The sequence below is a fragment of the Myotis nattereri genome (assembly GCF_964212035.1).
Source record: "Myotis nattereri genome assembly, chromosome: 5".
NCBI classification, from domain to species: Eukaryota; Metazoa; Chordata; class Mammalia; order Chiroptera; family Vespertilionidae; genus Myotis; species Myotis nattereri.
Genome location: NC_138080.1, coordinates 27,414,904 through 27,547,529, shown reverse-complemented (window position 1 = coordinate 27,547,529; position 132,626 = coordinate 27,414,904). Strand labels below are relative to the sequence as shown.

At 45.5% G+C, this 132,626-nt stretch overlaps 2 protein-coding genes across 2 annotated transcripts; one reads left to right on the top strand and one right to left on the bottom strand.

Moving 5' to 3' along the window:
* Positions 1–17,351: 17,351 nt before the first annotated feature.
* On the top strand, positions 17,352–67,352 carry LOC308520337 (putative adhesion G protein-coupled receptor E4P; the record flags this gene model as incomplete). The annotated part of the gene is made up of 16 exons (XM_081092825.1): positions 17,352–17,382; positions 38,952–39,002; positions 41,071–41,193; positions 44,736–44,888; positions 47,128–47,168; positions 47,819–47,954; positions 48,440–48,547; positions 48,706–48,887; positions 49,813–49,980; positions 53,699–53,893; positions 55,788–56,023; positions 58,248–58,314; positions 58,897–58,988; positions 60,104–60,284; positions 63,847–63,942; positions 67,242–67,352. 16 exons carry the CDS (start codon positions 17,352–17,354, stop codon positions 67,350–67,352), a joined length of 1,971 nt encoding a protein of 656 aa, XP_080948951.1.
* Positions 67,353–80,008: 12,656 nt separating this feature from the next.
* On the bottom strand, positions 80,009–125,062 carry CFAP92 (cilia and flagella associated protein 92 (putative); the record flags this gene model as incomplete). The annotated part of the gene is made up of 11 exons (XM_081092715.1): positions 80,009–80,166; positions 83,741–83,897; positions 83,980–84,192; positions 85,083–85,247; positions 86,939–87,233; positions 89,355–89,549; positions 96,032–96,933; positions 100,863–101,047; positions 103,358–103,501; positions 108,276–108,359; positions 124,810–125,062. 11 exons carry the CDS (start codon positions 125,060–125,062, stop codon positions 80,009–80,011), a joined length of 2,751 nt encoding a protein of 916 aa, XP_080948841.1.
* Between the last annotated feature and the right edge of the window lie 7,564 nt (positions 125,063–132,626).

Here is a 132,626-nt window from a genome sequence, read left to right as displayed (position 1 = left end):
ACTGTCAAAAAGTAAAGCATTAGAAATACAGTAATTTGGAGATAACTTAAGATCTACTCATGGAAAAGCTTTCCACTGTGGGTGCTAAGTCATCTGATTGCTTCCTGTCTTCAAATTTCTGTTCCATTGTACCTAAAGTTATCATCCTTTTATTTGTAATTCTCAGCATGCCGGGCAATCAGGTGTTCATGTTTTGTTCCCAGCTTTCCCACTAGTTCCTTGACTGAGTTATCTCGATATGCCCATAACCGCGCAGAAGATTAGGTTCACTGATTAACTCAATAATATTTGTTAAATGAATGTGTCAAGGAAAGAGAGTCAGAACAGGGCACTGTTTGAAGGATGACTCTCGGTTTTACAAAGACAGCCATCGTTGCTTAAAGACAGGCCTATGTTCTGAGAACTGTACCGTTAGGTGATGTGGTCATTGTATAAACATCACAGAGTGCACTTACACCGACTTAGCTGGTCTGTGCCCACCATTGTACCTGTGGTTCATTGTTGACCAAAATATCATTATTACGCAGCCTATGGCTGACATGTCTTGTTTCTGCAGTTACCCAAATACTCTTGTTTAAGTTCCCATTAACAGCACTCTGGTAATTTCATTACAAACACCATTTCTAAAATGACAACAGGCAACTCAGGTCAGGTTCCTTGAAAGACAAGGATTTTGTTGCCTCTGACTCACAGAAGGAGTGCCCTGAGAAGAGAGAGAGTGATGAAAGCAGAAAGGGGTCGGAGAGGATCTGGGTTCTTCCTGATCCCACAGTGAGCTCTGGAGCATGAATAGCTTCTCAGCACCATTCCCGTTTTGAGGCAAGGAGACCAGCCTTTTCAATCCTCCTGTCAGTCAGTCATTGGCTGTGTGATGCCCTCATGGTGGGGAGGTGTTAACAGCTCCCATTCAGCTGAAATCAATTTTCTCTAGAAGGGAGAGCTGGCTCTATTAGGGAATTAAGGATGGACATCAAAAATACTGACTACGGTCCTGGCCAGTGTGACTAAGTGGTTACAGCATCTGCCCATACACCAAAGGGTCTCAGGCTTGATTACCGGTCAAGAATATATACCTGGGTTGCAGGCTCAATCCCTGCCCTAGTCAGGTTGTGTGCAGGAGGCAACCAAATGATGTGTCTCTCTCATACCCATGTTTCTCTCTCTCTCTCTCTCTCTCTCTTCCTTCTTCCCCTTCTTCACTCTCTTCCACTCTTCCCTAAAAATCAATGGAAAAAAATATCCTCAGGTGAGGATTAACAAAAACAACAACAAAATACTATGGCCCAACTGATGTGTCTCAGTGGTTGAGCTTCAACCCATTAACCAAGAGGTGGCCTGTTCGATTCCCTGTCAGATCACATGCCTGGATTGCAGGCTCTATCCCCAGTAGTGGATGTGCAGGAGGCAGCTGATTGATGATGTTTCTCTCATCACTGATGTTTCTATCTATCCCTCTCCCTTCCTCTCTCTCTAAAAATCAATAAAAACATCAAAAAATACTGACTTCGTTGCACCATCCCCACAACTATCAAAAATGAAAAAAAAGTCTTATTGATCACTTAAATACTTGTTTGATGCTTATTGTAATGAGATTTTGAACTGCATTAAAAAATGTTTTAAATTATGTTGCAAATGTCTTAGACATTCGGGGAAAGCCATCCTCTTACTAAAAGATCTTAGAGTTTGTATCCACTTAGCTTTATTGAACCTAGAATGCAATGGCTTTTATTTTTGCAAATATACCATTAATAAAGTGCTTTCATCTGTAAAAAAAAAAATTAAAAAGGGTCAGGAGATATTTCTAATGCTGATCTTGGGAGAAGCATGCCTTCTCTTTTGAAGTTTTATAATGTACAACACCTAATAGTACTTGCCATTTCACCTTTGAATAATACATCACTTCATAATCAATATTTGGTATATACCCATCTGTGCCCTTACTTCATGAATAATTCCCAATGTTGATAAAATGATCCATTCCATGGGTAATTTGAAACTCTCAAGCTGCAACTGTCTGTGCTGCTAATATGGACTGGCTCAGTTTACACAGTGAGCTTTTTGACCACAGGATCTCAGAATGTATTCTTTCCTCTTCCCTATTTCTCAGAAATATCTCATTTCAGGAGTTTGTGGGTGTTGCTGGGTTACTATCTGGTCTCTGCTCAGGGTGAGTTTCCACCATCCTTCTTTACATCCTCATCCAAGCCCCTCGCATGCCTTCTCCCCAGCTATCTGCCCAGCTCAGCACAGCAATCTCCATCCGTGGCCATGTCAAGTCCACTGAATGCTGAGATTCATCCTGACAGGTTCACACCCCAGCGTGGGGCTGCAACCGTCTCCTGGGCTTCTGAGCTGTTGTACTTGGGCATAGAGTCATCTCTGACTCATAAACACCACGGCACCATCTCTCATTCTACCCGTTCACTTCAGGGGCCTCCAAGTAGCCACTTAGGTCTGCTGGACAGACTGTCCACCTTTCTGTCTTCTCTCTCTTTTCCTTCCAGTGGAATCTTCTCAAAACCTCCATGCATATCTACTCCTATAGGTTTGGGAGGTGACGTAAGGTGTATGCCAATTATTTTCCAAAGTGTTTAATTCTGTCTGGTCCAGCCCAAACACCAGTGACACATAGATCAGAAAATCCAAGAGTCTCAAAGATGCTAAGAAAATGTCACAAAGTCATTTATTTGTCCTACAAGTATTTATTCAGGATCGACTCTAGAAACTGCGGCTACAATGCTAGGCAAGTTGTACATTGTCTTTCCTGCCATGGAACTTGCATTCTCCTGGTGGGGAGACCCAATAAACAAGCAATGAAGATCTAAGTGGACTGGAAGTCTTCCGTGGACCCCTCCAAATCCATGCAGATGAGGCCTCGAATGCTGACATCTGATTATAACTATGAACTTCCTTGGACTCTGGTTTCCAGGGCTTTTGGCCCATGGGCAACACCAACCGAATATTAGAAAAAGGGAGGAGGGAAAGGTCTTAGTTCCCTCCCTGTGGACTGTCTGTTCTTTGAATGATGACTCCAGCTTCATGATCTGGTGCTCCCAGTCTTAACAGTTATAATTTCTTACTCCTTGTCCATTCTGATGTTTCCTCAATAGCATTGCATATAATTCCTAAACATTTTAAGCCTACCCTGTGATTTTATTTCTACATGAAATGAAAAGAAAATGTAGAAAGCTTCTGTTATGAAATTTTGGGAATTAATATATGCATTTTTTGCATGAATTACAATACATCCTGCCCTTCCCACCATCAACTTGAGTGTTGTGATAACTACATGATCACTACAGAGATAAAACAAAAGCCAATGCTGTCTGGATTTTATGGAAAATAATGTCTAGCAAAATCCATGGGTAAAGGGTAGGATTTTGCCCAAATCCAAACAGGTCAACCAAGTTCCTTGTTTAAGCCTGAATGAAATCAGTAGTTTATTTATTATTTCTTTATTTTTTATTAAAAGAAAAGTCACATAACATGACATTTACTATTTTAACCATATTAAAGTGTACAATTCAGTGACTTTTAGAATAGTCAAAGTGTGCCGCTTTGTGGAGCCATGTTTTATTTATTTTAAATTAAATTTGTTGGGATAACATTGGTTAATAACACTGTGTAATTTTCAGGTGTACAAGATTCTAATTTGACATCAGTGTACCGCATTGGTTGCTCCCTACCTGAAGTCTAGTCTCTTTCCATTTCCATATATTTGACCCCTTTACCCACTTCGTCCACCCCCACCCTGTTTCCTGTCTGATAACCATCATTCTGTTGTCTGTATCCATGACTTTGCTTTTGCTTGTTTTGTTTGTTTTACATTCCACATAGGAGTGAAATCATACACTTCTTATCGTTATCAATCTGACTTATTTCACTTAGCATGATATTCTCAAGATCCATCCATGTTGTTGCAAATGGCATTACTTTATCTTTTTATGGCCGAGTAGTATTCCATTGTACATATGTACCACAGCTTTATCCATTCATCTGTTAATGGACCCTTAGGGTGTTTCCATTCTCTTGGCTACTGTGAATACTGCTGCAGTGAACATAGAGGTACATATATCTTTAGGAATAAATATTTTTATATTTTGGGGGTAAATAAATACCCAGGAGAGGAATTGCTGGGTGGTGTGGAAGTTCTATTAACTTTTTGAGAGACTTCCATACTGTTTTCCAGAGTGGTTACTCTCATTTACATTCAGTGGTTCTGTTTTAAGCCATCTCAGGTACCTAGGACACTTGGCATGAAAGGTTTGTTTGACCATGTATTCTAAGGGCTAGATTCAGCTGATTTACAGTGAGCCGGTGGGCGAGAAAAGACATTTTGTGAGCTGCTCACCAGGACCTTAAGGCATCAAGTCTAGGTTGCCATTCTGATAGGGAGGGAAATACTGGGTTCTGTGATTCTTGTGTCCTGTTCTTACAGGGTGGGGCATCTTCGCCGCATTTCTATCCATTCCTCCTGTGAAGTACCACTATTTCAAGGCATGGAAAGTTAGTTTGCTGAGAAACAACTGTTAAATGACTGGCAAAGAAGGAAGTGGCATTGATGTTTTGTGCTTGAGTTCCACAGTTTGGTGGAAGATGATATTTCCTTCCCCCCGCCCCCAGATGTGGCTTCCTCTTTTGTTACAGTTAATAAAACAGGGTTGGCTTCTGGTTAGAATGGGTAGAGCTGGTTATAGTCCTAGGGTGTGTATTGGTTGTCTACTTGGCAAGAAGTAGTGGACCCAGACGAATGGGTTAAATGAAGATACTATTTATATAGGTGTGACCAGATAAAAGGTGGGTGGGGTGTTTCCATACCAGCAAGCAACTCTCCAACACCAGGTAGGTGTCCTATAATTCAACTCAGTTTTGGCACCATCTACCTGGAGACAACGCCCACAGGTTAAGGGCGCAGTCCCACAAGACTGCCCCCCGGCCCTGCCACTGCAGACACCAATCTGAGGTCTGGGTTGTCACCCAGACCAGTATGTGCTTCTGACATACTGACTGTTGACAGGAGGTTCCCATAACTCCCTCCTTGAGTTCCATTAATTTGCTAGAGCGGAATTCAGAAAAACATGTTACTTATTAGGTCACCAGTTTATTAGGAAAGGATAGGACCCAGGAACCACCAGGTGGAAGGGATGCAGAGGGCCAGGTATGTGGGAAAGGGTGTAGAGCTTCCATGTCCTTCCCAGGCACCACTCTCTCCCAATCTCCAGGTGCTCAGAACCTAGAAGCTTCCTGAGCCCTGTTCTGTTGGTTTTTATGGAGGCATCATTATACAGGCATGACTGATTACATCATTGGCCATTGGTGAGTGGTTCAACTAGCCCCTTGCCCCTCTGGTGAAATAGTGTGTGTGGGGTGGTGGTGGACTGAAAGTTCCCACCCTCTATTCTGTTCTTGGTTGGTTCCCCTGGCAACCGGCCCCCACCCTTAGGTGTTTCCAAAAGGCACCTCAGTAACATAAACTCAGCCATGGTGGAAAGAGACTTGTTACGAATAACCAGACACCCATTTCACCTTTATGGCTCTGAAGTAATATCCAGAACTGAAGACAAAAACAAATATGCTAACAAAAGATGCTCCCATTGATCTTATCGCTCAGGAAATTCCAAAGAGTTTAGAAGCTCTGTGCCAGACACCGGCCAAGACCAATGATACATTTCTTATGATAAATTACAATTTCACAGCAGGGCTAAAGGGAAGCGACAAAGGATGGTGGGCACCCCGGGAGCAGCAATGGTGGGTGGGGGAACTCTTATCAATCCTTGGCTTGAAGGGGCAAAGGGAAGGAGCAGTTATAGAAACCTGGAAAGGGCCTTAGCCTGTGACAGAAGAATCCAGTCACCTGGGAAAGAAATACTCCATCTTTCTCTCTCGTCCAGTTCTCTTCTCTCCTTCCACAGCTACCATTGGTCAACCCCAGCTGAAGACAGAGATCACAGGACAGTCCTGATGATGCAGTCTGGACAGGACAACCTCCCAGTGCAAGCACAGGAGGATGGAGAGCAGTTTCTTTACAATTGCCCAGAGTGACTTGTTACATGCTTGATAAAGTTTGAGAGGTGGCCACACCTCTGTCCCTTAGACTGAGCATTTTCTCCCTTGGTTTGTGAGACCAAGTGGCAAGTTCTCTTGCCACTTGCAGACATGGCAAGCAGACATGGCAAGCCACGCGCATACTCCGGCCTGTGTGCCAAGATGGAGGGGTATATATAGGAGAAAAAATAAAGTTAAGGAGAGGAGAAATTAGAACCATAGAGCTTTATTATAAACATAGAGTTCTTCCTGTAGTATTCTCTTGGTTACGGTGTGAGAACTTCCATAAGCCCTAGTTCCTTCCATAAATGCTCCTGACTAATTATGTTTGCTTCAAGTTCCAGTTAGTCTTTATCAACTTTGTGAAGTATATCAGTTAGCGTTGGCTGTGTAACAAATCACCCCCAAATTTCTTTTGCTTAAAGCAACAGCTATATTATTTTGTTTATGATTTTTGGGGGGTTGGCTAGACATTTCTTCTGATCTAGGCTAGCTTGGCTGGTCTCTGATGGTCTCTTTTCTGTTGGTGGGTCAACTGGTGGCTGGATGATCTAGCATGGCCTCACCTCACTCCTACATTTGGTGGTTGGCAGGTTGGCAACCAGAATGCTGGATTATTGACTAGTGAGACTTGTTTCTCTTCCACATGCTCTCTCCTCCTCCAGAAGGTAGCTTAGGCTCATTCACATAGTGATCTCAGGGTTTCAAGTGCAGCAAAAGAGGGCAAGCCCCAGTGTGCAAATACTTTTCAAATCTGTTTGTTGTTTCTTTGGCCAAAGCCAGCCACGTGCCCAAGTTTAGAGTCAGCATGGGAGGACTGCACACGAAGAAGGGGCATTCTGGCATCTGTTTGGGCTAGTAATCTGTCACATGCAGAATTAGGCTGTGAGCACTTGGGAGGCTCAGAATTTCAGGGACTGTTGGTTTAGGCATTTCAGGTTAACATTCAGGCTGTTCGCTTCAGCTCAGCGGACAAGGGAGGCTTAAACCCTCTCTCCTTTGCCATGCAAAAGAAACCTTTTGAGCAGTGGTTCTCAACCTTCCTAATGCCGTGACCCTTTAATAAAGTTCCTCATGTTGTGGTGACCCCCAATTTCATTGTTACAAATTGAACATTATTAAAGCATAGTGATTAATCACAAAAACAATATGTAATTATATATGTGTTTTCCGATGGTCTTAGGCGACCCCTGTGAAAGGGTCGTTCGACCCCCAAAGGGGTTGTGACCCACAGGTTGAGAACCGCTGCTTTTGAGTATCACTTGCAGCAAATACTTTGAGTCTGACATGGAGGGGCTGAGGACCAGCCCACCTAGAGAGCTATATACAGGTGATAATTTAAATATATATTTTTTTGATAATTTAAATATTTTATAAAAAGAAATGGGACACTGAAAAAGGAAGATATTCATGTTAGAGATAATTAGGTGTGGACAAAAGGGGCCACATGCTAACCTGACAAACTCAGGGAAGACCTGCATGGCGGTTGTGCAAACTAAAAAACCTAAAATAACCACAAAAGATGGTCTGGCAATTAAATATTTAACTACAAACAGGTTATGGTGGGTAGTCATGTTCTAGGCCAGTATTTTCCAGGATGAAGATCAACTTAGATCTTTACTGAACCCATTTGTCTTTTTGCCTCTAAGATAACATATCTGTGAAATGTCTGAGTAACTTGTAACTTCCCTTTTTTCCGGGCCCCTCAGGGAACAACAAATGGCACCAGGACATTCTCTCATTGTTATTGTTATCAATTGTTAATTATGTTAAACTATGCTCTATCCATCTATGTAAAAGAAGCATATGTCCATCATTTCATTTTTTTACCCTATTCTAGAGGTCCCCCCCCCCCCACCTCCGCTTTGCTTTATCCCACCTCCTTAATCTATCACCAATGGATTTCATGGAACCCATCTACGTCCCTTTCCTTTGATTGCAATGTATAAATACAAATGTAACCCGCCATTATCCGGAGCATCATCTCAATTTGTTGAGGTTCTGCTTCCCCGCATATGGCGACACTTTGGCTTAAATAAACTCACAAAATTCTTTACAGGTTTCAATGGTTTTTTTATGTTAACAAAGACAATGTTTCATAAATGTACTAAACCAAGATAAGGAGTAAATCACTGGGTGTGTATTTTGACTTGTCAGAGTAGGGGATATTGGCCATAATTTTTCTGGATCTTACCAAGATTCTTCTAATACTAGTACAAATGAGAAGAAAATTTCAGGACACCATGCTAATGGGGCCAGTCAAGAAGTTTACCAGCCAAGTAGGTGAGTGTGATTATGTTGGGTAGCCCTATCTCAAAGACCAAGAGGATGGGCGTGCCCTTTTCCCAAAGTGGTAAACTGAGGTGGGATATGACCAAAGGAAACTGGGGGACACGGTAGGTACACTGACTCTCTCCCATACGCTGGCCTTCAAGTCTGTCACGAAGAAGTTCACCAACCTAAGGGAGCATCCTCGAAGCTGAATCCATTTCCTTGGTGTAGGTGGAAGCTGGCATCATTCTCCATTACCTGGTTTCCCCATTGGACACCATCACCATTTCCAAGTTCATTTTCTGAGGCACTTTATATGGTCCACCCAGGTAATGTACTACATAATGGTCCCTGCATTATGCAAATTCCTCTGCCAACACCCCAGCCTGCTCCACCCACAGGCTCCTTGAGAAACTGGAGATCGAGATAATAACCCATGTACTTCCGTTTTCTCTTAGCTCTGAGAAGCTCCCAGACTGGGTGAGAATCAAGGGATTTTCATCTTGTGGGTAAGTAGAAACTGGCTAAGTGTTTTTTCATAGAAAATATTCCTGTGTAACCTTGGGTCTAGAAAAATGTTCTGCATTGGAAACATTTCCAGGAGACTCATCACAGGTCCTGTGGCTTTATTTCCTGAAAGCTGCTTGGGGGGCATCTCTCTCAGGTCCATTTGCCCAATTCCGCTTGGGTGAGGAGTGGGCCCGAACTGCTTTAATACATACACTCCAGAGAGATTGAGGAGCTTAAAGGGCACTAAATAAGAAAGGTGCAAGACACGGTCTGAAGCAGATGCAGCAGGTAACTCATTTGTTATTAAAAATGAGAAAACAAGATCTAAAAGTATGACTTTCCTGGGGTCCCACAGTGAATTACCAAACCTTTTCACACACCACACCCCTCACCCCCATAAACACATCAGCACACCTCAGTGCCAGGCTCATGGGGAAAGGCTTGTCTATTTTATTTACGGCCAAAGGCTCTACAGCAGCGGTTCTCAACCTGTGGGTCGCGACCCCTTTGGCGGTCGAACGACCCTTTCACAGGAGTCGCCTAAGACCATCCTGCATATCAGATATTTGCATTACGATTCATAACAGTAGCAACATGACAGTTATGAAGTAGCAACGAAAATAATTTTATGGTTGGGTCACAACATGAGGAACTGTATTTAAAGGGCCAGAAGGTTGAGAACCACTGATCTACAGGTTGGTGTTTTTTTTTTCAGCCAACTGCTGTGACCCCATGGTAGGGTAGGGGGTTATGAAACCAATTTAGTGAGTACCAGCCAGCATTTTAGAAGGAAAGAAAGGGCTGTTGTTATAAAATATCAGAAGCTGCATATAGTTGATATCCATTTGCGCAACTTGGCTCAGTTCGCTTTCTTTCTCTGGTGCAAAATGTATTTCTTACAGTGGGTCATGGCCAAAGCTCTCCGCAAGTCAGCCCTGACACTTATGGGAAATCAGCCAGAACCAGAAAGACAAAACCCGTGAGACCTCACTGTGAACGGCAGTAGTCACACTCACAGAGTCGGAGAGTAGGATGTGGGTGCGGGCCTGGGGAGAGGGAAATACGGGAGGTAATGGTCAAAGGGTATCCAGTTTCAATGATGGAAGACGAATACATTCTGGAGCTCTATACAGCACAGTATGCACAGCTAACACTACTGTGCTGTGTACGGAAAATCTGCTAAGAGGGTGGATCTTACTACACACACATCACAAAGGGGGCAGGGGGACACACTTTGGGAGGTTGAAACTGGGCAACCAATGGGTCTGGGCTGCCTGTCACTACTTGAGTCAATTAAGCAGAGACAGGGTTGAATCATATTTGAGCGTTTATTCCAATACTGCTGGCAGTATGGGAGAGAGAGCAGCAAGTCATCCATGAAATTCTGCTCTGCACCCCTCCATAAGCCAAATGCTTACTTGTATATGAGGTAGAAGGACAAAGATCCCATGGGGAAGTAGGCAAAAGGTATAAGAATAAGTATGCAAAAGGAATAAGAATGGGTATTACAGACATGGGGAAGTAGGCAAAAGGTTTAAGAATAGGTATGCAAAAGGAATAAGAATGGGTATTACAGACATGGGGAAGTAGGCAAAAGGTTTAAGAATAGGTATGCAAAAGGAATAAGAATGGGTATTACAGATATGGGGAAGTAGGCAAAGGAATAAAAATGGGTACAGATTACAGGCAATGTGGGCAGGGGTTGCAAAGGGTGGGCGCAACAAGGTTGTCATCTTTCCATGGTGACAGGCAGATCTCAGAAAGGGAGAATAGACAGCATTCCAAGGTAAACGCCCAGATCCTCGGACATACACCTCTCAGCCAGGTTAGAATGTGCTTTCGCTAATGAGAACAAAACAATCACGGTTAACAGATCATGATTAATATTTCTTAGTAGCTATAGCGAGTCCCCACTATTCTATTTCGGCCCCTAACACGGTGATGGATATGCTTATGGCCCGATGGTAGTGACGGCTTCATAGGTGCGTACTTTTCTCCAGACTCATCGAGGTGTGTACATTGAACATGTACAGCTTTTTACATGCCAATCATTCCTCAGGAAAGTGGTTTTACAGAAAACGAAAAACATCCAAAGCAGCACTGCGAGAGGTCTAGCTGTTCTGAGAAACATTATCACCTCCTTCACATAAAATACCCATTTAAACTGGTTTCAAATGAGACCTCAAAAAAGAACTGTCCTTATCTAGACAGGGTGTCTTTATGCTGGGAGTTTCCACAGTGTGTTTTAGACTATGTTTTTGGAAGGAAAGAGAGACACGAACCCAAAAGAGAAACAAATGTAGGCAGAAGGGACCTAGAATAACTCCTCAAAGTTGGGTCAGAATCTGATTTTCAGTCAGAGAGTGTACCCACTGGTTCTGCATTTAAGGCAAAAGTGGATTTGAAAGACTTTAGGTGGAGCCCGTGACCTCCAGTTCGGCACAGTTCCCAATTCTCCCTCCAATGGACTCATTTATTTGTATTCCATGTTTAGCTCCTAGGAGGCATGGGGGTTTAGGGTCTTGGTGTTGGGGTTACACAACAGCTTTAGATTCAGCCTAACTTTGTCCAAGTCTCAGTTTAGCATTTTTGTAGTAGCATCACCTTGAGCAAGTGATGCAAATGATAGAACCTCGTTGAGTCTCAATTTCTTCATCTGAGAAGTGGGGATCATGAGAAGATATACATCAGCGGTTCTCAACCTGTGTGTTGAAACCCCTTTGGGGGTCGAACGACCCTTTCATAGGGGTCGCCTAAGACCATCGGAAAACACATATATAATTACATATTGTTTTTGTGATTAATCACTATGCTTTAATTATGTTCAATTTGTAACAATGAAAATACATCCTGCATATCAGATATTTACATGCGATTCATAACAGTAGCAAAATTACAGTTATGAAGTAGCAACGAAAATAATTTTATGGTTGGGGGTCACCACAACATGAGGAACTGTATTAAAGGGTCATGGCATTAGGAAGGTTGAGAACCACTGACCTACATCATAGAATGCTTGTGAGCTTTCAATGAGATGATAGTGAAACTGGACAACCAATGGATCCGGGCTGCCTGTCACTACTTGAGCAAATTAAGCAGAGCCAGGGTTCAATCCTATATGAGCATTTATTCCAATAATACTGGCATATGGGAGAGCAGCAGGCCATCCATGAGAATCTGCTCTGCACCCCCTCCTAAACCAGCTGCTTATATGGGGTAGGACAAAGATTACATGGGGAAATAGGCAAAAGGAATAAGAAAGGGTATGCAAAATGGGTATTACAGACATGGGGGAGTAGGCAATGTGGGCTGAGGCAGGACTCCATGTTTGGGCAACAAGTTGTTAATCTGCTCATGGTAATAGGCAGTTCTCGAATGGACCATATTCCAAGGTTGACTCCCAAGTCCCAGGGGCGCACATCTCCCTGCCAGGTTAGGATGTACTTTCTTTTCTTAGAACAAAACAATCAAGGTTAACAGAGCAGGATTAATATTTCTTATAACTATAGCTAAACTATATTCTATTTCTGCCCCGAACAATAGCATCAACACTCTTAGTAAACTCTTGGCCTGCCTTAGACATTTCATAAATGTTCTAAAGTTATAATGAAAGAGCTACGAGAACTATCTGCAGCAAAATTTGATTTACATGTTTGGTGTCGGTACATAATGCATGAGTAGCCTGTTCGGGAACATCAGGAATAAGAGACTTTTCTGGGATGGGCCTTCTCAGACCACTACTTTGCTCCTGTAGGGCCTCACATCACTACTGGGTAACGGGGTCAGTCCTTAGCATACAAGGTCATGGTTATAACTGGGGTCATGGAAGGGTCATGAGAGCTCCATGACCACCAGTGTCACTACCACCACCACCACCATCATTATCACACCCACCCTCATCACCACCATTACTGTCATTACCAAAACCACTCCCTCCACTGTCACTACAACCATGTACACTTTTTTCACTCACCAGTACCATCATCACCATGGCAACATAAGAGCATCTAAACCTGTGGAGAATTTTTATGAGTTTATTTGGGCCAAACAGAAGGCATGCCTGGAAGCAACATCTCCAAAGACTGAGAAAATGCTTTCCAGAGTGACAGTGTGCAGTTTCCTTTATATATTTGGATTTAAGGAGGGAACGTAAGGATGATTACATGAATATGGAAGGAAGGAAGGCAGGGAAATCTCTTGGATTACAGGGTAGTTAACAAGATTGTGTGCTCCCTTGAGGGTGGTTACATTTCCCAGGGGTCTGAAAAAGAGGCACTTCAAAGGTGTGCTCACCTAGATGCACAAAAACAAGGGACAAGGGCTTGCTTCTGACAAAGATATACCTGTTACATCCCTGGGGTGTGACTACCCACCATGACCTGCCCGCTTAGGAATTTATAACCAGATCACCCTGTGAGCTTACTTTTGGTTAGATTTGTTACAGAGCCCCTGTGTTGTCCACAGCCACCATTTCCACCATCACCACCATCATTGCCTTCATCACTGTTATCATTCTCTCTATCACCACCACTGCCACCACTGTCATCATTTATCCAGTCCTCATCACAGTTCACGTTATTCAGCATTTATCATGTGCCAGGCAGGTGCCACATGCTATGAAAGGTCATCTCACTGAATCAGGATGACGATACTATGAAGTATGTTTTTCTTAGCTCCATTTTGCGGATGAGAAAACAGGCTCAGAGACAAGTCACCACCTCAGAGTCACTGAACCAGTCACTACAGATTTGCAATTCTAACTCAGGTTGTAGCTCTGGCTGGGTGGCTCTGTTGGAGTATCATCCCTTAACACCAAAAGGTGTGGGTTTGATTCCTGGTCAGGGTACATATAGGTTTCCAGTTTGATTCCTGGTTAGGGCCAGTAAGGGAGGCAATGGATCCTGTTTCTCTCTCACATTGATGTTTTTCTCTCTCTCTCCCACCCTTCCTCCCTCCCTCTCCCTTTTTCTGTCTCTAAAAAATCAATAAAGATATATCCTCAGGGGAGGATAAAAAATAAATAAACTCAGATTGTCTTGGGCATTGCCAGCACCCGATAAGAGAGAACTGATCCATAGGGAGGCCCTGAGGGACTCCAACCTCCATGATAAAGCAGAATGGTTGTGTCAAAACAGGAATAGAGAAGGGATGGAGCTGACAAAGAAGCCGTATTTTAAGCCATTGTGTTTCCTCTCCTGTTAAAATATTCCATGATTATTAATTTCTTATTGCTAAAGTAAGGTATAAAATTTGGAATTACAGAAGTTAAACAGAAGAAATTTAAAAATCACTCACAATGCCATCCTCTTATTGACATTTATAATTTCTTTACATGTGATTTTCTGTATTTTGCTCCAGTTCCTGCTGTTATCATAATGCTACGTCACGGTGGCTTTCCATGTTATTTTAATAGCCTCCTACATTATTTTATTTATAATATTGAATTATTTTCATTACACATATTTAAATGCTGCCTTTCCTTCCGCTGACACTTTATGAAACCAATTAAACTCTTTTACTATATTTTTCCCATCGGTGCCTTTAGCATCACTTTTGGATGACTTAACCGATTTACAGAGCACTTATCTTTGCTAATGTGCTCTGGGACTTTTATCCTAAACCTCAGCTGCCCATCAGCATGACTTGATAACAGCGCTTTTTACATTTAAAAATGATATTCTCAGGGCAAACTCTGCTACATTGTGTTTTAAAGTCTTCTTTGAAAGGCTCATTCATAGAGATGTCTAGTACTTCCATTATTCTCTCCTCTAGAATAACGTAACTAGGATGGACAGAATGCAAGTATTACAATTTAGATAATTAGGCATAGATAAAAGTTTATGCAGAAGTCTTCAGTTTTAACAAATGCTAGGCCATGGGGGGGGGGGGGGGAGAGTGACTTCCTTTTTTAAAGTATGAAATACCTTCACTGGGCTCAAAATGGAAATGCTGAAAGGGCAGAATGGGAACTGTCTCCTTGTTCTGGAGAATGCTGTTTCCCAGCCTCTCAGTTTGCAAAGGCAACAAGTGTTATGAATTTCTCAGGAAACTTCCAGGAACGTTTTATGCCAATACGAACTCATTATACATATACGTGCGTTTGTGCAAAGGCCTGTATGACCCTGTGTATGCTCAAGTGCACACACACGTAAATTGTAGAGAATAGATAACATTTGTGTAAAATAGAGATGGTTTCCCTGTTATGTAAATACATTAGAACTATATGTACACATATTTCTAATTGCATATAATGTTAGCATCTTCTTTATTATCGCCCCTATTATACAAATGTTAGCATACATATGTCTTCCCTTTGGTTATCTATCTTCTTAACAGTACACCTTTAAGACAATCTCTTCTCTCCCTTTTATTAGGGAACTTGTCAAACATATGCTAATTTAGTGACAATAACATCATGAAAACCACAGGCCCTTCCCCAGCTCTAAAAAAAAAGCCCAATTTCATCTCGTGTTTGTTCCCACTCACTCCCCAAACCTCCCCAGGTATCTTGACATAAATTCTATGTGTTACATTATTTCACCTTCAATATTTTCAGTTCATATCTCCAAAAGATCAGTATTTAAACATAGCCCTGTTATCATATCTATAGCTTCCTTTGGAGCAGTCATCTGAGTTGACAGGTGAGGAAACTAAGAGGGAACTTATACCTATGGAAAAGGCACAATCATTCTTTAGTGTCATTACATCTCCAGTCTTTTTAAAAAATCACTTGTTGGATTTAGGGTCCAGTAAGACACTGAAATTTGTTACGTTTTTGTCCCTTTTAATGTATGTGCACTGTTGTTGTTTTTTTAAAATATATTTTATTGATTTTTTACAGAGAGGAAGGGAGAGGGACAGAGAATTAGAAACATCGATGAGAGAGAAACATCGATTCAGCTGCCTCCTGCACACTAGCTACTGGGGATGTGCCTGCAACTGAGGTACATGCCCTTGACCAGAATCAAACCTGGGACCCTTTAGTCCGCAGGCCGACGCTCTATCCACTGAGCCAAACCGGTCAGGGCTGTGCGTGCTTTTTACTGGACAGTGGGTACTGTGCAGCTTCCCAGGCTGGATGGTGCGGGGGGCAATAGAGTAGGAGTTTAAATTCCAGCAGGATTCCCAGCAGGGGCAGCTTGTGTTCCTCACCTGTTGGGCTGTGAGCGGTTTCCTGCAAGCTACTCTGCCCCATCAGCCTTGCAGGAGCCTGCCCTTGGGGTGATTTCCTACATGTGGAGTTGTTGAGTCAAAAGATGGGCAGACAATCTAACAGGAGTGAGAAAGCTCATGTCCAAGGTGATCTGGCGGGTGGCATGGCGACAACTGTGAGCAGCACGTTGACTGTTGTCCTTGTTGCTGTGGGACTGAATCCAGGAGAAGGGAAGCTGGAGACCTTACTACTGAAGCCCTGGGCATGTCATTTGCAAGGCCTCCTCCAGGGCTCCCATGTATTTCTATTTTACTTATTATCAGAGTAGTAGATTTAAAATGTATTCATTAAAAAATAATTTTTTTTGATTTTAGGTGACATAAAAATTTGTTATGTAGTTATTACTTTATGTACCTTTGTTTTCCTTTTACTCCCCCCCCCCATGTCATAGAATGTCTTTTTATTTTTCAATTAATTTACATTCAATATTATTTTGTATTAGTTTCAGGTTGACTGAAAAGTAGTGTCCCCTCAATATTTCTGGCGCCCACCAGGCCCCATATATTCAGATCACAGTACCACTGACTGTGTTCCCTACACTATCATCTACGAATAGTCAGTGCGCACCCAGTGGGTGGTGCTCAGACGTTGATGGGCAAGTAGTGTTCTAGGCGTACACTGGCCACACATGTTCTCCGCATTAAACATGCCTTTACATCATTCCTTTTGAATTTATTCAACTAACTTGTTGAAATAATTCCAATGCATTGGAATTGCTCTGGCTAAAAACACTCAATTTATATCCCGATTCAAAACTTAGCTTTCCTCCTCATCATAGGTCCTTCTCATTAACCTGCTCCCAGTGTTTGAGAATTCAAACTACACAACATTGTTCAAAACTGTAGAATATTAGCTGTCAGTGTCTTTATTCTGCTCACTGATAGAGAAATTATTCATCACTGCTCAGCAAAATCATTATGCTCAACGCTTAATCACTTGTTTCATTTTATTTTTTCCAGTTTCCTTGCATTTTTAGTGTCTGTGACTGGTTTTTAAGAGCTTGTTTATGACTAAAGATGCTAACCATTTCTCATGCATTGCAAATGAAATACCATGTTTTTTGTTAGTATTTTACTCTGGTGTTTTACTTTTTGGTTGTATCAAACTTGTGTATTAAATATAATCATGTTCTGTTTTAAAAAAAAAAAAAAAGATGGGCAGAACTTACTGGGTTTTGGTAAACATCAGCCCTCTGGCTGCTAAACTCTGTGACCACCAGAAACTGATCTCCCCGTGGCTTACTCATTCCAGGAACCCTCGCCGCGCCGCGCCCTGCTGGTGCGTCCCAGACTGTCCCTGGTGTCTCAGCGCTATGGGGGGCAGGTGTCTGCCCCTGCTCTCAGGTGAGTGGAACAAAGAACCCCTCCCTCTTCTCCCCATGACCCTGTGTCCGTGCTAGCTTCGGTTGCTTCCCCACATTTGGCACTTTCTCCAGAAATGACTGTGCGCCTGTCCTATTCGAATCTTTTGAGTCTTAGCTGGTGTTATGCAAAGAGCCGGGGCCCAGAAAACCTCAGTGCCTGGTTCTTGGATTCCCCACAGAAGTAACCCAGAGGACTCGCTGTGCAATGTGAAAGAAATGGGTTTATTGGGACTTATATGCACAACAGTGGGGCTGATCTGAAGCTCGCCGCCACACCGGCTGCCACCGTGAAGTTGAACCACCAAGTCCCGTCTGGGGGCGGCCTGCAGGTGCTATTGTTCCACCATCACCCGGACTTTCCCAGCACAGACAGCAGAGGCAAACAGGCACGCAGAGGGAGGGGATGCACTTCCTGGCAAGCTGTGTGAGATCAAAACTGCTGGCTGTTTTCCTGGCTGAGTAGCTGGCCAGGCTCCCAAGGTCTCACAGTTCTTACTGATGGCCTTCATCGTCTTCCCTCAGGGTGGAAGGGGGAGCCGCAGCCTGGGAAGGGGCTCATGTTCCCCTTTCCCATACATCCCAACCCAACATGGGTACCTTCCCTCGCCACTCCCCTACAATCTGCCCGTTCTCTCTTCCGCACATACCCTGGGGAGGGAGGAGGAGACATCACATTCATGTTTTACAGCAACAATATAACATAACAGTAAAGGAATAACAGACTTACACATACTAGTATCAGTGTATAAAGCAGATCCCCAGCCCCAAGACAACTTTCCAAATCATGTTGAGACAGGACCATTCTGTCGGGTTCACTGGATTTGTTTCCAAGGCAGCCCAGAGGGGGGCCCAACAGCCTGAAACATTGGACCCGGGGAGCCCTTCATCAGCCCACCTTGCAGAGCTGTTAGCCTGCACTGAATTCAGGAGAATAAGGCAAATGTTCAGTAGACGCCAACAGAACCACATCGGTACCAGTGGGTAGTACACAGGCCATCGCTCTATCCTGTGTAAGAACAGTGGCTCGTTCAGGTGTCTCCCTGGCCTCCTGTACCATCCCTTTGACTGGCGATGTCCCCTGGGCTGGAATGCTAGCTGAGAGAGGAGGACTACACATCTGCCAGCTGGAATAGCAGTCAGTCACTTACTAGTTATGGGCAAGACCCTCCCCCAAGGGGCTAGCAGAGCGCACCAGCGGGTACCAGTTTGCGTTTCCCAGGGCCAGGCTAATCCACTAGCACTAGGGTTATGTCCTGGGGTGCTGGCAGCAACAGGCTCTTCTCCGCTCCCCAACAAGGTTTTGTCTCAGCATCCTGCTCGTTGTTCGAATCTGCGCTCTCGGTGGGCCACCCACCTCTGCGGCTGCATCTGGAACGCTGCAGGTTGATCTGGTCGGGGCTTTTCATTCCTGGTTAGTAGTAAGTCAGAGTCCTGGGGTCCATCCTGGTAACGACCCTTCCTTGGTTTTCAGGGCATTTTCCAGAGTTCATTATAGCGTTCTACCAGCCCAGCTCCTGCTGGACTCCAAGGGCGGCGCAGTCGCCGTTCAGTGCTGTGGCTCTCAGCTCAGTCTTGCACGTGACGTCCGGTCACTGCCAGCACGGGACACGGATGCTGCTCCGCACCACAGAACAGTGTTGACAAGCTGTAATGTCAGTCATTTCCAGTGGGAGGCCCCAGGCTTTAGCTGTTGCTCACAGGGTTTTCTGACTGTTATGTGTACTTTTCCTGTGTAGCCAGGTCTTCTGCTGGGGCCTCTGCTAGCCATTGGGCGGGAGCAAGTGCATTCGCTTCACCATTCCCTGGACATATAATGATGGATGTCCTGTGACACAATATAGGGTCACCTCCTTCGTCTGCACATACATCAGCCCACATGGTTTGTCCCCACGGGGGTCTGTTGCTGATAGTCCAGTCCTGAGCATGCCACTCAGGGGGCTGTCCTTTGCATGGGGCGTCAGGTGGCACTGGAACCACACCTGCTCTCACCGGCGAAGGGCCAATAGGCTCTCCTTTGAGTGTCTTTTCAGCCTCTCCTTCTGACACCAAGGTCACTGGCCCCAACAGCGCCTGCCATTCCTGGCTAAGTGGGGACGTTGAATGGACCTGTCTCTGCCGCAGGTAAACACTCCATCTCATTAACGCCTGTGTCTGTGCTGCGCCCGATTTCAGGGTGTGAGACACGTCGTGCAGCCACCCCATGATGGGATAGGTGGTCCGCACGGTTACAGCAAAGCTTCCAGGCATAGGCTGTTGCCTGCAGGGGGTGGTAGGTGGCACTGAGCTGTTTCTTTATTAGGCTGTATCTTCCTTCAGCCCCTTTCCACACCTGGGACCAAAATCCTTTTGGGAAGCAGAGTCTCCCCTGTCGCTGCCAGAGACCCCATGACACCCCCTCCTGGGTTACATGTGCATCCAATTCGCCAGGTAGGGCTGGATCATAGATACCAAGTGCCTGTACCTGTTCACCTGCTCTTTTGCCTCAAAAGCCCGCTGGTGCTTCTCCTGCCCGTCCCACCGGTGTCCTCTCCTTATAAGAGCATACAAAGGTTGCAGGTGCACTATTCTACAACACATCCTCTGAACACGGTTGCCATGACAATTAAGTAATACTCACTTATGAAGAGTTTCAGAATTCTAGAGGGATCAGGTAGAGAAAACATACAAATGCCTTGTATTGCTTATAAAGGTGTAATTTACCAAACTGCTCTAAGGAAAAAACAAGGGTGCTTATATCTGGAAAACAAAGCATTTTTTTAAAAAAATCAGCAATATTTTTAACCAAGTCATAAAACAATAATTATTCTCAGTTCATTCAGGCCTAGATAATCAATTCTTCTTTATCCAGATCATGTCAGTTTTTCCATAAATCCTGATCTTGCAAATTTATTCTCAGAAAACTCTATTTTAGAAGAAGTCACAGTTTTTTTCCATGGATCGTTAAGATGAAATCTCTTTGCAAATGCATCAGGGTAAAACAGTGACTGAGAATGACAAAACTTAAAATGGCATAGTTATATCTGATTAAAATGCAATTGACAAAGAACTCTGCTTTTCTGTAAGATGTAACATCCCAAAATAACAATTTGAATGTAAAAGTGTGCCATATTCCCCCCTCCCCCCCCATAACCCCATCCCGCTCCGGCACAGGGCTGGGGGGCAGCCCTGATCCCTCAAGTCCCGGGACCACAGCAGCCTCTGAGTCTCCAAAAGGAAGACTCAAGGTGTTCAAAAGACTAATTTAAAATTGCTCCTTCATTTTGCCAATGGCACTTCCACGCCACTGTTACCAGGACTGAAAGTGGTCCTGCTGGCGTTTTCTGGATCTCCCCAGAAAGCTCACGTGGTGGTCCCCTCATACCACAGGGAGCTCCTTGTCCAAAGTGGGGTTCCCCACACTACATTTCACACTGCCTCCCATCCACCCTCTTCACCTGCCTTTAGCTCTACAGGAATTTCTCTGGAATCCAACCTGCCCACTAAGCCAGTTGTTATGCAAAGTGCTGAGGGCGAGATCCGAGAAAACCTTGCCTTTGTTTCTTGGATTCCCCCCCAAAATAACCAGAGGACTGGCTGTGAAAGACATGGGCTTATTATGACTTATGCCATGGCCAGTGCTATTGTTTCACACCACTCAGACTTTCCCAACACAAGGTTTTATGGAAAAACAGGACCTGCAGGGGGTGGGGGATGTGCTAATGCCCACCGCCCCCACCAGCTGCGTGTGCTCAAAACTGCTAGCTGTTTTCTTTGAGATGCTGGCCAGGCTCCCAAGGTCTTACAGTTCATAGTCTTCCCACAGGATGGGAGGAGCTAGAACATGGAAGGGGCCCAATTTCTCATTTACCGCTCCCTTGCTCAACCCCAAACCAGAATTGAGACAATGATTGGGCCTAAGCAGATCCCAGGTGGCACAGGGAGGGAGTGGAGTGTCAGAGAGGGGAGAGGTGGGACTGAAGAGCATGTTAATGAGGGGTTACTGCTGGGGTAACCACCACTCAGTCCTGCTGGGGACCCTTCAGGAGGCTTTGTGTAATGTGCCTTTGAAGGGCAAGAAGTCTGAGCTATCTATTCTTCAGTCCTCATCTGAAACCGCAAAAAATGACCCGTGTCTCATCCTGTGGGTGGACAGTCAAGGGTGTAACTAGAGTTCTAAGAGGACACGGGCCAGAGTCTGTTTTGTTCCATGGGCAGGGATAGGCCCAAGGGTTGTTTTCTGTAGCTGCAAATGAAGATATATCCTTCAGAGGCACATTGCATTAAAGAGTTAGATGCTGCTAGAGCAAAGGCAGTCTTTACTAGCCAGTCCGGAGAGTCTCCAGCAAGGTTTTCCTGAAAGTAGTCCCAATATTTTAAAGGAGATGTGGGCCCTGGTTGGTGTTGCTCAGTGGTTAGAGTGTTGGCCTGGGCACTGAAGGGTTTCGGGTTGGATTCCTGGTCAAGGATATGTATGTGGGTGCGGGAGGCAGCCAATTGATGTGTCTCTCTCACATCAATGTTTCTCTGTCCTCCTGTCTCCCTTTCCCCCCTTTTCCTCTCCCCCTCCCTTCCACTGTCTCTAAAAACCAATGGGAAAAATATCCCTGGTGAAAATTAACAAAAATAAAAATAAATCAAGGGAGATGTGGGGGTTCACAACTGCTGGGATCTCCAGGAAACCAAGTATTTGTAGTGCTGCAAGAGAGTGGTGAATTCCTTTCCTTAGGGACATGGAGGCTATTATTTCCACTGTTCAGTAATGTTTATAGGTTTGCTAACACAAGGAGGGGGTTGTGAAGGAGAGTGGCTTTTGCTATTCGCACTGGAAGCTAAGCTGATGGGTATATGGTAGGAGCTCCCAAGCTTTGCTGCCTTAACAGTGCAGGGTGGGATGGAGGAAAAAATCTCAACAGGAAAAATTAAGGGTCATTATGGTCTAAGCCAGTAGTAGGCTTAGAATGACAAGTCCAACCGGGTGACAGATAAGCCAAAGAAGCCGTGACTTGGGAGAAGCCTATCAAGGCATTATTTGTCCAAGCAGATGCCCGCAGAGCTGGAGAGCATAATAGGAAGGGAGCCCTGACCAGTTTGGCTCAGTGGACAGAGCGTCGGCCTGCGGACTCAAGGGTCCCAGATTCGATTCTGGTTAAGGGCATGTACCTTGGTTGCGGGCACATCCCCAGTGGGGAGTGTGCAGGAGGCAGCTGATCGATGTTTCTCTCTCATTGATGTTTCTAACTCTCTATCCCTCTCCCTTTCTCTCTGTAAAAAAATCAATAAAATATTTTTTTTAAAAGAAAGAAATAGGAAGGGTGACATTGTTACCTAGCTTTAGCCAAGGTCTGTCACTGGAAAAGGCATGTCAGATCCCCTTCAGGAATGCAAATCACTTCTCTGAACTGGAGTTTGGTGTATCCAGGCTTTCACTCCTGCGAGCTACAGCCATCCACTGGTTGTTGTTCTGGTCCTTGGGTCCTCTAAGTCCTCAGTCTGTCCCCGACTGGAAGCGGGGAAGGGGAGAGGAAGGGGGGAAGGCAGTGGTTCCTCTGTGGGAAAAGAAGAGCTGGAAAGAACAAACTTGGGCAAGGTTAGCAAAACTAGCCCTAGGTGTTAAACACAGTGTTTAACTTCCGTGTCCTGTTCTAACCCAGTGGGGGGAGTCCCTAGAACAGAAGTTTGGGTTTCCCATATACAATTTCAAAAGGGTTCAGTTTGAGCCCACATCTAGGGGCTACCCTGATCCCACATAGGCAATAGGAGGCACCTGGTCTCGTTGCAAATGTGCCTCCTGACAGCTTTGCCCAAGTTTTCTCCAAGGTGTGGCTCATGTCTGTTTCCCAGTTCCAGTAGACAGGGGTTGCGTTCTATCTTGGGGTTATTTCTAGCATCTAAACCTTGAATAGGCAGAGTAGGCAAATTACCGCCTTAAGTAAGGTTAGAGCCTCTTGGATATTTAATGTCTGTTCTCCAAAGTTAGAAATCCTCTTTCTTTCCATATTGCCCCATGAGCACGTATAGCATGAAAACAAGTTTAGAGTCAGTACATATACTGAGCCGTCTGTCCTGAGACAGTTCCAGCGCCCTGGTGAGGGCACTCAGCTCAGCTTTTTGTGCTGAGGTGCCTGTGAGTGGGCATGTGCCTCCATTACCTTGCCATTGGTCACCACCGCATACCCGGCTTTTCTTTATTTTCCATGAAGCTGCTTCCATCAGCGTGTAAGTCCCAGCAGCTGCTCTGACAAGTCTGGTCACCTGGGGTAAACCTGGTCAATAATTTCTAAACAGTTATACGGAGGTCCCAGCCTGCCTTCACAGTTGGGAGTGGCTGGGTCCTACAGAGTAACATTTGGTGTCTGCAAGGTGGCATTTAGGTTCTCTAACAGGATGGCCTGGTTTGTGCCCATTCATCCAGCCTTTAACCAGGAGCCCCCTTTCTGCTCTAGCAGGGTTAGCACCTGGTGGGGCGTGAACTCTGTGATGGACGGTCCCAGAGTAAACCTTTCTGCTCCCTGAAGGACATTTCAGGCTGCCGCTGCCGCCCTGAGGCAGGGAGGCCATCCTTGGGTGGTATGATCTGATTTCTTAGAGAAACACACATTCAGCTTCGGGGAGTTTCCCACCATCTGGATAAGCGCTCCGAGTCCAATGCCCTGCCCTTCTTTTTTTTTTTTTTTTTCCTGCCCTTCATGTATATGAACTTGAAAGCCTGCTGAGGGTCAGGCAATCCTAATGCAGGGGCTGAAATTAATTTTTCCCTTTGGTGTCTCAAAAGCCCTCTGACATCCTGTGTCCAATTCCAGGGGAGGGCTATGTCGAGCCCTTTCTAAGAATCATAGAGTGGCTTAGCTATTGGCCCAAAGTTAAGAATCTACATGTGACAGAATCCTGCCATTCCAAGAAGCTCTCAGAGTTGTCTCTGGTTCTCAGGAGTCTTAGTGGCAGCAATGGCTTCTTTTTTGGTCTGCCATAAGACTTTTCTTCCCTATTTTTTTTTTTCAACAAAGATTCCCCAAAGACTTACTTACTTACTTATTTATTATTTTTGTTACTCCTCACCCGAGGATATTTTTTCATTGATTTTTTTAGAGAGATTGGGAGAGGGAAAGACAGAGAGAAAATGTCGATGTGAGAGCAACACATCGGTTGATTGCCTCCTGCACGTACCCCAACCAGGCCTGGGCAGGGGAGGATCCTGCAACTGAGGTACGTGCCCTTGACCGGAATTGAACCCAGGACCCTTTGGTCCTCAGGCGGATGCTCTATTCACTGAGCCAAACCAGCTAGGGCTTCTCCCATAGTTTTAAGTTGAACCCTAAATAAGACACTTCTTGTGCGCAAATCTGAGTCTTGAGGGAAAACTTTATATGCTCAGGATGCAAGATGGTTAAAGACTTTGGTAGTATTTTTTATTTTTTAAATATATTTTTATTTATTCCAGAGAGGAAGAAAGAGAATCATTGATTGTCTACCTCCTACACAATTCCTACTGGGGATCGAGCCTGCAAACCAGGCATGTGAACTGACTGGGAATTGAACCATGATCTCCTGGTTCATAGGTTGATGCTCAACCATTGAACAACACCAGCTGGACTGACAGTATTTTTTAAACAAGTCTCATAAGAGTTGCCAGTAGAGTCCAATTATAGGTCTCTCAAGTCTTAGGCTAGCAGTTCTCTGAAAACCATGGGAGAGTTCTTAAATCCCTATGGCAACACAGTCCAACAATGCTGGGTAGTAGTTTGGGTTCTGCCATTTGAAGGCAAAGTAATTGCGCCTGCTTATCCATTGGAATACAAAAGGCATCCTGCCCGGCTGGTATGGCTCAGTGGCTGAGCATCGACCCATAAACCAGGAGGTCATGAGTGATTCTGTTCAGGGCACATGCCTGGGTTTCCGGTTCAATCCCCAGTAGAGGGTGTGCAGGAAGCTGCTGATCAATGCCTCTCTCTTATCATCGTTGTTTCTATCTCCCTCCCCTTCTCCCTTCCTCTCTCTGAAATCAATAAAAACCCCACAATTTATTTTATTTTATTTTATTTTTAATAAGGCATTCTTTAAATCCAAAACAAAGAGCCAACTACTGTTCCCTGGCATAGCTATCAACAAAGGGTTTGGGGTTGGGGTCAGATGGATGAATGTCCTGAGGAATTTCATTAATAGCCTGTAGGTCCTGGACAAAATGGTATTTGGCTTCCTAATGGGCAGGATTGGTGTATTATATGGTGATCTGCAAGGCCTAATTAATCCAGCTTTTAGAAATTCCTGCAGGATGGTTGTGAAGCTTCCTTTTTTAGTGGGTAGTTTTCTCCTGGGCACAACTGTTTCTTCCTTTAACTGAACAGATACTGGAGAAAGATTTTCTGCTGGCCCCGATCCTGTGGGCCCACAGGGTCTTACTTGCTCAGAGATTTCGGGTGGGAGAATTCCTTTGGGGGCCTCTGGTTTCAGCAAGAAACATCTGGAGCTTTAGTGTGTGTTCCGGGGGCACCTGCAGGGGGAGCTGCTGCTTCTTGGAGAGAAAGTCACTAGAGCAGGGAACTTGCAAAGCAAATCCCCACCCAACAGAGGAGTCAGGCAGCCTGGCATGTGAGGAAAGCTGTGAGTTAGCTTTCGGCTGGCCTCCCGCCAGCATTCTAAGGGCTTAAGGCAGTGGTTCTCAACCTGTGGGCCGCGACCCCTTTGGGGGTCGAACGACCCTTTCACAGGGGTCGCCTAAGACCATTGGAAAACACATAGATAATTACATATTTGTGATGAATCACTATGCTTTAATTCTGTTCAATTTGTAACAATGAAAATAAATCCTGCATATCAGATATTTACATGAGGATTCATAACAGTAGCAAAATTACAGTTATGAAATAGCAACGAAAATAATTTTATGGTTGGAGGTCACCACAACATGAGGAGCTGTATTAAAGGGTCGCGGCATTAGGAAGGTTGAGAACCACTGGCTTAAGGAAAGCTTGCTTTCCAGGGTTTTCCTGAAACCCCCGACGCTGCCACGGAGGTGGATGGAGTAAATCACTCCAGTGTCCACAAGGAAGTCTATGGGTTGGTTCCCTACTCTCGGTTGTACCCGGGGCCCCTGTGGGGAGATAAGAACGGGGTCGGGTAATATCCAAGGGAGCCCCTGGGTCCCGTCATTCCTCATCGGAGTCGGAGTCCCCATGCCACGCAATCATGTTTCTACGCTGATTCCTGTATTCTTTCAGAGCTAGTCTAGGGCATTCGTATTTCCAATGCCCTTCCTCCTTACAGTAAGCACATTGGTTTGGGCCTAGAGGCGTCCTCCGCTTCGTTTCTCTCCGTCCCCACCCAGGCCCTAAGACAATAATAGTGGGCTGCGGCACTTGCATCTTCCTGCTATAAGACATGGCAATATTGACCAACTGCTGCGGTTTCATCCCCAAGGTTCCCGTCAGCCCGAGAAGCTTGTTCTTAATGTGTGGGACACTCCCTTGGACGAAGGCCAGATTGACTAGCCACACATTTTCAGACGCTTCGGGGTCTATCTTTGTGTATTTCCGGATGACTTGGTAAATTCTCTCTAGAAAGTCAGCAGGATCCTCGTCAGGTTTTTGCTGTATTGCCAGTACCCTGTCTAGGTTGTTTTTCTTAGTCACCCCTTTCCTTAAGCCTTCTAGTATGCACCTCCTGTAATGCTCAAGGTGTACTAGGCCTCCGCTGGTTAGATCCCAATGAGGCTCTACGACAGGCACTGCCCTTGTTGGGAAAGGGGTTCTGTTGGGGTTCTCTCCATAAAGCCGATAGGCTTCCTCTATGGCCTTATCTCTTACTAGTTTTCTCTCCTCACTTGTTAGTAGGATGTTCAGGAGCACCTCGACATCGGCCCAGTTAGGTTGATGGGTTGAGAAAATATATGCAATGAAATCAGTTGTTTTCTCGGGGTCCTCTTGGTAAGAGGCATTAACACTTTTCCAGTTAAGTAAATCCGAAACTGAAAGTGGGGTATGGGCCCAGTAATACTCCCTCGGCTGGCCCATTTGATTCATGCCTCCAGTTGGCAATTGTCTCGGCAGACACGGCACTGCTCCAGTCTGGGGAGCCGCTGGTCCGCATTGGGTGCCCTGTGAGGTCCTAGAAGGGGAGACTGTTTGCTCATCACACGAAGGAGGGGCCTTGGTGGCCTGGGTTCCCTGATTTCTAAGATCTACCGGGGTCTGTGGGGGCGGCAACGGTGGATAAATGCCACCTCCCTGCCTTGGTGACCCTGGGTTTCGGGAGGCCGAAACAGCCCTTTCCTCATTCTTTTTCCCCTCCTGCGTCTTACTGTCTGCAAGGGGAGGCTTCGGCTTACTGTCTGCAAGGGGAGGCTTTGGCTTACTGTCTGCAAGGGGAGGCTTCGACTTACTGTCTGCAAGGGGAGGCTTTGGCTTACTGTCTGCAAGGGGGGGTTTCAGAGAGCTTCCCCATGGAACCTTTAACATATTGTCCACCTTGACTGCATCATTCTTCTTGTGCAGACGCATAAAAGCCTCTATATAACATAGTTCACCCCATTTCCCAGACCTCTCACAGAATGACTGTAACTGCAAAATAGTATAGTAATTCAAAGAGCCATTCAGGGGCCATCGCTCTTGGGACTCCAAAACATACGTAGGCCAGACCTTATTACAATAGGAAATCATTTTCTTCTTTGTCATTGGCGGATATCCATAGAGATGCCAATTCTCTAATATGCGGCCGAGGGGGCCATCTTTCGGGATGGACTGCGTTGTTCCCATAGTTACTAGCCAAGGGCAGATCCAGCGGACTGGGAAGGACGCAGTTTTACCAAGTAGGGCTGCCCCTGCCTAGAAACAGAGACAGGAACACGATCAAGAACCCTACACAATCTACACAACTGTGACCGGAGCGGAGTCACCTCCGGAGGCTGAGCACCCTGAGCCAGCGGGGTTCTAGTCTTTTACGCGTAAGCTCCTGGGTAAGTTGGGGACTTTCCACATCCGTTGCAGTTTGGGCAGTTGGCTGATGCAAGAAGCCAGCGCTGGCGTAGTTACAGTGGTGCAAGCAAAGGAGGTTTATCTGCTCTCGACTTGCCTTCTCACCATCAGAGAAGCATCCAGAACCCAGAAATCCAAATACAACCAGACCAGAGCAATTACTCCTCACAGACCCCCGTACAAGGGGAAGGGGGACTGAGTGTTCTCACAAAGCCTTGCCACCCGCCAAGTGGCGCCAGTTGGTTCCCACGGAACCCCAGATGAATCAAATGAGCCCAGATGGCAGGGGGCAGCGGGTGTCTGGTCCTGCCCACCAGGCACTTTTCCCAGTCAGCCCGCAGTAACCCGTTTCCTCCCCTCAGCTGGGCGTCATAGGCGAACTGGCCCAAGAAAGAGACAGTCCCCGGGTAAAGTCACCCGGCAGCTGCTGGGGACTCTCAAAATCTCAGCCCCCGGCGGCCAAGGGGACCCCCTCCGAAATCTGGGGACTTACCGGGGGCTCCCACTTGCTCCTGGCTATGGCTCCTCAACTCTGCAAAGAAATGACCCGAGGCCAGGTCCGGTTCTGCCTGTCGCCAAACTCAGAGACACGTGCTGGGGTGAAGGAAAGGAGTTTTACTCCAGTTGCCAGCAAGTGGGGAGTCGGGAGACTTTTCTTGTCCTCAAACACCCACCTCGCCGCACAGTGCAGGCGGGATTTTATGGGGGGGAGAGGGTGAAACCGGAACAAAGAGACCAGGGGAGGGGCTGTAGGGCTGCAAAGGCCGCGCCCCCAGAGAAGGGGGTCTGGAAGGAGGAGGGGCTGAGGGAGTGTGGCTTCCCTTCCCCAGGTTTATCTCTGCCACCGGCCTGATCTCTCAGGCTTTGTAGTTTTGGTTGCTGACACCTGTGGGTTTTCGTGGCTGGCGCCAGGCATCCCCTCCTCCCCAAAATAAACTTCCCTCAGACCAGTGGTTCTCAACCTTCCTGATGCCGCGACCCTTTAATACAGTTCCTCATGTTGTGGTGACCCCATCCATAAAATTATTTTCGTTGCTACTTCATAACTGTCATTTTGCTACTGTTATGAATCGTCATGTAAATATCTGATATGCAGGATGTATTTTCATTGTTACAAATTGAACATAATTAAAGCATAGTGGTTAATCACTAAACCAATATGTAATTATGTGTTTTCCGATGGTCTTAGGTGACCCCTGTGAAAGGGTCGTTCGATCCCCAAAGGGGTTGCGACCCACAGGTTGAGAGCCGCTGCCTTAGACTGTGAAAAAGGAGAGAGAATAACACAGGGTTTTATTGACATACTCTTTAAGAAACCAGAAGGTCGGCTACAGCCTCAAAACGGAATGCAGAGCCTCCTTATCGCTTCATTGGAATGTTAATTTGTGGCTACAAATCTCAGGGCTGGACCCGGCGGCTAGGGTAACTCCCAACCATTTCTGGCTTGTCCCCACGGGGCTGGAGAAAAATGGGATCTTACAGAGGGAGAAGGGAACCCCTCAGCCGCAGGATAAGGGGACAGACACTTCAAGGCAGCTACACTGATGACCGCCAAGAGGCTCCGTGCTCAGAGTACCTTCCTTTCGTAAGTTACAAAGACCTGGACGTACCCAGCCTTGGGCTCTGGGCTTTAGGGTCTTTGTGTGAGGGGGGAGGGTGTGAGTAAGAACAGTACCACGGCTGTCTAATAATTATTCACTTCACTAACTACAGATGAGAAGTTTTCTTTCGGACCCTGGAAACTGGAGGATGAAACAGGCCTGTACAAGATAAGACACCCATGACTCAAAAAAGAAATACATTTTGAGAACAGACCAAGCACAGGACACGCTTTGATTTGGTTGTTGTGCCCAGACCCTGACCCCCTCTGGGAGTTTTCCTCAGGAATGCTGACCATTCTCTGGTCCCAGGAATGGGCTGAGCTGTTTGTAACATCACATAGAACAAGCATGTCAGACTCAAAGGCTAACCCGGGCCAACTAAGCCAGTTTTAAGTTTATGAGGCTGCTGTCCCCCGCCCCCCCCCTCACAAAAAAACCCAAAAGTTTCAATTTTCATAGAAACGTAAGGTTATTTCAGTAGAGACATGCTGAATACAAAGGGCTGAAATAAATGAGTCATCGTTAAGGAGTATTTGTTGTGGGCCGCAAGTTTGACGTACTTGTCATGGAAGATTAACCACCTTGTTATCAGGCTTGGAGCTTCTGAAGGCCGGACTGCAGACTCTACCCTCCCCTGTCCATGTCAGATTTGTAGCTCACAGCTGCACGTAGCTATCTTCTCCCTCGTGTGTGTATATAACCAGCCAACTAGTAAGGGGGGTCAGAGCAGATTTTTGTGAGGGACCCACTGCTCTCCCATACTGCCAACATCATTGGAATAAAGGCTCATATATGATGCAACCCTATCTCTGCCTAATTGGCTCAAGTAGTGACAGGCAGCCCGGACGCTTTGGTTGTCGGTTACATTTGGAGTAATAATAATAATAAAAAAAATACCATCGGATGAGTCAAATACTGGCTAGGAGTTTTGAAAGATCTAAGCAAGCATATTGAAACTGGACAACGAATGGGCCCGGGCTGCCTGTCACTAGTTGAGCCAATTAAATTGCAGAGTCAGGGTTGAATCATAGATGAGTGTTTATTCCAATAAGGCCGGCAAAAAAAAAAAAAAAAAATCTGCTCTACCCCTCCCCATAAACTGCTTATATTGGGTGGAAGGACAAAGATTACATGGGAAAGTAGTAATTAGGCCTGGGGAAGTAGGGAAGGTATAATGGTTACAGGTTGCAGGCAATGCGGGCTTGGGGGAGGAGTGGGGGGAGGGTCGAAAAGGATGGGCAAAAGGCGGGCGCCTCGGGACCCGATGGTTTCAGCAACCAAGTTGTTAATCTTTCCTTGATTACAGGCAGTTCTCCGAAAAGGAGATTATGTAACGGAACAAACAATGGGTCCTTCTGCTGTCACTACTCCAGCCAATGAAGCAGAGATAGGGTTGAATCAAGTAGGAGCGTTTCTTCCAGTACCGCCCGCAGCAGGGAGAGCAGCCAGTCAGCCACAGAAACCTGCTCTGCACCCTACCATGAGCCAGTTGCTTATACAGTGGGGCCTTGACTTAAGAGTTTAATTCGTTCTGAGACCGAGCTCGTTAAGGAGCTCGTTAACTCAAATTACTCTATCAACTCAATGCAAAAAATTGGCTGAGGGACAGCTGATATCTCAAAAAACTCGTTAGTTGGGACACTCGTAAATCAAGGCCCCACTGTATAGTAAAAGTACAGAGGAGAAGTAGGCAAAAGGGCCGTTCACAGACATGCAAAAGGACCAGGGGTCTTCCAAGGGCTTAGGGATATGCAGGGGCTGGGGTTACTGGGGAAATAGCCAAAAGGAGTGCCAGATGGGCAGTTAACAGGTACAGGCTGGAGGTCTGCAAAGGCCTGCAGGTGGGCTGGGGACCTTCAAAGGGCTGGCGATTCCGGTTTCTGCAGCAAAGTTGTTCATCTTTCCATGGTAACGGGCAGCTCCGAATGGGGAGGAAGGGCGGCATCTCCGGGTCAGCTCCAGCCCGGGTGGAATGTGCCTTCTTTCATCAGAATAAAACAATCATGGTTAACAGAGCAGGGTTAATGTTTCTCACAATACTAGCTGGTTCCCCAAATTCTATTGCTGCCCCCTTTCAAATAGACTGCATTCCGATGTTAGCTCCCATATCACAGGGTGTACAGCTCTTAGCTTAGGATGTGCTTTCTCTAATCAGAATAGAACAATCGTGGTTAACAGAGCATGATTAATACTTCTTATAATTATAGCTAGTCCTGTAACTGGATAAATGATGGGGGGAGGGGGTGGAATTTATAATCTGATAGAGCACCTGAATTAATCTGAAAAATAATCATATTAATTTTAAATCCTGACATATACTTATGTGAACGGGGGGGGCGGGGGGGTAAGTTTTTCTAAATTTCATTTCTTAGGCCGGTGCAAAAGTGATTGAGGAGGTGACTCAGCTATGGACAATGTACCTACAATGTACCCAGTGTTAACGTAAAAAAACAACAACAATTGAAACCTGTAAAGGATTTTTGGGAGTTTATTTGAGCCAAACTGTCGCCATATGCTGGGAAGCAGAACCTCAACGAATTAAGATAATGCTCCGGAGAATGGTGGGGTTACATCTGCATTTATACATTGCAATCAAAAGAGGGAGGTAGGTGGGTTACATGAAATTCATTGGTGATAGATTAAGGAGGAGGGATAAAGCAAAGCAGGGGAAACCCCTGGGATTGGATAAAAAGTAAAATGATGGACACATACTTAGGTGGGTGCAGGATCAATTAACATGATAATGAGGGAATCTGTGGTATCTGTCCTGGCGCCCAGCACATTTGGTTGTGCCCCGGGGGCTCCAGATAAAAGGAAGTCACAAGTTACCCAGACATTTCAAGGGTATGTTATCATAGATGCAAAAAGACAGATAGGCTCAGTTAAGGTAGAGGTTGACCTTGTCAGTGAAGATACCGGCCTAGGACGTAACTGCCCACCATCACTGCTTTAGTTAAAGTTTAATTTCAGTGATTACTTTAGGTCTCCGAGTTTGCAAGGCCGCCATGCAGGCTTCCCCTGAGCTTGTCAGGTCAGCATGTGGCCCCTTTCGTCCATACCAGCAAGCAAGCAGAACCATTATGCATGGACTCCCACCAGGAGTCCAGACATCCTCTTATCACTTGATGACCAAGAACAATAGCTGAATTCTGGAGACCTCCAGGGCTGCAGGTAGCTGCATTCCATTCCCAGCCTCACCCTAGCCCATCCCCCTTTATAATCCTGTCCCCTGAACCTTGCCATAAAACAGGTTTTGGATGCTTGTAAGCTCCCTGTCTTCTTGGTTGGCTGGCCTTCTCATATTTGATTCAACCCTGCCTTCGTTATTGGACATTGCGACTGGCAGCCTGAGCCCACCTGGGGCTTCCCGGTAACACAATCAATGGGTCTGGGCTGCCGGTCACTATTTGAGCCAATTCAGCACAGTTGAATCATATATGAGCATTTATTCCAATAATGCTGGCAGTATGGGAGAGCAGTAGATTGCCCACAAACATCTGCTCTGCCCTCCCCACCATAAACCAGCTACTTATGCTGAGTAGGACAAAGCTTACATGGGGAAGTAGGCAATAGGGTATGCCAAATGGGCCATTCACAGGCTTGGAGATTTGCAAAGGCTTGAGGGTATGCAAAGGCTGGGAAGACACCCGCCTAGGACATGATTACCCACCACAAACTGGTTTTTAGTTAAAAAAAAAAAAGTTTTAATTTCAGACCATTCTTTGTGGTTACTTTAGGTTTGTAAGGCCACCATGCAGGCCTTCCCTGAGCTAATAAAGTTAGCATATGGCCCCTTTTGTCCACAGTTGTTGTTGTTTTGGGGGGGGGGAAGGGGAGCATTCACAGGGAAATTGCTGATGTTTGAGTATTTTTTACTTACAGATGTTGTAATGTACCCCTCAAATCACAGAAGGATGCCCCAAGAAGTCGAATTAAAGAGTCACATTTATTGTAATCCGGGACTATGAGGAGCCATTTTGCTTTCCCAAAGCTCATAGTAATAAGATGGTCGAAAAACCAGGTTTATATAGGCAAAAATCACAAAGGTGTTGATTACATCCCAGGGTTTGGAATGAGGAACCTGGTTCGCAAAAAAGCAGTTTACAGAAGCAGAATTAAGCATGTTAATTACAGTTTTGGGTCTCCGGATCACTGAGTTGACAGAAACACATTATCTGGGAATCTGGGACCGCTGGGTCGACAGGAACACATTATCTAGAGCCCTCGGGTCTTGAGACCACTGAGTTGCCAGGAATTCATTATCTAGAGCCATCGAGGCAATTTAGGATAATTGTGCTGTCCTGTTTCCAGGTACAGAAGAATGTGCTTTCTAAAACCAGTAAGCTAACAATCAATGGGATAGTCATTCAATCAAATGGGATGATTTATACAATTCAAAAAATCAAAATAACTTTTCTATTGTTAAGCCAAACAACAGGATTAGAGTTAAACTACAGTTTCAACCTGAGATGGTTGCTACCATACTTCACAGACATGGCCATGTCATATGATTCAGCCTAATAGTATTGTAAGCGGAGGGCTTGTGCTACCTGTCACCACCCAGCCAAAAAGAAGAGACAGGGATTGGATTATAAATGCATGTTTGATAATACCAGATGCTGGAAATCTGGGAAGGTGACAGGTTAAAACCCTAGCATCCACTTTCCCCTCAGGGAAAAGCAATGTGGGTAAGTACAAGGGATTCTGGTGATTTGCAGTTCTGGAATTTGAGTCCCTGTAGGGGTCATGGGTCTTTTTTCTTTTCTTTTAAAATAGATTTTCAGCCGAAACCGGTTTGGCTCGGTGGATAGAGCGTCGGCCTGCGGACTGAAAGGTCCCAGGTTCAATTCCGGTCAAGGGCATGTGCCTGGGTTGCGGGCATATCCCCAGTGGGAGATGTGCAGGAGGCAGCTGATCGATGTTTCTCTCTCATCGATGTTTCTAACTCTCTATCTCTCTCCCTTCCTCTCTGTAAAAAATCAATAAAATATATTTTAAAAAAAATAAAATAAAATAGATTTTCATTTATTTTGGAGAGGAAGGGAGAGGGAGAGAGAGAGATAGAAACATCAATGATGAGAGAGAATCCTGCATGCCCACCACTGGGAACCCAGCCCGAAACCTGGGCAAGTGCCTTGGCCAGGCATTGAACCCAGACCTCCTAGTTCATAGGTTGTGTAAGGTCCCAAGACCCCCGGTGAGTCCGACGGAGGGGGCGACGACCCCAAGTCAAACGCGGAGACCGAAACTTGATGCAAAAGCAAGAGGTTCTTTATTACAAGCGCAGCGCAGGGGCTCTCAGGCAGACAGACAGCAACACAAGGGAAGCGCTGGCTGACTGGAGCCCTGAGCAATTGCAGAACATGAGTTTATAAAGGCAAAAACCACACGCAGGTGGCCGGAAAACAGGGAACTAGGTTAACAGTTAACTCATCTCCTGCAGGGACAGACCTTTGTTAGTAGTTGCCTAAGGGGCAGGGTGGTTTGTCTTTACACAAACCGATCCCAGGAAGAGATAAGATAGCTATGCTATGACCAGACCAGGGCACCAGAGCTTACTGGAAAAGTTAGTTAAGAGGGGGAAGGGAGGTTTCAGCGGCCTTACAGTTGATGCTCAACCACTGAGCCACAGAGGTCGGGCAAGGGGTCTTGGGTTTTGATGAATGTCTTCCTTACTGGTCCCAGAACAGGATGGCCAGCATTTTGAAACTGGTCAAGCGGTGATCAGGTGTGCATCATCATTGTTTCTGAGACCTACTCAATCACTCTCCACATTCCTGGTGGCCAGGTATGGAAGTTCAGCGCTGCATTAAAAGTCTCTTTGTTCTTCCCTGGTCAACTGAGAACTGCAACAAATCTTAGCCAGAACATACGGTTAAACATATATTGTTAACTAGTCAATTAAGTATTCTGTTAGTAAAAAGGAAGGGGAAGGTAAGAGAGAGGAAGAAAAGAGGGGAAAACAAAACAAAACCTAATGATTTTTATTCTACCCTTCCACCCCTATCAGTATGAATCCTTAAATATGATGTTTTTGTCAATACTCACGATATAGAGCAGAGGAGTTAGGATGAGCCGGTGTTGACCGTACCTTGTCCAGGGGACTTGTCTTGTTCTGTGATAATCCAAATAATCCTTGCTCCTCCCCCTTCTATAGGCTACAAATCCAAGTTACCTGGATTTTATTTTATTTATTTATTTTTTAAAAAACATATTTTATTGATTTTTACAGCGAGGAAAGGAGAGGGAGAGTTAGAAACATTGATGAGAGAGAAACATCGATCAGCTGCCTCCTGCACACCCCCTACTGGGGATGTGCCCACAACCAAAGTGCATGCTCTTGACCGGAATTGAACCTGGGACCCTTCAGACCACAGGCCGATGCTCTATCCACTGAGCCAAACTGGTTAAGGCAAAGTTACCTGGTTTTTATTTGTCCCACTTAAATCTCTGAGGGCTGATGTTGGCCATGAAAGCAGCTGCCTCTAGAATTTAGCAAAGGATTCCAACTCAGCCTGCTTGCAGTGAAAGGGCTAAGGGCAAATCCTTTTCCCAGTGCTGGTTATTCAGCCCACCTACCAAGAGGGAGTGCTATTCATAAATTTGCGGCAAAGTTGTCGGCATTTCTGAGTTCATCTCCAACTTCAATATGAAGCTCTGTCTGGTCATATGGTAGACATTTTTAGGTCATCCTCACAATAGATCATCCTGAAAACATTCTGATTTGTTCCAAATTGGCCATAGTCTTGGACTCCTGGGATTCTTATGTTCTATGTGTTAGGTTAGGTGGCTCAGGAGGCGGCATAGGAAATAAAGAGTCCAGTGAATCAGAAAAGAAAGGAAAGGAAAAGGTTTATTTCTGCGTCCCCGGGAGACCCACGTACCCCAAAGACAGGGCACATGGATTCACGCCAACAGGGAGGGGGGCGCTTTTTTTATACTGCGGTTGGGTGAGGGGCGGGGACATGAGCTGAGGTATTCAGCTGAGGAAGTTTCTGATACAGGGGGTTAGCAGGGGTATTCAGGAAGGGGTCAGTATCTGTGTGGGGGTCATGTTGATTCAGGGAGAAGCCAATATCTGTGTCTGGCACGCTGATCTGTTAGAAATGCCAGGGGGAGTCCATTATCTCATCACACGTCTGCATGTATCCGATCCTGGGCTCTCTCCCACCTAACACTAGCTATTTCACTCTCTCCTTATTCCAGAGAATGCACTGGTTATTAAGAGGTTAAACCTGGGCTGTTCGTGTAGCTACTGAGCACTCGAAATAAGACCAGTCCAAATGCATACTGAATTTCAAAGGCTTAATACATACAGTAAAGAATGTAAAATACTTTATGAATAATTTGCTTCATAATGATGGTGTGTTAAAATAACATTCTGGCTATAGCTGGTTAAATAAAATATATTATTGAAACTGACTTCACCTGTTTTCTCTTTGCCGTTTAAAAATGAGTGGACCACCCTAGCAGGTTTGGCTCAGTGGATGGAGCGTCAGTCTGCAGACCTAAGGGCCCCCGGTTCGATTCTGGTCAAGGGCACGTACCTCGGTTGCAGGTTCCTTCCATGCATAGTTATTACAATATTATTGACTATATTCCCTACGCTGTATTTTATATTCCCATGACTATTTTGTAATTATCAATTTGTACTTCTTAATCCCTTCACTTTTTTCACCAGTCTTCCATACCTTTCTAGCCATCATCAAACTGTTCTCTGTATCCGTTTGTTTCTATTTTGTTAGATTTCACATATAAGTGAAGTTATATGGCATTTGTCTTTCACTGCTGAAATATTTCACTCAGGAGTATACGCTCTAGGTCCATCTATTTTGTTACAAGTGACAAGATTTTGTTTTTTATGACTGAGTCATATTTCGTTATATAGATGCACTGTGTCTTTATTCATTCATCTATTGATGGACACTTAGTTTGCTTTCATATGTTGGCTATTGTAAATCATGCTGCAATGAACATATGGGTGCATATGTCTTTTCAATTTAGTGGTTTTGGGTTTCTTTGGATAAATACCCCAAAATGCAATTTCTGGGTCCTTCTTTGTCTTTTGTTTTAAAGTCTATTTTTAACTCACACATGTGGGTGTGGGACCAGCCTGCTTGGTGTCTCCGGCCCTCCTACCAGTATCGATGTAGCATCTCTTTTATGTCCTTAGTTGCAGGACTTCTGTTCAGCTAGACTTCTGGTAGTTCTCAATGAGGGTTGCTCTGTAGTTTAATTGTAATTTTAATGTGGTCGGGGAGGAGATGAGTACTGCCTTTACCTACGGCACCATTTTGGCCATGGAACTCATGGTTTCACCCCCTGATTTCCAGGGATGGAAAAGAGCTGGAGGCTGAATCAGTCATCAATGACTAATTAGCTAATCAATCATGCCTATGTAATGAAGTCTCCGTAAAAACCCAAAAGGATGAGTTTCAGAGAGCTTCCGGAATGGTGCCCAGAGAGGACATGGAAGCTTAGTACCCCCTTCCCCATACCTGGCCCTACGAAACTCTTCCATCTGGCTGTTCCTGAGTTGTATCCTCTTACAATAAACCGGTGATCTAGTAAGTAAAATGTTTCTCTGAGTTCTGTGAACCACTCTAGCAAATTAATCAAACCCAAGGAGGGGATCATTGGGACGTCCAATCTATAGCCCTTAATCTGTGGATGTCTCTGGATAGACAGTGGCAGAATTGAGTTGAATTGTAAAATACCCAGTTGGTATCCACAGATTGCTTGTTGGTATAGACTCTCCCCCAGGCCCCCCCGCCAGTGCACATTAGAATTGGGTGTCAAACTTCTTACAGCTGCAAAAGATGTACCTCTCATACTGTAGTAATACATGATGCCTTTCATGACCCTTGGGTTTATAGTTTGCCTGGAAGAGTCTACAGTGAAGTGAATAATGGCAGGTGAAGCCCGGAACTCACCTAGGCCTCAGCCAAGCAGAGCCCCAGAGCATCCCCCACCTCAACTATCCCCTTCTCTCTCTATTCTAGGCCTCAGTATCCTGCTAATTCTGTCAGGATCAGAAGTGGAGAATTCTGGAGGTGAGTCTACGATTGTCAAAGGCCAGGGAAAGGAATTTGGGGTCTGCAACCTACCTCCAGAGGAGGGAAGGCGTCCTTTCATTGGGAGAGAATATTAATCCCTGATGCCTTCTGCCCATTCCTTGGAGCTCCCGCTCCTTCTCCACTATCCCCATTGTCACCCATTTATTTAGCTCTTGTATTGCACCAGGCTCAACGCTAAGCAAATTGCATGCTCCAACTCATTCAATCCTCATGACATCCCTGCAAAGATGGTTTTGACATTATCCCCACTTGACCAATGGCCCTCTAGAGAAGTAGCTGACTCAAGGTCACACAGCTGGTGGATGTTGGACTTTGCCTGTTTTCCCCCAAAAGCCTGTGTCCCAAATAATTTTGGGAGGTAGTTTTGCCTTTGTCCCTCCCCCCTCCGAACCCCCCAAGCAAATCCTGAGCAAGTAATTTATCTGGAAGGTGATCCTAGGAAGCACCATCTGGGAGTGGGAAGTCAGGTTAGAAGGCAAGGAGCCAATATAGGGTCCATTATACAGTGAGTTACATGTGGGCAACTGGAGCTTGATCCCATGGGGACTGTTGGACATAGTAAGAAACATGAACCTCACGGCTATCTCCCCCAATTAAACATTAATTTCCTGTTCCCCTTCCCCCAGCCCTCGGCACCCTCCATTCTACTTCGTCTCTATGAATGTGACTCCTAGTGACCTTACGAGTGGAGCCATATAGCATTTGCCCTTTGGGATGAGCTTATTTACTTATCACAATGTCTCCAAAGTTCATCCATACTGTAGCATGTGTTGGAATTTCTTTTTTAAAAAGCTGGATAATATTCTTTGTGTGGATGGACCACATTTCATTTATCCATTCACCCATTCATGGGCACTTGGGTGGCTTCCATCTTTTGGCTACTGGGAATAGTGCTGCTGTGAACATAGGTAAACAAATATCTCTTGAAGACCCTGCTTTCAGTTCTTTTGGCTATAGCCCATGAATGAAATTGCTAGGTCATATGGGAATTCTAATTTTTTTGTTTTTACTTTTTGTTAATCCTCACCTGAGGGTATTTTTCCATTGATTCTTTGTGGGGTTTTTTTGGTGTTTTTTTTTTGTTTTTTTTTTTTGAGAGTATGGAAGGGAGGGAGGAGAGAGCAGAGAGAGAGAGAGAGAAAAAAACATCAATGTGAGAGACACATGGATTAGTTGCTTTCTGCACACACCCCACTGGGGCTGAGAATCAAAACTGCGGCCCTGGTATGCACCCTTGCCTGGGAATGGAACCCAAGATGCTCTGGTGCACAGGCTGATGCTCTAACCCAGCTGTGGATAAACTACGGCCCCCGGGCCGGATCCGGCCCGTTTGAAATGAGTAAAACTAAAAAAAAAAAAAGACCGTACCCTTTTATGTAATGATGTTTACTTTGAATTTATATTAGTTCACACAAACACTCCATCCATGCTTTTGTTCCGGCCCTCCGGTCCAGTTTAAGAACCCATTGTGGCCCTCGAGTCAAAAAGTTTGCCCACCCCTGCTCTAACCACTGAGAAACACTAGCCAGGGTAGGAATTATATTTTTTTAGTTTAGAAATTGCCAAACTGTTTTCCACAAGAGCTGCACCATTTTACATTCCTGCCAGCAATGCATTAGGGTTACAGTTTTGCCACATCCTGTTCTCTGTTTATTCTTGATAATATGATAACTGGTTTTATTTTAATGCACTGACTTTTGTCAGTCATTGATTGAGAGAACTACTTCTGTGGGGAGAAAGCATTGCTACTATCATGTGGAGAGCAAAGAGGACTCTGGTTGCCAAAGATAACCCCAGGTAAAGAAACACAGGTGCTGGAGAAGTTCTACTGTCAAAAAAGTGGTGTTGGTGGCAGAGGAGGGAGGTGGTTTGGGCACTGTGAGCATGTGTGTTTAGTTGTGGGATGGGTGCAAAAAGGACGCCAACAGAGCTATTCCCAGGAGGACATTCTTTTGACCAGAGTCTGGTAATCCTAGGTGCTCAATGAATATTTCTTGAGTAAATGAATAAACAAATGAATGAAAGGATCTTGTGTTCTCTGCAGCTTTCTGTCATACATGCCCTAAAAATGCCAGATGCTTCAACAGAACCCACTGTGCTTGCAAAGATGGGTATCAGTCCATGTCTGGAAGGAGGTACTTCACTGAATTTTATGAGAAATGTGAAGGTAGGATGCAATCCAAATTCATCTTGGCATTTGGAAGAGGGCAGGGACATCCTTCTATATCTCATTCCCTGAGTTACCTGAGTTATGTAGGGATGCTAGTGCTGCAAAGATACAGCAATATTACAAGACTAGTAGCCTGGTGCACAAAATTCATGGTGGGGGGGGGGGGAGGGGCTGTCCCTCAGCCCGGCCTGCACCCTCTCCAATCTGGGACCCCTCGGGGATGTCCAACTGCTGGTTTAGGCCCAATCCTAAACTGGTAGTCCGACATCCCTCCTGCAGTCTGGGACCACTGGCTCCTAACTGCTCACCTGCCTGCCTGCCTGATCACCCCTAACCACTCTGCCTGCCAGCCAGCTCGCCCCCAACTGCCATCCCCTGCCAGTCTCATGGCCCCCAACTGCCCTCCCTGACCAGCCTGCTCACCCTCAACTGCCCCCTCCTGCCAGCCTGATTGCCCCCAGCTAACCCCCCTGCCGGCCTGTTCGCCTCCAACTGCCCTCCCCTCCTGGCCTTATCACCCCTAACCGCCTCTGCCTCAGCCCCACCACCATGGTTTTGTTCGGAAGGATGTCCAGAAGGTCTCCTGGTCTAATTAGCATATTTCCCTTTTATTAGTATAGATAGTCCCAGAGTCCTTAAAGGAGTCCCTATCCCTATGCATCCTCCTGATGTCATTCTGATGCTGACTTGATGATCCTTGGTTTTTCTTCAGAGGAAGGTAGAGTTCCCAGGACCCTGGGCTCTTGAAGTCTCAGCATTGGTTTTATTTGTTTTTTTAAATATATTTTATTGATTTTTTTACAGAGAGAAAGGGAGAGGGATAGAGAGATAGAAACATCAATGAGACAGAAACATCAATCAGCTGCCTCCTGCACACTCCCCACTGGGTATGTGCCCGCAACCAAGGTGCATGCCCTTGGCTGGAATTGAACCTGGGACCCTTCAGCCTGCAGGTCGATGCTCTATCCACTGAGCCAAACTGGTTAGGGCAGCATTGGTTTTTATATGTTTGTTTACTGGAAAACTTTACAAGGGGAGGGATCATCTCTGTGTTGTTCATTGTGGTATGCCTAGGACAGAGAATAGTGTTCTCACATAGCAGATGTTCAATAAAAACATTGACCAAGAGAACAAATAAACAAATCAGTATCTTGGCACTCATTACCTATCATGATCTGGCCCCAGCTTAGTGTTCCAGTTTCACTTCTCACTACAACCATCTGTTCCAGCCAAAATTCTTTTTCTTTTTCTTTTTAAATATATTTTATTGACTTTTTACAGAGAGGAAGGGAGAGGGATAGAGAGTTAGAAACATCAATGAGAGAGAAACATTGATCAGCTGCCTCCTGCACACCCCCTACTGGTGATGTGCCCGCAACCAAGGTGCATGCCCTTGACTGGAATCGAACCTGGGACCTTTCAGTTTGCAGGCCGACGCTCTATCCACTGAGCCAAACCGGTTAGGGCCAAAATTCTTTTTCAATTCCACTAATTCTAAAGGTCAATTTGAATATTGAAGAAAAATAGCACTCCTGAATATCTGATTGGTGGAACTGAACATCTTATGGATGGCATTAGTGTCAATGAAGAAGGTGAAGCATACAATGGTAGACTAGGATTTGTTTTATTTTATTGTGGCAAAATATACACAACATAAAATTGATTTTTAAACCATTTTTAGATGTATCTTTCAGTGTCATTAAGTACATTCACAGTGTTGTGCAGCCATTGTCACCATCCATCCACAGAACTTTCTCATCTTCCCAAACTGAAGCTCTGTTCCCATTAAATACTAACCCCTCATCCCCTCCTCCAGCCTCTGGCTTCCACCATCTACTTTTTGTTTCTGTTAATTTGTTTCCTCTTAGGGTACTCCTATGAGTGAAACCACAATACTGGATATATCTTCTTTTTTGTAAAAAAAAACTTTTTGTTTTGAAATGGTTTTAGACCTAAATAAAAATTGCCAAAACTGCTCAGTTAATTCCGTATTTCCTCCCCCCGTTCCCCTGAGGGTAACCAAAGACATGACCACAGTACAATGATCAAAACCAGGCGATGATATTAACTAAATACCAACTTTTTTCAAGTTTCATTAGTCCTTCCCCTAATGCTGAGTGATTCCCCCCCCCCCCCCCCACACACACACACCTTTTTTCTGTTCCAGGAGCCATTTCAGAATCCCACATTGGCCTTGATTGCCATGATCCTTAGTCTTGTGTAACTTGTGACAGATCCTCAGAGTTCCTTGTCTTCTGCGACCATGACACTTTGATAGGACACCATAGATGCCCTTTTGCACTTTGCTTTTTTAGCTTAAATGTATCCTAGAATTTACTCCAAATCAGTTCATAGAGATCGTCCCCATTTTCTTTTTTTATAGCTTTGGGACGAACCATAGTTTATTCAACCCTCTCCTACGCATGGGCATTTAAGTTGTTTCGATGTTTAGGCTGTTCTAATATTTGTGGAAGTATGTCTTCAGGGTAAGGTCCTAGAAGTGAGATGGCTGAGTCAAGAGGTAAATCCATATGTAGCTTGATTAGATATTCCAAATTTAACTCCAGAAAGGCTGTACCAATTTGCGTTCTCACCAGCAATGCCTGAGAGCAGAATGTGTTGTCCAATGATTTAACATCTAACGGTTATCAGGTTCTAAAGCCCCATGTATATTTAGGTCTATTTTTGGACCTTTAGTCTCTTCTACTAGTCTATCTCATCATGCACCAGTATCTCATCGTTATTTTGTTTTTGTGTTAATCTTTATTGAGGATATTTTTTTCCATTGATTTTTAAAAAATATATATTTTATTGATTTTTTTACAGAGAGGAAGGGAGCGGGATAGAGAGTTAGAAACATCGATGTGAGAGAGACATCAATCAGCTGCCTCCTGCACACTCCCTATTGGGGGTGTGCCCGGAACCAAGGTACACGCCCTTGACTGGAATCGAACCTGGGACCCTTGAGTCCGCAGGCTGACGCTCTATCTACTGAGCCAAACCAGTTAGGGCTCCATTGATTTTTTTTTTTTTTTTTTTTTTTGAGAGAGAGAGAGAGAGTGTGGGACGGAAAGGGAGAGAAATAGAGAAAGGGAGAGAGAGACATTGATTGGTTGCCTCCTGCATGTGTCTTGGCTGGGGCTGGGGATCGAACCTGCAACCCAGATATGTGCCCTTGATCAGACTTGAACCTGTAGGCAAACACTCTAACCAGTGAGCACACTAGCCAGGGCCCTGACTTTGTAGTATGTTTTGATGTCTTGGAAGGCTAATCCCCACCTCATAGTTTTTCTGGCTATTCTTGCATGATAGTAGCAATTCATCTCACTCCATAAAATACTTGTAGATAGTTTTTATTGGGATCATATTATATTTATAAATTAACTTAAGGAGAATTATCATCTTTATAATATGGAGTCATTTTAAGTGAGAATAGATGTCCATTTATGAATGATACTGGGTAGTAGAGATTCCATGGGCAAGGGAAAATAATATAGTTTTATGAGAATGAAAAGTACTATTTTTCTCTTGATTCACAGATATTGATGAGTGTAAGACCGGGCTGGCAAAGTGCAAGCAGAAATCATATTGCAGAAATGAAATCGGAAGTTACTACTGCAGCTGTGTCCCAAATATTCCTATTCTCAACTGGGTGGCTAGTGTTTTTAAATTGAACCATCCAGATTGTTATGGTAAGAACCTCCAGTGCTCTCCAACATGAACAAGGAGGGGTGAGGAAGACTTTGAGAGTTCCACCAATGTCAGGCCAGGGTAAGAGAGCAGAGATCTGTCCTGGCCCTTGTCCTTCAACCCATCGTTGTAATCTTTCCCAAGAAATCTTGTTTAAGCCCAAGATATCAATCACCATCTCTACATCACTGCCTTACAAATTTATGTCTCTTTCCCGGGCTTCCAAATTGACACCTCTAATTTTCTACTGGACTTCTCTACTTGTTTCTTTCTCTCATTTATTTTAACCGTATATATACTAAATTCCATGAGTTCATACTGCTAGCTCCAATCCCAGTTGAACCCCAGGGCTTGATCTAGCTTTCCTTTTTTCCTTCTTTGTAACTTCTTTCTTCAACAACAAAAAAAACCTGGCCCTCACTATCCACAACCTATTGCCTTATTTTTGAAGTCTTGGTGTAATTCAGTATTTTGAGTTAGACTGGATTTGATTTCTGACACTACCGCTTACTTTTGGGGAATGACTAACTTCTTTATGCCTCATCTGTAAGTGGGAAGAATAGCAGTAGCCTCGACTATACTGGTTATGTGCTGCTGAGTAACAAATGGCCCCAATGTTAAGCGGCTTAAGACAACACATCTTTATTGGCTCACGGATTGTGCAGGGCAGGAATTGAAGCGTGCCTTACCTGGTCCTCTGCTTCTAGATCTCTCACGATTACAATCAAAGTATTGGTCAGGGATGCAGTCTTATCTGAAGGTTTGTCTGCTTCCAAGCTCACTCACACGGTTGCTGGCTGATTCAGTTCTTTGAAAACGATTGGACTGAAGGTCTCACATCCTTTCTGGTGGTGGCTGAGAGGTCGCCCTTGTTCTTAGCTATATTGGCCTCTCTAGCTTACTTTGTTACAACAAGCGCATGAGAATAGCCAAGAAGACAGTGTGAACAAAACAGAAATCCTAGTCCTTACTAACCTAACCTCAGAAGTGACATCTTTTCCCTTTTGCTGTATTCTGTTCATTAGAAATGAGTCTCTGAGTTGAGTCGGGGGGTGGGGGGAGTGGGGAGGGTGATTGGTGGGGGTAGGGGTGAGTTCACACAGCAGAATGTGGATAAAGGAATGTGAAGCAGAGATTATTTCAGAGACTTCTTACCTCACATACTGGGTGAAATACCTTCCTCCAAATTCGTGTCCACTCACGGAAACTGTGAATGTAATCTTATTTGGGAATAGGGTCTTTGCAGATATAATCAAATCAGGGAATTAGGAGATCATTCCAGATTAGGGTGGGCCCTAAAACCAGTATGACTGGTGTCATTATAAGAAGAGGGAATTTGGACATAGGGACACACACACAGAAGATCATGTAATGATAGAAGCATAGATTGGAGTTAGGCTGCCATAGACCAAGGGACAGCAAGGGGCAACCATCGGAAGCTAGAAACAGCAAAGAAGAATATATCTTAAAACCTTCAGAGGGACCACAGCCCTGCTGACACCTTGATTTGGACTTGTATCTTCCAGATAATAAATTTCCATGTGTTAAGCCACCCAGTTTGTAGTGCTTTGTTACAGCAGCCCTAGGAAATGAATACACTCTACCTATCATTATTAAGGCATGTAAAATATTTTTTGCACCTGGGAAGGCTCAATTAATATTAGCTGTTATGCTACATAACTCTGTTCTAGAACCTTTTGAGTTCCTTTCAATGAGCTAATGTGTATGATGGCACTTTATATACCATGCTGTGTAGACAAGGGCAAGTATTATTACTGTTTCTACATTATTCATTCAATTATCATCCATTCCTTCGGGAAGTTTTCTCTGCACCCTTGATATTCTGGGGCCTCTTTTGTATACTCCCAAGTCATCTCACTCTATTTGTTAACATCTTGAACCCTTGTAATCAATTAATTGTTTGCCATTATTGATAGCCTGCAAACTCTAGAAGGGAATTCCCTTTGTCACTATGTCGACGTCTATTTATCAGGTTTAGCGCTGTGCCTGGCTTTTAGTAATTTCCCAATAAATACTATGGACTGAATGATTGAACTGGAAGCCTCATCCTAATTCTCTTTTTATTTTACTGTGGAAGGCATTTGGGACTTCTTAGAGGGAAGTAGGATAGGATGTGGAAGCAGCAGGGAAGGATCCAACTTGAGGGTGCTTGGAAGAAGGGATGTGAGCCAGGGTGTGTTATCTCCCATATTTGATTCACTGGCTACTTTTCTTTCCCAGAGGGCACTGGTGAGAAGATACAGCCATCAGAGACCATTTGGGTGAGTAAGGTGAAGCTAGGTTTGGGAAACAGCTAATTAGTCTTCCACGTCATTCTTCTGCTGAAATGCTACCCTGTGACTTTTAGGATACAGAATAGGAGTGATTTTGTCCTTTGTCCCAGGGGGGCAACATCTGGGGACATTTTTGGTTGGCACAACATCTGGGGACATTTATGGTGTTACTGGCATTTCGTGAGTGGAGACCAGGGATGTTGCTAAACACCTAATAATGCCCAGGATAGCTTCCCACAACTATTATCTGGTCTCAAATGTCCATTGAGAAGATTGAGAAACCCTGGCAAAGGTGTCCTTCAAAGATCTGCATCAAGCATCTATCCTAGAGTCTCATTTTATCCCCTCACCACCTCTCATTCCCTATCTTCCTCTTATAAGAAACTCTTTGTAGGTTCTAGATTCCTTCTTTTTTTTTTAAGCCTTCATGTTCTCAAAAATACAATGGAGCTCAGGATACACTCTTCACAGGGCTGCCAGTGATCCATGAGAAAAGTCACATCAGGTTGCCAGCCCAGAACCTCGCTCACCTTAATGAATGTTATTGCCTTCCGGGTTCACCCAGCCACACTCACGTACATTCCTGATTTTTTAAGTTTATGTAAGAGTCTACCTAACTAGCGTTATTTCTTTGAAAGACAATTCTAAAGAAAAATGAAAGCAAGCAGTACATCGCAAAAAAGGCGACCCAGTTACTTCAAGGCATGGAGTTGACCATATGGAGTGAGAGTTTGACTTCTCCAGGAGAGCATGAAAATTCTGTGCTGGATATAGGTAAGAAACACAGGGCACTTTTCCTGTGGGGGCGGGGCAGGATGCTTGTCAGACTTTGCGTTTATATGTCGTGGAGAGAGTTCACTCAAAGGGTTCTTCCCAAATGCAGAAGGTCAGCTCCAAGGACTATTTCCTTGGAAATCTTTTAGACGCGAAGCTTCTTTTGCTAAAAAAACTAAGTTTCCCCCCTCACTAAGTACTTCAGCACACATTTTAAAATTGCTTTTGCCTTTAAATGTTCTACCATAGAGGTTGAGCTTGCCTGCCCTAGTTCCAGCTCAGAGTTGGGTGGGCAGTGTGTGTTTCTCAGGCGATGTTGACCATTTCGTTCCCAACAGCCAGAGAAGTGGAAGGGAGTACCATCTGGTCTACCTTGTATGCAGAAAATGAAATCACCAGTAAGGGGTCTTTCACAGAAGGGAGTTTTTCAGTTCCTTAGGCATGAGAAATGAGCCAAGCAAAACTCACTTTCTTAATGTTTCCAGTCTATGAAACCAAGAGGTGCAATGAGACAAATAAGAAGACTGTTCTGGAAGCTGGAAATAACACAATGGATATTGACTGCAATGATGCTTTCAAAGGAACCACAAGAGGTACTGTGTCTAAGATGGATTCCCTTGACCTTCAGATTCTAGGCCTGTTGTCTCATTTTTAGGTGACTGGGCCAAGATGTGGGGACTTACAAAGTTTTTTATTCCAATTCACCAGACTATAAGCCCCCTCTAAAGTGATTTCTCTTCTGTTTTCTCAGAGCGTAAAGTTGCGCTTATCACTTACCGGTCTCTTGGGGATATTCTGAATGGATCCTTTTTCAGTGATAGAAGAGGAACACTGGACATAAAACTGAACTCTCGTGTTGTGAGTGGAACCATTGGTGTAAAGGAAAAAGTTTATATGTCTAAACCTGTGTTCCTGACCTTCAAACATACTCAGGTGAGCAAAACCCAGAACTGGTTCTCTATGTGTTACCGTAAATGGGTGTGTTATCAGGATCCTAGCAGCTAACCTAATCCAACTCTGATTACCCAGGGTTCAGAGAACAGACAATAAATATTGAGGCCTCCAGAGAAGCTTTTATTATCACACTAGAGGATCAGTGCACGAAATTTGTGCATGTGGGGAGGGTCCCTCAGCCCGGCCTGTGCCCTCTTGCAGTCCAGGAGCCCTCAGGGGTTGTCAGTCAGACATTCTTAGCGCTACTGCGGAGACAGGAGAGGCTCCCGCCACCACTGCTGCGCTTGCCAGCCGTGAGCCCGGCTCAGGGTGTCTGGCTGAGCAGTGCTCCCCCTGTGGGAACACACTGACTACCAGGGGGTACTTCCTGAGTTGAGCGTCTGTCCCCTGGTGGTCAGTGCACGTCATAGCGACCCATCATTCTGCCATTCAGTTGATTTGCATATTAGCCTTCTATTATATAGGAAGGATTATGCCTAAAAAGGCAATGGGCGGGGGGGGGGGGCGGGGGAGGGGGGAATGAGCATTATTGAACCCAGGGAAGGCTAGAGGCATAGAGGAGGGATTGCCCTGCTGGAGAAAGAAGCATGGAAAAAATACCTGGACTTCTTTAGCTCTCATCCAATGATCTCTCACTAGTTCCTCTCATTGGTCCTACCAATGACAGGCAACCTGGGTAAAGCAGTTCATTAGGGTCAATTTCCAGAGCTCTGAGATGACCAGAGCATGGCAGAATCAATGAGAATAAAGTCCACACACGTGTAGTATAAAACTCTTCACCACACGGGTTCCAGATGATGGGGCTTTCCCAGCGAGTTTCCAACCCAGTGAATCCTTGACCAACCTATGAAGTTAAAATAGTAAAACCAGAAAGAGAGCCACTTTTATGTTATTCTCTTTCCAGCCTGGTGGTGCGAGAACAAAATATTTGTGTGTGTACTGGGAAGGATCAGAGGAGGGAGGCAGCTGGTCAACGGAGGGCTGCACTCATGTGAGCAGCAATGATTCTTACACCAAATGCAAGTGCTTCCACCTTTCCAGCTTTGCTGTCCTCATGGCTCTTGTTCCTAAGGTACCAAGATTCATGGTCCCTTCCTGTGAATCTGAGTGTGTCCAGGAAGCTGGGATGTGATCTGCTCTATGTCTTATAAAGACTCTTAAGATGTGGGGTCAAGCAGAAGTAACTTACTTGAGAGGTAGTTCCAGGAAGTACCAGCAGGGGACTGAGGAAGTGAAATGGGAAAAACGACAGAAGCCACGCAAAGAGCATTATCAAGCCACTATGGATAATTGGAGTTTATGTCCCTCTGGAGGACTCTGGAGGTCAGTGTAGTTCATTCTAACTGATGCATGGCCATTCATATATGAGTGCCTACTATGCATCAGATGCTGTTATAGGCACTGGAACAAGACAGACAAAGAAATACTAACATTCATGGAAACTACTTCTGAGTGCTGTGTTTTCCAATAGGCTCACCAGCCACATGTTGCTATTGAGTATGTGAAATGTGGCTAGTGTGACCGAAGAACCAAATTTTAAATTTTTCTTCATTTTAATTTATTTAAATTAAGAAACAGTGTAGAGTTCCATTGAAGACGGTGGAGTAGATGGAGGCTGTGCTCACCACCTTCTATAAGTATATCAAAATTACAACTAAATTATAGAACAATCAATCTGGAGAACCATCTGAAGAATAGCTAAACAGAAGTCCTATAATTAAAGATATAAAGGAGCCACATTGAGACAGGTAGGAGGGACAAAGACATAAAGTGGGCTGGCCCCAAACCCATGTGTGGTGGTGAGAATCCATAGGATTTCTCAGCTGCAGATGTCTTCACTGAGGAGTGAGGGGTCTCAACCCAATGCCGGGCTTCCCAGCCCAGAGCACCAGTGCTGGGAAGATAAGCCCATGAAACATCAGGCTGTGAAAATCAGCAGGATTCTGTCCGTCCAGGTCAGACAGGATGCTGCTTAAAATCTAGGTGTTGTCTTAAAGGACCCACAAAATCTCACTTGTGGGCACTCATCTTGACCTCTGGCAGAGGGACAGTGGCTTGGGGGCCACCAGATACATACAAGGAGAAACTGAGTTATGTGGCTTCAGGGTCAGGGCTGGAGGGATGACAGCCATTGTCTCTGTGTTGAGCGCACTCCAACATATCCGAACATGAACCTGCATTTGTCTGGTGAACTCCACTTGCCCCAACCTGGGGACTCCTTGAGACCCTACTTCACCCAACTCAAGTACGAACTGAGGCTCTTTCAGTGGCTGAGTCTTATGGGCAGCCAGCAGATCATTGTGGCAGGTCTTTGTGACTTTTGATGACTCTCCCAGGTCTGGTACTGGTGAAAACTGGCCTTGGTTCTCAGTGTGATCTTTTTCATGCACATCCAAGCTTAACACAGGCAGCTACCAACCACAATCACTTTGTAGCTCCTAATAGGAAGCCCTAGGCCAATCATAGGCAGCATCTATGGCCTGTACCAGAGCCCCTCCCAGCGGGCCCCAGAACCAACACTCCTAGTGGCCAGCTTCAGACCACATTAGAGTAGCACCCAATTAGCTCCACAAGTGGCACACCCAAAGATGGTCTCGGCAGGTACCAGGATCTGCTGGGGCAAACCCTACTCCATGGGGTCAGCCTGTGGAGAGCAGCTTATGTGCTGTGGTTGTGGCCAATCCTCACAGTCAGTGAGCTTAAAGTCAATTCATCCACTGACATTTCAACAACAATCAAGACTCAACTTCAATAGGAGGCACACACAATCCACATAAGGGAACTTCTGGAGCACCTGGCTCAGGTGAACAGAGAGACTGCATCACTGGGCCTCACAGGACACCTACTACATAAGACCATTTTGCCAAGACTTGGACATGTAACAGATCTACCTAATACACAGAAACAGACTCAGACAGTCAAATGGAGAAGACAAAAAAAAAACAACAACCATGAAAGAACAAGAGAAATTTCCAGAAAAAGAATTAAATAAAATTGAGGCAAGCAATCTACCAAACAGAGAGTTCAAAACATTGGTTATAAAGATGGTCAAAAAACTTAGTGAGAACTTCCACAAAGAGATAGTAAGCATAAAAACAGAAACTATAAAAAAGAACCAGTCAAAAATAAAGACTACAATAACTGAAATAAAAAAATAGACCAGAAGGAATCAACAGCATATTAGATGAAGCATAGGGTTGAATCAGCAATTTGGAAGACAAGGTAGGTAGCAGAAAACACCCAATTGGAACAGCAAAAAGAAAAAAAATAATTAAAAATATGAGTATAGTTTAAGGGACTATACTGGGATGACTTCAGTTTAGCAAGATTTGCATCATAGAGGTACCAGAAGGAGAAGAAAGAGAGCAAGGGATTGAGGGTCTATTTGAGGACATACAAATCCAGGAAGTGCAAAGAGTTCTAAACAAAATGAAGTCAAAGCAGTCTACATCAAGACATGTCAAAATTAAAATGGCAAAGGATAAAGACAAAGAGAATCTTAAAAGAAGCAAGAGAAAAGCAGTTACTTACCTACAAGGAAGCTCCCATAAGAATGTCAGCTGATTTCTCAACAGAAAATTTTCAGCCAGATGGGATTGGTGTGAAATAGTCAATAGATAATTCTCCACAGAAGTCATACAGATAGTCAATAGACATATGAAAAGATGCTCAACATCACTAATCATCAGAGAAATGCAAATTAAAAATCACAATGAGATATCACCTCATGCCTGTGAGAATGGCCATCATCAATAAATGAACAAATAATAAGCATTGGTAAGGATATGGAAAAAAGGGAATCCTTGTGCACTATTGGTGGGGATGCAAATTGGTGCAGCCATTAGGAAAATAGTATGGCAATTCCTCAAAAAATTAAAAATAGAACTACTTTATAATTCAGCAATTCCGCCTCTGGGTATATTTCAAAATATGCCCAAAACACTACTTGAAAGAGACATATGCATGCTTATATTCATTACAACATTATTTACAATAGCCAAGATATGGATGCAACCTAAGAGCTCATCAGTAGATAACTATATAAAGAAGATGTGGTGCATATATACAATGGAATATTACTCGGCCATAAAATAGAATGAAATTTTACCATTTGTGACAAGGATGGACCTAGGGGCTATTATGCTAAATGAAATAAGTTAGATAGAGAAAGACAAACACTATATGATTTCATTTATATGTAAAATCTAAAGAACAAAATTAATGACCAAACAAAACAGAAACAAATTCATAGATACAGTGGGCAGACTGAGAGATGCCAGATGGGAGGGGGATTGAGGGTTGGGTGAAGGGATTACTATAAATTGGCAGTTACAAAATAGTTAATAGGTATATAAAGTATAACATAGGGAATATATCAGTAATATTGTAATAACTATATGTCTATTTTAAAAATAACTATATGTAACAAAAGTTTAAAAAAAGTCTAACTAGCCCTGGCTGATGTGCTCACGGGTTATAGCATCAGCTTCTACACCGAATGTTCATGTGTTTGATTCCCGGTCAAGGGTATGTACTGGGGTTACAGGTTCAATCCCTGGTCCCGGCCCCAGTGGGGGTATGTGCAGGAGGCAATCAATTGATGTGTCTCTCTCACATCGATGCCTCTCTGTTCTTATATATGCCCCTATTTTGAAGATGAGAACAGCAAATCTCAAAGAGGTTCACTCATTCACCTGAGGGCCTGAGCTAGGAAGCCCATCTGACTCTCCATCAGGAACGTAACTACAGAGTTGGAAACTATAACAGGTCCCTCCTTTGGTGGCTCCTAGGCAGATCCCATTCTGACTGTGATCACCTACGTGGGACTGAGCCTGTCTCTGCTGTGTCTCCTCCTGGCAGCCCTCACTTTCCTCTTGTGCCGACCCATCCAGAACCTCAGCACCACCCTCCACCTGCAGCTCTGCATCTGCCTCTTCCTGGCCCACCTCCTCTTCCTCACTGGGATTGATCAAACGGAGCCTGAGGTAGGTAATTTAATCAAATATCCTTGTAATAATCAAATCTATCATCTTGTCTTGAGGAAAGACTGGAAGAGAGACAATAATCACCTGGGGGGAAATGCAAGAGTCCCGATTTCAGTTCTCTTCCTGTATAATTTTGATAAAACCCATACTTTCTGATGGGCATTGAGCAAAATGAGAGTCAGACTGATGGTATTAGACCGGTTTACAATAGCTGCTGTAACAAATTAACTCCAAAAATCGGTGGCTTATCACAAGAGTAGTTTACTTTACCTGTATGTATCTGTAGAGGGTGAGCAAACATGTTTGAAGGGTGTCTATCCTCTAATTTCAGGCTGAGAGAGGCCCTTCTGGCTCATATGTGGTTTCAAGATCATTCATTTTAGCCAACTGAAAGGAGAAAAGAGCATGGTGGAGTCCCACGAGGGAGGTTTATATGGGCCACCTCAGGAAGTGGTACATATCACTTCCTCTCACATTCCATGGTCACACCTAACTGCAAGGCATGCTGGGAAATATAGTCTCTGGCTGGGGAGTAATTTCTTAGAGACAAATCTATATTCTAGAATTGAGGGGTGGAGGGGGGCTTGCATTTTTGGTGGACAGTGTCTTTACCACACAACCAGCAGTTATATCTCGACTCTTCATCCTACTCACTACACGATCTTGTCGAAGTGACTTCCCCTTTTTAATCTTTCTCCCTAAAACAAGGGCATCAGCATAGGGCTCTAGCAAGATAGAATGTAGAGTCTGGATTAATCAACCAGAGGACAATGCTAGCTTTTATTTTTGTCATGATCATGATCATGATCATATCATCACATCCAGGAAGAATTAGTAGCAGATGTTCTCCAAGGCTCCTTTCAACCCTAAAGACTATGATCACACTACCAGAAACTTCTGAAAGCACTATTCCCCACCCCCCACACCCCCACAAAAGGCAGGAAAGTGCTATGGTTAACAGTAAGCGTGATCTCCGCAGACTGTTTGAGTTTCAAATACATCTTTTTTTTTTAAAATATATTTTATTGATTTTTTACAGAGAGGAAGGGAGAGAGATAGAGAGTTAGAAACATCGATGAGAGAGAAACATCGATCAGCTGCCTCCTGCACATCTCCCACTGGGGATGTGCCCGCAACCCAGGTACATGCCCTTGACCGGAATCGAACCTGGGACCCTTCAGTCCACAGACCGACGCTCTATCCACTGAGCCAAACCGGTTTCGGCCTACATTTTTGTTTTTTATTAGCTTTGTGATCTTGGGAGAAATTTTAACTTCCTGGGCCTTAGTTTCCTTAGTTCAAAACGGGCAGAAGTTGGCTAACTACAGTGCACAGGCTAATTCTGTTATTTTGTAAATAACATTTCATTGGAACCATGACTGCCAATGTCCAAGGGGTAAAGAAGATGGACATCTCAGCTCAAGAAGAGAGAGTGGATTCTCTTTTCCTGTTCCTTTTTCTTCTATTCAGGCTCTTCATGGATTGGATGATGCCTTCTTGGTGAGGGCAATCTTTATTACTTAGCTACTGATTCAAATGCTAATCTCTTCCAGAAACACCCTCACAAACACACCCAAAAATGATGGATAAAATTAACCATCACAGCCTCCCACAGGGCAAGAGCAATGGAGCATTTCTATACCAATACTCATATGTCATGGATTTGAGGTCTGCTCTAATGGCATTCATCCCTTGGTGCTTCTGGCCTGCCCCATGCATGGGACAAGCAGACTTCCATGGCCAGCGAAAGCCTCCAGAAAATGTGTTGCCCCAGCCAAAGTGTCAAAGGTGCTGGAATTAAAATTTCAGTCAGCATCCAGGAAACGATAAGTGCTGAGGATATAATCAGGTACAGACAACATCGGCACATTCCTAACTCTTCTCTCCCTTCCAGGTGCTGTGTTCCATCATCGCAGGGGTACTGCATTACCTCTACTTGGCCTCCTTTACCTGGATGCTCCTCGAAGGACTGCATCTCTTCCTCACTGTCAGGAACCTCAAGGTGGCCAACTACGCCAGTGCGGGCAGGTTCAAGAAGAGATTCATGTACCCTGCAGGCTATGGGATTCCAGCTCTGATTGTGGCTGTGTCTGCAATAGCAGGGCACAAAAATTATGGAACATACACTCAGTAAGCATGATGATAGCGTTTATGGCAGAAGTGGTAGCCATAATACAACTTCATGAAATTCAGGGGCAAGAGAGCAAACCGATGACCCCACATTAAAAGTCTGTGGGTTTTATGATCTGTAGGATTCTGAAAGATAGAATGTAAAGAATAACGATAACGACAAATCTCAAAGCCCTGTGCTATGTCAGCGGTAGTGCTTTCTATCTGCAGACCCTCATCTACTCTTCCCATGGGGCTGGCATTGCTTGTCATGTTATGCACAGGACAGCAGGGCTTTAGTGCATCTAATAAACGCTCTCAAGGTCATATCTGAAAGCAAGGAAGTCAGAATTCCCAAAGCAGTATTTTTAACAGCCATGTTTTGCTGCCTCACTAAAGAAGTTTGTAAAGCCTTGCAAAGTTTGTTGAAGAAGTTAGTATTTTGGCAATGGGGCTTAGGGTAGGAAGTAGGTATGCATGTGCTAAAACAAACAAACAAACAAACAAACAAACAAAAAACATGTAGGAGGCTGTCCATCTTGAAGTCAGAGAATGCCTCATCTCCAGCTTGATCCCGATGTCCTGCCAGAATGGTTCTGGAGATGGTAGGGTAGATGGGAGTTGGCAAATTTTCTATAAAGGGCCAGATGGTAACATTTTTATCTTTGCAGGCCATGTGGTCTCTGTGGCAATGACTCAGTATTGCCCTTGTGGTATGAAAGCAGCCAAGTCATAGACAATATGTAAATGACTGGGTATGGCAGTGCTTGAATAAAACTTTATTTATAAAAACAAGGGGTAGACTGAATTTGGCCCATGGGTCATAGTTTTGCAACCCTTGGAACAGAACTAAGAGTGGGAGCTTTTCTGACCAATGAGTGTTGGCGATTGCTTGATATCTTTGCCAGTTCTGTACTGCCAGGTTCCCTTTCAGAATAAGTTATACTACCATTGCTAACATAAGCCATGACAGCATACAGAGTCTTATGGTAGTTTTTTTAAAAAAATATATTTTATTGACTTTTTTTACAGAGAGAAAGGGAGAGGGATACAGAGTTAGAAACATCGATGAGAGAGAGAGAAACATCGATTCAGCTGCCTCCTGCACACTCCCTACAGGGGATGTGCCCGCAACCAAGGTACATGCCCTTGACTGGAATCGAACCTGGGACCCTTCCGTACACAGGCTGACGCTCTATCCACTGAGCCAAACCAGTCAGGACTTATGGTAGTTTTAATAACTACATTTACATTATTATTTTTATTCCTGTTTTACAACTTTATTGAGATGTAATTGATATACAGAAAATTATACATATTTAATGAATACATGTTTGTGAGTTTGGACACATGCACACACTCTGACACCATCACCACAATCAAGGTAACAAGCATATGCACACCTCCAAAAGCTTCCTGGTCACACCCAGAACACTGACACTGAAGCAATCCATGGGTCATATTCATACTTCTCAGGTTTTACTTGTACTCCTTTGTGTGTTTAGTTCTGTACAATTTTATATAGAGGTGTAACCACTACCAAAGGTTACTTTCCATATGATTCTCATTGTATAACACTCTTGAAATGACAAAATTATTTTTACTCTTTCTTATTATAACACTTATTATTGTAGTACTCACTGTTATTAGGATACCTACCTTTACTGAGCCTTAACTCTGCCAGGAAGTGTATCCAAAAACTGTGTACACATGACCTCATTTCATATTTCCTACAAGATCTATATGAGGAAAATGATGAAAGAAATCAGAGAAGGCTCAAATAAGTGGAGAGAGAGTCCATATTCATGGGTGGTAAGACTGCATACTGTCAAGACGAAGTTAGTTCTTTCCAACTTGATCTATAGGTTCACCATGCATTTTATTTTTTGGACGTTTGACAAACTGGTCCTAATATTTATGTAGCAAGGCCTGGAATAGTTAACACAACGTTGAAGGAGAGGAATAAAGTCACAAAACTGCCCCAACCTGACTTCAAGGCTTTGTAGATAGTCACAGTGATCATTTAAATTTTTAAAATACTTCTGTTGGCACCACTTTACACCTGGGAAAACTGAAACTCAGAACATATCGCCTGTATCAGATGGAGACTCGGGTCTGATTCCATCTAAAATCCAAGTCTGAACTCAACAGCTTCTGGCACTGCTCAGGTCTTGTGAGAGGAGCCTGAAGTACATACTTTCTCTTCTGAGAAATAAGTGGGGAATCCTTATCTTTCTCTCAACAGCTGCTGGCTCAAGATTGATAAAGGGTTCATCTGGAGCTTCATGGGGCCAGTGGCCATCATTATCTTGGTAGGTGACCACTGATGGTTATATATTGGGGTGCCTGCCCTGGGTTGGCCAAGCATAGAGAGTGTTTGTTATTTGTTAAAGGGGAAATGAGATAAAGATAAGGAAATATAACTTAATTGATCAGCCCTCTCTTACTGGAAATACTGTCTGTGTCTTTCCCTGGCTTCTGCCTCGCTCACTGGTTGCTTTGATATAATATAACCCTCTACCAGGCATTCTTTTAAAAATTCTACATTCGTTTATTCAACAAATATTTAGCAAGTGTCTACTCTGCATAGAGTAACATGTTTTTCTGTTGGTTAGGAACTTTCATTTACATCCATTATCCTGGTATAAATATTAACCGCACTTTTTCGCTTTCAACGTGTCCTGGTTTGAATGATAAATTATATAGTCACTGTGATCAAGCACTAAGTGCCACAGGTTCTATACTGTGTGCTGGTTACACCAGAGCATGTGTCTACACCATCCTTATGAAGCCTGTATCTTTTGGGAAAAGAGTCTTAGGTTCATCTCAAGTTGGGTTGCATGACATGGCCTCAAAAGGAAATTTCAAGTAAAATTCCCATGTTGCTTCCACAGATAAACTTGGTGTTCTACTTCCAAATTCTGTGGATTTTGAGAAGCAAACTTTCCTCCCTCAATAAAGAAGTTTCCACCATTCAGGACACCAGGTAAGAAGTTACCAGAATCACTGTTTTCCAGATTTTCCTACAAGACAATTCTGCCTGGGAGAGAAAAACCTATACAAAAATGTGATGTAACATTTCCTGGCACTAGATTAAGAATACATAAGGGACAACTTATAGAAGAAGTAAAAACTATAATTTTCAGGTGATTTCATGTACTCCCTCATCTCTTTATTCAGTAAATATTCATTGGGTGCCTCATTTGTGTAGCTCACTCTTCATATAAAATTAATGCCAAGACTATCAACATTACCTTTTCACCCTGAAAGTTCAACCACTTTTGGATTCCATTCTCCTTGGTTGTAAAAACTCAATTCTCATTGGTGCTGACCTAAATTATTAAAAATACTGATGACAATAGCTAATATTAACTAGGAACCTGGTAGGTGTTGGGCACTTACCAAGATTAGTTCATTGAATGCTCATGACACCACCCTCTGTGGTGGGCACTACTAATATCCCCCCTGATAAGAGGAACAAACTATTCAGCGTACCCAAGAGTGTGTACAAACCTTGCATTGGTGAGTCATGTGGACAAAACTTAAAGGAATTTCTGTCCAACTTCAGATCTTGCCTTCGATCTCATGTACGTATGAAATTAACCTAACATCTCAGCTTCAGTTTCTTTGATCCTGGAGGGCTGGAATGTCAGCCTTCTTGGTGTTTCTCCATATCTCCACACACACACACACACCAGCTTGCCTAGCCTATGGCCATCAACAACTCATTCTAGACACAATTTTTGTTTGAAGAAATCCAACACCGTGTAATGTTCTAAAGTCATGATATCTTCATCATCCACTTTTTGGAATAGAAATTTCTAGAATGCACTTTCCACAAATCTTCCAATAAGTCCAAGTAAGAGACTTCGCAGGGAAATCATTTCCAAGAGTGGGAGAAAGTGTTATTCTCAGAGGCAATAATTGAAAACATGGGTTCTGCCTCATCCTTAAGCTACGTGCCTTTGTGAAAGCTGCTTAGCCACCCAAGGTTGTTATGAAGTTTAAAGATGGTGATGCACCCAAGGCATCGAGTACAGTGCCCAACAAGCAGTGCGTCCCTGATAAATGGTAGTAATTATTACTCTTTTTCCTTTTCAGAGTCATGACATTTAAAGCCATTGCTCAACTGTTTACCCTGGGCTGTTCTTGGGGCCTTGGATTTTTTATGGTTGATGAAGTTGGGAAGACAATCGGATTAGTCATTGCCTACATGTTCACCATCATCAATGTCCTGCAGGGGGTTTTGCTTTTTGTGGTACACTGTCTCCTTAATCGCCAGGTAAAGTTAATTACTTTGTCTCCGAGTTTTATTAAACGGCTATTCATTTCTTGTCCTCTTCTGACCTTTTATATTTTGGGGTTGCCTTGATTCTGGGAAGAAGGTTTAGGTGCTGCTTGGGTTTGCCATGTGCTCTGGGTTTCATTTGGCCTCTTAACGTTGATCATTTGAGCATGTCTCTTAAGAACATACAGTCATCTGCTCAGGCAGCCATAAAAAACAGCGGCCGTGTGGCTTAGACAGCAGGAATTTATCTCCTCAGAATTCTGGAGGCTGGAATTCTGAGATAAGTGCAACTAATGTCAGGCTCTGGTGAGAGCCTCCTAGTTGGCTTGCAAGTGGCCACCTCCTTTCTGTGTCCTCAATGGGTGAGAGATTTCGAGAGAGCTTTTCTGCTTCTTTTTATAAGGACACTAACTCTATTGGATCAGGGCTCTCTCCTTATGACCTGATTTAGTCTTAATTACTTCCATAAAGGCCACATCTCCAAATAACCATCAGTGGTCACCTACCAAGGCAATGATGGCCACTGGCTCTCATTGTTGGGCTAGAGCTTTAACATATGAATTTGGGGGGTAAAGGACACAAACCAGTTCACAGCAGAACATGTTATCAGTCAGGATAAGGTAGATTATGCTACAGTAACAAATAGCCTCCCTCCCCTCGTTCACAATAAGATTTATTTCTTGCTATGCTACATAGCTCCATGAACTACATTATCTTCATTTGAGGATGTATGCTGAGGGGGCAGCCCCTATGTAGAACATCAGTGTTCTCATGGCAAAGGGAAAGTGATCATGGCACAGTGATCTCTTTCATTGGCCAAAGCAAGTCACATGGCCAAACCTGAACTCACAAGAGAGAGGATGAGTAATTCTCCTGTAGTGAAGTGCACTGCATGGAGAGCACTGTAATATTTGGCAAAATCTATGATACTAGTAAACTCAGATTTTAGTTTAATCCCAGTTTTTCCAATGAGTGGGTTGCTGTGTGACCTTGGGCAGGCTGCTTCCCTCTCTGAGCTGCGTTTTTCTCATCCAAAAATGTGGCAGTACCTACCTCATAGGGCTGATAATTAAATGAGATAATTCAGTAACAATCTCCTAGTAACAACCTTGGTGTATACCAAGTTCTCAGTGGAGGGCATTATTATAATTTTACTCTTTATAGTAGATTGAGTATGGCTTTCCTGGCTTTTTCTTTCTTTGCTAGTGAGTGGAACTGCCAGCAATTAAGATGCAAATGATGCCCTGACTGGTTTGGCTCAGTGGATAGAGCATCAGACTGTGGACTCAAGGGTCCTGGGTTCGATTCCAGTCAAGGACATGTACCCTGGTTGCGGGCACATCCCCAGTGGGGAGTGTGCAGGAGGAGGCTGATAGATGTTTCTCTCTCATCGATGTTTCTAACTCTCTATCCCTCTCCCTTCCTTTCTGTAAGAAATCAATAAAATATATTAAAAAAAAGATGCAAGTGATAAAAAGACATCTTAACGGTTCATTAATTTCTCTTTTGTCTGTTAATATTGATTTCAGAGAGATGGATAGAAACATCAATGATAAGAGAAAAGTCATTGATCAGTTGCCTCCTGCACACCCCACACTAGGGATTGAGCTCTGACTGGGAATCGAACCTTGACCTTCTGGTTCATAGGTTGACACTCAACCACTGAGCCACGCAGGCTAGGCTGTTAGTGCCTTCTTAATGCTTGGTACTCTTTACACACAGAAGAAATAAAATACAATTAAAGTGTTTTGGCAAATTAATGTTGAGTATTGAATATTCAGATGTCTTTTTTATAATCTGTTGAAGAGGTTAAAGGAAGACAATTTGTGGAATCACTTTGGGTGGCTTAGTATCAGGTCTCTGGAGTAAGAATGACAAGGTTCTGAGTGCTGGTTGTCTGACCTTATGCAAGGTAATATACCTCCAAGAGTCTCAACTTCTTCATCTTTAATGGGGAGTGGGGACAAGAAGTCATTTACTGATTGGATTTATGTAGGGGTTAAATGATATATTGTATGTAAGTACATTAAACACAACTAGTTTTCAATACATGGTGCCTTTCATCATCATAATCACTGTTAGAGTTTGGCTGGTGACTTGGGCTGTGAAAGAATTCACAACTGAAAGAAGATTTGCAGAGAGGAAATTTATTTTACTCTCCAAGAGAGGAAAGGGTCAAGTATTGCTAGTCAATACAGGGCAGGGAAGAAAGGGTGGTCTGCTCTTTTAAGCAGTGGCTGTTTGTTGCTAAGCAACAAGGAAGGGAGGAGGTTTGTGTTGAAGTTGAGCAGATACCAGGGGGGTTGTCTTGAAAAGTTAGTTTGCTTTCCAGAACACAGTCCAGCAGATGTCCTAAGGAGATGTCTTATCAATTTTCCCCAAGCCTGTAAAACATGTGTAGAACAAAAGTTATGAAGAATTCAAAAGAAGCTTGGAAGGAAACTTTCTACTAACTAGAGGTTCCTTGGTGTGAATTATCCCTGGGTTATGAAAACAGCAGGGAGGAGGGGGATGCAAGAATGTAGTCTTTAGAGTAGCTTTAGAGTAGTTTGAACAGAAGAACTGTTTAAGTCAGAGGAGCCAACAATCTTGGGGTTTAATTACCAGGTGCTTCTCATAAGTTGTGGAAGGCCACAGCAAAGAAAAGGAACGGCCTTTTTCTGTCCTTATAATCACCACCATCATTACCTTTACTATCATCATTATTGTCACCATCACCACCATTTAATCTTCATTACCATCATCATCATTTACACCAGGGGTCCTCAAACTACAGCCCGCGGGCCACATGCAAATACAAATATTGTATTTGTTCCCGTTTTGTTTTTTTACTTCAAAATAAGATATGTGCAGTGTGCATAGGAATTTGTTCATAGTTTTTTTTTAAACTATAGTCCGGCCCTCCAACTGTCTGAGGGACAATGAACTGGCCCCTGTTTAAAAAGTTTGAGGACCCCTGATTTACACCATAATCACACCACCACCATCATTATCTTTGCTATCATCATTACCATCATCACCATCACTAACATGATTATATTCACTTTCATTATCACTACCATCATCATAGTCACCATCATCATCACTACCTTCATTATTTTCATCATTACCCTTTTTATCATCATCACCTTTATCACCATCACCATCATCACTTTCATTATTATCACCATGTAGAGTCCTTATGGTACTTGACATTTAGTAAACACCTTTTCTACAACTGAGGAGAGTAAAATGTAAATTAAAAATCAGCCCAGCTGGTGTGACTCAGTGGTTGAGTGTCGGCCTATGAACCAGGAGATCATAGTTCCATTCCCAGTCAGGGCACATGCCCAGGTTGTAGGCTAGATCCCCAGTAGGGGATCTCTCAACATTGATGTTTCTCTCTCTCCCTCTCCCTTCCTCTCTGAAATAAATAAGAATATACTTAAAAGAAATCAATATGGGTTTGGTCAAGACTATACAGAAAACCAATGAGAGAGCTGTAGAGAGCAGTGGCTAGCTTGTTACAACCAAGCTCTGGATGTAACACAATCCTCTATATTCCTCAAACTTACAGGTGCGAATGGAATACAAGAAATGGCTTAGTGGGGTGCAGAAAGGAGTTGAAACCGAAAGCACTGAGGTCTCTGCCTCTACTACCCACACCAAAGTGGTAAGACCAGCTTCTCTGCCACGCCGTGCACTTGTCTGAACCCCACGTCTCGTGTTGCCGTGAACATCCTTGTTTCTTGATCTGAAAGAAAAGAGAAATTGCATTAGGTTCCTGCATTGTGAAGCTGAATGTCTGAGTAGAGTATGTGGGGTTTTATCCAAGGCGTCCCTTGAGATAAACTTAACCGTGCAGGTGTTCCGACATTAAGTAGTTGCTAGCAAAGGGACTACTCTAAGCAAGCAGGACCGAGGGTAGGCATTATTATCTGATTTTATATTAATATAGTTAAGACTGCCGGAGGAATTACACCACACAAAAATATGCAGCTGCAAATCACACAGCACACTTTATTATTCACAAGGTTCCTGGTGCCGTGGGCTCAGACTTAACGGGATCCCCAGGAAAGAGTGGCGTCCTCTGCGGGCAGCGGTGGATCCGTCTTTGGGTGGCTGGCCGTCTGGTTGGGTCGAGTCAGCGGGAAGAGGTTTGGCCGTTCTTCTGCCCTCTGACATGGAGCAAGGCAGCATGGAGCAAGGATCAAAAAGATGATCGATGTCTGGGGACCCGTTTTTAAGCCTGTCCTGACCCACGGCAGTCCAGGTGGCTATCAGTAACATACGTCATTACAAAAGTGTTAATCAGAGTACAGGCTGGTTATCAGCTACAGTGTCACTCAGAAGGTGTCTATCAGGTTTACACACGTCATTCCTAAGGGGAGCATTCAGCTATGGTCTTCTCTATATGGTGCAGCTAAGGCTTGGCCAGAGTGGTCATTCCTGTGCGCTTTAATATTTCACATAAATATTTCACACAAAATAATTTTTCTACATTTCCTATAACACTCTTCAATTATTTTCTATTGCTATAACATTGTAGCACTCTTTACTTATTTCCTATCATTGTCACTATTTCTATGACATTCCTATGGGTGGAGTACAGGAAAAATATGGGGTAAGTTTTATCCATGTCACACACACACAGGGAGGTGGCTACCTAAGTGGTCAAATCTGACCCTTAATATGTCACTCTAAAAGTTCACCCTAAAATTTCTCTCTCTCTCTCTCTCTCTCTCTCTCTCTCTCTCTCTCTCTCTCTCTCCCTCTCTTCTCCCCCATTCCCTTTCCCATTCTCTATATAGCAGCCAGAGTGGCATGAAATATATAAATCAGATTATTTTACTCCTCTACTTAAATCGCTGCCTTCCCATCACACTTAGAATCAAACTGAACCTCCCATCATCACTTAAAATTGGCCCAACACCCCTATTCACCTGTGTTGGCTGCTTTTCAGTTCCCTGAACTTCCCAGGCTCATCCCTGCCTCTGGGCCTTTGCACAAGCTGATTCCTCTAGCCCAGGGGTCCTCAAACTACGGCCCGCGGGCCACATGCAAATACAAATATTGTATTTGTTCCCGTTTTGTTTTTTTACTTCAAAATACGATATGTGCAGTGTGCATAGGAATTTGTTCATAGTTTTTTTTTAAACTATAGTCCGGCCCTCCAATGGTCTGAGGGACAGTGAACTGGTCCCCTGTTTAAAAAGTTTGAGGACCCCTGCCCTTCCCATTCATCCTCCCAGGTTGTCTCATTAATGTTCGAACTTCAGCTGAAATGTCACCTTCTCAGAGAAGTTTTCCTAACCACTCACTCTATGATAGTCGCACTCTCTGTCACTGCATTCTATTTTAATTCTCTGAACACCTGTATCTCATTATATGTTATTTATTTTAAAGACACCAAAGTGTTTGCTTTTAGTCAGTCTCTACCTCTGTAAGTTTCATAGTTTGGGCTACTATAGTTTTCCTTTTGTCTGTAGCAGTGCCTGGCCCATCAACTTAATTTGTTGTATCTAAATTGCCTGTTTAAGGATGAGTAAAGAAAACAGGGAAAGCTCAAAAATGGTTTGCTTAAAGCAGTGGTTCTCAACCTTGGCTGCACATTAGAATCACCTGGGAATCTTTTTTTTTTTTTTGGGGGGGGGGCGATCTTTTTAAAATCCTGATTTCTGGGCTTCATCCTCCGGAAATTCCGTTTCTTCGTTATGGGGTGAGGCCACAACATTAGTAACAAAGAAACAATTTCCAGAGGATGAGGCCCAGAAATCAGGATTTTTAAAAGATTCCCAGGTGATTCTAATGTGCAGCCAAGGTTGAGAACCACTGGCTTAAAGCTACTCAGCCAATTAGAGGGATTCTAACACAGGTCTGTTTCCCTCCAAATGTTGACAACTTTCCTTGGTTGCTATCAGAATTGTTGTTCCTTCTGATGAACAACTTTAGGGAACAGCTGTTCATAGAACACACAGTTTCACGTCAAGGATAGTTCTGCTGTGTGGCTACTGACTGTGTCCTAACATTAGCCTGTTTTCACAGTATATTCCGCTGGTTTCCTTTTGTCCGAAATCACCAATGGTCAAAGGATATGTCTATCTGAGCTGTAAATGAGGGGTCCCAACACACACTTGGTCACCAAAACCATCTCACATGGTAGAATCCATAGCATCGATTTGGTGTACAGGTCAATGCTCGAACCAGCAAGCAACATTGGCCAGGGCCCCTTATCTTTTTTTAATCCTCACCAGAGGATATGTTTTTATTGGTTTTGAGAGAGAGAGAGAGAAACATCAATGTCAGAGAGAAACATTGATCAGTTGCCTTCTGTACTCACCCTGACTGGGGATCAAACCCCAAACCTAGGTATATGTCCTGACCTGGAATCGGACCCACAAACTTTTGGTTACAGAACAACACTCCAACCACCTGAGCCACCGGCCAGGGCTATGATTCCTTATCTTTGAACAACACTTTGCATTCTAAAAAGCAGGCATTGAACCTTGAAGTCTTCATTATGCATCTGTAGCATTTAAGTGATTCATCACTGTTGCATTTAAATGACGCCAAAACGCCTGGGTTCAAACCCCAACTATACCACTTCCAGGCTCTGTGACCTTGCACAAGCCACTCAATGTCGCTGTCCCTCAGTTTCTCCATCCATAAAGTGGGAGTAGTAGTACCTATCTCATGAGAATGAAATGAGGTCCTATGTGTTAAGTGCTTAGAACGCTGCCTGGCACACAGTAAGCACTGCACCTGTTTGTAAAAAGATGAACTAAATAAAAAGGCCATCTATGATGGTAGGGGCGAGGTGTGGAACTGTAGAGTCAGATGGTAGGATTTCTTTATTCAGCTTTGGACCTTAGCAATTCTAGCTTGTCAGCCCCTGTATGCTAAACTTTTTAGTGAATTTCTGAGGTGTAAATTTCTCGTCAGCCGTTTCTCCATATTTTCTCCCCCAAGTAGGAGGAACCAGGGAAGTCATCAGAATTTATCCACAGAAGAGACCCTGTGTTTCTCCAATCACAGCCTGGGACTCATCCTGTCACTGTTTTTTGGCAAAGAACCGAACACTGAGCTGCTCATGGACGGCGCCCCCTGTGGTCACATAAGGACTGGACAAGCATCATCGACTGAATCTTCCCTGTGAAAACGAGTCATGTTGCCTTCGCCTGTTTTGGCTTTTATTGCCACAGACAGAAAGAGGAACATGGGAACGTTCTTAGACTGGAACCCAGAAGTGCATGTTATGTGCAGTAAAGTGTTCAAGGGATCCTCTTTTTTTTTTTTTTAATATATTTTATTGATTTTTTTACAGAGAGGAAGGGAGAGGGATAGAGAGTTAGAAACATCGAGGAGAGAGAAACATCGATCAGCTGCCTCCTGCACACCCCCTACTGGGGATGTGCCCGCAACCAAGGTACATGCCCTTGACCGGAATTGAACCTGGGACATTTCAGTCCGCAGGCCGACGCTCTATCCACTAAGCCAAACTGGTTACGGCAAGGGATCCTTTTTTTTTTTTTTTTTTTATTAGTTAAGGTATTACAAATGTGTCCTCATCCCCCCCTTTAACCCCCAACCTCCCCCCGACACACACACTCATGGCAAGGGATCCTTTTTAATGAGGAGGGAAATGAGTGGATTTCCCTCTTCCAGCTGTTGCCACCTTGCCCGGCACCTGGGTTCAGCTCACAATCCTCTTGCTTCTCTGTTGCCTTTCATGCTTGTAAAGATCTCACATTGCTCAAACATCTGCATAATTCAATACGTAATTCCCATATGAATACATATTAAAAAGGGGGTTCCCCTCCCCCACTCCCCCATTAGTGCTGCATTGTCACCGGAAGGAGCTTGTGGTCAGGTCACCGGGACTTTTTCTGATAAGTTTTGAACCCATCTGTTTAAAGAAATGTTTTTTTCTTAGTCTCACCTTGAGCCTGTTCTAGTGTAAGGGCTGCTAAACCAGCATGAAGTCTCTCAGTGGCGGTTCGGCCTTATTTATTTATTTTTTTGCCCTTCCTAATTTGTTTTCCAAGGTTACCGGATTTTAGGTGTATTTTTCAGCAATAGAATCAATAAGTGCATGAACGATGTTCTTACCCCACATTTAAAAAACAATTTTAAATTACAACAATAAATGTTAAAACAGCCAAGAGTCATCATAATTCATTTGAAGAACTTTCATGTGTGATTTTTGGGTTGTGGACAAAAGGACTGTGTCCCTTTTCTGCTCAACTGGCTCAATGTCTCCTTCACGTGGCAGCGATATAACCAGAGGGTATAATTCACTCCACTGGCTGGCTTTGAAATTCTGTGATTCCCCTTGAAAAGTTGAAATTTTGGGAGACTCTCCTGGTGTTTTTTAAAAATATGTTTTTATTGATTTTAGAGAGAGGAAGGGAGAGGGAGAGAGAGAGAGAGAGAAACATTGAAACATCGATTGGCTGCCTCCTGCATACCCTCTACTGAGGATTGAGCCTGAAACCAGGGCATGTGACCTGGGTGGGTGGGTGGGTGGGGAGTGGAGGAGGGGGAACGGAACCGGTGACCTTTCAGTGCATGGGACAGTGCTCAACCAACTGAGCCACACGGGACAGAGCTCATATGGTGTTTTTTATATCATACAATTTCAAATTTACATGAATAAAACTTGCATAAGATGCACCATTTTCAGGAGGATAGTTTGACACTATGCAAATTTAATATGTGCATAATCTGCTCATTTAAAACTTCCATTGTGTGGGGCGCGGGTATGGTGTTTTGGCCAGGTTTAAGCCTCGGACTAATGAAAGGACAGGGTCCTCTCATTGCCACGTGCAAGTCCCAGCTGGAGGGCAGGGCCCTCCCAGCACAATTATAGCCAACGGCTGTGGTTGTAAGCTTGAACCTATGGTCCAAACACGTGGCCCCACGTGCCTTGTGCTAGAGTTCAGGTGCAAGTAGTTGAGTAGGGTTGGAACTCACGAGAATGCTGTAAACAACTTGATCACACCCCTACTTTGCCTCGTGGCATCTGCTATAAAATAAAGACGCGGCTTGTGGGCGCTGGCATTGTCTCTTCAGGGAGGCAGCATCCTACCGAGATCCAGCTATTATTCTCTTGTCTGTCTTTCCTTAATCCTTTCACCCCTCCCTCCCCCCCACTTGGGATCACCCTTGGTTGTGCTGGCGTGGCACACCATTGCTAGTAATTTATCCCAGGGAAACTGTGATAAATTTGATTTATAAATACAGGGTGATCTGAAATATAAATTCAGGGTGAAGTGATGTATTCCATCACCCTGAATTATTGGCCATGATGGGTTGGATGGAAGAAAAGGAGCCTTTTGTACACAAACATGTGACTGTAAACCTGTAAGTACATTGACAAGTCCACGAGGCTGCCACACGCAAAGAGGAGACCAGCCAGCAGGGCTTACCTCCTGCCACCAAACTCTGGAAAACTGCATTTGTGTCCCTGAGTCTCTCTGGGGTGTGCGGGGCCGTTGCATGGATGCCACAAGGCCCCAGACGCCCTTCACAAAGTGAAAGAATGTCCCCCAACACCCTTCACTGCTGAGGAGAGAGAGCATCATGGGCGAAGGTTTTCTCTGATGCAACAGTTGGGGGCAAACAGGGGCTACAGGTCAAGAAAGACTGACACAGCCCAGGGCTTTTGTTAGCTCTCATTGCCGCTGAACAGATCAGGTTCTGATTGTTCGTTAACTTGTTGAAGGAGAATAAATATGTGTATGGCAAGCAACAAGTGACTCACAGTTTTTTTAATTGCCTGCCGGCCAGACCAAAAATTTCTAGATAATAATTGGTGTTTGGTTTAAACAGATCAGACGCATTCACAATAGTTCACCATCATGTTGATACATCACCTTCCATTCTACTGTTTCCATTTCATTGTTGTCATAGAAACAAGGTGTTGATCCATCGGGACTGTTTCAGTAATTAGTGACATATCCATAGAATGTAATAAGGAATACGCAGTCAAGTTTTTAAATCAAATGTTTTATTTATTTATTTTTTTGTTAATCCTCACCTGAGGATATTTATTCCAGTGATTTTTAGAGAGAGAGTAGAAGGGAGGGGGAGAGATAGAAAGAGAGAAACATTGATGTGAGAGACACATCGATTGGTTGCCTCCCAAGTGTGCCCTGACAAGGGCCGAGGATGGAGCCTGCAACCTAGATACGTGCCCTTGATCGGAATCGAACCCCAGATGCTTCAGTCTGCTCTATACATTTTATTTATTTATTTATTTATTTATATTTATTTTAAAATATATATATATTTTATTGATTTTTTACAGAGAGGAAGGGAGAGGGATAGAGAGTTATAAACATCAATGAGAGAGAAACATTGATCAGCTGCCTCCTGCACACTCCCTACTGGGGATGTGCCTGCAACCAAGGTACATGCCCTTGACCAGAATCGAACCTGGGACCTTTCAGGCCGACGCTCTATCCACTGAGCAAACCGGTTAGGGCTGTAGTCAAGTTTTTAAAATGAGGCATGTTTTCATGTGCTCTTATAAAAAGACCTCCAAAATGTATGTGTCATATGAAATAAAACGTGTGTGATTCAGTGAATAGAGTATAATATATGACCAATAAGTGGACACACTCTGCTGGTGGATGGCTCCTGGTTATTTTTAAATCAGAAACTCAGAAATGAACCTTTCTCTCCGGCTCAGGGAGGTGTGGCTGGGGGGGCGGGGGGGCTGGAGTGGGAGTGGCAATCTGCTTTGGGGGTTGGGTCCCTGGGCTCAGCAAGGAGACACTGGTTCTAGCCCTGGCCACATGTGGTTTCCTTCTTTGAGGACCCACTACTTCCCCAAACCAGCTGTGCTTCTGAGGTTCATCCTCCCCTCCACCACTCCTCCTCACCACCCAACTCTGACGCTGGGAAACCTATGCGGGCTTCCCAGCCGCCCCCTGCCCAGCGAGGTCCTCCTGCTGTAGCAGAGTAACCGAGAGGCGGGAAGACAGACCACTAAGCACTCGGAAGATGCAGAAATTCACCCTTATTCAAAACACCGGTGTGCTGGCTCAGGGGATCAGTTCCCAAAGCTGAGCCCCTCAATTCTGCTGAACTTAGTCTTATACAGGCCTAGGTTCTGTTTCTTGCTTCCGGGTCTTTGTATGGTTTCTAACATTCTCTTTTGCTAAAAATTAGATTGTAACAGACCCCTGGCTGACACCGGCTGCCAACACCTGGGGACTTGGCTTCTGTTCAAAGCTTCGGTAAACTTACTGTGCCAGGATGTGGGGCTGCACGGTCCAGCAAGCAGGGGTAGGCTGATTATAGGCAAGCAGACATCCTGTTGCTGCAGAGGTTGGGTAAGCTGCCCTTACGCTCCCAGTTCAGCACTTCTTGTCCACAGACTTCGACTCTGCGGGAGGCCCTGGGGCAGCCCCCTGTCCCCCTCTCAAGAATGATTAACTCCTGGCTAATGATTAACTCCTGGTGCACATGGCTTGGTCTTTGGAGCAGGTGGTCCATGCCAGCTGGGCAATGGGAGCGAAAGGTTGTCCGGTTCTACCAGGAGCAACCACCTAGAGTTTGTATCACTACTGAAAGCCAGAGCCTTTGGCATCCAGCAGACTGGGGGAGCCCTCGGGGGCCAGAGGCAAAACCAGTGAACCTAGGGAGTCAGAGTCTGAGAGAGGGAGGGTTCTGGGACCCCCACAAAGTGAAAGAATGCCTGCTACCATGATAGAGCAGCACAAGGGAAGGAGGCCAGAATCAAGCACATGGCCACAGTTAAGTCCAGCCAGCCGTGGCCCTTGGGTAATGATGGGGGCGGGGGCGCTAAGCTCAGGCTGCAGGAAGGTGCCCAGTGACCTGAGAGTGGCCAGGCAGATGTAAAGGACTCGGCTGTCTTTCTGTCTGCAGGTGGTCTGCAGGTGAACAGTGACGCTGAGATGAGCTCGGCAAGCAGGATTGAGTTTAGAGAAGCAGCAAAACCTCCAAAGTTCTCATGGCTTTTATTGGGGAGTACAGCAAGTAACAATGGAGTACAGCAAGTGACAATGGAGTACAGCAAGAGACAATGGTAAACAGGCATGCCTATGAAATCATCTGAGCTAAGTTATACATTAAACTATTAATTTCCAGGATTGTTCGAAGACCCTCTCAACCAGCAGCTGTGTACCCTCGCTTGTACTTTCCATGCCCTCATGGACTTGAGCCAAACTGTCGACATATGCCGGGAAGCAGAACCTCAATGAATTGAGATAGTGCTCCGGAGAATGGCAGGGTGACATTCGTATTTATACATGAAATTCATTGGTGACAGATTTAAGGAGGTGGGATTAAGCGAAGCGGGGAAACCTCTGTGATAGGATAAAAAGTAAAATGATGGACACATCCTTAGGTGGGTACAGGATCAATCAACATGATAATGAAGGAATTTGTAGTATCTGTCCTGGCGCCCAGAACATTGGTTATGCCCCAGGGGTTCCAGAAAAAGGGAAGTTACAAGTTACCCAGACACTTCAAAGGACTGTTATCTTAGAGGCCAAAAGGCAAATGGGCTCAGTAAGGATCAAAGTTGATCTTGTCAGTGAAGATACCGGCCTAGGACATGACTGCCCACCATCACTGCTTTTAGTCGAAGTTTAATTTCAGACCATCCTTTGTGGTGATTTTAGGTCTCTGAGTCTGCTAGGCTGCCATGCAGGCCTTCCCTGAGCTTGTCAGGTCAGCGTGTGGCCCCTTTCATCCACAGACTATTTATCACCTCAAGGAAATTCTACCTCTGAACAATAAATCTTGCGTGCCAGACTTTGTTCTGACGTGGCCCGCTTGCAGGCCCCCGCCTTTTCTTGGCAGAACGTCCTCTTCTAGTTAACTTCATTCCACTTGACAGGCTACACTGTCACTATCCCCCTGCTGCCTAGGGGACCAGTTCCCCCCCCTCCAGGGTCAAGGTGTTGTAACATACCCCGCGAATCACAGAAGGACGCCTCAAGAAGTCGAATTAGAGAGTCACATTTATTGCAATCCGGGACTATGAGGGGTCATCCCCAAATCTCATAGTAATAAGATGGTGGCAAAACCAGACTTACATAGGCAAAAGTCACAAAGGTATTGATTACATCCCAGGGTTTGGAATGTGGCACCTGGCTCCCAAAAAAGCAGATTACAGAAGTAGCATTAAGCATGTTAATTACAGTTTTGGTTCTTGGGGTCACTGAATTGACAGAAATACATTATCTAGAGCCCTTGGGTAACCTGGGTTAAACTTAGGCATGTTATCTAAATTACAGTTTTGGGTCTCCGGATCACTGAGTTGATAGAAACACATTATCTGGAGCCCTCAGGTCTCCCGACAACTGAGTTGTCAGGACAATTTAGAGTAATTGTGCTGTCCTGGTCTAGGGACCACTGAGGCAGCTGAAATGCACCACCTGTGGCCACTAAAACAATTTAGGGTAACTGTGCTGTCCTGTTTCCAGGTACAGAAGAATGTGCTCTCTAAGACCAGTATGATAACAATCAATGGGATAGTCATTCAATCGATAAGGCATTCAATCAAATGGGATGACTTATACAATTTAGAAAATCAAAGTAACCTGTCCATTGTTAAACAAAGCAAACAGGTACCATACTTCAAAGGCAAGGGCTGAGCTGTCAGAGCCACATCCGGGGGGGGGGGGTCCAAGGGCACATACTGAAACCCTGATACACAGCATGCAGGGGAATGCGTGGGCATGAAGGAGCTGCCCATAGTGGTGGTGGAGTGTTGGTAAATGTTTCCCTCCACGTCCCGCGTGGTTCAGGGTTCAGGACCTGGAAGCGGAGCCGCACACAAATGAAAGAGAAAAGACAAGAGATAATTGGATATTTGAGGGGCCAGGCGGGTAAGTCCAACTCAGGAGGAAGGACTTCCCCTGGTGCTCAGGCCTCACCAAGCTTTAATTGATCTGGGATCCACCCATAGCATAGCCCTTAGGCAGGCGACCCCCAGCAACATGCAGACTAGCCCATCAGCAAGGATTTACATAATAATAGATGGGGAAGTTGCTTCAGCTACCACTGTCTGGACAAACAGAGGTGGCGCCTAGCTCTGACCTTTGCTAAGGCTTCAAAGGCACCCAGCCTTGGGGGCGGGGTGGGGGGCGGGGTGGGGGTGGGCTCTCTGTCTATGCTTATCAGCTAGTGAAAACAATAGGTGGTCTTCCACAGTGGAAGAGCAGGATTTTCTTCTCTGGGGATCCCTACCTTCTTGATTGAGTAGAAGGACCATCAGCAGCAGCTTCTAGTGGCCTTCCCTTTCCTACCCGATCCTGACCCCTCAAACCTCCCATTGGGTGATGCCAACCCCTGCGTGTCCCGCACCAGGCGTAGCAGAACCCTGAGCCTTGGTTCCCAGCTCGCTCTCAACTCTGGCCCCAGCATAGGTGATCATGGCCAATGTTTGTGGAGTGATCAGTAAGTATCAGGCACTGTTCTCACCCATCACCGGCAGCTGCATGCTCAGTTCTCAGAGAAATCAAGTTACAGGCTCAAGACCACACAGCTGACTGCCCACACGCTTCAGCCCCAGGCCTATCTGAGCCTGGAGCCGTAGTTTTGGGTATGGTGCTGAGCTGCCTCGCATGGAACTGGCCAGTGTCCTTGGAGGCCCCGAGGAGGGTGGGCCAGACCGTCCCCAGGAAGAACAGGAGAGGTGACCTGACACCTGCCTAGCACACGGCAGGCCAAGATCAGGATACCATCAGAGCCCGTGGCTCCCACTCTCTTCACCAGGGCACAGGTCCGAGCACTTAGATGCGCCCTTGGCTGGCCAGCCCCAGGGAAATCGACTCTTCTGGCCGTGGCAGCACCAGACAACTAACAGTAGAGACTAACTGCTTCTGGCTGTGCCAGAGCCCACGTGGTTGAGGAGAAGGGAGGGTCGGATGTTGAGACAGGCCTTCCAAGGCCGGTCACAGCAGGGGACAGGGACCCAGGCTGTCAGGAAGGGCTGCCAAAACGGGGGCTCCTGCACCTCAAGGTCTCAGCAGGGGTCCTGAGTGACAGGAGCCTGGTCCCCAGGCCTTGTTGAAGACACTGTTCAAGGGGTGGAAGTCCTGCCTCACTACTGCCAGGTGAGTGTGGACATCCAGGTTCCCCGCTTGACCTTTATTAAGCCCTGAGCAGCGGGAGGGGAGGATGGGGGGGTTCTCCATAGTGGTGGAGTGGTGGGTGGAGTCCCAGCTCCCTCCCCATCAGGGCTCCAGGGACATCTTGATGGTAGGGACAGTACTGTTTAAGAGCCTCTCTTAAACAAAGGGAATGCTGGGTTATTTTCCTTTTTTTGAGTCTTTCCTAGATAAGGTTCAAGTTTCTTTTCAGGCACTCCCAAAAGAGCTCCTCTCTGCGCATGCGCCGGTGGACACTGGCCCGCACTAGCAGGGATTTCCTGAGAGCCACACGCTCTGTACTGCACCTGCGCAGTAGATGCCAGCCCCTGGGGGGACCCTGAAGAGCAAAAACCAGGAACCTCAAAAGTGAAGAGCTCGGCGCCTGCACGGGGGTCACGGTACTAGCTCCCAGCGGGAACCTGTTGTTATGGGTTGGCTCAACGAGATCGACTCAGAATTTAAATTTAAGAGCCTTTATTAAGCTGGCCAGCTGACCACAGCGCCTATCTCCCCCTCTGGGAGATTCGGAGCATGTGGCAGAGATCAAGGGTGCGGTATGATCCTTTATAGCACAACAGTGTTACCTTAGAAGTTCATAGAAAGTTCATAAGAACAAAGGGGGGGTGGTAAACAGAGTCACACCTGGCTGGAGCGTATCATAACACATTGTTTTTCTAAGACAGTCTAGCAATTTTTCTTCCATGGTTCCTAACCCTAATACAGTCCTTCTTCATATCCTGACACAATTTCTCTCCGTACGTCAGTCCCCCCTTCCAGCACATTCCATGTCTCATGCCCCATTTCCTCCCCTTAGCACATTCTGTAACATTCTATAACCCTTCCATGGCTCAGTCCCACACCCTGTAACGCTGTTAAGCAAAGAAATCACCTCCGCGCCTGCAGTGAAGAAGCGAGACCTGTAGCCACCGGACCAGTTCGGGGAGCCGTCTTCTTTATTAGTGTGGGCTCCCCAGGCAACCAGATCGCTCCCTTCCTCCCCTCCCACACTTTGCTTTCAGTAAACACTCCATCTTTTGCATCTGTTTTGCCTTCTCTCTTGCTTTCTTCCTGGGGGTGGGGGAAGGCAAGAGCCCCTTCCCTGGGAACAGCATGCCTGCGTTCTTAGGGAGACGCCTCCGTCCCCGTCGGGTGGAGAAAGCCGCCTCTAACGCCACCCAGTGTGGCGAGAGGGTGGATCTGCTCTTTTCTGACGGCTGGGGGCTCTCCCCAGGGCGTGAAGGACTGATTCCTCAGTATCCCGCAGGCATCCATGTCCTGGCCCCCACGCTGTGAGCCTTCTCTGACATCACCACCAACCGCCTCCCCACCAGACGGGGGCTGAGGTGCCTCCACACAGCCTGGCGAGGGTGGAAGTCGACACACTCCACTAGGTCTTTGCTGGTGTGAGTGGGTGATTTTTTTTTTTTTAAACACATGATCTCTGGTTTCTAGTTCCTGTCTGGCTGACTGCCCTGCCCCAGTGAGAAGCTGGACAGACAGCTGGTATCTTAAAATGAGGTCATTCTCATTGTCTGAAAACAATAAAGGGAAAGGTCAGAAGGGAGAAACAGGGCTTCCAACCCAGATTAAAGCTTCCGTTAGTGTTAGTGCCTCTTAATCATGGAACTGAATAACCTGTGCTGGCAAGCCAGGGGCGGGTGACAGCTGTGAACTCGAGTTTTGCAATCAAAACAGCCCTGGGTGCAAATTCCAGCTCTTCCCACTAGTTGGCTGTGTGGCCTAGAGAAGTTATTGAACTTCTCTGAACCTCATCTATAAATATGAGAGTTGTTCATTAAACATGCTTTGAGCCCCCACTCTGTGTAAATAACGGTTTCCTATTATTTTTATGACTACTTAGTCGTTCTCATTGTCCTTCCCAATACCTCTGTTAGGGACACTGTGGCAGGCTGCAAAAACGCCTGCAATCACTCTGTTCCATCTAGCCATCCTTGTAGTGCTGTGGGGGTGGGGGTCGTGTTTCTGGACAGTGGGAGGAGCAGCAGGGCTCAGGTCATGCGCCATGGGCTTTCTGCTGTGAGCTTCCCTGGGGCACCGTGACCACTGCCCTGGAGACCTTGGCCAGAGGCTTTGGGACTCCTTGCGTTGAACCATGGACCTGGGGCTGACAGGGAATCTCAGAGTTGTGCACCCGTGTTCAGGGGAATGGGCCCAGCAGGATAGCTCCTTCCCAGAAGGGATGTGACCTGGGGGAGTTGGGGAGGATGTGGCAGGGCCTGGGCCCTGGAGCCCCTGCCGTGCCCTATGCCCGTGGAGCAGGGCGGGCCATGGGAGGAGGCGCTGTACTGAGTCCTTACCTCTGGCTGCCAGAACATGCCGGCAAGCTCGGGAACGTCTATTACTTAGGCTGGTCTTGGCGATATTGCTGCTCTACTTTGGCAAGGTAGTTGGGCCCCTGCCAGACCAGAGGGTGGCAGGCCCTCCAACTTGGGGGTCCGGGAGATGGGCCGGCAACTGTGAGGCGATGATTTACCAAGTGGCCACCTTTGGGACCAGGCCTAGAAGGAAATCTTACTCACCATGGAGGGGTGGGGTGGGGAGGCAGACAGGCTGTGGCTGCCTGTCCCAGGGACCTCTCAGCTGGCTAGGTGGGAGCCGCTGCCAGGTGAACACCCCCAGGTGGAGAGCGGCTCCCCGCATTTGGTAGGGGCAGCCCACCAGGGCCCAGTCTCGGGACGTGATCTGGGAGGCTCTGTGGCTGAAGGTGCATTAAGCACCGGCCTCTGGTCTCAGCCAGGTTCCTGGGACCTGGTCTTGCCTTGCCCCTGGCCTAAATCTAGACAGAGAAGGGAAAGCAGAAGGCAGCTGTGAGCCAACCTCCCACAACCCATAGGGAAAGGCAATGTTAGCCCCTCTTCCCTGAGGCATAAAGTGAGGCTCGGATATGGGTGACGGTGTGCCCGGGGTGGGACTGTGTGTGTGTGTGTGTGTGTGTGTGTGTGTTGGGGGAGGGGGGGCAGATAATAGGCCTCCACCCTGGGCCTCTTGTTCCCAGACCATCATGGAGGAGCCAATGGTCTTGAAGCTGGTGGCCAACATCCTCTCCCTTTAGGGCATGTCTGCTATGCCGTCTGGGGCAGCTGCTTCATGGGAGCAGGGATCCGGAACTGTGACCATGAGGGGAGCCCACCCCACCCTGCCCCCACCCGGCCCCACCCTGCCCCCACAGTGCAGCCTCCCCCTGGCTGGCTTTGTCCTGCTGCACTTTAATGAGGCCTGTGGGGGTGGTGGTGGGGAGAGGGTCATTAGGTGTCATGGAGGAGTCTCAGGTAGGAGGGGCTGGGCAAGTCAAGGGCCTTGGCACCCAGCTGTGGTCCCAGAGAGGGTGAAGCACAGGGTCCACGCAGCAGCTGGCCTGCAGGCTGGCAGGTTCAGGTTCACGGAGCTGTGGCTGCGGCCTGTGGTGGGCACTGCCAGCTCCGGAGGCTCCCTGTCGTTCAGGACACAGGGCCACTCTTCATCTTCCTACCTGGCAGGAAAGGGTGGGTGAGTGACTGGGTCCCAAACCCAGTGCCCTCACCCTGTCTGTCCTCCTCACCCCGCTGGAGGCGCCGATGCGGTCACAGAGTGCCGGCTGTGTATGTGGGCTTTATGTGCACTGACCCACAGTGGCTCACGGCCACAGGGATTTATGATGTCCATTTCACAGAGGGGGAAACTAAGACCCAGGCATGTTGAATGTTTTGCCCTTGGGGCAGAGCTAGTTTGGCTTAGAGCTGGAATTAGAACCTAAGACTGGGGACCCCCGAGCCAGGCCTCTTGTCCCCAGCCAAGCTTGTCCAATAGTGCTTTGAAGCTTAGAAGTCACCCACCGGGGGGTGGGGGGGGGTGCCCTGTGGGCCAGTGATCCCAGCGTCCTCTCCGACCTTGGTTCTGGCAGGTTCTGTTGGCCACGCAGGGACTTTTCTTCTGCACAGAAGCTTCTTCCAGAATCTCTTCACCTATCTCCGCTGAACAAGTGTGAGTAGGGCTGCTCGGGGGAGGGCGGAGAGGGCCCGGCTCTAGGTGACTGTTGACAGCTATTTCTGGGCGTCGTCAGGCTGCCAGGGCTGCTGGCTGCTCACAAACCTCTGCCTGGAGCGAGGGCTGGGGGAGGCCTGCAGCGAGGCAGGAGCACAGGCTGCAGACAGAGCTCTGCCAGAGCTCCTGAGCGGGCCCTGCTGGCACCTGCCCAGGGAAGGTTCACAGAGGAAGGAGGCACCCCCTGCCTCCGCACCCCTGCACTGCGGCCAGAGCGAAGCTGCCCTTCTTGCAGATGTCCCAGGCTGCTGCCTGGACCACGCGGGGACTCTGCTTGTGCTGCTGTTTCTCTGGAATGCTCTTCCTCTTCCGTAGCCATGTGGCCACGTCTTAGAGCAGGGGTGGGGAACCTTTTTCCTGCCAAGGGGCACTTGGATATTTATAACGTCATTCTCAGGCCATCCAAAATGATCAACTTAAAAATACAGCCTGCCTCACCCCTAATGCCTTAGCAGCGCCAGACCAAGTGAATTCGAGGGCCTTATATGGCCCCCGGGCCTGACGTTCCCCACCCCTGGTTAGGATGTGAAGCTCAAATTCTTCTGACCCCCGACAGTCCTATGGGCCTCAAGGCTTTGTGTCATGTTCCCCTGCAGAGCCTCGCCCGCTGCTGAGGGATGGTGGGAGGCCACGCAGTTCTGTGCAGTCCCGGCCCTGGATGCCAGGCGCCTCCACGGTGCTGATCTGCTGCCCATGCGCCATGGAGAGCGAGGCGGTGGTTTCTCCTGCAACAGGCCCGAATCGCTTAGGGGCCTTTTATTGACCAAGTGCCTTCTCTGCCCCTACACCCACACAATCTGGAGTTTTTAGGGATCAACAGGATGAACCATTTGTTACTCAGAATGAGCCAGAATCACTTCCTGGGGATCTGGAGGGCGGTGGTGCCACCCACCGGCTGTTAGAAAAAAGGCTCCAGGAATATTTATTATCACGATGCAGAAAGGTCACCCACTGTCTCCTCTTCCCTCCCAGATTCTCCAGAAAATCCGGATGAACAGATGAGGACAGTGTCCCAGCAGGTTGCGGAGAGGCGAGCATCCATCGGTGCCCACCGTCTGGGCCCGATGTCCCGAAGCCGAGGAACGTGGTCCCTGCTGCCGCCGGCCCCCAGGCCACAGCCCGCTGCTGGACAGTCCGCACATATTCCAGAGGCGTAGACGTGGGGTGATTCCCAGCTGAGTGAATCCCAGTTCTCACCTAAAGATCTCTCTCCTGGCCCGAGGAAGCCTCTTCCAGCCTTTGACCTGTGGGCACTGCTGCCTATGTCCCCAGGTTCTGAACGCAGACAGAGAGGATGGAATCCCGGGGCCTGGGGTTTGAGGACGTGCTGCTAGTTTAGGGGACTTCACAGCGGACACTGGGGCTTGTGCTGCCGCCTCAGGCTGCGGGGACCTGCTTCGGGCATGAACAGCCATGTCCACTAGATCACACATCCCCAAAGAAACAGCTTGAAAGCTGCGCACAACGTGTCATTCATCCAGACCAGGAGCAAAATGCACTTAAAACGTGGACTGGAAACAACCGGACCAAGAAGAATATAAAATAGTGCAGTATGCTCGGCCGCCGTGGCTCAGTGGTTAAGCACTGACCTATGATCCAGGAAGTCATGGTTTGGTTCCCATTCAGGGCACATGCCTGGGTTGTGGGCTCAATCCCCAGTAGGGGTCATGCTGGAGGCAGCCGATCAATGATTCTCTCTCATTATTGATGTTTTTTAAAAAAAATATATTTTATTCATTTTTTACAGAGGAAGGGAGAGGGATAAAGAGTTTAGAAACACCGATGAGAGAGAAACATCTTCTCAGCTGCCTCCTGCACAGCCCCCTCTGGAGATGTGCCCGCAACCAAGGTACGTGCCCTTGACCGGAATCAAACCTGGGACCCTTCAGTCCGCAGGCCGACGTTCTATCCACTGAGCCAAACTGGTCAGGGTATCATTATTGATGTTTCTCTCTCTCTCTCTCCCGCTCCCTTCCTCTCTGAAATCAATAAAAAAAATATTTAAAAAATAGTGCAGTTTGTGTTTAATCTTCTAGTCACGATTTTACTCAGAAGCAGCCTTTAAAGCATGGCAGCATGACCCTGAGGGCCACCCCGTGGTGATGGCGTCCAGTCCCTCTGTCTTTATCCTGCGGGAAGAAGGGCCTGCAGGCTGAGGGCAGGTGCCCCATGCAGGCCACGGGGGTTAGGAGCCCCAGCTTTCATCCCCCAGGTTGTGCTGGACAACCGCACTGCTTGGTATATGACAACATAGGCTTGTTCCCACGGGGCTTTTCTCTCTGCTTTCTTTGCGAGGACTGCCCTCTACTCTTGACGTGAGGGACAAAAGGTGTCTTTAGGTGGCGCTAACAGGCCTTTGCATTTTCCAGGCGCCCTTCAGCTGGCGCCCAGCACACCAGCCGGTTCCAAGCTTTGCTCTGGCTCCAGGTGGTTTGGGGCTGCCCCTAGGAAAGCCTGTTGAAGATGGAGCCTTGCGGTGGGAGGAGGAAGCCGGGCTCACTCCTGCAACTCCCTCCAAGTATAAGTTGCCATCGGCTGTGGTGAGAGAAAGAGGCAAAGAGAAGAGGCGGGTGCTCAGACCCGAGCTGGCGCAGGGGGTTGGCTTGAACATTCGGCCAGGGTTTCGGGAGCTAATCCTCAGAAGGTGACCGTTTATAAATATTGTGACTCTGGAAATAACTTTCCAGTGAAATTCGAGTTCTTCAGCTTGGCAAGGAGGCGCTCTGCACCAGATGAAGAGGCCAGGTCTTCTCACACAGTGTGGGGAAGGAGGCACCTGGAGCTGCTTTGCAGGGCACGCTTGGGAGGTGTGCAGACCCCACCCCCTTTGGGTGGCCCTCGGAGGGGCTTCATCTAGGCCTGTGGCATGGAAGCCCCTTGTCAGCAACAGGGTCTCTCTGCGTCCCGTTGAGGTTAAAAGGCTGGGTCACCAGTTCAAGTCTCCCCTTTTCACCTGCCATTTCTGAATGTTCCTTTTTTAATCCTCACCTGAGGATATGTTTTCATTGATTTATTTAGGATGAGAGAGAGAGAGAGAGAGAGAGAGAGAGAGATGGGTTGCCTCATGTATGGTCAAACCCACAACCTGGGTATGTGGCCTGACCAGAAATCGAACCCACAACCTTTTGGTGCACGGGACGAAGCTCCAACCAACTGAGCCACCCAACCAGGGCTGAGTTTTGTGTGGTTTTCTTTTAATGTGTTGCAGGGAGGGAAGGCCCAGGCCCGTGTTTGTTTCATGCTTCCAGCAACATACGGCGGCCTGAGACGCCCAGGGCACCCGTGCAGGGAAGGCGGGAAGTGGAGCCCCCAGGGCACTGCCAGCGAGGCCAGCCCGGTGTTCCTGGCTGGACCACAGCATGGCAGCCGGGGCCGGTGGGAGTCCGGGGAGGAAGGAAACCCGTCCCGCTTATTCCATCCTGATTTCTGGGGAAGGGTTCTCCGGCAAACCTTGTTGCCAGGAAAACCACCTCTTTTTCTCTGAATAAACATTCTGGCTCCGTTAACCAATACATTTGGGTTCTCTATCAACCCATCAGTGACCGGGAGGTCTTTATAAACAGAGGGATGGAAGGAAGGCCAAGAGGACTCCGAGGGATGGATGTAGCGAGGCCCCAGGCTCCCCCAGAGGGAGACAGATGGCAGCGTCTGGAGCTGGAAGGGAGGTGGAAGGTCCCCGTGGAGCCCAGATCCTCTGCCCCCAGCTGGTGTCAGGGCCTCCAGTGGCCGGTCATGGGGTGAGACAGTGTTGAAGTTCAGAAAGCCCTTAGATCAAGCTTCAACGTCCCTTTATGCAGTTAAGGAACCAGGCCCAGAGCAATGCCGGGACCTCCCCAGATCACATGGCAAGTTCATGTTCCGGCTGGAACTAGAATCCAGGTCTGAGTTCCGGCCGGCACCCATTCTGGAGCCTGACTTCCTCTCTGGGGCATCGAGAGCAAAATGGAGACTGCTCTGCTGGGGTTTCCCAGTGGTTAGAGCACTGGCCCCACGGACTGAAGAGTTGTGGGTTTGATTCTCGGTCAAGGGCACAATCCCAGCTCCAGTTGGGGTGTGTGCAGAAGGCAACCAATTGATGTGAGTCTCGCATATCGATGTCTCTCTCTCTCTCTCTCTCTCTCTCTCTCTCTCTCTCTCTCTCTCTCTTTCTCTCTCTCTCTCTCTCTCTCTCTCCATATCAAGGAAAAAGTATCCTCGGGTGAGCACTTACAACAAGACTGGATACTGCTGGAGACAGAAAGCCACACGGGCTCCTGCCTGCAGACAGGAGCTGGGCCTTGCCCACATCTCCGCTGTTACCTGTGGCTGGGTTCAGGGTCCGAGAAGCGGGCGCCTGGAGGAAAGGCGGTGGCTTCCTGTACAGATCAAAGTCCCGATGGCGCTGGTCCCAGCTCCACCTGTCTCGGTCCAGCACAGGCCTCATCACGTTAGCAAACAGTGCGTTTTCCCTCCACTCCTACGTCGGGAAAGGTGATTTAGGGGGAAGGCCCCTGTGGACGCCCCTCCCCCTCCCTGACACCCCGCTCCTCCCTGGGGACCTCGGTCAGCTCTGTGGTGGCGCCAATGGGCAGCAGGTCGAGGTGGTGGTCGCTCTCAGTGCTTTTATGAAGACCTATCACTCGGAACCCATTGGTTGTGAGCCAGGCCTGGCGGGACTTCTCCTTGGCTTTTTTCTCCTCTTCCTTTAAATTCCGAGTCTCCACCATGGCTGAGAGGAAACGCTGTGAATACGTGTATCTTTTCCATGGCTCCTGGAAATGAGGGGCAAACGTGTGCATGGAAGTGGGGGTGGGGGCAGACTTGGATGGGGCTGACTCGGCCTCAGGTTTCCAAGCAGATGTCAGAAACCACGGAGGGCACAGGGACAGTCCTTGACAGATGCCCTGAGCTGGGCAGCGACCCTGGGAGTGTCCCATCTGTGTTCCCTTTGACACGAGTAGCCCTTGTCTAAATGCACTGTGTGCCGAAAGCCTAGCTCTAGACCAGTGGTTCTCAACCTGTGGGTCGCGACCCCTTTGGGGGTCGAACGACCCTTTCACAGGGGTCACCTAAGACCTTCAGAAAACACATATATAATTACATATTGTTTTAGTGATTAATCACTACGCTTTAATTATGTTCAATTTGTAACAATGGAAATACATCCTGCGTATGAGATGTTTACATTACGATTCATAACAGTAGCAAAATTACAGTTATGAAGTAGCAATGAAAACAATTTTATGGCTGGGGGTCACCCCAACATGAGGAACTGTATTAAAGGGTCGCGGCATTAGGAAGGTTGAGAACCACTGCTCTAGACTTAGCCTTCAGGGTGACGGCTGCTTTTCCGGGGCAGCTGCCACCTTCTCCCGGAGGCGAGGGACCCGCAGTGGTTGGCAGCTGTGAACATCTGCCTTGAGGACCTCTTGGCTCACCCCTGCCCGTGGAGGGCTCACACGTAGCGTGGGAACAGAACACCTCTCCCAGCGCTGGGCCCTTGCTTCCTCCCCTTGCTGGTTGGCTCTCACCCACACACCAGATCTCCTGCTGGGCTCCAGGCAGGGTGGGCAGAGAGGAGAGAGTTCATGGGGTCAGGCAAAGGCCGCTATCCGGCCTATAAGCACATGGCTGCTTCCCGTGCTCTGTGATTCTCACTCACCTTGTCCATCTCACTGTACAGCTTCTTCTTGACCAGCTCTGTGGAGTTCAGGGTCTGAATGCTGTAGTTGTACACATCCTCTGTAGCAGGGATCGAGCCCCGAATCACCCTCACCACGGGCTTTGGGGACTTCCTGCTCATCTGGTAGGCTTCCCTGATGTTTTTCTGAAGACAAGAGACACCAGGCATTACCCGCTCAGGGCCCCTCAGCACCAGCCGCCTGCCTGGAGTAGGCCCCGGAGTATGGCTGCAGTGGAGGCATCCGTTCCCAAACACGGGAGCTGGCAGTTCATCACAGACCTTGCCCCAGGGCCATCCAGCCTGGCCCCTTACTGTCTACAGTGGAACTCGCTGGACCAGGCACGTGGCACTGGCCCAAGGTCACTGGCACTGGGACACATAGCACTTGGCAGAGTTTATGGCTCAGATGGTCAGGCGTGGGAGAGGCGGGAGGCTTGCGCGGTCTATACAGGGAGGGAGCCATGAACTGAAGCAGCAAGGACCGCCCTCCTTGACCGCGGCTGTGTGCATCAGCCTCTTCTCTCCACAGCCTCGGGATGGTCTGTTGGCTTCCTTTGTGAATAAAAACAGCAACTACCACAGGATTTCTCTCCTGTGTGGGATCTAATGAACAAACTGACCTAACAGGCAATGTGGAGACAGACTCACAGACAGAGAGCAGGCTGACCGCTGTCTGGAGAGAGTGGGTCAGGTTGGATGTGGAAAGCGGTGGGATTGAGCAAAAAGGAAAAAAAAAATAATAAAATGAAATAAGAATCCAGTTCATTTCTAGTTATAAAAACAGTTACGGAGATGTAAAGAACAGCCAATCATATTGCAATAACTGTGTCTGGTGTCAGATGGGTACGGCACTTACCAGGGTGATCCCTTCATAAGGTATACAAATGTCTAATGACTTTGTTATACACTGGAAAGTAGCGTAATATTGTATATCAACTATAGTTGAAAAATAAAAACATCGAAAGAAAATAGCAACGAGGAAAGAGATAAAAGGTGAAACAGAAGATTTCAGAGGAGAAAGGTGGCTGGGACCCAAAAAGACGACGAGGAAGAGTCTTACTCTAAATTGCTAAGTGCTGGGCAGCACAGCTTGCCCTTCACTTGCCTAGCAACCTTCAGCAAAAGAACTATCTTTTGCTTAAAATTTTTTTTTTTAACTCAAGAAGGTTAAAAAGAAAAAGTGGCCTTGACTCACTTGCTAGTTTGCACACTCCTAAGGGACTTGTTGTTTGAATAGAGATTGGTGTGGGGATGTGGTCGGTGGCTTCTTACACACAGACCACAGGTGAGGACTTCGAGTCCCACCCTGGATGCTGGTGTTTTTGTATTTTGGTTGGTGTGGGGTGAAGGCGGTTCTTGTTGGCCATTTAGGCCCCATGACAGCCAGCCTCCTGTTGCTGCACCAGCTTCTCACTCTCCTCTCTCCCCCTTTTACATTTTCTCATGCTCATTTAGTTTATCTCCTGTGTTGCTTGGACCCTCGATAACATGCCCTTAGCAACTTAAGATCACACACACACACACACACACACACACAAAACAGTTCTTCCTTAAAGATGACTCTGGGGCCAAGGTAAAGAGCTTTCCTTGTCACCGTTCAGGAGGACGGGGTGTGCCAGGCTATGAGTGAGTGCCTCTGGGGTGGGCCAGCCCTGCACCTGGCACCTCTTGCCCATCCCGCCTGGGATTTCAGGGCAGGAGAGTCGGTACAAGCCAGAGACAGATGCCCCATTCCGGATGTGGCCACCTGCTCTATGTCTCCCAGCATGCGACCGGACAGCCCAGGTGGGGCCAAGGCCTGGCACCCCTGACCACAGAGTGGAGAGGGTGCCCACCTGGATCAGATTGCGAGTCTCGTGTCTTTTCTTCATCACCCTGTTCCGCCACTGCAGGTACTTCTCCTGGTGGGCGAGGATCTCAGTGTTGAGGGTGAATTTCCGACTTTGCAGGTCATGCGTGGAGGTGGGTTGAGGTGGGGTGGCCAAAAGTTTCTCCTCGTCGGTGAGTTCTTCTAGGGAAATGGGCAAGCCAAACTCCTGGCTCAAGTGCTTGATCATGGTGGAGGAAGGCAGCAGGTCTCGGGTGATCACCTCCCTGAGCTTGGTGCTGTAATGGCAGATGCAGTAGATCCTGGAACACAGAAGGGCCACCCTCCTCAGGCTCACCTGCCTTGCGAGACACGTCAAACCATGCCCACTTTACCAGAGGAAAGGACAGCTCGGAGAGGCTGCTTAGTGGGTGAACATGTGCTTATAGAAGGAAAGCGTCTGAGAGCCGCCCACTCCCACGTGTCCTTCCCTGTCACCTTAGTGGCAGGACGGGGTTCTCTGTGTGGGGGGGGGGGCGCTGCAGGAGGTGAACCTGGGGGACACTGGCACCCCTTCTCTGCCGGGACAGCTCAGGCCCAGGCAGTGGGGAGCTGGGGAAGATCACAGAAATGGGGCTCCATGGGAATGGGGTTCTGTCCGCTTCCTCCCCTCCCTTTCCCTCTGGAGCAACTTGGACCCAGAGGCGGGGCAGCTGGGAGGAGGGCGGGTGGGAGGGGCCCAGGCAGCAGGACCCTGAGCTCCTGGGGCAGTCACTCTTCCTGACTTCCTTCTTTGATGGCTGAGTAGATTCCAAGCGCACAGGCGAGGGGCAGCCAGGCCAGCTTCCTCCTGCTCCCCACACAGGCTGAGCGCATTGCGGCTCACGGTGACTTTCTGCTTCTCACAAGGACCGGCCCCCCCTCCATCCCCCCCTTCCTTCCCTTGGACACCCTGCCTCCCGGGGAAGAGCTTCTGCTCATCGTCCGGTGAGGGCCTGGCCCGGTGTCTCTTGTCACTGCAGCCTGGGCCCTTGGCAGCAGAGGCACCGCCACCTGCTTCCTTTGTGAGGCCCTGCTCGCTCATGGCCTTTCACCTGGAACCGAGTGGCAGTGGGACTGCATCTGTGCCCTTTACTGGGTGAGCTGAGGCTGCCTGGTGCCCACAGCCCGGGGGGCGGGGTGGGGGGGGCGGGGAGGGGGGTAGGGTGGGGGTGGGGGGGTGGGGCGGACTCCCTGCCATCTCTCCCCACTCATGTGAGACCCTCCACCAGGCACTTCGTGTCCCCTTGGGGCCAGGCTGGTCACTGTGGTCCCCAGCCACTTGCCCCTGCTGGCCACCCACCACCTCTGCCACTGGTAGCCCTGCCTGCCAGCCTCCTGCGCTGAGTGGCAGAGCCCCTGAATGCCCAGGCCCCACTGAACACAGCCCGCGTCCTGTGCTCACACTGTGCTGCCTCCCTAGCATAGCGCCTGGCCTGGGCCCACAGCGCGCCCAGCACTCACTCGCCCAGCACCCACTCAGCACCCCACTGCCCTCTTCAGTGTCAATCTTCTCTTCTAAACGGGGCCTGTCCCTCTTAGCCCTCCTCCTCAGCAGGCACCATTCTATACGCAGATGGAGGAGCTCCGCCCTGAAACCCAGTGGGAGGAGCGCACAGCTTCCAGGGTGGGGAGTGCCCACCATTCTAGGCCTGGGAGGTCACTAGCGTCGGAGCAAAAGAAACAGCACAGGCCCTCGCCCTCAGTGGATAGAACATCAGCCTGCAGACTGGAGGGCCCAGGTCAAGGGCACGTACCTCAGTTGCAGGCTCCCGGCCCTGGTGGTGGTGGTGGGCATGCAGGAGGCAACCAATCGATGTGTCTCTCTCACATCGGTGTTTCTCTCTGTCTCTCCCTCTCCCTTCCACTCTCTTTAAAAAATCAATGGAAAAAATTATCCTCGGGTGAAGATTAAAAAAACCAAAACAGCACAGGCAAAGGGATGCAAGTAGCAAAAGACCCAGATCTTTGGAGAATGGCTTTTGAGGAATAGGGAGAGAAGGGAGAAGCAGGCAGAAAAGCCAACATCTGGCTGAGAAAGCTGTTGCTGGCCTGGTGGGTCTGGCGCTTTCCCATCGCTCCCTGGGAAAATGGGTTTGAACCAGTTCCTTATTCCTTGGGCTATTCTGGGATGTTCTCCAAGCACAGCAGGTAGATTCATGTGACATGGGTTTGAATGAACTGTCTTCATTTCACCAACATGCCTCTCAAGCTCTCTTGGGAGAGCATGTGGAATAGTGGAAGCGACACAGGCTCGGGGGCCCCCTCGGGACGGCATTCCACCCCTGGCCCAGCTTCTTTGGGTGTAAAGGAGAGTAACTGCCCCTCAAAGGGTCGCTGCACTGCCCACTGCACTGCACAGGCAGGCTGGCAGCTCCCATCCCTGCAGCAGGCGGGGGTGGTACCTGGTCAGGGCCCGGAAGGCCTTCTGCATCACCCTGTCGCGGAGGTGGAGCGCCACGTGCTTCATGAGCTGAGACAGTGGCTTGCAGAGGTGCACGTGGTACAGGATGGTGTCCAGGTCTGCGTAGAGGCGCTGCTGAAACAGCAGCTGGGAGTTGTAGAGCACCTTGTGTTTCCCGCACTCTGCTTTGGTGATCCTGCAAGAGATGGCACAGGATGGGGTCTTAGCTCTTGTTGGTTTGTTCTGGCTGACGGAGGTTTTTTTTGTTTTGTTTTGTTTTGTTTTCTGCTGGTTTAAAACCTTGAAGGGGAGCCGAAACCGGTTTGGCTCAGTAGATAGAGCGTCAGCTTGCAGACTGAAAGGTCCCAGGTTCGATTCTGGTCAAGGGCATGTACCTGTGTTGCGGGCATATCCCCAGTGGGAGGTGTGCAGGAGGCAGCTGATCGATGTTTCTCTCTCATCGATGTTTCTAACTCTCTATCTCTCTCCCTTCCTCTCTGTAAAAAATCAATAAAATATATTAAAAAAAAAAAAAAACCTTGAAGGGGAGGTTGGCAGTGAAAATGTTAAAATGCGGATACCAACCTCATGTTGCTGTGTCCTACTGCCCCCCCCCCCCACCCGCCCCAAACTCGACCCTGGCACTCATCTTTATACGCTGGCTATACCAGCCTGGCAATCTCTAAACGCAGCCTGCCAGGGCACACCTTGTCCCCACCCCTTGTTGAACCTGGTGAAGGCTCAAGTATCCTGCACATACTGCTGGTGAATCTGTGTGTTTTGTCATGGAGCTTCCTCTTTTATGAAGTATGTGTTCAAGTATTTTGCCCATTTTTCCATTGGGATATTGTTACTGTTTTCTTATTGGTTCACAGGCATTTTATATGTTCAGCATACTAGCTCCATACATTGCAAATATATATATTTTTTCTCTGTGGCTTGTGTTTTCACAATTCCTTTGGTGTCTTTGCATGAACAGAAGTTATTAATTTTATTTTTTATATATCTTTATTGATTTCAGAGAGGAAGAGAGAGGGAAAGAGAGATAGAAACATCAATGATGAGAGAAAATCATTGATTGGCTGCCTCCTGCACATCCCCCACTGGGGATAAAGCCCACAACCCAGGCATGTGCCCTTGGCTGGAATCGAACCTGGGACCCTTCAGTCCGCAGGCTGATGCTCTATTCACTGAGCCAAACCAGCTAGGGCAAGAAGTTATTATTAATTTTAATGTAGCTAAATCTATCATTATTGTCCTTTATTCTTTGTACTTCTATCTTATTTAAGAAACCTCTCTTTATTCTGAGGTCATGAATATGTTCTCCTTTATTATCATCTAAAACCCTATACTACCGGCTTTCAAAAATAGATTTTTCTGGTGAACTGTAAGGCCAGGTATCTGTGGTCTAATTAATTATACTATGTCCACCAATAAGGCACTTTATGTCAGATGTCACCATTGCGAGAAACTGAGTATTGGGTACGTGGAACTTCTCTAATATTCTTATGACTTATTATAAGCCTATAATTATTTCAAATAGGTTTTTAATCCACCTGGGATCTTTGTAAATTACGTGAACTAGAGAATTAGGAAACCGTCAGTGAATTAGGTATAGAGTGGAAGTTCCCCAAATAGGTAAAGGACATCTGTGAAGCCCTACGCCTAGCATAATATATAACGGGGAAAGACCCCATGCCTTCCACTGAAGATCAGAAACAAGGCAGGATGTCACTACTCTGATATACGATAATGCTGCAAGGCCTAGCCAGCGCGTTAAGGAAGTAAAGACATATAGTTTAGAAAGGAGGAGACTGAACTATCCATATTTGCTGATGATATGATGGTCTATGTAGAAAATCCCAAGAAATCCCTACCAAAAACAAACACTCCTCAAACCAATGAGTTTAGCAAGGCGGCAGGATCAACAAAGAAAAATCAATCATGTTTTATATACAATCAATGAACACCTAGAAACTGAAATTAAAAATATCATACCACTTTAAATGACTAAAAAATAAAGTACTTAGATATAAATCTACCAAAACATACACTGAACATGTATGTTTAAAACTATAAAATGCTGCCCAGCTGGCATGGCTCAGTGGTTGAGTGTTGACCTATGAACCAGGAGGTCATGGTTCGATTCCCGGTCAGGACACATGCCTGGATTGCGGGCTCGATCCTCAGTGTGGGGCGTGCAGAAGGCAGCCAATCAATGATTTTCTCTCATCATTGATGTTTCTATCTCTCTCTCTCTCCCCTTTCCTCTCTGAAATCAATAAAAAAATATAAAAAAAAGAAAACTATAAAACTCCGTTGAAAGAAATTAAAGATCTAAATAAATGGAGAAGCATACCATATTCATGGATTGGAAGGCTCAACAGCAGTCATGTCAGTTCTTCCCCAAATGATACGTAGGCCTAGCAATTCCTATCAACATTCTAGTGAGACGTTTTATAGATATAGACAGCTTTTTGTAAAATTTAAATGAAAAGGCAAAGAAACTAGAATAGCTGAAACAATTTTGAAAAAAAGAATAAAGGGGAAGGAATCACTTTACTTGACTGATTATAGCCACAGTAATCAAACTGTGCTATTGGTGAAGAGATAAATAGATCAATGGAACAGAATAGAGAACTCAGAAATGCATCCATACATTTATGACCTACTGATTTTTGATAAAAATGCAAAAGTATTTCTATAAAGGAAATAGTATTTTCAACAAATGGTGCTTTAGTCAATGGATATGAATTGGCAACAAACAAATACCACCCCCTGCCCCAAACTAAAACAGAGCAAACAAAAACTCAACCTAGATTCCTGCTCCAGATGCGATGGAGGAAGACCCTGAGCCCACCTCCTCCCACACACACAAGAGCTCTGTAGCTACATATGAGACAGTTTTCTCTGAAAACAAAAACACAAACAAACAAACAAAACTAACAAACAAAAAAGCCCCTCTTTCACATAGGGCAAACAAGAAAAAGCCACACAGGAGCAGGTAAAAAGGCGGACACAATGTCACCATAATCCCCATCCTGGCACAATGACCCTCAATCAGAAGGAAACTCAGAAAGGAAACTTTGCATTAGCAGCGAAGGGTTCCTTTTCCACATTGGACATCCCAGCTTTTCAGACGAGCACCTAAGAGATGAGCCCTCAAAACATCTAGGTTTGAAAACGATGGAGCTCATTTCCACAAGATCTGTGGGGCTGCAGCAAACGGAGAAATGATTCTGAAAGGGCTGGTGCCAGACTCAGTTGGCCAGGGCCCAGCACAGAAGCAGCTCTTTGCAAAGTGCCCAGATTTTATGTGAAAGAGACTCATTTGCTAATTGTAACGCAGGGATGCTTTCTGGAGGCAGAGGCTGATAGGTACCATCTTCCTGCTCTTCCTCTGCCTTGTTAAAACTGGCAGGTACCATCTCACCCCTCCCCTCCTCATTTTTTCTTTTTCTTCTTTTTTTCTCTCTTTGTTGGGTGCCCTCCCCTTGTCCTACCCCGTCCCACCCTTGTTTCAGCCAGTGGGGTTTAATGAACAAACTGAACTACCAAGCAAAATAGAGATAAACTTATAGATAGAGAGTAGGCAGACACTTGGGGGGTGGGGGTGGGTTGGGGAGGGGTGGAGGGGTTGAATAAAAAGAGAGAGAACTGATGGACATGAACAACAGTGTGGTGATGGGGGTAGAGGGGAAAGGGTGGAGGTGGAAGAGGGCAATAGATGGGATAAAAGGTGATGGAAAAATAAAAATAAAAATGGCAAAAAAATGTTAGTATTATTAAATTGGAATTCTATTGATTTGATAGACCTATTTGGAGATAATAAACACCTTTACAATATTGAATATTCCAAACAATAAACATGGTAACTCCCTTCACTTATTTTGGTTTTCTTAAATGTTTCTAAAAGTCCTATAGTATTTACGACAGAGGTCTTTTGCTCCCTTTTGTCAAATTTATGCCTATCAATGTCATATTTTATGATACCTTTAAATTGCTTCCTCTTTAGCCGAAACCGGTTTGGCTCAGTGGATAGAGCGTCGGCCTGCGGACTGAAAGGTCCCAGGTTCGATTCCAGTCAAGGGCATGTACCTGGGTTGCGGGCATATTCCCAGTGGGGGATATGCAGGAGGCAGCTGATGGAAGTTTCTCTCTCATCGATGTTTCTGACTCCCTATCTCTCTCCCTTCCTCTCTGTAAAAAATCAATAAAATATATTAAAAATAAAAAAAAATAAAAAAATAAATTGCTTCCTCTTTAAAAATTATTTTTTGTAGGTAGGTGGTATTTAGAAATTCAACATTAATTTTTATACTGAGACACCTCATGAAACTATCTAATCTGAAAATATTTTCGGTATTATTTTTTGATAAATTTCTAATGAAATTTTAAACTGATTGACATAGTTTAAAACACCTATTTCAATGTCTGTAACATCTCAGACATTTCCAGTAAATGTCTCAGTAATTTTCAGCCTTTATTTTTCTCAAACATAAGCATTTAAAAGTTTTTTCTAAATAATGCTTTAATGTCATCCCACAAATTTAGATATTTTACTATTTTAATTATTGTTGAATTCAAAAATGTCTAGTTTCCATTACAGTTTCTCTTTTGACCCATGGGTTATTTGGAAGTAATTGTTAATTTTTAAGCATTTGACTTTTTTTAGGTTAATAATTTTTTAATTTCTAGCTTAACTGAACTGTGATCAGTGGACATACTCTATGTTATTTCTGCCCCTGGGAAAAATATTTCCATTGAGACATAATCCACATACCACATGACCTGAATTAGACAAACTGCAAAGCTTGAAGGCACAGACCCCCAAACTGCCCTGACTTCTGATAACCACGGAAAGTTCCAGGAGTTCCTAAAAGCACACTCAGGTTTGTCAATTTGTTAGAAGCATTTACAGAAAGCTGTTATGCTCACACAGCTTATTACAGGGAATAGATACATGCTCAAATGAGCCAAAGGAAGAGCAGGGTCCAGGATGGTTCCAAACACAAAGCTCCCCTTGGCCTTGCCTCATGGGGTCAGGGTGTGCAGCCTTCATGACATTGGAGAGTGACCATACACCCAGAGTCACTCCCCCACGCCTTGGTGTCCAAAGGCCATGTCTACAGAGGCACGACTGCTTAATTGCTTGATGGCCCATGTGGCAATCTCAGTCTCCAGGTCAGTTCACACAGCTCCACCCTAAATCACATTGCTGGTCTTTTGGCACAGCCAGTCGTCACTATGATTGTCAGATGAGGCTGCTCCCGCCTTCAGATAAGGCGTGGTCAGCTCCCAACCTAAACAAAGACCCTCCCATGAGGTAGAACATAGATTACCTTCCAGGAGACCAGGGCGAAGGCCTGCCCTCTCTTGGGCAAGGCCAAATTCTTTGCTACACATCATAAGTGGCACCCTTTTAAAGTACTGCATACAGTTCAGTGGTTTTTAGTATATTCACAATGTTGTGCAACCATGAACACTGTCTAACTCTAGGATATCTTCATCACCAAAAAAGAAACTATACTGTTAGCATCACTCCACACTTTTCCTCCGTGCCTCCCCTGAGATCTTGGCCACCACTCATCTACTTCTGTCTCTAAGGATTTGACTATTCCAGACGTTTCATATAAATGGGGTCATAGAATATGTGGCCTTTTATGTCTTGCTTTCTTGACTTAGTGAAGCATGTGTGTCAATGTTTCATTCCTTTTTTATGGATGAATATTATTCCATTGTATGGATATGTCACATTTTGTTCATTGGTCGATGAACAAATGGGTTGTTTTTGATTATGATAAATAATGCTGCTATAAACATTCATGCGCATGTTTTTGTGTGGGAACCTGTTTTCAGTTCTCTTGGGAAGATAACCAGCCATAAGGCCAGTTTCTTCCAGTCTTTCTTGGCCCATAAGCTCAAAACAGGCCCCCACACGGCCATACTCCCCTGCTGCATGGATAGACTCAACTTGAAGACTTCCTGCTGTTATCAACATCTGGGTCCTGGGATATCTGAGCTCTGAGGACAAATATGGGACTCGCATATTAAAGGAGGGAGGTTCTATTTACCCAAACTGGGATGCTTGAAAGTCATGAAAGAAAAAGAGAATTCTCATGTCATCAAAACTAAAGAATGGAAGGACCATGAGGGCTATCTGCTCCAGGCCAGAATCAGACACTTCAGTTGCCTGTACAATGTCCCCATCACATGCTTTTGGAAGGCCTTCAGGGAAGAAGCATTTTCTGTAGCTTTGACAGCTCTTCTAGATCCAAAATATCACATATATCCAACCTCGGGGAGTTGAAATCTGTTTCTTTGTGGTGTCTACCTTAATGTCATAAAGCACAATTTTTTTTTCCTTTCAATTCACGTGGACCAGGGCCACATACAACATTCTGCTCCCCGTTAACCAAGCAGGCCCCCCAGGAGTCTGAAGGCCGGACCCCTTTTCCTGAACCACCTTTTCTTCTATGTATCCTGAAAGTCTTCCCTTCAACTAAAGGCAATCAATCAGTTCCTCTTGTTATAAAACCCAACTCCTGAGCCCTGAGGAGCACCCTATAATAAACCCCAAGAGGAAAGGAGCGAACGTATCCCTCTCAGAGAGGACAGAGAACCTCAGCTTGGCTTGGAGAGATCTCTCCCCTCACTCAGCATCCAGAGGCCACCTACCGGCTTTGGTGGCTCTCCCACAGCCGCTTCAAGCCTTGGTCAGCCAAGCCCTCCAAGATGAGGAGGTGGATCTTCCCATCCAGCAGGTGGAAGCCGGTGAGCACATCCAGGTCCGGCCTTTCCTGGACCTTCACCCGAATCTTAAAGGCGGACAGGATCTGCTGGAGGATCGTGATAGGGTAGGAGTCCAGGTCGAGGGCTTTGGCATTGATCATGGTGATGTCCTGCAGCAGGCTATACAGGAGGGAGATCTTCTTGCTGTCAAATACGAAAACGATGCGGCCAAACTGGGTGCCCATGAAGTCTGAATCAGGGGCTTCTGTCATGGTCCGCAGTGGCACCGTGACGTCCACTCGCAGCATGAGCAGGGAGTTGGCGTCTATGTAGTTGCCCATTGGCATTGGGCCGTGATGGGAATCTTTAGGGGCCCTAAATCCCACAACCTTCCTGCTCCTGCCGTCCTCGTCATGGTGTGTGGGCTTGGGCTTACAGTTGTGGATGGGGATAGCCAAGTTCAAGTACTTGTGGCCAAGGAGGAGGTCAGCAAAACTTACTAGTGCGACTCCATACGGGTCCCACATCTTGTTTTGGGATTCAAAGGGGTTGCTCTTTGTCTCTTCGGGAGAGATGAAGGCCTGAAAGTTGATGTATGAATCCATAGGGTCCTCCCCAAACAGGGTGGGCTTCCGGGAATACTCCTCTGACTTTCGGTCTCGATCATGAACTTCTACCACCATTGGGGGGCCCTCCAGGTATTCCCTCAGGTCATTGGAGCTCATTGCCCCAAGAAAGATGACATTGACGTCCTGGAAGGAGACGTGGTTGCCATGGGGCCGCCCCTCGGTCTGGTGAACGGGAGTCTTATGAAACTGGTACTTGCAGTACACGGGGATGCAGAGCCTCTGTGAGAAAGCCGGGGGACATCACGTCATCTTTCCTTTAAAGGAAGGCTCCCAGTTGCAGGGGCTCAGATCCCAGTGCCACACTCGCCTCCCACAGCCCCCGAGTCTGGGTCTCCTCATCCACAAAACACCCATGAGAGAGCCTGCTCTGCAAGTAATCCCCAGGACTGAGTGACATACGTGATAGTGCCAAGCTGGCGGGCACAGGAAAGGGCTCAACAGTTGGCTCACTACTTCTTCCTCCCAAATTGTGAATGCTAAGAAGACAGGCCATGTACCTTTTCATGTCTACATTTCTAGGTCTTAGGTCCAGGTCAGGCAAAAAAAAAAAAAAAAAAAAAAAAAGGTGGACACAAGTGACCCAGACATACATCTGGGGAGTTGGCACAGGCTCACCTTTACCATATTAAGCATCCACATGGGAAGCTGCGACAAGAGGGAGAAAGATTCAGAGAGGTTTGGGGCTTATGAGGGGTTGGAAAACGAAATGGAAAAGAGGGAAGAGCTGTGTTGAGGCAGGGAATAGGGAGCCTTTGCATATGTTCACTGTGGTGCTAGGATCCTATATAATAGAAGCCTAATGTGTTAAGAGTCTGGTTGACCAGTCGGCCATTCAACCAATCAAAGGGTAATATGCTAATGATATGCTAAGGCAGCTCAACTGTTCGCTATGACATGCACTGACCACCAGGGAGCAGACACTCCAACCAGTAGGTTAGTTTGCTGCTGGGGTCCGGCAGGTGGGGACTGAATGAGGAGGGCCAGACACACCTTGGAGCCCTCCCCCATCCCTGCCTGGATAGCCAACCTTCCATGTCCCTCCCGGGCCCTGATTGTGCACCGGTGGGGTCCCATAACCTTGCCTATGCACTCTTGCAATCAAGGACCCCTCAAGGGATGCAGGAGAGCCTATTTTGGCCCATTCCCACAGGCCAGGCCAAGGGACCCCACTGGTGCATGAATCTGTGCACCAGGCCTCTAGTTTTCTAATAAAAAACTGTTACAAAAGTCATTTTCATAAAGTATCCTATTTATTTTACACTGATGCTGAAATTTGTTTTAAAACAGTGCTGGGGTTGGTAGTGCTCCCAGGTACCTAGAAGAAGGACTTAAGAAACCTTTCTGCAGAAACCCACTTTCAACCTAGGCCTCAAATAATTCCCACAGAGAAAGGTCCACTGAACCTGAGATCATAGCAAAAAATTACAAAACACCTAAGGGGAAAATGGTCCTATGAGCCAAACCAGGTGCACAAAGGCATAAGGTATAATAATAATCAGATACATAAAACACACATTACATTAAAAAATTTTAAAAAATCATCATGGTTAAATCTATCAGAGTTCTATTTACTAGCTATGAATAGTTTTAAAATGAAACAATTTAAACATCACCTACAATAGCATATGTCTTTAAAAAATGCTTAAGAATAAAATGGAAGATGTATAAAACTTATGTACTGAAAACTATAAAACATTGCAGACAGAAATTAAAGAAAGTCTACATAGTGAAATATAGCATTTTCATGGTCAGGAAAATGGAGTTAATTCTAGATGAATCACAGACCTAAACATAAAAGCTAAAATTATATATCTTTTAGAAGAAAACTTAAGAGAGAACCTTCATGAACTTAAGGTGGGAAAAGGTTTATTTGAGAGGACACAAAAAAAAACACTAGTTATAACAGGAAAAGTTGATAAAATGGACTTCATCAAAGACACTATTAAGAAAATTAAAGTCAGGCCTCAGACTGACAGAAAATGTCATATATATATATATATATATATATATATATATATATCTGTATATATATAAAATCTGGCAAAGGACTTGTATACAGACAATAAAAAAGGACATCTAGAAATAATAAAAACAAAAAAATTACTCTGCAGAAGCTTACATAACTGAAACTGATAGACACAAAAAAACCCAGTATGATGGTTACTAGAGGGAAGGGTGGTGGGGAGGTAGTAAAGGGTAAAGGGCGTCAACTATATGTTGGTAAAAGATGACCTGACTTTGGGTGGTGGGCATACATGCAATATACAGATGTATCATAGAGATGTACACCTGAAACCTATGTAACCTTATTAACTAATGTCACCCTAATAAATTTAAATAAAAAAGGTGGGAAAGGGGGAAAAGGGGGGAAACCTGCAATAATGTCAACATCAAAAATTTTTGCCCTGGCTGGTTTGTCTCAGTGGATAGAATGTCGGCCTGCGAACTGAAGAGTCCCAGGTTCAATTCTGGTCAAGGGCACATGCCTGGGTTGTGGGCTCATCTCCAGTGGGGGGCGTGCAGGAGGCAGCCAATCAATGATTCTCTCTCATTGTTAATGTTTCTCTCTCTCTCTCTCTCTCTCTCTCTCTCTCTCTCTCTCCTTTCTTCTATGAAATCAATAAAAATAACTTTAAAAAATTTTAACAACCAAAAATGAAAAATTAAAAATAGTAAAAGGAATTTTTAAGTCTGTTTAAGTGGAGTAGAAGCACACCCCACCTTGCATTCTCCCAGTGAATGCACCTAAAAACCCTAGACAGAATACATGAAGCAGCTTATTAGAGGACTCTGAAAAGTAAAAGGAAATGGGCAGACTAGTGAAGGAGACTGAACTCATTGAGTTTCCTGGGTTTTATTTTCCTCCAGTATGTTCCTGACTGGGCTCAGAGAAGCCTGAATCCCAGAACTGTGTACCAGGCATGGACAGGGAGCTCTAAGAGAAGCCCCCTATTTCTGGTCCAAGAAATGGGTGCGAGGATCCCTATAGGACAGAGTGAGGGGAAATCCCCTGGTGATTTTCTTTCCTGGAGTCTTTTGATCACTTTGTAAACTATGTAAATGTCTAATCACCCTTTTGTACATCTAAAACTAATATAATATTGTATGTCAAAACTGTAATTGAAAAATACATTTAAAAAGTAAAAAACTGGAGAATTAGTGAATTAAAATATATAGCTGAATGGATTACCCATGTTTACACAAAAAGACAAAGATATCCTATATAATAAAAGGCTAATATGCAAATCAACTGAATGGCAGAATGACCTGTTGCTATGACATGCACTGACCACCATAGGGCAGACGCTCAATGCAGGAGCTGCCCCCTGGTGGTCAATGTGCTCCCTTAGGGGGAGCACTGCTCAGCCAGAAGCCTGGCTCAAGGCTGGTGAATGCAACAGCAATGGCAGTCAGACATCCCCAAGTCTCCTGGACTACAAGAGGGCATAGGCCGGGCTGAGGCCGCCCTCCCTCCCCCCGCCCCACCCCAGTGCATGAATTTTGTGCACCAGGCCTCTACTAACAAATATAAAGGAATGAATAAGAGGAAATGGAGGAGAATGGGATTAGATCTAACATATAGCTAACTGGTGTTTCAGAACACCATGGCAGATACAACAGCAGGAAGGTGAAAACAGAGAAGAGCAGGATGGAGAATTTAAGAACACATCAAAGACATGAATCCTTAGGCTGAAGAAGCAAAAGCGTATCTCCCATCATTGAACCTTTTCTCAAGAAGATACAAGAGGATGAGCTCCAGCATAACCAGGGAGCAAACAAAGCAAGAGGAAGACAGAGAATCCAGGGACAGAGCGCCCATCAAGAGAGGGGAAAGGGAACTATCAGACAAGCAGCAGTGCTAAACCTGGCTGGTTCAAAACAAGCTGCTGTAACGAGGAAGTGTAGGGCTCCTTCCAGAGGCAGGATCACTGCTCCCATCTGAAGAACACCCATGGGAGACCTCAAGACTTGGTAGCGCCTAACCCCAGAAACCCAATCTCTTTCATGTCTCACTGTGAGATCCTCAATGGTGAAGTGGGGATGATTATCCATCGCCTGGAGGGCCATGATGGGGATAAACCGTGACAGGTCATGGGGCAGTGGCTGGGGAAGGAGCTCTCCAATCAGTTCATCTGGCTCATTCTTACCTCTAGTTCATCGATGGGCACAGGTTGCGATGGAAGGCAGGAGATACCTTTGATCTTTATGATCAGGGGGTTTAAGTCCTGCTTTTGCTCCTCTGTCATGATGGGAACTTCTGTTTTTAAAGTCAAAAAACAATCTAAAATGTTGGCAGACATTTTACTGCCACGACTCACGACAGTTTGCCATCCTAGTGGGGCAGGGGTAGGGGGCGGGGGAAGACACACACAGCATTAGACTGTTACTCAGGACATTCCAAAGACAAGCACAGAAGGATGAGGCAAGCTAAGAAGAGTCAACAATGAAAAAAAAGAAATCTTAAAAAAATAAAAGAATTGGGAAACATATGCAGACAGCATGTCACACACCAGTTCCTCAAACTGAGTTTCCATAAGTTCTCTCAGAGAATCTAATTTTCTAAATTTAATCTTGATGGTCATCTAGTAATACAAGCAGGTCCTGAATCCCCTCTAGGCTACAAGAAGGAATACAGATAGATACCAGGTGCCACCCGTGTAGTGATGTAGTTGGCCTTCACATTGGGATTTTTAAAAGCCCCCCAGGGCATTCAGAACCACCATCCTAGGCTTGTGCTGTCTAGTACAGTAGTTACTGGCTGTATACGGCTCCTTAAATTTAAATTAACTAAAATTATTATTTTTTGTTTTTTACATTAATTTAAAAGGCAGTACCTTCTTCACGAGTCTCATTTCAGATGCTTAGGAGCCATGTGTGGCTCTGAGCCACAGGATTGGACAATGCAGATATCAGACACCCATCACTGTAGAAAGCTCTGTTGGAAAGCTTTCACGCTAATGTCTATTTTGGGGTCCATTGGTGTCACTTTAACTGCCGTGGTCCAATGAGGAAGCATAGATATCGCTGCACAACATAACGGATAGATTTGAGCCAAGTCAAGTGTGGCACAGCTCCCACTGTGTTGGTGTTGCAGTAGTACAGCTAGAAAAAAGGGCAGGTGCATCGAGCCATGCATGGCACACAGGGAGCTGTGAGAGTGCTTGTCTCATAAAAGGTGTCCTTTCACTTCACCAGGCGGGGAGATACTGGTGTAGGGAAAAGGTGGCTAAAGCTGCACCTTTGCAAGCAGAGAGGCTAGGTTTAAATCCCACATCTGACTCTTGGTAGTCACATGACCCACAACAGGTCGGAGGCTCTTGGAGGCTCAGTTTACTCCTGTGCCAAATGGGCACAGATACCACCTTTCTTAGTGCTCTGCACGTGATGGTGCCAGGAACACTGCCCAGCACATAGTACATGGTTAAAAAAAATCAGTCCTATTCCTTTCAAATGCTTGTAGTTATATTTCTAGGGCACATAAACCCCAGTCACTCGTGCTCAGAAAGCGTAGGCACTTCCAAAACAGGCCATGGCCCATGTGGCAGCTGTCTGCCGAGGCAGTGAGCGTCTCCTGGGGGCGACCCTCCCCGTTCCCACGTGATTCTCTTCAATAAAGCCAACTCATTCAGGCCACGACTAATTATGATTTGTGTTCTTACAGTTTGGAAACCCTTTCCAGGAAAAGATTACCCCAGTTTAGAAAAATATCTCCAAAACATACATGGAGTGAAATCATCACTCAGATATTTAGGGAGGTGTCAGCCATAACTGCAGGGTAGGGATCCCCAACCTCAGTCCTACGGACATTGAGGACAGATCATTCTTTCTAGTGAGGACAGTTAACAGGATCCCACTAGATGCCAAAAACATCTGGCTCCCGTTTGTGACAATCAAAAATGCCCCCACACAATGCCAAACCTCCCCTGGGGGGCACCAGTGCCTGCCTTGAGCACCGCTGTTCCAGGATAAGGGGGAAGGGGTAGGGGAATAGACTGTGTGTAGTTTGTGCACCTACACCTGCTGGGACATGTGTTAATGCCACTTAATCCTCAAGCAATGCTGTGTGGTTGCTATCAGCTCGCCTTGACAGATGGGGAACTGAGGCCCAGAGATGTTAAGTCATTGTCCAAGGTCTCTTGGCTAGTAAGTGTTGGAACCAGTGTATAAACCAGTCCTGCTTGGCTAAGATTGGCCCCTCCAAGATGCAATGAAAATAAGAGTTTATTTCAAACTCAGAGTCTTTCTAGAATCTTTCTGGGTTGCTAGCTAGCCAACATTTACCACTAAAGTCTGCAAACTCTTGGGCTATTCTGCAACTGAAGATGATTACTACAAATAGTCACGCTGGTTTTGGAGTAGATCTTACGCTACTCTAGCAAACACAAGCACACAATCGGCCTGCCGAGCCAGGACCATTCTCAGTTGATCGCCAGCAACCATGACATCAGTGGGAGGGAGGAGGTTACCTCTCTGTTTCCTTTGCCGGAGCCCCACCCAGTGTCCTGACAGAAGCATCTGCCACCTCCACGCCAGCAGACGCTCTGTGTCCTGCTGTGAGCATGGACTTTTAGCCACATTGGACAAACACCAGGAACTGTCGGGGAATGGGCGGGGGGGGGGGGCGGGGGGAGAGGGTAGGTACCTGCAAGGAGCGGCATTATTGCCAGCTGGATGGAGAAGGCGCCCTCTCTCCAGTATTCTGGCAGCTTGGCGTCAGTATCCTCTTCTCGGTATTTCTTCGATCTTCGCCGTCTTCTCCTTACCTTTTCTGACTCTTTCCATTTAACTGTGAAATCGCAGGAGGAAATAAGCATTAAGAGGAGCTCACATTTAAGCTGCTACATGCAAATACCATCAATTCTCTCAGAGGTTCGGGAAAGTTCTGGAAGCTTCTGTAAGGCAGAGGTTGTTCTTTGTGCTGCTGCATCTTCCAAGCAACCAGATGAGGTGTGTAAATGTGGGTAAGCTGACCACTTGCCAGTCACATGCAGGGAGAATTGAGGGGGGTTCTGGCTCTCCACCTGCTACTACCTGAGGACATGGGAGGAGGGACCAAAGTTACCATGAGCTATTGGTTCCATTGTGTAGAGGCCAATGGAATTGACGAGAAAGCCCAGAGCTAGATCCACACACATAAGGGACTTAATAGATGCCAGAGGTGGCATTTCCAATCAGTGGGGAGGAATGGACTAGTCAATTAATTATATTGATGATCCATTTGCAGGCAAAGGAAACTATCCGACACCTCATGCCATATGCAGAATGAGCTGCAGGCTAAAGGTGGGAAACAAAATCTTTGAAATCATGAGAAGATACATGGGAGACTATACTGACATCCCGAGGAGGAAAGATTTCTTAAACATTACTCAGTCTGTGATATTCTCATGTATGTCACGGACGATGCATAATTATCCAGAAGATGTAAAATATAAAGCTTGTTAATTCCCTAGAAAAATTGAAATCCAACAGAAAAATAAGCAGAGATAGCTGGCTGGTGTGGCTCAATAGTTGAGCATTGACCCATGAACCAGGAGGTTGTGGTTCGATTCCCTGTCAGCACACATGCCCAGGTTGTGGGCTCGATCCCCAGTAGGGGGCGTGCAGGAGGCAGCTGATCGATGATTCTTTCATCATTGATATTTCTATTGCTCTCTCCCTCTCCCTTTCTCTCTCTGAAATCAATAAAAACATATTTTAAAAAAATAAGCAAAGATATAAGGATAGCCAGATCATATAAGAGTGTGATCAAATAAGCATATGAGATGCTCTCAAACCCACTAGCAATCAGTGACTAAGCCCCCAATTGTGTCAAGCATGGGTGATGCATTCTCAGGACTGCTGTCAGGATGGCAAATAGGTACAACCCAGTGGGTGAACTGGCAGTATCTTGAGGAGTAATGGAGTTTCATGCTGGGGGTGTTTCCCTGCATCTAGAAGGGTTCAGGAATCTGGAGAAGGGGCTGCGAATAAATTAATAAAGAGACTAGACATGAAATATAAATTTGGAAGGCATTTTGGGGGGCCAGAGGAGACCCTAGCCTCAGTAACCAAGTTCTCCAAGTCTCTGGACCCCTAGCTGTTTATTAACACAAATTGCCCTAAAGCAAAGCAGATATACATATTAAAGGTAAGGTTTGGTAGACAGTAGGCATTGTCAGGTTGGGGGAACTGCCTTCGGCTGTTCTAGTAGCAGGCAATAATGTACGCAGATTTTCAGGTTTGGGGAAATGCTTTCAACTATTCCAGCAGGCAATAATATGCATCTCCAACCATGTTGAAGCCTCAAGGTCCACCAACATTTTGATGAACTTCTTGCATTTATGACCTGCTGGAATTAGCTTCCAGCAGTTTCATACGCCTGGCAACCATGCTGGGCAATTCCCTAAACCAGCGATTTTCAACCTTTTTTTTATCTCATGGCACACATAAACTAATAACTAAAATACTGCAGCACACCAAAAAAATATATTCTATATTTTGCTGATCTGACCAAAAAATAGGTCTAATTTTGATTCATTCACACTGAATGGCTATTGTTGTGTTGGCTGTTGTCATCTTTTCATTTGACAATCTAAGGCAATGGTTCTCAACCTTCCTCATGCCGCGACCCTTTAATACAGTTCCTCATGTTGTGGTGACCCCCAACCATAAAATTATTTTCGTTGCTACTTCATAACTGTAATTTTGCTACTGTTATGAATCATAATGTAAATATCCGATATGCAGGATGTATTTTCATTGTTACAAATTGAACATAATTAAAGCATAGTGATTAATCACAAAAGCAATATGTAATTATATATGAGTTTTCCGATGGTCTTAGGCGACCCCTGTGAAAGGGTTGTTCGACCCCCAAAGGGGTCGTGACCCACAGGTTGAGAACCGCTGATCTAAGGGAAAAGAGGTCAGTGGCCCTGATTAAATAGTCAAGTACTGCATGTTTTAAAAGTTCTTGTGGCACATGGGTTGAAAAATCGCTGATCTAGACTCTTCTGTACGTGCACTAAGACACCTCAAGGATGCTCACTCGGCAGTGCTGGTGGCAGCGGGAAATTGGAGACAAGTCAGATGCCCCTCGGGGGGTACTACATGGATGAAGGATGATACAGCCATCTAACGGGGTACTTTATAGAAGCTGGAATAAAGGTGCTGGACTTATGTATATTGACACACTTTAATCTCAGAAATAAATTTTAGTGCAAAAAACAAGTTGCAAAAAGATATGTATGGTATAAAGTCATTTCTGTAACTCATAAAAACAAAAATCAATTCAATGATGTATGAATGGGTGAGAAAGAATGGGTGGCAGGAAGGACCAACACCAAATTCTATCCAGGATAAGGTATACTTCTTCTTCTTTTTTTTTTTTTTTGGTTAATCATCACCTGAGGATATTTTTTTTTCCAATTGTTTTTTTTAGAGAGAGTGGGAGAGGAGAAAGAGAGAGAGAAACATCAATGTAAGAGAGACACATCAGATAGTTGCCTCCCACACACCCCTCGACTAGGGCCAGGTATCGAACCTGCAACCCAGGTATGTTCCTTTGACTTGAATCAAACCCCAACATTCTAAGCACCGAGCCATGCTGGCCAGGGCAAGGTTACAGTATACTTTTGCTTGTTTATTTATTTATTTATTTATTTATTTATTTATTTATTTATTTATTTTGTAAATTCTGACCAGAGGATATTTTTTCCCCATTGCTTTTCAGTGAGATTGGAAGGGAGGGGGGAGAGAGAAAGAGAGAAACATCAATGTGAGGGACACATCCACTGGTTGCCTCCTGCACAAGCCCTGACTGACTAGGGGCGGGAGCAAACCTGTCACCCTGCGTGGCTGATGCTCAAACCACTGGGAAACACCAGCCAGAGCCAGTATACTTCTTAAAAGTACAGGAAGCAAAGGTGACTTAAATTATATCTGTAATCTTTTATTTCTTAAAAAAATAAAGAAGAAAGAACAAGAAAGAGAAGAAGGAAATATAGCAAAATAGTAACACCTAAATCAGTGATGGTGAACCTATGACACGCGTGTCAGAGGTGACACATGAACTCATTTTTTTGGTTGATATTTCTTTGTTAAATGGCATTTAAATATATAAAATAAATATCAAAAATATAAGTCTTTGTTTTACTATGGTTGCAAATATCAAAAAATTTCTATATGTGACACGGCACCAGAGTTAAGTTAGGGTTTTTCAAAATGCTGACACGCCGAGCTCAAAAGGTTCGCCATCACTGACCTAAATTGTGGGTACATTATCATATTTTTCTGTGTACTTTTCTATCTTTATTTAAAAATAAAAAGAATGGTTGGAAGATCTCATTAAAATGCTTAAAGAACAGAAGAAGGAGTGGGGCTGTTTAATCTGAAAAAGGGAGAACTCAGAACAAGCTGAGAGATGTTCAGATATGAAAGTGTGGACTAGTCTTTCAGGGCCTTAAACACAGGAAAGAATCTTATCGATTGTGTTTCCAGCACCTTGTACAGAGCCTGACTCAAGCAGTCACTCCTCTTCGCAGCGTCAGGTCAGGTGGCATCAGAACCAGGGAAAGCAGATGGACTGACTGGGAGCTAAGGAAAGGACTTGGAGCAGTTACAGCTGAATGAATGGGAAATGGCCCCCCAGCAGGCTGCCAGGGCACTGGCTCTAGAATTGTCTACCTCTATCTGGATACCCTGCTGCTTGTGAAAAACTGGTGAGCAGATCTAGGACAAAAATGAGGAGGTAGAGCCCAGCCGGAGTGGCTCAGTGGTTGAGTGTCGACCTATGAACCAGGAGGTCACAGTTTAATTCCCGATCAGGGCACATGCCTGGGTTGCTGGCTCCATCCACAGTGTGGGATGTGCAGGAGGCAGCCGATCAATGATTCTCTCTCATCATTGATGTTTCTCTCTCTCTCTCTCCCTCTCTGAAATCAATAAATTTTTTTTTTAAAATAATTTTTAAAAATGAGGAGGTAGATTTACTGGCTTCTTTGCTGCTTGGCAGCCTGTCACTAGGGTTGCAAGCTTCTGCATGAGCAGTTCCTACAACCTGGAATGTTCTTTCCCTCATTCCACAATAAGCAAACAGCTTCCTATCTTCCAAGCAGAGTCTTTCCTCCACTCTTTCATGCTTCCCCATCATACTACATACCTACCCCTAATACAGCATCTATCACACAGAATTGTAATTATTTGCCTGAACGTCTCCAGTAGACATTAGCGATTTTCATGTTTCCCATATTCACAACACCATGGACCAGGAACACAAAAATACTGGATGAGTGGGAAGGGGTGAATAGATTGGGTAATGCAGGTAAAGTAAATGGAATGGAATGGAATTAAATGGATGGATGGATGGATGGGTGGGTGGGTGGGTGGGTGGCGGGAATGGATGGATGAGGTGAGATTGAATGGATAAGTTGAAAGTATGTGTAGTATCCTTTTATTTGGAGTAACATTTGGTCAGATATCAAAGAATCTTATAGAAGTATTTTATAATTCTTCTAAGTTTAGTTATGTTATAAAATTCCAAAACCCAATCCTACTTTGAAAGTTTTGCTTTTATATGATGTTTGTTAAGCTGCTAAATAATGGTCTCTCAATTAATTCCTTCATCTCCATCACTGTTGCTCCTCCCAAAGAAATAGTTGGTATTCCTGAAATGCTCCATTTGAAAAATTCACAAAGAGAAAAATAAATAAAAAGATGAAAAAAACCAGGGACCAGAGAGATCTAAGAATCTATTTATTGGATTAAATGTAGACAAATTAAAAATATAGCATTGCATGTCTCTAACCCAATGTTTCTCAAATGTCAATATGCACATGAATTACCTGGGAATTTTGCTAAATAAAATACAGATTATGGTTTGGTAAGCCTGGGGTGGGCTTGAGAGGCCATATTTCACAGGTTCTCCAGTAACGCTGGTGCTATTGGGCTGTGGACCACACTTGTACTATCAACTTCTAACCAACTAGAAAATACAGAGTGGGGAAAACTAGGTTTACAGTTGTTCATATGGAAAATAATTCAATAATTACTAAATAATACTACAAGAATAAACTGTGTTTCCATACTCACAACTGTAATGTTGCATCCTTTTGCCCACCCTGTATGATGGAAAATAATATATATTTTTAATAAAAGTAACTGGAATTCTAAAATATCCAGGAATTCATTTATAGGCATTAGCCACAGTGTTTATAAGAAGAAGAAAAAATAAAATAAAATCTATTAATAAAGTCATAAAGGAGGACCTGAATTAGGTGAAATGATACGGCATGATCAGGGATGGGAGGACTTCTCAATGTAAAAATGTCAATTCCTCCCAAATTAATCTATAATTCAATGCAGAACACATTTTTTAAATTAAGATATTTAAATGACATTTTGACTTGGTTGTACTCATCCCATTCCCCCAAGCCAGCAGCTGGGCTCCATTCTACCCATGGTCCCCACAGCATCCACGGAAACTCCTTCTCCAGGCCCTTCCTAGGCTCCAAGAGGCCCTAAGAGCCATTGCACCCTCAGCCAGCAAGGGCTGTGAACACGGTGATGTGAGGTGTTGGTTGGGATCACACTCCCAAGATTCCCAAGAATTCTGGTTTTAGAACTTTGTGCAAATTACTTTAACCACTCAGTCACCTTGTGTAGCAAATGGAGATAGTAATTCCACCTCACAGTGGTCATTATGAATATTACAGGAGATAAAGTAACGCATGCCAAAGCGCAGTGTCGGACATAAAACGTGCTCATAAACACAAGCTCTCCTTTCATTTCACCTGGATTGCACGAGCACCCTAGTAACTGAATTTACTAAAAATCTACATGGCTCAGCCTTAGCTGATTTGGCTCAATGGATAGAACATCGATTGGCCTGCAGACTGAAGGGTCTCGGGTTTGATTCTGGTCAAGGGCACATGCCCAGGTTGCAAGGCTTGATCCTCAGTGTGGGGCGTGCATGGGGCAGCCAATCAATAATTCTCTTTCATCATTGATGTTTCTCTCTCTCTCTCTCTCTCTCTCTCTCTCTCTCTCTCTCTCTCTCTCTCTCCTTTCCTCTCTGAAGTCAGTAAAAATATATTTAAAAAAATCTACATGGCTCACGGCGGGAGTCTGTAGGACTAGTGCAAGACAGGGCTCCACTGCGACTCCCCCAAACACCATGGGTCCTTCCTTATCCAACTATGGCAAGATCTTCCCATCTGAGTAGCTTTTCCTTCCCCTCGATATTCTTGGGAAAAGCTTCAGGCGCTGCTGTGTGAGACCTGGTAATATTTATTAGCAAATGTCTCCCAACATCTTGTTCCAAACTAGTTCACCAAGAAATGAGGGTCCTTCCACATTTTTTGATGCCAGCCTCAGACAAAAGATCTGTATGCGGTGAGCACAAGTAAAAGGGTTTGTCAATAATAAATGAGTAAATGATTGAATTATGCAAACTAATTATAATTATTTGGACAAATGAAGGCAAGAGGAGGTCTCCATTTGTTTATGTAATACCCCACAAGGAGAAGAAAGAAAAAAAAGAAATGCCTATTATCTATTCAACTGTCTACTTCGCAATGTTCACATTAGAAAATACTCAAAACACTTCTGGCTTCCTAAGTTCCCACCTATAGGGAATGAATAAGCAAATTGTAGCATTACCAGCAGATGAGATATTATTTAGCCGCCACAAATAAAGTTTATGGAAGGTTCTGAAGGACATTGGAGAGCGCATGTAATGACACATTAATCTCAGAACACACAATATGTGTCCAGGATAACTTTATCTATGTCAAAAAAAATCTTAGAGAAAGGCTCTGATAAACCAAAATATGACCATGCTTGTTCCTAGTGGTGGAATTAAAGGTCATTTTCCCTGTTTATTTGGTACTTTTTAATTCACTGAATTTTCTAAAAAACACACCTATAACTTCTACAGTTAGAAAGTTTTTTTTGTAAGCCACAACATAGACAAAAAATAAATAAAGAAAAAAAAATCCACAACAAAAAGTGAGGTGTGCAGGGAGCAGTTTGCTTTGGCACCAGCAGAGCGGCCAGTAGGTAGAAGGCAAAGATACTGGGCACACACACACTACAGCAGCAGCGCCCGTCCGTCACTCTCCCTGCCACAGTCCTCACTCAGCTCGTCCACAACAGTCATCTCTACTCACCATGTAAAGACTTTAAGGGTCTTCCTATTTTGATTGCCTTTACCGGATCATACGCCTGGCTCCACTCAATTTTGGCTGGACTGCCTTGTTCGGATGGTCTCTTCTCATTTGAAAACAAATGTTTCACTTCATCTGGAACGCAGGATGAAAAAGAATCATTGATTCAATCAACCAGAAGTACTTACTGGATGCCTACTATGTGACAATGACTCTGTGGGTGTTGGAGATGGAGCAACGGGGAAGACAGGTCAGGCTCCGGGCCTCCTGGAATTGTTGCTTAGGGGGCTGCTTCAAAATACCAGGAGATTCAAACCTCAACAGGCAATGACTTCTTCTAGATAAGACCTCTAAGTGCTGGATATATATTATTCCATGTAATCATCACAGTTCACTTGAAAGAAAGAATTCCCACTCCCCCATTTCACAGATGACACTCAGGTAACTGTCCCGGGGCCGAGAACTGGCCTTAGCAAAGTCAGGACTACACCCCGAGCATTTGTCCCCAGCGTGGAGACGACCCTTCATGCATGTCGGTCACTTCTGTCAAAGTGGGGCTTGGCTTACACATGGCAGCAACCAGCACGTGTGGAATGATGAGTGCGCAGAGGAAGTGGATGAATGAGTGGAGATGATGGAAGCTCCAAGAAAGATGTGGGGACAAAGAAGTGAAATTGGGTCATGCTGAAGGATGGATAAAAATTTTGGAGAAAGAAATGAGGCTAAAGGCCCCCTCCCTATACCAAATGCCTGAAGGCTGGCTCTGCCATGAGGAAAAGCCTCGTGTCTTCAGGGCCCAGGGGATGGGCCAGGTGTGGTGTGGGAGAGGCAATAAGAAAGGAGCCTTGGGGAAAAAATGATAAGGTGCCTTCAAGGCTGGACTCAGAAATCAGACTTGTTCTCCGCTAAGTCACTGGCAAACCATAAAAAATTGCAGAGTAATAAAGTGCCAGGGTAAAGGGTGATGTAGAAAGGTCATGGAACAATGACAGAAGAGAGGAGGCAGGAATAGAGCTGGGTGTGCAGAGAAGAGCCAGCCGAGGGAGAGAGCTCAGAGAATAACACACAGGCAGGGACACCAACGAGGTGTCGGTGGGTGGGTGGCCAAGAGCTGAGGACATAGCAGAAGTCAACTGTGACTTGGGGAGCTTCAAGAATGAGCTAATTTTTATCCAATACCGAGACACCAAGAGATGGAGCAGATTTTATAGAAGAGAAATGCTAACTCTTGGCTGGTATGCTCCAATTCAACACCAGCAGACTGAAAGCTAACAAGTTTTGGCATGTGACCTACAATGTATTCAAATAAATTTCATGTCTCCTGGATAACAAACCTCGTATGGTAGTTCTGCACTACCATACATACTTTGCAGAAGAAAGTTATTAAGTGATAAAAGGCAGGCTTAAGACAACATGTGTAGTAGAGTCATTTTTGTTAACGTGTTGTACCCACATAGACAGTGACGGGGAAATGTTAGCAATGGCTCTCTGTGGTCAGGCATCAGATGATCTTCAATTTCTTCTTCTTTGAGCTAGTCTATTTCTAAATTTTTTTCGAAGCAAACATACACTGATTTTTGTAATAGAAAAAAATCGCTAAACAGATGCAGATGATGCTAAGCTTGGATAAGGTTCGAAGGAAGGCAGGTGGTCTTATTTCAAGAAGGCGAAGCAAAGGGCCTGTGGCCCCTCCCAGCAGGGCCTACAATACCCTTCCTCCTTCGTTTTCTGGCCAGCTGACTCCATTTACCCTTCCAACCTTGGCTCCCATGGCCCCTTCTGCAGGAAGCCATCTTCATACACACGCCCCAGCACCTCTGCTTCAACGTGAGCCCCCTGCGGGGCAGATGTTCACCAGAAATTCTGCTCAGCAGCTCTGGGACAGGCCTGGAACCCGCCTTCAGGCAGCACTCCCAGTGCATCTAATGCAAGTGGTTTAGAGCCCACTCTTTGAGGTCCTGGGTCTTTCTTTGGTACAAGTGAGAAAGTCCGCTTGAATCCGATGTTCTCACACAGGAACCCTACAATTAGTAGTTTACATACGAACCAGTGGTTATCCGCAAGGGGTAGTTTTGTCCCCCACTCCCATCAGCGGACAACGTCCGAAGAAATTCTTGATTGTCACAACTGGGAGGCTACTTTTGAGAGCCAGAGATGCTGCCAGACATGCTCCAATGCACAGGACAGTCCCATAATAAGGAAGGATCAGACCCAAATGCCAGTGGTGCTGGGGTAAAAAAAACCCCCTGGATGCAAATGAAATATTAAAAGCTGGAAGCCCTGTCATAGCCGGTTTGGCTCAGTGGGTAGAGTGTTAGCCTGTGGACTGAAGGGTCCCAGGTTTGATTTGGGTCAAGGTCACATGCCTGCGTTATGGGTTCGGTCCCCAGTAGGAGGCATGCAGGAGGCAGCCGATCAATGATTCTCTCTCATCATTACGTTTCTATCTCTTTCTTCCTCTCCTTTCCTCTCTGAAATCAATCTATCATAATAAAAGGGTAATGTGTTAATTAGACTTTCTTCCTCTCCTTTCCTCTCTGAAATCGATCTATCATAATAAAAGGGTAATATGCTAATTAGACCGGATGTCCTTCTGGAAGACCTTCCAGACAAAACCCAGGCTGCAAGGGAAGCCAGGGTCCTGGTGCCAGCAGCTGACGGAAGAAAGGCCTACTCTTGCATGAATTTCGTGCACTGGGCCTCTAGGATATCCTATATAATAAAAGGCTAATATGCAAATTGTCCCCTTGACTGGGAGTTCAACCTGGAGTTTGACCAGGGGTGGGGCCGGCCGGCCAACTGCCCATGGCCCCTTCCCCCTGCCAGCCAGGCCCCAGTGGCCTGGGCCGGCTGGACTCCACTTGTGCAAGAATTCGTGCACCAGGCCTCTAGAGTGTGTGTGTGTGTGTGTGTGTGTGTGTGTGTGTGTGTGTATACACACATATATCTGGAAGCCCTAAGCGCCTATTGTCAGAAAGGCTCCTTGAGAAGAATCAGGCTTTAAACCCAGAGAAAGGGCAGATTTTCAAGTTACAAGTAACTGATTGTGGCGCTGCCATTTGCTCCCAGCAAGTGACAGTCTCGCTGTGCTTACTGTCAAATCAGAAAACGTGTACTTCCCTGCAAGCCACCAGCAGAAGCAACAGTACCACACTCCAAGTGCTCTCAGAGGCACATGGCTTTTACCTTTTAACAACTCCAAAATGAGGATGACTCTGTATAAATGATGTCATGGCATCGTTTAATTGGCAGCATTTTACTATAGTTTTCATTCATTTAATTTTTTATTTTTGTATTTTTTTTTTATTGATTTCAGAGAGGAAGGGAGAGGGAGAGAGAGATAGAAACATCAGTGATGAGAGAGAATCATTGATTGGCTGCCTCCTGCACGCCCCATCCTGGGGACCAAGCCTGCAACCTGGGCATGTGCCCTGACTAGGAATTGAACCGTGACCTCCTGGTTCATAGGTCGACACTCAACCACTGAGCCACCCTGGCTGGGCTGTTATTGTTTTTAAAAGTTCCAGAGACAACGCACACCCCCCTTTTGCTTGTGTCTGGAAGGGAGTGGGGGACCACACCCACTGCCCTGCTCTGGGCATCTGATTAGCGGAAGTAGGTACCCAAGGCCACCAGCTAGTACAAGACAGAGACAGGATGGAATCCAGCTGTCTGCCTTCAAAGCCTGGGTTGTTCTACTCCTTCCAGCACTCTCCTTCGAGGGGAATTCAAAGGAGGCTTGGAATCCTTTGACACACATAGGAGCTTCACCATGTGAAAACGCTAACATGGTGTCTCGGGGTGGTGGGAATTTTAAAAAGTTTTCTCTTGTTTCTTGATATCCTCTAATTTTTTTTTCCAGCGAACACACAATACTCATCCAGGGAGCGAGGCTTGGTGTGGGTGACTATGTGAGCACCGCCCAGGGACAGGAAGTCCCTCAAGGTGGCAGAGGGGGAGCTGGTGGCTAATGTGTTTGCACGCAGAGAGGAGGAGGCTCTTCCACAGCCATTGACATACGACTGACACAGAAACAGCAGGAGCCCAGGAAAAGGGGGTCGAGGGGACGCCGGCTTCTCTCCTGTTACTGGTGAGAAGCCACACCCCCTAGAAACATTTAAAATAAAACCTGGATCCCTGACTCACCAAAAGATCCTCCATCTTCTGAGTAGGCGGAAGACTTTAGTCGATAAAACCTGATTTTTTTGGAAACCCGGTCCGTAGTGTCCCAGAGCCTAAAGGTGATTTTGTGAAAATTGATTTTCTTTAGTAATTCCTTTGTCACGTTGATGTTAAACCTTTGGGTCCATGACACCCAGACTTTGTTTCCTTCCTGACGTGGCTTCATGGTCTATGAGGAAAAATACCAAAAGGCTTTCAGTGTGAGGCTCAGCAGCCCGGAGGACCCGCCTCTGCCAGCCTCCCCCCACTGACAGGGAGGCCGGGCCTGCTCTCCACCTGTCTGGCCTCTGTGTCTGGCTCTCTCCCAGGTTCCAATTCACACTGGGAAATGGGTGTCATGGGCTGGGCCCTGTCACACTCTGGGTTCCTTGGGAAAAAAATTAAGTTAAAGAAATTACCTACAAAAGAGTGTCCTTTCCAGTGACTACAATCCCAGCTGGGCCGCAGGCAGGAGTGTGTGTGTGTGTGTGTGTGTGTGTGTGTGCAGGCAGGCAGGTGTGCACACATTTCCTCACATGCACACAGAGAGAGAAATTACAGGAGCTACAAAAACCTTTGAAACACCAAAGAAAGGACAAGGTAAAAATATCTAAAGAAAAAACCACGTCATGGGTATTATGAGGTCAATGCAGATTCTCATTCGGTAGGTCTGGGGTGGGGCCCAAGATCCTGCATTTTTAGCAACTTCCAGGGGAAACAAGTACATTTTGTGTAGTGAGTATTAGGTTGTATGCTATATGGGAGGCTACATACACACACACACACACACACACACATGCACGCACACACGCACACCTTTACTCCCGTATCCATGAACAATTTGACCACCGATGGAAACACCACCATGTCAATGATTTTAGGCTCTTTATCTTCTGGCAGAAGAAAATACTCAATGTGGTAGATACGATGACCCTTTGCAACAGATTTTTCCATTTTGGAGCGTTTCCTGTATTTCTCGAGCAAACTTACGAATTTTCTCTTCGGACCTAGAAGATACAGATTTAATGAGTCTTGCTTCACCCTCGTAGTTCCCACCCCGCCTGCCTAGCCTGGGGGGCTCTCCCAGCCAGCGGAGTGGCAGGCTACTCTGGACCAGGACTAGGCACAAAGGTGCACGATTTCAGTGCATGGCTCTGAGAGTGATTGCCTCCTAATATTTTTTCACCGTAAGCACCGCACCTGCCTCACCCTAGTCTCAGCAGTAAAGTTAAAACACAAATCACAGCACGATATGACTTGTGCAACCCCCGCAGTCTAAGGCAGGTCCTGAAGAACAGCAGAGAAGGCTGGGGTGAACTCTGTCGGGGGTGGGAGGGGTGGAGGAAGCCCCTGAGGGGGGACCTCAGCAGAGTCCGGGAGAAGGGAAGCTGGCAGGCATTGCAGGCAGAGGGCAGAGCCCCGCATAACCTCATGCGTGCAGCTGCACAGCGTGGGGCGGATGGGGAAAGGATGGGCTTCACCAGAGATCAGGGCCTCCACTGCCTGCCCTTGCCCTCCAGGCTGGCCTTTGCACACCAGGAGAAGTTGCTTTAGAAGCTCCATAAATATTTAATCCAAATTTCATCCTATAAAAACGTGATGACTATGTTTAAAACTGAAGTTTTAAAATCTCAAGGTTTTTTTTTTTTTTTTTTTTTTTTGTGTGTGTGTGTGTGTGTGTGTGTGTGTGTTTTAACACTCAGGAGAACCCAGGAGACTGCTTCTGAATTAATTGTGTGCCACCAGCAGAGTTAGCTTTTGTGCAGAGTTTGGAATAAAGGTTGGTAGGCATTAGACTTGCTTGGGAAGGTGCAACTAATCAGAAAGCTTGCTGCATTTCCCAGGTCCGTGCTCTGATTCAATCCAAGGATATAAGGATCCTCCCATCAATAGGAAGAAAACATTGCTACAACCCCATTTGGTGAGAAATTGGACAGTATCTATAAAAAATATAAATTCATACAGTAAGTCCTCAATATCATTGATAGGTTCTGGACTATAAATAAAACCACATATAGTGAAACCAATTTTACCATAGGCTAAGTGATAAAAACAAGAGTTAAGGTTTTACGGCACCTCATCAATGTTGTAATGAAATGACATTGAATGAAACAGCATTATTCAAGGACCCACTGTACCTTAAGCCCAGCAATTCCACTTCTTGAAATTCAGGCCACAGAAGTGCCCACATACCTGAACAAAAGGGTGCACACAAGGGGGGCTACTGCAGGATTATAACAGAAAACATTTGCAAACAAATGTTCACCAATAAAGGGTAGGATAACTTAGAAACATACTATTAGGTGTTTCAAACAAAATATCAGCAAAGTCAAAACAAGTACGCTCATTTCCTAAGACATCTAAGACATTGTCAATTTTTTAAAGCAAATTTTAGAAAAGTATTGTAGCATCTTATTTCTCTTAAAAATAATTTGTATAAACATTACAAACAAATTCATAAATACTCAGATATTGAAGGAAAAACATCAAAACTAGAATTTTATACCCAGCTAAGGACAAAGACATGTCCTTTAAGGAGGACATGTCCTTTAAGGAGGACATGTCTTTGGGTGAATATAAGACTCTACAAAGCAAAATAAATGAACAAACAAGCCAGAAATAAATTCCTAGATACAGAGAACAAATTGATGGGCACCAGATGGGAGGGGATTGAGTGAAAATATAAAAGGAATTAAGTACAAATTGCCAGTTATGAAAGTAGTCATGGGGATGTAAAGCATAGGAAATAGTCAATAACTCTGTAAATAATGATGCATGGTATCAGGTGGGTGCTGGACTTATCATGGTGATCACTTTGTAAGGTATATAAATGTCCAATCATTACATGCTACACTGGAATATAATGTGCTATTGCATATCAGGAGTAATTGGAAAAATAAATTAATATAAAAGACACTCAGACATGCAAGGCCTCATCAACTTTTGCTGCATCGAGATCCACTTTGTAAATGTCTTTTGAAGAAGCACCCAAATAAGAAAAAACAAGTCTAGGAGATGCTGTAGGAGACGTAAGGTTGAAGGCGATCAAATAAACACCAATTTTCTTTTAGTTGGTATTTGCCACCAGTCTTTTCCGGGCTCTGATATCAATAGACCCAAGATAAAAGCATCATAATGGATAGAGGAGGTCACCACATTAGAACAGAAAGTTCAATTCACCAAGAAGATTGATCTGCTGTAAACAGGGGAGACACCTAAGCAAATAGTCTCCAAAATATCTGAAACCCACAGCTGACAACTACAAAGAAAAGCGGAAATTAATCATCATGGTGTGTGTGTGTGTGTATGTGTGTCGGGGGGGCAGGGGGGGGGCGGGGGGGGGGAGTATAGTTTAGGTAGACAGAAAGGGTATATAAAAGTGGAGTACTTTTTTCCTGCCTCTAATCTTGGAATTCAACCAGATGACTTGCTTCGGCCAATAAAATGTTAGCAGGTGGGAGGTGCCAGAAGACCGAGTGCGTGGTTACTGGGCTGGCCCCCTGCTTTTCCATAATGTGAATGTGTCTGGATCAGCCCAGGTGCCCAGAAGGAGGGTGACAGACACGTGAAGCGCAGCTGAACCACTGCAGGAGCTCAGGCTGGGGCAGCTACCCTGTGATCCAGACGAACAAGGGGTTCCCGGCTGAAGCCAATGGGTCGGGGGGCTTGTTTGGGTTTGTCACACAGCCTTGTGACAGTAATAGTCCATCAATTTACCTTTACACTCGGAAATTCTTACACCTGAGAATCTGCATTTTAAATAAGGAAACCAGGTGATGCTCCATTAGTTTAGGGGACCCAAGGCCTTAACCTCTCTGGCATTTCTTCGTCTGCAAAAAGCAGATCTAACACCATCCACTTCTTAGGGTTATGGAGTGGATTAAGTATGTGAAGACCGCCTGATCTTAGCTCCTGGAATCTACTACCCTACTTGGGAGAGCCGGGGAGGGAGCATGAGTGTCCTAACCTCCTGGCAGAAGGCCATTAGTCCACCCCCTTTTTATTTTTATTTATTTTATTTTATTTTATTTTTTTTATTATTAGTTAAGGTATTACAAATGTGTCCTCATCCCCCCCTTTAACCCCCAACCTCCCCCCCCCCACACACTCATGCTCCCATCCCCCCGTTGTCCATGTCCATTGGTTTGGCTTATATACATGTATACAAGTCCTCCTGTTGATCTCTTCCCCTTACCCCCGCCCTCCCCTACTTTCCTTCTGGGGATTGATAGCCTGATCGCTGTTTCTCAGTCTTTGGGTCTGTCCCTTTTCATCAGTCTATGTTGTTCTCTATAATCCACAAATGAGTGAGATCATGTGGTATTTATCTTTCTCTGACTGGCTTATTTCACTTAGCATAATGCTCTCCAGTTCCATCCATGCTGTTGCAAAAGGCAAGAGTTCCTTTTTTTTTTTTTTACCGCAGCATAGTATTCCATTGTGTATATATACCACAGTTTTCTAATCCACTCATCTGCTGATGGGCACTCAGGCTGTTTCCAAATCTTAGCTATGGTGAATTGTGCTGCTATGAACATAGGGGTGCATATATCCTTTCTAATTGGCGTTTCTGGTTTCTTGGGATATATTCCTAGGAGTGAGATCACAGGGTCAAATGGGAGTTCCATTTTTAGTCTTCTGAGGTAGCTCCATACTGTTCTCCACAGTGGCTGCACCAGTCTGCATTCCCACCAGCAGTGCAGAAGGGTTCCTTTTTCTCCACATCCTCTCCAACACTTGTTGTTTGTTGATTTGTTGATGATAGCCATTCTGACAGGTGTGAGATGATATCGCATTGTCGTTTTGATTTGCATCTCTCGTATAATTAGTGACTTTGAGCAGGTTTTCATATGTCTTTCTGCCTTCTGTATGTCCTCTTTCGAAAAGTGTCTATCTAGGTCCGTTGCCCATTTTTTTATTGGATTGTTTATCTTCCTTTTGTTAAGTTTCATGAGATCCCTGTAAATGTTGGAAATTAAACCCTTATCGGTGGTATCATTGGTAAATATGTTCTCCCATGTAGTGGGTCTTCTTGTTTTTTTTTTTTTTGATGGTTTCCTTTGCTGTGCAAAAGCTTTTTATTTTGATGTAGTCCCATTTGTTTATTTTCTCTTTAGTTTCCATTGCCCTAGGAGCATTATCAGAGAAGAAATTTCTTCGGCGTATGTTTGCGATTTCGCTGCCTGTGGATTCCTCTAGTATTTTTATGGTTTCCCGTCTTACGTTTAAGTCTTTTATCCATTTTGAGTTTATTTTTGTGTATGGTGTGAGTTGGTGATCTAGTTTCATCCTTTTGCATGTATCTGTCCAATTTTCCCAACACCATTTATTGAAAAGACTGTCTTGACTCCATTGGATGCTCTTGCCTCCTTTGTCGAATATTAATTGGGCATAGTGGTTTGGGTCGATTTCTGGGGTCTCTATTCTATTCCATTGATCTATATGTCTGTTCTTGTGCCAGTACCAAGCTGTTTTAAGAACAGTAGCTTTGTAATACAGTTTGATATCTGGTATTGAGATCCCACCTACTTTGTTCTTTCTCAGGATTGCTGCAGCTATTCGGGGTCTTTTTTTATTCCAGATGAATTTTTGGAACGTTCGTTCTAGATTTGTGAAATATGCCGTTGGTAATTTAATGGGGATTGCATTGAATCTATAAATTGCTTTGGGTAGTATGGACATTTTGATGATGTTGATTCTACCAATCCATGAACACGGTATATTCTTCCATCTGTTTATGTCTTCCTCTATCTCTTTTTTCAGTGTCCTGTAGTTTTCAGCATATAAGTCTTTTACCTCCTTAGTTAAGTTTATTCCTAGGTATTTTAATTTTTTTGGTGCAATGGTAAATGGGATTGCTTCTGTAGTTTCACTTTCTGTAAGTTCACTATTGGTGTAAAGAAATGCCATGGATTTCTTAGCATTAATTTTGTATCCTGCTACATTGCCGAATTCATTTATTAAGTCTAATAATTTTTTGATGGAGTCTTTAGGGTTCTGTATGTACAGTATCATGTCATCTACAAATAAGGACAGTTTTACTTCTTCTTTTCCAATCTGGATGCCTTTTATTTCTTCTTCGTGTCTGATCGCAATGGCTAGTACTTCCAGTACTATGTTGAACAGGAGTGGTGAGAGGGGGCATCCCTGTCTTGTTCCTGTTTTTAGGGGGAATGGTTTTAGTTTTTGCCCATTGATTATGATGTTGGCTGTGGGTTTGTTATATATGGCTTTTATTATGTTGAGGTATGATCCCTCAATTCCTATCTTGCTGAGAGTTTTTATCAAGAAAGGGTGTTGGATTTTGTCAAATGCTTTTTCCGCATCAATTGATATGACTATGTGGTTTTTTTCTCTCAGTTTGTTTATGTGATGTATCACGTTTATTGATTTGCGGATATTGTACCATCCTTGCATCCCTGGGATAAATCCTACTTGGTCATGGTGTATGATCTTTTTGATGTACTGCTGGATCCGATTTGCTAGGATTTTGTTGAGGATTTTGGCATCTATGTTCATGAGGGATATTGGCCTATAATTCTCTTTCATTGTATTGTCTTTACCTGGTTTTGGGATTAGGGTGATGTTGGCTTCATAGAATGAGCTGGGAAGTGCTCCTTCCTCTTGGATCTTTTGACATAGTCTGAGGAGGATAGGTCTTAGTTCTTCCTTGAATGTTTGGTAAAACTCCCCTGTGAAGCCATCTGGCCCCGGGCTTTTGTTTGCTGGAAGCTTTTTGATTACTGCTTCGATTTCCTCCATAGTTATTGGCCTATTGAGATTTTTAGATTCTTCCTGGTTAAGTTTTGGAAGGTTGTATTTATCTAGGAATATGTCCATTTCCTCCAGGTTGTCTAGTGTGTTGGAGTAGAGTTGTTCATAGTATTTTCTAACAATCCTTTGTATTTCTATGGGGTCTGTTGTTATTTCTCCTCTTTCATTTCTGATTTTGTTTATTTGGGTCCTCTCTCTTTGTTTCTTGGTGAGCCTGGCTAAAGGTGTATCAATCTTGTTTATCCTTTCAAAGAACCAGCTCTTGGTTTTGTTGATCTTTTGTATTGTTTTTTTGGTCTCTATGTCGTTTATCTCCGCTCTGATCTTTGTTATTTCCTTCCTTCTGCTTACAGTGGGCTTTTTTTGTTGCTCTCTTTCTAATTCTTCGAGTTGTAGAGTTAGGTCATTTATTCTCATTGTTTCTTGTTTCTTGCAGTAGGCTTGTAGAGCTATGAACTTCCCTCTCAAGACTGCTTTTGCTGTGTCCCATAGGTTTTGGATTGTTGTGTTTTCATTGTCATTCGTTGCCATGATGTTTTTTATTTCTTCTTTGATCTCACTGGTGACCCAGTCGTTGTTTAATAGCATGCTATTTAGTCTCCATGTGTTTGATTTTTTTGGATTGTTTTTGTTGTAGTTGATTTCCAGTTTTATGCCTTTGTGGTCTGAGAAGATACTTGATATGATTTCAATTTTCTTGAATTTGAAGAGACTTTGTCTGTGACCCAATATATGGTCTATCTTTGAAGATGACAAATGTGCACCTGAGGAGAATGTATATTCTGTGGCTTTGGGGTGAAATGTTCTGAAGATGTCAATTAATTCCATCTGATCTAGTGAGTCATTTAGGATTGATGTTTCTTTGCTGAGTTTCTGTTTAGAGGATTTGTCCAGTGGCGATAATGGGGTGTTAAGGTCCCCTACTATGATTGTATTGCTGTCAATCTCTCCCTTGATCTTCTCCAGAAGATTTCTTACGTATTTGGGTGCTCCTATATTGGGTGCATATATATTTACCAGAGTTATTTCTTCTTGTTGGACTGCTCCCTTTAGTATTATGAAGTGGCCTTCTTGATCTCTTTTTATGTCCTTCACTTTGAGATCTAATTTGTCAGATATAAGTATTGCTACCCCGGCTTTTTTTTCACTTCCATTGGCCTGAAAAACCTTTTTCCATCCCTTCACCATCAGTCTGTGTGCGTCTTTTTTTCTGAGGTGGTTTTCCTGTAGACAGCAGATATATGGGTCATGTTTTCTTATCCACTCATTTACCCTATGCCTTTTGACTTGGGAATTTAATCCATTTACATTTAAAGTTATTATTGATAGAAACTTGTTAGTCGCCATTTTTGTTCTTTACCGCTGCGTTCCTTCTTTGTTTCCTGTTTTTTCTATTTACAGCAGACCCTTTACCATTTCTTGCATTGCTGGTTTGGTTGTAATAAACTCCCGTAGACCATTTTTGTCTGTGAAGCTCCTGATTTGACCCTCAATTTTGATTGATAGCCTCGCTGGGTATAGTATTCTTGGATTCAGACCCTTCCTTTGCATGACTTTGTATATTTCATTCCATTCCCTTCTTGCCTGATGTGTTTCTGTTGAGAAATCGGTCACTAGTCTGATGGGGGATCCTTTGTAGGTAACTTTCTGTCTCTCTCTGGCTGCTTTTAAGATTCTTGCTTTGTCGTTGGTGTTTGCCAATTTAATTATTATGTGCCTTGGTGTCGGTCTTTTCGGGTTCATTTTGTTTGGGACTCTGTGAGCTTCTTGGATTTGTGTGAGTTTTTTCCTCCCTATAGCAGGGAAATTTTCTGTTACTATTTTTTCAAACAGGTTTTCTATTCCTTGCTCAGTTTCCTCTCCTTCTGGCACCCCTATTATTCGGATGTTGTTTCGTTTAGCATTGTCCCAGAGTTCTCTTAGGCTCTCTTCCTGCTTTTTAATTTTTTTTTCTAGAAGCTGTTCTGTTTGGGTATTTTTTTCTACCTTGTCTTCTAGCTCGCTGATGCGGTCCTCTGCTTCTTCTAGTCTACTGTTGATGCTTTCTATTGAGTTCTTTATGGCAGTGATGTCGTTTTTCATTTCTTCTTGGTTTCTCTTCATTTCCTCTTGGTTCTTCTTCATTTCCTCTTGGTTCCTACACATATTGTTGAATTGGTCTTCCATTCTTTTCATCCACCTTATGGCCATTACTCTGAATTCTTTCTCTGACAGGTTGCTTGCCTCCATTGCCTCCATTTCGTTTACTTCCTTTTCTGATGATGCCTGTTTTTCTTTCATATTTGGGTTGTTTCTTTGTTTCACCATGATTTCTCTTCTCAAGGTGTTTGGTTATGTAGTTCTCTCTCTGCTTTAGGGGATGTCCAACCTTTCCGTGAGAAGAAGCAGTGCTCGTCTGAGTTCACGCAGTCACGCTGCTTGAGATCCCTTGTTTCCAGGTTAGTAGCTGGTCTCTGGATGCCGGCAACAACCACCCAAGATGGCGCAGTCTCCGCTGCTTAGCTGGCGCACCAGGAGAGACTTCAGCCGCAGTCTCCAACCGTCCTTATTTTTCCCTGGGGGGTTCTCAGTCTTTCCTAGCTGCAGACAATCTCTCAGCTGAAAATCCTCTACCTATTCAGGCTGAATGTTACCCGTTTCAGCTGCTCACCCTTATCTGCTCCAGGACAAGGCACAGGACACGTCCGCTTATACCTCCGCCATTTTCAAGCTCCACCCCCTTTTTATTTTATTTTATTTTATTTTATTTTATTTTATTTTATTTTATTTATTGATTATGGTATTACATACATGTCCTTATCCTCCCATTGACCCCCCTCCCCTCACTCATGCCCTCACCTCCAGGTTGACTATGTCCATTGGTTAGGTTTATATGCATGCCTACAAGTCCTTTGGTTGATCTGTCCCCTTACCCCCACCTTCCCCTACCTTCCCTCTGAGGTTTGACGGTCTGATGGATGCTTCTCTCTGGCCACCCCCTTTTGATAGAGTGTTGGGGTTTGGCTCCGGCACTTACTCACAGTCTCGGGGAAGGCCAGTGAGATGATGAATTTGCAGGGGACCACCTGGGGCACGTCAGCGTTTAAAGTGCTGGAGGACGCGGTGCTGCTGTACAGATGGTCAGACTCTGACTCGAGGGCCCGGGACCTGGCATTCATGTAGTCCTCCACATCACACTCGCTCATGGACTGGCAAAAGCTGCCCAAGGAGGACATGGGCCCCATGCTCTCCATGTCCTCATCCTCCCAGTCCCAGGCTTGCAGCGACATGCTTGCGGCTGAGAGCTGCCCACCTTGCCCCACCAGCTGGAAGGAAATGAAGGCACGTTTGTCGCCGCCCTCTGCTCCCAGGAGGTTAGCCATTCTCCCTCCTCCCTTCCCTTGTCTTGTGCAGAGTGGAATGGCCAAGGCCTCAGACTGCCGGGCATACAGTAGGCACTCAATAAAGTTAGACAATGAATGGCTGAACCACAGAGAATGGTCCTGGCAGTAATTCGGATCATAAGCAGCACCCGTTTCTCCGATTTGAGTCTCTGCCCTCCCCCAGCCCCAGCTGCGTTAATTGGGCACTTCTGGAATGCCTACACCAGGGAAATGCATTCACCAGGAACGAAAGGGGTGGGAGCAGAATTCCCCCCCCCCCCCGCCCCGCGCTTTCACCCAGGGGGGCCTGGGGTGAGTAGCAAACGTGGCCCAAGGACAGCATGTGCAAGTGCCTGGCAGGTAAAGACAGGAGAGAACCCCGAGGTAAGACACAAATGGGCTTTGAGTGCTGGGCTCAAGACACAAGGAAGCCCAATGGGCTCAAGTTGAGGAAAGGATGCAGCGTGGGGCAGGGGATGGGGGCGGGTTCCCTCAAGGCACCCAGAGTACCTTCCAGCGGATGCACGGACAGCAGCTCAGGCTCGGGCCCTGGCGTCAGTCTGCACGCATAGCCACTGCGCAGCCGCAGCGGGCAGAGAGAGGAGGCCAGCGAGACAGGCGGGTCCACTGTGTTTGACAGTTGCTAGGAGACGAGTGGATAAAGGGGGGGCGGAGCTTCCTGCCTCAGCCACTGGTCTCAGACTCCTGGTACAGACAAGGTCTGGCAAAAAGGTGTATCCAAATTCGGAGACCAGTTGGTTGAATCATTCATCCGCTTATTCATTCAATCCTTAAAAAATTCCTACGCTGAACGGGAGCACCTAAAATGCGCCTGGCCCTTACTTACAGGATGGGGTAAAGGCAAAGGAACCAGCGGGCTTGGCAAACTCAGGTCCCCCATCCCATCCCAAACCTCTCACATAGACTTTGCATTCTGTCGCTGATGCCTTTAAAAGTGCATGGAAATTCTGTTAGTGATTGTGAGTCCAACCCAGAGACGAGGAAACTGAGGCTTAGAGAGGGGCAGCGATTTGCCTGAAGTCACACAGGGAGTATGTGGCAGCACTGGAATGAAATTCAGACTATCTGACTCCAAAGCCTGGGCTCAGCTGTAAAATCCCCTTCCCCATCCCCACTGCCACTTTGATCACCCCCTAGGCCCTGCTCCTGAGAGACCCTGGCAGCTGCTCCCCATGTAGAAGGCCAGAGAACACCCAAGGGCTGGGCAGAGGGACACATGGCGAAAATGACACTATGTGACTTCAAAGGCCAGGTAAGACAACTACCATGTACAGTTAAGTCCTCACTTGACATCATTAATAGGTTCTGTGACTTTTTTTTTTAAATATATTTTATTGATTTTTTTATAGAGAGGAAGGGAGAGAGATAGAGAGTTAGAAACATCGATGAGAGAGAAACATCGATCAGCTGCCTCCTGCACATCTCCTACTGGGGATGTGCCCGCAACCCAGTACATGCCCTTGACTGGAATCGAACCTGGGACCTTTCAGTCCACAGGCCGACGCTCTATCCACTGAGCCAAACCGGTTTCGGCAGGTTCTGTGACTTTAAGTGGAAGGAAATACAACAAAAACAATTTTATCATGGGCTAATTGATTGAAACAGCAGTTAAGTTCCTACGGCATCTCATCGACATTATAAGGAAATGGTGTTGAGCAAAACGACATTATTTGAAGACCTGCTCTAATTTTGCCTTGTTCCCTTGGGGCCACTCATCCTAGAAAATCCAGCCACCAGATCATGAGGGAGCACAGACAGCCACATGGAAAAGACATACATAAATGTTCTGGGCAACAATCCCAGCTGACTTCCAGCCTCAACTATCAGACGCAGCGAGAGTGCCAGACTTCAAATGACCCCGGCTCCAGTCTTTGAGCCACCCCAGCTGACACTGTGTGTGGCAGAAACCAGCTGCCTCAACCAAGCCCTCCCCAAATTGCAGAATTATGAGCCAAGTGCATTATTGTTGTTTTAAGTTTGGGGATGATTTGTTGCACAAGAATAAATAACTGGAACAGAACTCATGTTTTAAAGTTATCGCCAAGATTTTATTGCACAGCTGAGATTTGGAACCGCTGCCCAGAGAGAGGTGGTGTCCAGGTCAAGACCCAGAGCATCATGGGAGGAAATGAGGGCAGGGGTAAGAAATGGGCCCATAACATCATCTTAGCAAAGATGGCCCTGTTAATGGGCCATCTGGATGGTTTCTTACTGGTGTTGCCTGGGCTCACTCACTGGCCTGTACGCATTTGGAGGGTCAGCAGGGCTGAAAGGCCCAACATGGCACCATGCAAATATTTTGCAGTTGGTGCCATTGGCTGGGGCACCACATTTACCCTGCACGCGGCCCCTGACCCTCCCCCAGGCTGACCTGTCTTCCTCATGTGGCATTCTCAGGCAGGGCTCCATGACGGCAAAGGCAGAAGCTGCCTTGTAAGTGGCACAGCGTATGTCATCGAGACTGCCCAGGGAGGGGGAGAGAGGCTGTGTGGAGGAGGGCAAGATGGCGCCAGGGCCTCTCCTCTTGCCCACACTTCCCTCTGGGGAGGGATGCCTGGTCCTCTCCCTTTGTTCCATGTCCCTGCATCCCATGCTTGTCCAGCAGTGGGGGAGCAGCTATTCTGTGAACCTGGTCACAGTAGGCGCACCGTTGGTGGCAGCACCAACTTTTATTATTATGTTGTAAAGTCCTGTTGCTTTTCCGAGGGCAGCAATTTTTAAAGGCAACAACAAGCATTAGATAAACACCTACTATGTGCTTGGCAAATTTGGGAGCACGAGGAAAATAGCAATAAACAAGACAGGCGCCTCCCTCTCCTGGAGGCTCTGTTCAGCTGGGTGATGACAAGTGTGAGGAAAAAGATGAAGTAGGGAATGGGCAGAGGGAAGTGCAGGGAGATGTTGCAAAGGCCCCACTGAGCAGAGACCTGAAGAAGTGAGGGACTAAGCAATGCAGAGGTGGGAGCAAGAAGGGACGGCTGTACAGGGCCCAGAGGCACACTGGAGGGGCGGTGAGGAGCAGGCCACTTTGGCTGGAGCAGAGCAAGGGGAGGTGGGTGCAAGGGAGGTGTGAGAGGACACGGCACATCAGGTGAGACCTTTGGCATTTCCTCTGGTTGAGATGGAAGCCAGGGGAGCGTGCTGAGCAGAAGGATGCGTAGGTTGCAGGAGGAGACAGACTCGGTGATAGCACCCACACTCTGAGGCTGACGCTGACTGTGGGGAGCAGCGTTCACAGGCTGGCACTCTCCTTTGTCGCAGGTGTGATGACCAGGTGGGCAAACTCAGAGCTTACTGCAGCCACTCTGGCAGTGCGGCCACACCCACGCCCCAGGGGAGCTGGCAGCTTGCCTCTCCACTCTGGCGGGAGCAGTTGGGAACCCAGGCCTGGAGCTAGAAGACACCAGCACCACGTGGGGAGGAGGTCAGCTGAGCTCCAAAGGCTGAGGCTGGACACATTCTAGAGCAGTGGTTCTCAACCTTCCTAATGCCACGGCCCCTTAATACAGTTCCTCATGTTGTGGTGACCCCCAATTTCATTGTTACAAATTGAACATAATTAAAGCCTAGTGATTAATCACAAAAACAGTATGTAATTATTTATGTGTTTTCCGATGGTCTTAGGCAACCCCTGTGAAAGGGGTCGAGACCCACAGGTTGAGAACAGCTGTTCTAGAGTCTCTCGGAATTAATCCTGCCCCATTTGTAATTGATGTGTGTTTTGTTGGAAGAGACTTTAAAAGCGCGAATATAGCCTCTATCTCATTAAATTTTTCATTCATTCATTCACTCATTCATGTATGCCATCATGGACTGTGATTCTTGTTTTATTCATTTTGTTATAATTCACTTTTTAAATTATTTATGTTGATGTTCAATTGTCTTTGATTTGGCTACTGGTAGCCTATGCAAGCTGGCTTCTGTGGCAGGTGTATTTATAAAAGACGCACACAGGAAAGTGACAGAAGAGGAGAAGCCACAGGAAGACAGTCATGGGCATTCTGCAGCCAGAAGCAAAGGAATGCCTATAGCCCCTGAACTGGGAGAAAGAGGCAAGAAAGGATTCTACCCTGGAGCCTTCAGACACCTTGAAGACTGCCCTGCAGACACCTTGATTTCAGACTTCAGCCTTTCAGATATGAGAGGATAGATTTCTGTTGTTTGAAGTGACCATATTTGTGGTAATTGGTTACTGTGTCCTTAGGAACCTCACACCTCCACTGCTACCCCACCTCCTGTGCCAGTGCCCCTCTTTCTCTGCCCCAGGCCTGAACCCCCATTGTGGGCCTCTCCCACCTTCCCAGTGTATGCCCTCCTCACCCCACCCCACACACCCTTTGTGTGAATGTCCTTCTCATACTGTTGCCAGATAAAATGCAGGATGTCCCATTGAATTTGAATTTCAGGAAAACTATAAATAACTCCATGCAAGATTTGAGATATATGTGTATTAAAAATTATTATTTACATGAAATTCAAATGTTCCTGGGTGTCTTGAATTTTGTTTTGTTTGCTGGCTTTCTTGGTGGGGAGGGCTAAATCTGGCAATTCTGGCTCCTCACCGCAGGACGTTCACCACACACACCAGGCCACATCTGCATGCGAGGGCCTCTATTTTCCACTGGGGCTCTGACACTGACAACCGGCTACCTTTCTGAGGGCACCCTTTTCTCTCTTCTCAGACTCTGGTACCCCACACTGGGCCATCATGGCTGCCCACTCCACTCCCTACTACCATAGACACATGCCTTGCTTTGCCCCACCTAATGGATTTAGGACTAAATTGTTTAGGAAGAGAAAGGAAGGGAAGAAAAAATGGAAACAAAGAGAAACAGAAACAAGTCAAATTATATTTTGAAGTGTGGTTTATATTCTCTCTATAATAGAATGTTTTTTTTTTTTAGGTGAAGAAATGGCCTGTACTTGTCAGAGTTGTCTAATAGAAACACAAAACCAATAGAATATAAATAGATATGGATATATAAACACAGGTATGAGATTTATTATGGAAATTGGCTCATGTGGAGTGGAGGCTGAGAAGTCTTACCATGAGCCCTCCAAATGGTAGAGAACCAGGGAAATGGGCAACATAATTAAGTCTGAGTCCAGAGGCCTTCGAATTGGGGTTGAATGGGGCTGGTGTAAGTCCTGGGTTTCCAAGGCCCAAGAACCAGGAGCTCTGAAGTCTGAAAGCAAGAGAAATGAATGTCCCAGCTCAAGAAGAGAGAGCCAAGTACTTGCCCTCCCTCTTCCTTTGTATACTATTCAGATTCTCAATGGATTGGAGGATGCCCACCCACATTTCTGAGGGTGGGCTTTCTTTACTTAGTTTATCAAATTAAAGCTAATATTTTTCTGAGACACTTCACAGACACGTCTAGAAATAATATTTTACCAGCCACCTGGTTATCCCTTGGCACAGACAAGTTGACATAAGATTAACCATCACATGGTCCATTTGAGGAATTCATAGCCATTTGTTCATCGTTAAAAGGAAAATACTTTTTTTGAGGATTGCCTCAGTATAGTGAGATTTTAAATGGTCCATATACTGGGAGAAATACCATTTGAAAGGGTGTTCAGTGTCTTATCTCTTGATCTCATCATCATTTTGAACTTCTGTTTTTGTTAATGCTTCTCATCTCTCTACACCAAGCATGTCAAACTCAAAGGCTAACACGGGCCAAATAAACAAGGTTTAAGTGTATGTGGGCCACAAAAAAACAAAAGCTTCAATTTCCATAGAAACATAGGTTTATTTTGATAAAGACATGCTGAATACAAAGGGCTGAAATAATTGAGTAATGGTTAACATAAATAGAACATTTTAATAAAAATTAATATTTTTTTCTTGGACATTAGCTTACCAGAAACTGAATAACTGCACAAATTAATAAGCATAACATAAATAAACCTATTTTTCTTGTTCTCCAAAAGTGAAATATTTCCTGTTGCACACACTAAACAAGTCAGTCCAAGACTAATGACGTGGCAATAGGCTGCTAAAATATTTGCTGCTAATACTAGTGGAGAGAAACGGTGCGCCTGCGCATTAGGGAAATGAATGCAACACGATTATAGTAATCAGTCATTAGTGAGCGTTATACATAATAATTATGTATAACAGGATATTGTAAAAATTAAGTGACACCATTTTTATTAAAACATTTCTTACATACCATTATATTGGCTGGGCCACAAAAATATTTGTTGTGGGCCGCATGGGGTCTGCAGGCTGAGAGTTTTAGGTGCTTATTGTAGCCAATAGTCAACACAAGTCAAAATAATAAATGTGCAGTTGGCTCATGTGAAACCCATGTAGACTCATGTTGTAAATAACAGGGAGATTTATGGTAATAATGTAACTGAAAGTCACCTGCAGCTGCCTGCCACCTTGAAAGCCAAACTCGTGAGACAGATATTGATGAAAAAGGAAAGTGGTTTATTCAAGTGCCAGATACTTGAGAAGATGGGAGACTCTTGTTGCAAAGTCCATCTTAACGTCTCAGTGCAGGCAGGGATTTTTATAAGAAGGGAGAAGGCAAACAGGACAAAGATATCAAGGTGAGGGGGTTGAAAAGTTCTCTATGTGCAGGCCAGCACAGTCCATTCCAATAAGGATCTTGAAACTGGTCGAGTGATGGGCTGGTATGTGTCATCCTGGTCTTGGTCATCTTGGTTCTACATCATCCTGTTCTATGGTCAACAAATCTCCTGGAACTGGGATGACTGAAGGTCATGGTCTGTATCTTCTGAAGTTAGCTCCTAGGATTCTCACACAAACATGCTGCTTATCTAAAAACTACACATTAGTCAGAGTCTGCATTTATAGAAACAATGTCAAAAGAATGTCAAAACTTATAAATTTTCTTTCATTTCCATGGAAGTTAGAGTGTTGTATCCAAAATATTTCAGAAAACTAGTAAAATGTAGGCTCTAGTCTAGGTTATGGGGGAAAAATAACATTTTACTAACAATTAACTGAATTAGAGTCTAATATCTATAATTGTGTTCTATAGATTTTATTGAAACTTATTTTTTTTAATTATTCTTATTTTCATTAAAGTAAAATTAAAACCAATTCATTTGGTATATTAAGTCCTGTTTCAATTTAGCCTTATTATTTGCATAAACATAATAGGAAGAGCAATTCATTATATAGGCTTTTAAAAATTTGTTTTGCTATAATTTCACAAGAAATTTTCAGATTGAATTTTAAATAGCCTCTCAACACAAAAAGCCAAGCCACACAGTTACCATCAGGCTTTGCCTGTAATACCTACAGGTTTGGGTAAACTCATGTTTTCAAGTTCACCAAAATGTCTTTAGGTCTTTCCTTGTCATTTCCCAGGAAAGTTACCAGGACATTTTTCCAAGTGACTTTTCTTGGCTTTAAAGTCAATCTTTATTCTTTAAAGTTTTTTGCTGACATTTAGAGTTTAGGCATGAC